At 44.9% G+C, this 144,179-nt stretch overlaps 3 protein-coding genes across 5 annotated transcripts; 1 reads left to right on the forward strand and 2 right to left on the reverse strand.

Moving 5' to 3' along the window:
• Positions 1 to 968: 968 nt before the first annotated feature.
• On the reverse strand, positions 969 to 57,022 carry PRIMA1 (proline rich membrane anchor 1). Of its 3 annotated transcripts, none has more exons than XM_042791149.1 (5): positions 56,668 to 57,022; positions 50,315 to 50,465; positions 24,868 to 24,997; positions 8,312 to 8,433; positions 5,296 to 5,389 (listed from the first exon to the last, which is right to left on the reverse strand). In XM_042791149.1, exons 1-4 carry the CDS (start codon positions 56,761 to 56,763, stop codon positions 8,421 to 8,423), a joined length of 390 nt encoding a protein of 129 aa, XP_042647083.1. In that variant the 5' UTR covers positions 56,764 to 57,022; the 3' UTR covers positions 5,296 to 5,389; positions 8,312 to 8,420. The 3 variants fall into 3 exon arrangements, with proteins under 3 accessions (XP_032866397.2, XP_042647083.1, XP_042647082.1); XM_042791148.1 differs by having other exon boundaries at positions 8,312 to 8,542; XM_033010506.2 differs by lacking the exon at positions 8,312 to 8,433 and having other exon boundaries at positions 969 to 5,389; positions 56,668 to 57,020.
• Positions 57,023 to 107,198: 50,176 nt separating this feature from the next.
• Positions 107,199 to 109,083, forward strand: FAM181A (family with sequence similarity 181 member A). The gene is made up of 2 exons (XM_042791082.1): positions 107,199 to 107,257; positions 107,599 to 109,083. Exon 2 carries the CDS (start codon positions 107,672 to 107,674, stop codon positions 108,539 to 108,541), a length of 870 nt encoding a protein of 289 aa, XP_042647016.1. The 5' UTR covers positions 107,199 to 107,257; positions 107,599 to 107,671; the 3' UTR covers positions 108,542 to 109,083.
• Positions 109,084 to 111,343: 2,260 nt separating this feature from the next.
• On the reverse strand, positions 111,344 to 137,874 carry ASB2 (ankyrin repeat and SOCS box containing 2). Its single transcript, XM_042791297.1, has 9 exons — positions 137,602 to 137,874; positions 135,917 to 136,021; positions 130,697 to 130,863; positions 129,869 to 130,024; positions 127,210 to 127,455; positions 124,755 to 124,926; positions 119,694 to 120,255; positions 115,841 to 115,994; positions 111,344 to 115,100 (listed from the first exon to the last, which is right to left on the reverse strand). The coding sequence occupies exons 1-9, from the start codon at positions 137,844 to 137,846 to the stop codon at positions 114,964 to 114,966; spliced, it is 1,944 nt and encodes a 647-aa protein (XP_042647231.1). The 5' UTR covers positions 137,847 to 137,874; the 3' UTR covers positions 111,344 to 114,963.
• Positions 137,875 to 144,179: the final 6,305 nt, after the last annotated feature.

A 144,179-nucleotide genomic window follows, 5' to 3' on the forward strand; every position in this document is an offset into this window, starting at 1 on the left:
ATAGTATATGGCATAATGGTTATTCATTGAACTGACACCTGATCTCTTTGCATTAGAGTTGGTCTGGCCTGTTTAAGAGCTTCTATAAACTGGGGTATGAAATCATTCCCAAAGGACCAATGAATACTGTCTTGGGAATTAAAGGCAACCAAGATGCCTCCCCGTTTAAAAGAAAATCCTCCCACCCCCTGGCTGGCATTCAACTGACCTCACTTAGTCACCTGGTGGTCCCTGGGGAGTTACTTAGGCTTCTTCTGTGGCTGGGGAAGGAAGACCCCCTCTGTGAAGGAGGGTTTAGGCTGTGATGGCCCCTCGGCTTCAGAGGACCTTACACCGACTGTGCTCCTCACCCCATCTGGTAAAGGCACAAACCTGGGAGGGGTGAATCCCAGCCAAGGGATCCGGCTTTAGCTGCTGTAAGTCAGTGTTGATCTGCTGAAAGACTGGTCCATGACTTGCTTTTGTTCTTGCATGAAGAATGGAGTGTGGAGTGCACACAGGGAGTTAGAATATAAAATGGTCCACATTCTCTCTTGCACCAAGATAAACGAAGGTATAGAGTATTATGTGAAAGATAAAGAAAACACTCTAAAACTAGAGTATGTTGTGAGGGAAACTTGCAGCACCTTTGGCATACAGAGAAGGGGCTTCTTGAGCTTTGGGGGGCTGCACAAAAATACAAGTGTAATTTCTTTGTTTATGAAGCACCCGCAGTGCACATATCTGGGACTAAAACTGCAGGATTAGGTGAGGCAGAACCAGAACCCAGCCAGATACAGTCACAAGTAGCAGGCACGAGACAGTCACAAGTAACAGGCACGAGCTTCTCCAAAACCAGAACAAAAAGTGTTCAAGAAAGCAGGGTTAATTTGGGCAGTCAGAGAGGTGCCCGAAGAGGCACTGCAGCCGTTCCTCTCTTCAAGGTGCAGACTCTGTCCTCAGCTACATAACCAACAGGACACAGGAAACTTTTTACAAGTACATTTTTATTTAAAATAAAAATTAATTATGATGCCTTTTTAAAATAGGGTACTGCACAATCTGTATATGCAACACAGTTTTTGGTACAGAACATACTTATTGAGCAATATCCTTAAATACTAAATATACATTAATGGCTTGTTTGAGAAACATGACAACATTAATTCTGATATTTTTTTTTCTCTTTAGTCATTTAACCACTGATACAGATTTCCTATAAACAATGCTCGTTTTCATCTGTACGTGTGGTACACAGTCAAGAAGGCAGATCTTAGAATATTTACATTCATGCATTGATTTAAACACACTATTTTGCAGTTTAAAATAATATTTTTTGTTTGTACAGGTGCAGGGAGTATTGTAAATACGTATCTACCATAGGCCTGATTCTCCATTGCTTGGCAGCACCTATGGTCATGACCTGCTTGGAGCAGGAGGCCCACACTGGCTTCACATGCTGTGACCATATGGCATGCAAGACTGGACAATGAGGTCTCTGTATAGATATATATCAATATATTTATATCTTGTACTTAGTAAGACTTGCCTCTTTCCTTCCATGTCTGTTTTTGCAGCATCTATCCAAGGTAGAGATGCTTTCTCAGGCACACTGCTGTCTCGGGTCTGACTCAGGAAGGGCAGCAGGGCTGGGGCTTCAGCTCCACCTTCCTGGCACCGCTGAGGACCGAGGAAACTCAACACTTTGCAGCTTAAAGTGCATTCCCCGCTTGCCTCTGCTAGTGGTGATCCTTGACAAGAAATTTCGAGTTGATGCTCTCCCTCAGACTGAACACAGCAGTTTTCCGAGTCTGTCTGGTGGTGGTCAGAGCAGAGCAGTTAACTTCTGCTTAGAAACTGGCCTCCTTTGCCTCTGCTGGGGATCTGGCTGTGTTGTGAATGGAGCTATGCAGGACCTTTCTATGCCCGGTATTTTGGTGGCTAAAAACAAACTCAAAATGCTTGTAAAGCGGCATTTTGGATTGCCAGTTCCCCAGATCCAGGGTCACTGCTTAGTGAAGCCCTTCTCCATCAAGCCTATTCCTTTCCCTTTGTATTTAATTATAGTACAATAAGCACAGAAGCCTCTTTTATAAAAGCTTTTCAAGTAGTCTGTAGCGTGTTAAACACAACCTTAGACCACATCAGCAAACTTCAGAAATCATTCCTCAGTGACACTGCCTTTTTAGCCTTTTCTGAAAACTTTCTTCTGCTTCCAGTATACTTTTCCAAACCCCTTTCTGAAGATCACCTTAAATTTCGGTGCTACGCAGCCAACTGTACGTAGGCAGGGACCTAAAGGCAAAACTACCCCATGCAGGATTTCCCCTCTCTCCCCGCCGTGAAGCCTGTGAGTGCTGAGAGCAAAGGCTCTGGACGAGCAGAGGAGCAGCTCTCAGCCTGTCTGCTGCCGCTCTTCTGTGGCCAGCGGATTATAAAAGCACACCGGGGAATGTTTATCTAAGAAACGTTATAGCAATGATGTGCCCCAATACATTTATTTAATATCAGCATGTTGGATATAACAATAGGATATATCTGCCTGTGCAAATAAGCTCTCTCAAAATACTGCCACAGAGCTGGTAAGTCTTGGTTACATGGATGGGTAAATTGAGGCACGGAGAGGCAAAATTACTTGCTAGTAATCAGTAGGTCAGCGGCAGAGTTGAAAATAGAACCTAGTCCTCACGTGCTGCTCTTTGAAATGCCCCGGCTCCCCATTCTCCATGAAGTTTTTAATGTTTATGTTCTCCTGAGGAGACCTCCGGGGGCCTGGGGTGGGCTTGCTTGTGGGTTATGTCATGTACCAGGCTTTTCTCTAGTGAGGACGTTTTACCATTGACATCACTGAAAATCAGACAGTGTCCGGTGACCACCTCTTTAGACTTGCAAAAACAGACATATTTCTATGGACATAATGAGCTACAAATCCCTTTTGTGATTTTGGCCTTACAGAACATGCCTTTAAAGCTGTTTTAGGAAATAAATAAACTCAATAGCCTTTAGGAGAAAGTGCTAATCCTGAGCCTGTATCATGCTAAACTCATCTGCATTCGTACTTTATACTCCCAGCTAAACATGCAACCAGTCTCAAGCTATGCAACGTTTAGGCAGAAAACAACTGGAGTAAAAAAAGAAAGGCAAACATAGGTAACTACATCAAAATAAATGTTATAGCTTAAAAAATATTCTAGAAATATACTTGCAATATTTTTATTATAGTATTTAGGGGCTAAGTGCTTTAGGCAATCAACATTTGGGATGCCAGACTCAAAGTGTAAATTCTGTCATTTTAATCCCACTTTGGATCTAAGAACATATCATTGTGTCTTGTGCAAGCACACAACATGAATATGGCAGGGAACGATCGCACTCTTGGGCAAAGGGTTACTTATTCCCTTTCACTTCTGTAATTGCATTCACTTCTCAAGAAAGTCTAGCCTTCAAAAAATAATTTTAAGTAGCTAAACTTCTACATATTGATAACAGGCTAAAAAGCTAAATGTATAACTCCATAAATTCCTCAACAGCAGTATATAGCAGCATTTCATTTTATAATTTAAAAGATACTTCTATTTCCTTACACCCTATTGTTCAATAGGCAATAGAAAACTAGAGATGGGCCTGAGCTGGAACCGCTGATTTGAACATCCTGGAGCTTTTTAGGGGAAGGATCTGCAGAACATCATCTTCCTCTGTCATCAGGCCAACGCTCTACATCCTGGTGATAGACCAACCACAGACAGGAATGCATTCAAAATCCAGGTCTGATTTCTGCAGTTCAGGCACATCCTTACACAAAGCTGAAAGCATCGGTGTGTTGCAGTACCGAGGGACGTGACAGCCTGGGTGCAGCCGCGTCCCAGAGCGAGACTGGGTCGGCGCCTGGGAGTTACTCACAGACACAGAGACCGAGTGGTACCGAAGCTTGATGTCCAGACAAGAAGCCAGGGTGGAAATTTGTCTTTCACTGCATCACTACTTTCAGCACAGAGGTAAATGGAGACATACACATGGAGGTGTGACACAGAAGAAAGCTTTCAGGAGGTGGGGAAAGACCAGTGTCTCAACTAGTCTCATTGCCTTTATCCTAAGGGTTACTTACTGGGTCTAACCTGAGATCCTACATGAAATTAATCTGGGTGGATTCAGCTTTGCTTTTAAGTAGTCTGCAATCCATGTCATGGAAAGTACAACACTAAGCTGTCACGCTGAATTTGGCACGATCGGCAGTCTCCGCCCGGGAGAGGCAGAGGCTGAATTAACGTGGGCACAACCAGCTCACCAGACCCTCAGGAGTGGTGCTCCAAGCCAGATGTACAAAGTCCTTGGTGGGTCAGTTCAGGAGACGCGACGCTTTCAGGAAACGCCACTGATCAGTGAATGAAGAGGAATTTAAAGGGCTGCTAGTCCTTTCAGCACACTCCTGCCCAAATACTCATGTCAAGACGTAAACAACATCTTTCCTTTAGGGGTTTCGCTGGGGAATCAGCATGATGCAAACACAGAGAAACGTGTATAATTTCACAAAGGAAGAACTTTAGTAAAGAAAAATAAGGTGTGATGCAAAAAAAGGAAGCTGATTATGAAGTAATAACGTTCAAAGCACCTCTTAATAACATCTCTCTTTCAAAAACAATGCTAATTGCTAACATCTTACATTTTGTTTTCTTTTGCCTGAAAGGTCTTCAGCCACGGAAATTGCATAGTCACCAGACCACAGATGAACTTCCTGGGATAAGTCACAAGTTCATGCAATTTTTGGTTGCTTGATGGCTTATCAGAAACCTTTGTTCCCTTTTTAGTAATGAAATAAGAAGAGTGATAAGAATGAAGTATAAGCCTACAAAACTGCACAGGCTGGAGAAGCGCTTAGGTGACACCTCCCACCCTTAATCCTCAGACCCATTTATAATAAGCTGCCGCCACTCTGGCAGATCACCTTCTCCTCAAAAAGATCCCATTTCAGCAGCTTTTTGTGGACACTTAATTCAAACTGAAAAGTGGGGGGAAGAGAGGAAGAAGAAGAAGCAGGAGGCATCGTGACGTCGTTTTCACGCGATGCAGCATGCAATGCTTAGGCCTTTTCTCTGGGCAGCCCAGGTGGGCAAGTTTATCCTCCCTTGGAGAAGCAGCGAGCCTGAAGAGCAGCTTGCTTTTCTCTTCTGAATCACTGATCCGTGCGCTATTTCTGAAATGAAGTCCTTGGCCACAGAGCTCCTTTCGTGGCCTTATTTCACCCACCTTGTGTACGCCGTGCGTGTGCTTTGAAAGTTTACCGCCTCCTGCGCCTCGGCGGGGTTTCGGGGATTATACGACCGCATTGTTATCAACTGTTTTGTTGTTTTGGGAGGAGGTCATTGCATATTCAGCCCGACTGGTTCCATTCTCTTCTTTTCTCATCGGTTTCCTTGGGTCATCCCAGGTTCAGTGATGTATAGGCAGTAGGGGGGCGGGGAGGGGGAGAAAAAAGGACAGAGATAAACATCTTCTTTGTCAATACAGATTGAAAGCAAGGACTTGTAAGGTGCATCATAATACTGAACTTTTCCTGATTATTTTTCCCTTTCTGAACCCAGGCCAAACCAGCAGTTAAATTTTGTCAAGCCTCATGATCCACTTGGAAGGTGAGAGGTCTGGTCCTAATGCCTCAGGATGGGCTGTTGGTGTCCCTGTGCTAGACTGTGTATAGCCACAGGTGTTCATGTTGCGTGAGACAAAGGCTGCTGGAAGGAGCACCCTTCACCATCATCTTCTTCCCTGGAACAGAGGCTGGGGCTCGGGGTCAGGCTCTGATTTGGGGCAGTCCTGGGCCTTTCTCCTCAAAGTGCCAACAGCAGTCAAACTGGGCTGGCGACCAGGCGTGTCCACCGAGGACCCAGTTTGCTCACCAGTCACAAACCCACTGTTTTCGGTCACTAGGAGAGGACTCACCTGAGCAGTGTAGATATGAACACCTGTGGTCACCACCCCAGACTACCTTCACAGTCAGTGGAGAGAAACAGGTACTTTTAAAACACAGTTCAGAGCAGCTTAAAGAGGATACCCAAAATAAGTCAGAGGCTTCATGCTCAAGGCATTTGTGTTTCTCTGCATTGTCTGTGAAGGCAGGCTAGTTTGCTAGCCCAGACACAGATGTCCATGTTCTAGGTGGCTGAGTTTGTGACTGAAATACGGTGCCTGTTGTGATCTACCAGCCCTCCAGCACTAACCACGCTTTCTGTTTTGTTTGGCGGCTACTGGTACCATTTGGTAACACAGGCCAGGACCACTAATGCTAATTGGGAGACAATTCAGGAAATGCCCAGCGAGTGCAGAAAACTAACAAGCATCTGCACATGGTGGAGCAAAATCATCTTATTTGGGATTTTTAAAGTGACTCTGAAAAGTGAGACCTGAGAAAAGTCCCATAACAGACCATGTTACATCATGTGTTTCCCCAACAGCTTCTTCTCAAAAGTGGGATGAACCTTTATTTAAAGCTGAAGCTTTAAACATAGGAGGAGGAAAAAGCTTTGTGCTTTCCACAGAGGTATTTCAAACATTAGTGCCTTGAGTTTAAGGAGCTTCTGAGGGCAAAAAGAGGACCAGGCAAGTGTAATACAACAGTCAGTCCGTGCTATGGTTCTTGACATTGTTTAACGAAACAAACGACAATAAATAAAAAATGGTTAATGATATTTAATTTCAGCAAAGTATTAATGAAAGATTTATGGAGAATGATTACAGGAAGATAAGTTTGTTTTGCTTGTGATCTCAAGAAAATACTTCTGGTTGTGGTATCTTACGCCTCTCTTCAGCTGGTAAGAGTTAAGGCTTGTTAATGTTAGCCACGAATCCTGCTGTTAGAGAATGGAAATGGAAAGGAAGGGGAGGCTAAGGGCTGTTGAGACTAAGGGCTTGTTGAACTGTTTTTCAGCCATTAACATGCTGTGCCTGCCTGTATCTGATACAAGGTCCTGCAGCCCTGTCTTTCATTACATTGTAAAGCACCCATCTACCTCACCACATCCCTGACAGAAGGAATGGAAAATCTGATGGCAATACTTCTCTTATTTCTTCCTGGGCAGGAAAAATGGTGTAGCTGTCTAAATTTCTCTGCTGCTTTCAAAAATGTCTTTTTTTTTTTTTTTCTTCCTTGGCCCCAACCCTTTCCCCAGTTCCAACCCTGACAATCTATGAATGGTCAATAAATTAAGATGTTTTGGCCAGTTCTACTTGCTATCTGTCTGTCTCCTGTTTACCCCTGTTTCTTTATTTTGGTCTCCTATGTGTTTCTGCACCTCTCCATTTCATTTTCTTCCCTGTCTGGACTTTCTCTTTCTTCATGTTAAAAAATAACTTCCTTTAATTTTTATCTATATTTTTCCTGTTTCTAGAAGTGATTTAAAGACCAGCTTCTTCAGTCCTCCTGAAACTTCTTCCTTTCCTCCCCCTTTTTTTGATTCAATTTCTCTTCCCCAAGAGCTGCTGTTTGCTCTTCTTTCCCCTCCCCAGGCTGGTCTCCCAGCACAGACCTGGGTGGTTCAGAGACTCTTCTCTGATGGCAAGACCTCCCTGCAGTCACTGCTGGAGAGGTGGCCAGTGATATCATACCACTGGCACTAGCATGCACTGGAAGTGTATTTTTTCAGAGCCTGCAAATAGTGGAATGGAGATTTTATCAAGATTATGCTTCTGCTTTATCAGCTGCTCAGGGTTAGTGCTACCAAAACACAGCAACTGCCTTCCTGGGTCTCAACGAAATGGCTATTTGAGGCATTTATTTATTTATTTATGGCAGCCACAAAAATACAAGCTTGGAGACTCATCTGTTTAACTCCTCTACTCAAGTTATTACCAGATGCATGTCAGGCATGAATTTTGGGGTCAAACTTGCCCCAGTTACACCATTTAAATCACTGGCTCGGCGGACTTGTATGCACTTGTCATAGTGATTAAAATTGACCTATGTATTGAGATATACAAAATCGTTTTGGCCTGTTGCCATTTTTCAACTGCCCTTTTCCATTAAGGCACTAGCTCTTTTTGTGCCACTAGCTCTGTGTGTCACTAGCTATTTTTTACCTCAAATTTCATTGACTGTTGAGATCCAAGCATGCAAGTTTTCCTCTTACACACCAAGGGGAAACCTTTTATCCTATTTTCTGCCTGATAAACTAGATTATGCATGATCTTCCTATGTGTAATACTCCAAGCCCCCTTTCAGATGACGTGCTGTGGCCATGTATGTATGCATTTCCATTCCAGGGTTGTTCTTCATTGGTAAGAGGGATGTTTCAAATTAGTGAGGGAATGAGTAGGGAACTATTCATATCTGTGACATACTCACTTGGTGGCAGGCGAAACGGGCTGTTCACTAACAAGTGGTTTGCATTGCTTTACAGAATGATTTGCTACACATTGTGCTTTGATGTTTAGCAAACAAATTGGTGTGCTCTTCATGCCAAACATCTGCGAATGAAAGGGACATGCAACTCTGTACAGCTTAGTACACGCCTGAAATGATGAGTCAGAGTCCATAATGACCTCTCCACCATGCATGCATTAATTTGCATGAGTCCTAAAATCAAGAAAGGATCAAACAGCCATTTAATAGTGTATTTCACACATCAAGCTCAAATTTCAGATGAGGTGCTGATCACATTATAAATCTTATTTATCAAATTAATATTGGTTTGTCATTGGCTTGTACCAGTTCTCTGCAGAGTTCTGTGTAAAGGTCAATGTAGCAATGCACATTCAAACGTAATTTCTATGTTCTGTCTTTAGAAAATTTCCTAGAGGAAACACAGTTTTGGGGTCTTTACCATGTCTAGTCACAGAATTCAGCTGGCAAATTTGACAAAACCCTCCCTGCCAGCTTTGGCTACTGGTGTAAATTTGGCATAGACCTACTGTCCGTAAGGCAGTTGTGTGGTAGAACACTAGGGGAGGGTTTCACCTTGTGTCTCACTTATACACACTTAAGAAAATCTCTATATATGACTTTTCAGACAAAATCAAGCAAAAGCTGAGCAGATCATTCATTTAATCAGGACTTTATTATGCCTTGTTACTTATAGGCTTATTGAAGCTTTGAGGAGAATAAGATCACTTAGAAATGGGAACAGAAGTTTTGTCCAGAAGAGTAAACTGCAACAGAGTTTAAAAGACACAGTGCAATCCCCATGTTCATGCTCTTCAAGGTGCTTTGTGCTTGGAAGGGATGAGAGTTAAGAATAAAACTTGAATTTGGGAGACAAGCCTGAGCGTTGCGAACCTGTTTCCTACTGCCTACTTCCATATCAATGTGTCTGTTGAGTGCCAGTGCACCCTGGCCAGCATTTGGGAAGGCTGGGCCCCAGGGAAACCCAGCCAAGCTAGGAAGGGGTGACCTTAGCCTGGCAGCAGAGAAATGAAGGGATATTAAATTCACCTCCTTCTGGGGCTCCCACACCTGAATTAGCAAAGCCAGGAGATGTCTGTCTCCACTTGGGATTTGCTGCCCTGGATTATCCTCTGAGGGAAACACCTATCTTGTTTCTTACCAAATGGGAATAGAGTGTCATTCTTCTTTTAAAATGCAGGTAGAGGAGGAAAGACCACTTTGCCCTCCCTGCTGTGCACTGTAGGAGGAGATGTCCAGTGCTCAGAAGACCACAGTGCAACTCCACTCTTTCCTGAGCAGTGGTACAAAGTTCTAAATCATACTTAAAAGGCACCAGCAAAAATATTTACAAAAAAAAGAAGATTGCATTGTGTGGGTATCAGTATCAAATGGTAGGGATTTTACCAACAGTGAAAGCTCTGAGGCATCTCCGTACTGCCTTTGCACATCTGTACCTGTGCCAATGTACAAGGTACTTGTGCCAAAAACCCTGTCATGTTTTCAGTTGCCCTTGTGAAGGTGCTTTCAGTAACACGTAAAGAGCTTGCCTCTCAAAGCCGTTTAACCTCGAGGTGGCTCCTGCGATGAACAAAGCTGCTACCAAGCTCCGTGGGCGGGCAGCCTCTCTTTTGCATGTCACAGCACAGGGCTGTGCCACGGTGATCACCACAGCGGCTCTCGTGTGCTGGGTTGTGCGTGGGGCTGCCGACCCCCAGGGCTAGAGTGGCAGGAGGGAAGAGGCAAAGCAGAGAGCTGAAGATGCACCGCTTATACATGCAATGACTTCAAAGCCCTTTTCCACACCGATGAGTATTTCATTAGCTATCAACACATAATTAATGATTTTCAGTAAAATTGGGCCTCTCATGATACACCTCTGCTTCGTAGGATTGATCTGTCCTGATGTGCCCCCAGAGCACAGCAGAAATATCCAAGCTACCTATACACCAGAAGAGATCCAACCATACCAGCATCTTCCTGGGTTACAACAGTTGTCCAAGAAACATGGTAAATATCTGGTAAGTATATTTTCACTCAGCTTCATCTCCTGGGATAGGATGCTAGCAGTCCCCGTGGCAGCTATGTTTAGAGTTCTTGGCTGGACTTCACTGCTGGAAGCCCAGACAAGATGATGTGTGGACTACCATCACCCTTCAGAAACAGTCCTCATTTAGCAGATAGACGATAGGAATGGAAGAATAAATTTTGTAATGTTATTCAATTACTAGGCCATCTCTCCAAATAACTTGAATGTTTATAGGAACATGAAGAACATGAATGGAGGCTGTTTATACTGCAGTACTGGGGGCGTTCATCAAACAGCCATTTGATTCATGCTGGCCATCAGCCATCATAGGTGAATCAGTCCCCACGAGAGCAACTGGTGGGAGAAGCAAACTTGCCTTCTAGGACTGGTCTGAGAACAGGACCCCTGCTAGAGGGGCTCAGTGCACTGACAACAGTTGCTTTCTGGGACCCCTGCCACCAAATTTGTGTGCAGCTGCCCACAATGAGCCTTGCCTAATGTCTGACCTGAGCTGGCCAGCCTGGTGCTATGGCCCAGACGTACGGGGCTCATGGTAAAGAATTACACCTCTCTGGAGAGAGAGTTTTCAGAGTCATGGAAAGACAGCCACATTCTGACTTCTCCCTTTGACTGTCTCAGGGAGACCAGAAAAATTCTGGATATTTTTTATTTGTCAGAGTAAAGATAGAAATCAAAGAAGAAACCTTAATGATGACAGTTCTCTGAAACCTTAGTTTTCCTCTATTAAAATAGTTAACAGCCATATGTGGACCATCTATCTGTCCAGAAAACAAGCAGCATACTATTCATTACTCGTAGGAGGAGGTTACTGGCTCAACTACCTCCCACGTACAAAGCAAATGTTTTACAGTTATAATAAAAAGCAGCTCCATCTGGACAACTTTCAGCAACGCACTCACTACTGCTCAATGTTTGTCAAGGAGCAATGTTCAATAGTCTCAATCTTCTGAGGCTTTTACATGTATTCCCTCTATTTCCATCTCCAGTCTGGTAAATGAGATAGTCCAGAATCTAGAAGACAAACAAACTGTCTTACCCTAGTGTTTATTACTTATTATGCCAGTACATGGTGCTTTAGACTTACTCTCCCAAACTAGACAGTTTTATAGATAACCTGGATGATGGTATCTGCACCATTTGGAAGAAACTATGTATATGGGGTTAATTTTAGTTTTGGACATTTGATGGAGGTCTCCTTCCTCCAGCTGCATTGCCCTTTTGCTCCTTATGAAAAAAAAAGAGATTTCTTTTTGTGAATCAGAAAAGGCCATTCTTTCCCTACAGACCTTCGAGAACTTCAGCCTTAGCCAAACAAAATGAGTGGTCAGCTGATAAGTAAGATTTACAAGAGAAAATAAGCATACAATTTTTAACACCTTCAGACCTTTTCTGTCTGTCTCTCATGTGAAGAAGGGGAGAGAAGTGCACAGTGCTAGGACCATTATGCTGTCCCTTTCACAGCACTGCAAGTCACGTTGCAGCAATGGGCTTTGATCTAACCCCAAGACACCATGTCCTAAGGAGAGTTTCTTCTTTTCCGGCTGTTCACATGAATATTTTCAAGCCTGCAAGTTACAGCTAATTCAGGTCTCCCTCACATCCATTTTTCACTGACCAGTTTCTGGAGTATATTTAAGCAAAGCCCTGCAGGGATGTGGATGATTTCTGTTCTGGGGTGTTCACGCTCCTCTGAGACAGTCAAATCCCCCTCGCTATGCACGGATTGAAGATCTAGCCTTTGCTGAGTGCTTCTCTCAGAGAAAAAAAAAAAAAAAGAAAATCCATATAGAGCTGCTCTGCAGCCATTTATCAGCCCTTAGAGGTTCCCTGAGCTGGTGCGCCTGGGCTGCAGATCTCTTTTTGCTGAAGTGCATCTATCCCAGCCTGCCGAAGTCCCTTTGGGTATATCTGAAGGGAGGATTTGGCCTGTTCACATTGCAAGTAATTTCAGTAGATTGCTGAGCCACACATGAAATTTAAGAAGTGGAGTTCAGTTTTAAGTGGACTTTAGTCAGCAGTGCAAAGTCAGAGTAATTCCACAGACTTTGTTGGACTTGAGCAGGGTTTGTTCTGATGTTACAGAAGATCTGTCCCTGGGAGACTAAGGTGATGCAATCACATTTCCTACTAGGTCTTCAATTAAGCTAACTGCAGAATTATGTTCCTACATAAAACTAATCTTAAGGAAGAGAAGCACTTTATTATTAGGATGCTGGACTATTAACTGACATAATTGACAAAAGTACTTTCAGTGACCCCTCACATTACAACTCATTCTTTGCATTCCCTATAATGATCTTTAAAAGGTTTTATTGACTGGTGGGATATTACAGCTGATGTTATCTGTCAGGTGTTCTCAGTGCAGAATACATCATCGATATGTTTTGATGACAAAAGGAAAAAAATGAATGGGCCTAATGTAAAAAGATCAGCTCATGTTGCCAGCCTTCCAGCCCGGCAAAAAGCCACTAAATGAAAAAAAAAAAAGCAATAAGACAGACATTAAATGCATGGAATGAAGGCACCCTGCTTTGAACAAAGCCAAAACCGTGTCTGGAGGATGGCCCTGGCCATGGCCATGCCTGGCAGTGTGTTACACACTGGCAGTGCCCTTTGGGGATGAGCTGGGCACACTCCTGATCCTAAAAGACCTGTCCTGCCACAGAGCAGTGTAGGCAGCTAAGGTTTGTTCATGGTGCTCAATGCATGGTGCAGCACACTCTGCCAAGCAAGGCAGAAACAGCCTGGGATTGTCAATATATGCACAGCATCCAGATAACTGGGATCGTATGAAACTATTGCATTAGGCATGATCTGCCCTAATAAGTATATAATATACAGAGAGTAGCCAGCCCAAATTTCTGTCCAAAGTTCTTACAGAAAACCATAAACAAGCTTGAACAATCTAGTCTAATGAAAAGAAAGAGAGGATGGGATTGGTCTCGGGGAACCCTAGAAAAGGAAAAGGGTATTTGAAAAGAAGAAACGGGAAGAAGCCATGGGTATATTTAGGCTGGAGATGCAAAAAAGGTTCTTTTACTCTCAGAAGAGTAATGGTTTGAACTGGGACTGCTGGAGGAAGGAGCAGGGAGAGAGGGAAAACTACATAGCTTCAAGAAGGAGTCTGCTTATTTATTATGCTTATTATGTTTATGAAAAGAATCAAATGCCACAGTGCCCACAGACGCTGACTGACAGGGTGACCCAAGGGTCTTGCTCCAGTCCCATGTTATTAAGATGTCTGGGCTGCCACGTTGAAGTAGTGAAGAAGGAATACTGACTGCTGCAGGGAACTGAAACAACCAGCGTAACAGGAGAAATCATTTCACTGAACTTCAGGTTCAGCCTCAGCTTCTCTGGGGTTGATTCCCAGTGACCAAGGCAATACCTATGGTCAGAGCTGGACACAGGGTGAGTTGCTTTACTACGGCACCTGGGTCTGGGCAATGTCTGGGAACAGCTAACAGCTAACGATGAAGGCAGTACACTCTCCTACTTTGCTTTTTTTTCCCCCATTTCATGCAGATCAGAAGGAGGAAGAGAGTAGCATTTCCTGGAGTCCCCCTGTGAATATCCTCCAGATTAGCGCAGGCTGAATGCATTACTGCAGTAGTGGCATAGTGCTGGTGTTCCACTAAAATCAAAGTCTTGGAGCTTGTGTAGTGCTGGACAAAAATTTAAGGCTGACCCCAAACTGGACTGTGCACACTCTCTGGGCTTTTGTGCCCACAAGCTGAACGCAAATGCAGGTTTGATCTTTCATCTCTGTACACAGAAATGTTTCTGTTATAGAAATGCCTTTAATAGAAGAGTGTCTGCAACACAAATAAATGCGAGATGAGAAGAAAATTAAAACTTGTTTAAACTTGTAAAATTAACTGACCTTTGAAACTATCTAGATCACTTCGCATTTGAGGCATTCTGTCTCTACCACCAAGTAGAGTAAGACCACTGATTTCCAAGTAGATGTTTCTGACTTTCTTTACTCACAAAGAAGAGTCTGCAGAGCCAGACCCTGCTCTTTGCAGATAAATACAAACCTACTGTAAGTGGACTTCACGGGGTGGTCCCAGCCTTCCAATGCTTCAGGTGTGCGATAGGGCAAAGGGCAAACAGAGGCAGAGCAACCAGCAAGACCTGCACACCTTGATGTCTACACAAAGATTTGGGTTCGTGCAGTTTGGGAACTAAGTGGCTTTAGACAATTGTAACTGGGTAAAATTTCTAGGGAAGGATTTGAGTTCAGCCAGTCTCCATACTGGCTTCCCAGGGCTCAGAGCAACTGAAGTGAATAACCCGGTTAGCCTGCAGTTCCTGCTGCTTGGGAGTATTGACATGAAGTTTCATGGTACTGCCTCAAAACACAGATACCAAAGGAGGTGCTATTTCTCCACCTGGGACCTCTTTGCATGGCCTCTTTTCAAAGGCCAGAATGAGGAATGACCCTATTCTCCCCCTCTTGCCCTGCACACAGCTGGGATGAGACCCTTTACACCAGACCCCCTGTTGGTGCTTCACTCCACCACCTGGCATTAGCTTGGGGAATGGGTGCTGTGATGCTCATCTCCACAGATGCTCTCTGACATGGCTCTTTAGCCAAAAGCTCTCGGCGATGGCCAAACCAGGAGCACCGGTCTCCAGCCCAGCCTTACTGGACTGGGTGGCCGTGTGCCTGCTGACGGAGAGGACACTGGAATCAGAGCAAGGTAAGCGTGTGGCAGAGCAGGACCACCCCAGCAGATGCCATCTTCTCCCACCCCCAGCTCTGCCCGTGCTGACCTCCTGCGCCTCTCGCCTTGGCGGCAAGGCTCTCCCGAGCAGGGAGCTGTATGCTGCTTAGCAACCCTGGAGCGTGATAAATATTTAGCAGTAAGTACAGGGGGTGCAGAGAAGGAAGGAGAGAGCTAGCAGAAATCAGACCGTGCAGCCACACAAGTGGTGACAGCACGGCTGCAAGGGGCTCGGGGTGGGGGGGGTGGCTGCAAGTGATCGATGTGCGCCCAAGGAGTGCTGCAGCTCTGCAAAGAGGACCCTGTCTGCACCCATCTCCCCCCCAGGCAGTGTGGCTGCGTGACAGCAAACAGCACGGCAAGGTGGGGGTGTTTGTGAGGCGACCTCCCTTCAGAGCAGTGGGGACCCCCAAAAACAGTTGGTGTGGACAAACACCCCTGAGCCTTCCTTTATCAACACCTGCTCTCAGCTAGGGCATGGAAAAGCTGCGATCTTGTTTGCCCACCAGGTTGTGACTAATTAGACAAAGGTACGAAACTAATGAACATAAATTACAGTGGGAAATAACACCGCCATGGTCAGATGCCTCACTACATCTGGCTGAGATTCCCCGCACAGGAGGAAGCGTGTCCGAGCCGGGGAGAGAAGGGGCCATGCACACAGGGCTGAGAGGTGATCTGAGCAGTCCTGATCATCTTCAGAGTGGTTGAATGTGTGGTGGGAAGGGGACCAACTGGTGCTTTTCTGCTCCATGGTCAGATCTGGCTTCTTGCCACCCCAAGGCAGAGCTGAATGAGTCTGGGCAGAGGCTGACCGGGGCGTGTGTGGGTACTGCTGGGGCATTCCCATACTTCTCTGGCTTTCTGATCCTAACTTTTTGGGTTTTAGAGCTCTTGCAAATCCCTTGTATCCACTCAGGCCACCGGGAGCTGCAATTGTTCAGCCACTGGAGAAATCAGACATTACTGCTTTTAATCCAGATGCACTGCAGATCCTTCATGGAAAGCAAAAGGGGGCAATAAAGTCACCCAGCAGGTCCCTGTGGAATTCTCATTGTGTAGAGAGAATTTCTGGGTGATAGAGAGCTGGAGTAATGGATCTGCACTCCCAGCCTACTACCATGGGTACAATTTCCTCTGAGTCAGAAAAAAACATTGTCCCAGGCACCCTAGGGTGCTGCTGCTGGGTTCTTGCAGGCCGTAACAAACACAGTCCTAAATTCAGCTATCCCAGATAATCAAGCCAAAAACTTTCTTCAAATGTCCCTGAACACTGTGCTGGGTACATCTTGGCCACAGTTGTACCTTTTCACCAGCAGGTTGAAACACATGTGCCCCCGTGTCAGCTTGTAAAAACTATGATTGGCTTAAAAATCAAATTAATTTCTAAGAAAACTGTATTTCTTTGCCTTGTAGAATTTTGACTATGTACGAGTCTTGAGTTTAAAGACAGTTTTTAGACTAGTAGGTGAAGAGAACCCTGATCTCATATTTACTCAGATTTATTTAGAAGTTATGGGTTCAGGAAGAAATGTAGTAAAAAACTCCTGGTAAACCTGGCAACTCTCCTGTATATTTCAAAGCTCTACCATCCACTTGTATCTTCTAGCTGCTCTGGGGTACATCAGGAGTATTTCAACCAATACAATTAGACCATCATGAGCATTTTATTCTGGCATGAGACTGTAAAATCCACACATGGCTATTACAGAGTTGTGTTGAGGCAGTAACTGTACAACAGTTGAATGTATTGCAAGACTTTTGCCCATTCAATGTGGTACTCTCATCTGCAGTAGAAAACAGAAAAATGGCAAGTTTTGTTTCTGGTCACAGTGAAAAGTCAATTGATCACAGGATAGACCACAATGCCTTGCAGGTTTCTGTTGGCACCTTTGTCAATACATTAGAAGTTAGGAGTGAACAAGTGAAAAATGATCCATGGGAGAGTATTCTCTGAAACACTTGGATCACCTCTTCTGTGGTAAAGACTAAAGCCTCCTGAAGGCTTCCAGTGTTCCTGATGATGAGAAACAGTGGGGCATTTTATCCATTTATGACAGCAAACTTTCTCCCTAGCAGAATGTTACTTTGCTCTCACTTAAGACTCAGAGAAATCTTGCCCTATAGTAGTTATGCAAACTTGTAGTGCTTACAAAAATCCCAGATCCTCCTGCTCATCCAACCAACACGTACTGCACAGGCAACAGCAAAACAAACCTTCCTCCTGCACATCACTACCCATACAGCTTGGCTCAGCCATCTCTCCAAACGAAAGGCTATTTTATTCACTCTACTCATCAGCCCTTGATCTCTCAAATGAACAAGTAGTAGCAATACTTATGCTATCTACTTAAAAAATTAGGCCAACCCTACTTCATCTTGATGCACACAAAAAACATTGGGCAGTGCCAACTATCTGTCCCTCACCCAAAATCCCCAGTGATGCCACTGAATCAGCAGAATGAATACAGCAGAGCTCTGGCATCCCCAGTGGGCTTGGGTCAAGTTGTAAAGCTGTTCAGCAGCTCGACTCATATATACCACCCTGGAAATCATTGCACAACCAACACCCAGACTTCAACGCTGTTTGGAAGAACAAAAGAAACAAGGAAGATTTTCCTTGTGCTAGCACTCAAATTTTCATCAAGCAGGCCTACATTTAGTTTAATAGTGATAGCTTTGAAACAACACAAGAAAACCAGCAAGAACTCAGAGAGGTTGTATACTCTCCATCTGTGGAGATATTCAAATCCCAGCTGGACACAGACCTGGGTAACCTGCTCTACCTGACTGTTAGGGCAGAAGTCTGGACTAGATGATCTCAAGCTGTCCCTTCCAACCTCAACCATTCTGTGTTTCTATGAACTCACACCATGATGGTTAAAAAATGGGATCTCCTGAAGAAAGATTGGTTGCTTAGTGTATTTAAATCGTCATCTGCAACCTCATTCTGAGGATGGGAGTAAATTCATCACTGGGAGATGATTAGGCATAGAGGCTAAGCAAAACGCGGGGACGCTGGGCTTCGGTTAGAAGTGTCAGAAGATCTGGACAGTGGTGCTCAGTGGCAGATGCTGATCCTGTTGTTGATAAGCATCAACATTCAGCCAGTGGAAAAGATAGTCAGGCTGTAGTGTCTGTCTTTTCCTTGCTTTTCCAAAGTTTTGAAGTTTGTCTTTCTTTCAACTGCCCCCGGTGACATTCCCGGGTCTTCCCGATGAAGACCATCTTCCGTTTTGAATGACATTTCTTAGGGGTTGACCTCTTTTGCAGAGCTGAACTGGTCTGACGTCAATGAATTGTATCAATGAGGCACAGATCTGCCCCCACAGACCTTCTTCTTCCCTTTGAATGTCAGACAGTACTTTTTAACCTCGCTTTTCCACCAACTATCTCACTTCATCTTCTGAGTACTTACTGTCTTTCCAGGCAACTGCTGAGAATTAAGGCACCATGTCAGTACAAGCACTTCTAATGTGTCACGAAGAACAGAAGAGATTAACAATCTCAATTCACCTTGACCTGTCTGTCATCAGCCATGCCATGAATATCCACTTCAAAGTAATTAAGTAAGTTTAGGACACTGTTCTGTCTTCTCTCCCCACACTGAAAAGCATTGTTTTGTTGCAATTAATAATGATTTTGGACTAGATTGTTCTTGGCCTCAGTGGCTCATAGGAGACGGCCATGTGGAGGACTACACAGTCCTTTCCCTTTGGGGGAGTGAGTGGTACAAAATGGGCTGGGGAGAGGCGCAGAGCCATGGCCCGCTTAGTGGGACATATATCCCTGCACCATGGGACATGGTCACCACAGCTACCATTCCCACCTTTTGCTCTCCCTAAGAGAGCCTCCGTGTTTTCCCCTCTCAAGCACCTGCCTCATTTTTTTAAACAAAACCAACTTTCAGAACCTTGCTCCTGCTAATGAAACTAGACCTTGCAGTGTACAGGGTTCATAAATCATCCGCTAACGCTGAATACCCTAGAAAATACCTGAGCAGTGAATTTTAAGACAGTTTAAATATGACCTGTCATTTTATTTCAGTACAATGTTTTCTTCCATTTAATTACTATTTGAAGGTGAACTCAGCGCCTATTTAGGGAAATGCATGTGTAGGCATTTATGGTACCTTTCTCTCAGGCTGTGGGACACACGCAAAACAGTGGCTTGACAAAGTTGCAATCATGAGTAAAAGATAAATCAGGTAAAACTTAGCTGTCATCAGCCTGCTTTCTCTGCTGACTTAGCAAGAGGGCTCTTTGGCAGCAAGTCCTGTGGTACATCTGAGAGCAGAGGTATCCATCCTACCTAAAATCCAGCAGAGCCAAGGAGTCACATCGCTAGGCACAACGGTCTGCTCATAGGCCATCTCTGATCATACGGATGTTCTGGACATACTAATTACATGTTTTTTCACATGCTGGAAAACCATCTGAAACACCTCCTGCCAGGCTGTGTAGCTGGTGCATCAGCTGGCATGGAGACCAGGATGCTCAGCTTTGCTTTCCCCTTCAAGGTTTGAGAGATAGCTTCAATATCTTAATTTTACACAGGGAGCCAGGGATTTATTTTTCCGTTTTATGTAAATCTCTTACTCCCCTCACAGACACTGACACACCAGTGAGCTGCAGAAATAGGATTACATACTGCAGGTCCCTCTCTCTCCCATCTCAGTTGCTTATTTACCAAACAACTCTTGTTAATCCTCTTTACTGTGTTTACCTCCCACTCCCCTCCAGACTTACTATTATTCAGGTGCCTGGAGATGTTAAAAAAAAAAGCTTAAGAGACAGACACCTCCAGAGCTGATTAAAATGAATCGAGATCCACTGGTTGTTTTTGAATCCACACTGAATTACAGCAGATGTTAGAGCTGCTGGCATTCACAATGCACTTGCCCAAGTCCACAGACCATGTAATACTGAAATGATCCAGCTTCCTCCAGCTTGTACTAGTTTATGAATTGTCCTTGGACCTCCTACTTTTACTTCTTGGTGACAATCTTACAGGGAAAGAGAAAGGATGGCAGTTTTTTACAGACAGAGATATGGGAGAGAAATACCTGGAGGTATTCCAATTTTGAACCAGTTATACATCTTCTCTTGCTATGTGTTACAGAAATGGATGGTTGTGAGATCATCTTCCTTATCCGTGAAATGAGCAGAAAAGTCCCACTGCTTACAGTGGGCCAGTGATCAAGCCTGTTCTAGAAATCTACAGATGTTACAAACTGTGATTGCTGACAGTGCCAAGTGCCAATCCTCAGATTTTTTCTAATGTTCCATGGAATTTAAGAGAAGTTTGTTGTTTTTTTTTTTTTTTTTAAAAAAAAAAAGGAAATACCCCTCCTCTGTCACCGAGACCAGAGAAAATAGCTGTTCCTGCACTGCCAAACTGATGATGCTCTCTCCATGTGTGTAACCACGCTGCAGCACAACACAGTTTCATGTGTGATCTCCGCCGGTGCTTGATCTGTGCAGCAGCACACATCTGTACCCAGTGTGCCGGTCATGCAGCGTCCAACACTGCAGACACCAGCAGCATCATACATAGGAAATTTAGAGGCTGCTTTAGGAGCCTTGGAAGAATTGCCCCATATGAATCTTCCCAAGACTTTAACCTCTCTCGCAGTTCTCTAAGTATTAAAGCTGACTGACACATTTTGGTATTAGTTCCCTCATGGACCAGAGAGGTCAAATCCATCCATTGGAATGGATTTCAGCATTTCTTATGACCATTTCATATTGGGAGAACCTGAGTATTTCCAGGGAAGATGAAGGGATGGAGGTACCAGCCTGCTTGTTTGGTTCTGGTAGTTATTTTATCCAGAGAAGCACCAATCCACTAGGTTGTATTTTGTCACAAAAAGCCTTAGTGCCTAATATTGGTGCTAAGTTGAAGTTTAAGCTTTTACAAGGGAAAACAAACCACCCCAGGAGAAACAGGTTTTATACAGATTGAATAAAAATACAGTTGATTTATGATACCTCAAGGATAGTCATGCCCTCTCTTCCTGCTACAGAAAAACAGACATGAGAGAGTTTGATTGTGTCTGGCCCTTTGATGAGATTTTAACTTAAGCACAATAGGATTTTTCTTTCTCTTTCTACTTCAAATTTTATCCTTATGAAAGTGAGGGATTAATACAACAGATCCAAGCTCTGTGCAAATAAGTCTCTGCCTGTAGCTTCCGAATAAAACGTTTAACTCTTCCTACACCCTACAACCAGATGACTGCTATTATTTCACTCTTCAGCATCTCTTCGGTGGAGGTGGGAGACAGATTTGTTGAAGATGCTGCAGTGACAGAGGCCCCAGTTCCAGATGCACAGAACGAGGGCCTGGAAGGAGGACTGCAGAGGAGAGCTGGTGGGATGGGGGAATGAAAAAGGATGGGGCACAGCACAGTTAAGGAGCTGGAGGCTGGGAACACATTGGAGAGACTCTTGGCTTCAGCATCACCCAGATTAATCCCCTTACTCTTTCGCTAACCACTTCTACCTCCCAGCAAAAAGTAAGTGAAGGATTTCTCACACTAGCTAAAGCCAATTCAGCTCAACAATATGTGATAATACTCTGTGTCGAAGGCAGAGATGCTTCTCTTGTGAAGCATCTTATCTTATTTCCCAGTGTTTATCAATAGATATCTTTTAAAGTGGATCAAGGAACCTGAACTACTGGGGAATGCTGCCAGGCACTTTAGGGCATCCTTTTAGCAGAGCTGTTTTAGGAAGGACTCATTGATGAAAAGAAATGCTCTAGTTACTCTGTAAAAATATAATTAATAAGATTTTCTTTTATAGCTCTCCCTCCTACATCTGAGCAGTTTTCAGCTTAACATTTGTCAGCAGTGTGAATCTCAACAATAAGAAGATCTAAGAGGAATTTTCACTTTTCTCTGAGCCTAATGCCCGTTCAAGCAGCTGACCTGTACATTGCTCTTCACACTGTTGACAAATAATGGATGTCTTCATCAAGTATCAGCATTATTCTTCACTGATACGATACATGAGACTGTTATGTGAACTCCCAAAGCCTTTCGAAGGCAGCTCTAAATTTGTCTGTTTAAATTTCTTTTCTGTTCCTCCCATCTACCAGCAGATTTGAAGAGCAATTCCTCGCTAGGCACAAACAGCCCTGGAGAGTTACTGCTCCCGTAGGTATAATTTGCAGCCTTGGCAAAAATCATTCACAATTTGGCACTAGGCAGACAAATACAATAGCTGTTTTTGAAACTAATACAACTTTCCACATGGAATTGGGCCATCCCCTATGAGCAGCCAATGGTAGATTAGGAACTACAAATAAGAAATTTTGCACTGTGGTACCAATCCAATTGGACTCCAACTTCAGTCCTCCACAGATGATTTTTCAAAGGTGCAGTTGCTAGAGTGAAAGCTTTTCAACTCCTCAAAACCAATAAGCATTCATTTTAGCTAAACTAGAATAGCAAAGGCACTTATGTAAATTTAATAAGAAATTAAACACAGACTTCTATCTTCTTGTTTGGATTCTCCCTTTTTGATGCTCTTGGATACACTATCCTTCAAATCCTGCATAATTTTTTCAGACAACCACAAAGTATGTGCAATACTCCACCACTGTGATATCCCTACTGGGTCTCATCAGAAAGTCTTGCAATTGCTTCGCATGCAGACAGTGTTTTCCATGAAAGGCATTTTAATTTATATTCCTTATTTTGTTCCCCGAAATATCACTCAAAAATCACAAAGTTGAAAAAACATCATTTAATCCAAGCTGCAATTCAGATGTCCCTGCAGTATCTAATGAGAATTATGGACTGCATATATTGCATTCTGTACTGCTGGCTGGGTCACCCAGCTGTACTAACAGCTCCTGACCAAGAACCCTGTGGTATAAAACAGTGACACCATGAAACCACAGCTGTGGGGTGTTGTCAGTGCCATACTGAAACCAATAATGGGAAAAGAAATGCCATCCACCTGGGCTACAATTCCCACAAGTTACTTTCTTCTCTAAATTGACACTTTGGACTTGCAGCTGGAGCCTTTATACAGAAATGTGCAAGTTTTAACTTTTTCCACCAGAAATATGAAATATTATTTAGGTGAAGAAATTATTCCCACTCCCATTTTTCTATGTAACTTTCTAACTACCGGCAGCTTACACAAGTGTGCTGGGTTTGTGTGGTGGGGTTTTTGGTAGCAGGGAAGGGAGCTACAGCAGCGGCTGTGGCTTCTTGAAGCTCCCCCGGCTTCAAGCTGGACCCACCTCTGGCCAAGGTGGAGCCAATTAGCGGCAGTGGCCACGCCTCTGTGATAATGTATTTAAGAAGAGGAACCTGGGAGGAGGAGTGAGAGTTGTGAGGGGAGTACCTATACAAGTGCCAAGGTTGGTGGAAGAAAGGAGGGGATTGGGGGGTTTGCCAGAGCAGAGACTCCCATGGAGGTCCACGGTGGAGCAGATGCCCACCTGCGTCCCATGGGGGACCCCGCACCCAAGTAGGTGTCTGCACCTGGAGAAGGCCAGGACTCTTGTGGGAAGCCTGTGCTGTTGTAGTTTGGTGCTGGGAGGATTGCAACGTGCAGGGATGACCCATGCTGGAGCATCTTGGGAAGAGTTGCATCCCATGGGAGGGACTCATGTCAGAGAAACTTCATGGAGGACCGTGTCCCGTGAGAGGGACCCCACGCTGGAGCAGGGGAAGGGTGTGAGGAGTCCTGCCCCTGAGGAGGAAGGAGTGGCGGAGTGACTGTAACCCCGTTCCTTGCCCTCCTGCTACTGCTGAGGGGGAGGAGGTAGAGGAATTGGGAGAAAACTGAGCCAGGAAAGAGGGGAGGTGGGGAGGAAGGTGTTTTTAAGATGTGGTTATACTTCTCACTGTCCTATTCTGTTGTGTTGTTGTTAGTGTTTGAATTAAATTGCTGTTCTTTCTCTTCCCTTAAGGAGCTTGTCTTTTGCCTGTGACCGTAATGGGTGAGTCATCTCTCCCTAACTTGATTCCTGAGGCTTTTGTTGTATTTTTCCTCCTTCCCAGTTCTGAGGGGAAAGGTGTGAGTGAGCAGCTGCATGGTGCTCAGTGCCCCTCTGGGCTCAAATCACAACAAGCAGCACATCTATTGCAAAGACAGTGAGCTGAAATGGTTACTACACACCATGTTGTACATAGGCTTCACATGGGCTTTTATATTAAAAGAGACAGGTTTTGAATTTGATTCTGTAGATTGTAATTTTGAAGCAAGAATAATTTACAAGTAGAGCCTCCAACTGAAAAAGTACACAAATTACCCTAGAGTTTGAGTTAAAAGAGCTTGCATCAGTTTGAAATGCTATAATTAGTGATAGACATGGGCCAAAAATCTCATATACCACATGTAAATTTTGAATATTGTTTTGTCCTATTTTGAATTGGACAGTGTTTCCTACCTCTACGCTTGGTCAAGCTAAAGCTATCAACATTCCCCAGCAACCTGGAGCAATTTGACTTTGGGGAAATTCTTATTAATCTGAGTGTTGTGGCTCTATCCCATTTCTAGTTTTTTTCCAACTTGTGTCCATGACTGTGCATTGAACTTCACCCTTTACACAGGCAGGATATGGTACATAAAGTGACTTTCCAATGAAAACACACATTGACTACAGGATGCATATTGCCTTTAGGATGCCTTTAACCAAAACAAGGTGTCAGCCAAGTCTTGAGTCAACATTTGTGGGGCTACATTGCCCTAAGTACAGCAAAAGATTTGGAGTCTTACCTTTTTATGGCTTTGTAGCAAATGATGACAACTACGAAGAGGAACACTAGTGTGGCGCAGCATACTGCAATGATGATAATCAGGCCTGGCCACCAGGTCTCTTCAGTGGGACAAAAGGTAGACTTGGGAGCTGTAAAAAGAATGTGGAAAAATACATGAGTTCTCCTAAATGAATAGTGCATAATCAGATATGCTTTAGTCACCCATGCAATAGCACTATGCCAGGGCCAGAGATACATGCAAAGAGGTTATTTCACATTAAGGACCTGTTTGGTTTTTTTGTTGTTGTGTTGGTTTGGTTTGTTTTTTTTTTTTTCCAAGCAATCCAATCTATTTGGTACTAGATTTTTTTTTTTTGTCATGGTCCCCAGATGACCAAGTTCTCTGTCTCGTCCACAAAGGATCAGCTTTGCTACCCACGGGAAATCTCTCCTCCCTCTGCATTTGCCATCTCCTGCTGTGTCGGATTTAGTTTTAGAGAGAGACATTACTCTGATAAGGGTAGGCTTTCAAACCCCATTAGGGGAGATTTATCAAGGAGCTGCATCAGTGCCTACCAATCAGTATTGCAGCTGCTATCATTGTAACCTTGGAGTGAGGAAGGGGCATTTGTTTTAAAAGAACAGGAATTTTATTACATTTATTAATTGCTTATAGAGGACTATAGTTGACAAGCTTCTTTCCCATTATGTTGTATTTGAATTGTAAGTCCAACAGTTAATAAATGTTAGCATCAAGAAATGTTAACTCTTGAAGATGTGATTATTATTACGTTTTTCTTATTCCATTTAGGGATAGAATTGTCTATGTAAGTATCACTCAAAATGAGCAATATTTTGAATCTGAAGAAATACTGGCGGCATTTAGTTAAAATATTTTCCCTCAGAGTAATACTCCTTTTCCCATGCTGTGAGGGTACACTTATTTCCTGAAGGATGGTGGGCACCAGACAATGCCATGAGCATTACCAGTGTATTGCAGAGGAGGAGGAGACCCTTAATGCAGTGCATGCAACCACATAAACTCCATGAGAATTTGGGTCACCTTAAATTAAGATTAATAATGAATCAGTCAACGGGACTGTCTAAATCTACATGTTCAGTTAAGTAGGGAAGAGAATTAAATATAGCAAAAGGCTTTTTTTTTTGAGTCTAATTGTTTGATCTGATATATCCTATGTTCTGAACTTCCTGTTATACACATCATAAATAGCTGCACAAGTTAAAATATGTCATCACACCTGCATCGTTTATTGTGATCTGACATCTGTTTGATTAGGAAAAGATGTACACATACTCTTAGGTTAACACTCTTTAGGTTAAAGCCTGAAGTACACAATTACTGAGGTGTTTTTTGTTTTTTTTTTTTTTTTACAGTTGCATAATCTATAAAAGAATTGGTAACATTCACCCCAAGAAATCTGCAGGAGCACCTTAGAAGACAACTAGGTAAAGAACTATAAGAAGCAATCAAATTAATGAAGCCAACAGCTTGATAATTTATAGGCAGTTCAGCATTTGATGCCACTTATGAAGTCGTATCTTTCTCACACACATCAGCCTTCAACACGTGCTATCACTTTGATCATACTTGTCCAGCAAATATTGCCTTCAATTTATTGTATGCATAGGGACTGAGGTGGGTTTTGTGTGTGTTTGGTTGTTGCTTTTTTTTTCTATGGGAGAGAAAAATAAAGCTGCAAAATTAAGTGATTTTAATAACTAGTGGTTCCTGGTTCCTATTTTGACAATGTGTCCACTCCCAGACTGAATTTCTACTTTATTACTATGTCAGCTGCAGAAGTCAGTTTTTAGTGGGTGATGGAACTATTTATTGTGTTGTGATAAAGTTAATGTTTTTAATATTCTCTGAAAGATTTCAATATTGCTATCTTCTAAGATTCCAGAACAGAAGGCATTTCAAAGATGACAAAATGCTTGCATGAAGGTGCAGGCAGTCTCAGGGCCAAATCTACCCTCCTGGTGTTGTCCTGACAAACACAAAAGGTTGCAGTGAAATCAAAGGAAACCAATGCCATGTAAAATTAGATGAGATCATAAAAAATGGAGCAAGTATGGCTATCCTTATCTAGTCCATGTTCTTCCTCAAAGGCAGGATCAACCAAACTAGTCGTAAAGCAAGATGAGATGGTGAGACTGGGTTGCTCCTCAGCACAACAAATGAGACTGACAAATGGCAGAGACAGTATAAAACAAGGCTTGTCACATGCCTGTGCACCATGTGGTCCTTGATGGTTTATCACAGTATTTTTACACAGACAACAGATATATGTGAGATTGAATAATGAATATGACTCCTGATAGCCTATATGTAGTTATTAATGAGAGGAAAATAAGAATTGCTGAGGTGGAGGAGACCCCTAATCCACCTGATCCCCATAGGCTAGACCAGGTACTCAGAAGCATGAGAAATCTCACTGGAAGCTATCCAGTGGCTGGTGGGTTTATACAGTTTTAAAAATAATTTTCTCCTTCTACCCCTTATTATTGCAGTGTTAGGTAATCTTGTTTTCTTTAGAAATGTCCACTCTTTTTCCAAGAAGCTCCTAGTTCCGTGCTCTTTTCTGCCCTTTTCAGCATGCATTCACATAGCTCTCATTACCGTGGCATTTCTACATCCTTAATGCATTTCTCCTCATAATTATTCTCAGAGGAAGAGAAGAACTGCTTTTAAAACCCTTGTGCTGATGGGAAACCCAAGCCTGGCCCACATGGATGCCTCTACATGCAGCTAGGGAAGTCAACCATGAGGGGAACTTCTCAAAGAGCCAGCGAGGTGCCTGGGATGCGCCATGTCCTGAGAGATGTCTCTTGGTGAGTCCCACACTGAGCTCTTGATGTTAGGGAGGCGTTGACATCTCTGTCCCTTTGGACTGGGGCTCACAGCTCTGATCCCTGGGGCAGCCAGGGTCTGCAGAAACTCTCCATCCTCTGCCTGGGACCCAGCCCCCAGTGCATCGTCCACAGTGCAGGAAAAACAGGTCGTACCTGGGAAGGGCTGAGCCTGAATGTGTCATGCCCTCAGTGATCCGAAATTATCTCGGGGTGAGGACACCTGCAGCACACGCTTGCAACTGTGCCACTTTGCATGGAATAGCATTGCATTTCTTGGGTCCTCTCTGGAGGAGCAAAGACATGGATCCCAAACCCTCCTCTAGGGAGACACTGAAATTATGATACAAAACACTGAGCAGATGATGTCCCACAATACCTATAACAATGACAATGTCTTGTTGTTTCATAGTCTTATGAAAACTTTGACATAACGTAGGAAAACACTTAAATTCTCATGGTTGCCTCCGTCTTTGTACCACCTCTCTCAAACCCATTATAAACCCCCCAAAGGTGTATGGGTTCAGAACCAAATTGTGCCCTTTCCTTTGTTGAGTAAAGAAACAAAAAGCCACGTACTGCTGTCCTTCTCGGTGGTGTATTTGGGGAGGACCCCCCCCGGGCACAGGGAGTCCCTTTGTCATCACTGCAGGGCCACTGAGCGCTAAGGGCTGGCCAGCCCAGCCGTGGTGTTTTCTCCCTCAGCACCTATCGCCAGTCAGAGCATGATTTCCTCCTGGTTTGACTCATTCCTGGCTGCTCTTCACTGGTCTCAAAATCAGCTGAATGGGGAAAGGTGAGTTTCACGTTGCAAAACAACTTGAAGAAATTGTGCTTTTCCCCTTAAGCCCTGAAGTGCCTTTCTGCACATTGAACACACCGTTTGGTGGAAAGTGGTAGGAAAGTGATGACATTTTAAAGAAGATAATCAGGGTGAGCTAAGCAATCACAGCCTGGCATCCTGACAGAAATCCTGCCAAAATAATGAAGATCTCAATCAATTAATAAAACATTAAAATAAATAACTGATACTAAACGGCATAGGTTTAGGAAAACACATCTTGACAAACTAACTAGATATTTTCTGAGGAGATTACTGATGCGATAAAGAGATGTATTAGTGCTGGTGTGATAACTTTAGATTTTGGTAAGACATTCAACTTAATTCCACATGATGTTTGGGTTATGAAACTATAACGCTACACAGTAAGTGTGGCACACATAGATTCAATTAAAAGCCAGAGAGCTGGTGTGTCTCAAAATCTAACTATAAATGGAAGGTCACTGCTGAGGAAATGTATTTTTTAACAGTGATTCCCCTCCTCCTCCCCAAAATAGGGTGATGGATACTGGTAGAGTTTGTAAATGGCTCAGGAATGTACTCCGCTACAGGTGGAGACTAAGTGGAATATATTTAGATTAGAAATAGGGTAAATATTATCATTAAGGATAATTATCCATTACAATGGTCTATCAGCTCTGGTGGACTATTTCACTGAGAAATTTAGTTTAAGGTAGACTTTTCATCTTCCCTAGAAGAAGTCTAAATTCAGCTGAAGAGACTGGACTCAGGATACGAATTAAGTAAGTAAAGAAAATGCTGTGTCTCTGGAAAGTCCACATGAGCACAATGCCTTTTTTCTCTTGGCCTTAAAATTTATGACGTACACATGTTGGTTAGGTTTACTCTCAGAGGGCCAACACCTTCTCCTATTCTCAACAGCACCAGGCCTAAATAAATACAATGAATAAACAGACCCATTCCAGGCCTACAGTGGGTGGCTGGGTCCAATGTACTGAAAGCAAATTAATGAAAAAGGACTTTTAGAGCAAAGGCATCCTGCAAACTATTTCAGTACCACAAAAATCTTACACGCTTGCTTTCTTTGACTAAATTTGTTTTGAAGGCTCAGCATAAAGGCACAGCTCCAGTTCTAATGTTAGCAAGTATCTGTACATACATGGCTCCAGACAGAAATGTGCATACCACGAAAGATTAGCTCAGCTACAGAGGGTTTCCCTCAATGTCCAGGCACAAAAATAGAGGTTGTGTCACTGGAAAGGAAGCTTCCATGAAATTACAGAGAACTCTCTGATTTCTTTTTAGCAAATCTCAGAGTGGGTCACTCTCAAAATTTCTCTGAGTTACCAAAACCAAAAAACAGTGGTGAAGCTGTTTTAAGTTTCTGGATTAAGCATTGAATTGTTTTGTGTATTTTATAAAAGCCACATGTACTTGTACTGCCTGTGACAGAATATAGAATCTTTGGATACACCTTCCTGTTATCTTTAGTGGTCATGGCTGTACTTCACAAAGCTTGGGTTTTGTAAATCTAGTACTCCCATCATTTATTTTGATTAGGGTTATTACTTTCCATTGCAATATGGGTTGTAGGCTAATCGCTCTTCATATGGGAATGCCAAGGCATTTAGAAAGTAACACCACCAAGTCTGACAGGAGGGAGTAAGTGCTCCATCACAGGAGTTAGGCTGGGCTGAGCTGGTGCCTCCGCGCAGCCCTCAGCAGCAAGGCTGAGGCTGGGAGCCTGCATCAGGGCATCCCTTTCCATCAGCTCTCGCCCATCAGCCAGCCCCACAAAGCAAAGCAAGACAAAATAAAATAAAACAAGACAAACCAGAAAAAAAAAAAAATAATACAGAACAAAACAAAACAAACCCAAACCAAAACAAACACAGGGCTGAGCTGGAAAATAGCTAAGGGAGGCAGTGACCCGTGCTCCCATGTGCAGTCCCAGGGGAGGTGTCTCTGGCCAAGGTCTGAGTGTGTCAATCTGCTTAGAAGCTCAGTCCCAAGCAGCTGATGAGTGTGCACTGATGTGATGGGGAAGGGTGACAGTGAACCCCCTCACCTCTCCACAGCAACAGTAACTTTATGCCTAAAAAAGGAAGAGCGCTTTCAAGATAAATCAAAACTGATTATTGTTTTTCCTCCTGCTTTTATTCCTGTTCTTGCAGAAAGGTCAAGAGTGCTGGCGTAATCATCTTTATGAGACATCTGCCCATTTTTAATATTGTATACTCACAACAGGCTAAACCCTGCCATCTCTATGCCTGCAGCACTCTTCTTGCTACTGTAGGGCTGCCTGAATCAGCCACGCACTTTTAATTAGCATGCTAGGAAGCAATATTGGATTTCATTTTTTAAGGCAGGCTTGTATTCCAAGGGCCCGAAGTGTTTTATCAGTCTTGGTTGGAACTTAAAAGGAATTGGAGATGCAGGCTGGCAACCTCACATATTTTAGAGACCTGTTATCTGCTGGCTAAGGCAGGGTTTGGGGTTCTAATCTCATCTTCGTTCTTATTTGCCTTATTATTTTGATATATTCACATAATTTGCACATTAGCATCTCCATTTGAAAAGACAGAGAGAAGCCACTAGTTCCTACGGCCACTACTGGGATGCAGGAACAAGCCCAGAAAGCATGGAGAGGTTTAGATAGATTTCAGATGTCGAGGTATATGAAAAGACTGCCAGGATACTCCATGCCCAGTTAAATATGGAGAGGGATTTTGAATCTGTTGCAGTTTGGGTCTCTTCACAGCAAAGTGTCTCATCCAACCCCATGTGGATTAGAGGAGTTCAGTGAATCCCCTGATTAATGTGAAACAACTAGAGTTCTGGGAGGAGAAACCCTGCAGAGGAACAGTTGCACACACAGACACCCAGGCTCGGACACTTACTTTATAAGCACTGTGTTGTGTAAAATGAGAAACAAGGAGAGCCTTCATCACATGCCCACATCTTTTTTGAGAAAGCTGATTTCAGTGCTGAGCTTGAGGTCTCTTGTCTATTTTCACGTGAGGCCCTTCACTCCCCCCCAGCAGTGCAAATTCAGCCCAAAGTGAGTGCTGATCAACTTAATGCTGATTAACTTAATTGTATGACAGAATGAAGCCTTAGGCAGCTAATAAAGAAGGGCCAAGACCTCAAGTGATGTAAACTAGTAGGAGTCCACCCAGCCATGAGACTGGTGCCGGCTGAGGACCTTGACCCAGCATCTGCATGATGATGCTCTTAGTCGCTGCTCCGAAATTTGCTGAAGGTCAAGGAGCTCAGTCCCCAGAGTCCTGGAAGGTTTTGTGACCTAACTCGGGGTGATGTGGAGAGATCTGTGAGTCGGTGTCAGCTCATGCGTCCCCTCTGTTTGCTGGATTTTGTCAGGTAGGAATCCCTACAGGTGTGTTTGGATAATCCATGCGGTAGGAACACGCTGGGGCCTCTAACAGTCAGAGGCAGCCGGCACGGGAAAAACTATTCCTTCACAAGAGCCTTCTAATGAAGTTTGTGGTACTGCTAGACCTTGCCACAAATATAGATCTTCAGCCGTTTTTCTAAACGGCATTTCAGGACTAGGCAAAGCGTGTGTTCCTTTTGAACCGTATCCATTGCCACGCTTTAATTTGAGGGGGGAAATTTCCTGGGAGGATGGGGGAGAGGAGGCTGGCGAGGAGGTGGGGGGGCCTTGGTGCCTCCTCCCAGGGCAGAAAGCCATGCTCGCACACGTGCCAGGAGGCAGCTCCTCCGCTGGCCCCAGCCTCACGCCTGCCCCCATGCACGGGCCCCGGGGAAACCTGCGCCCGCATCCCTCCCTGCTGCAACCCCAGAAGCCCAGCCGCCCGCAGGAGGGGCCGCTCAGGCTACGAAGGCGGGCGCACAGGAGGAAGGATCACGGCACTGGCAAAGGAGGAGGGGGCCTGTCCAACCGTGTCGGGTTGTGCTGTGAGGGGAAATCCCTGCACCATGTATGTGCATGCGTATATGTGTATGTATATGTGCATACACATGCATGTGTGTGTATAAACGTACATATATGTGTGTATATATATGCATACACATGCATGTGTGTGTATAAACATACATATATGTGTGTATATGCATACACATGCATGTGTGTGTATAAACATACATATATGTGTGTATATACACATACACATGCATGTGTGTGTATAAACGTACATATATGTGTGTATATATATGCATACACATGCATGTGTGTGTATAAACATACATATATGTGTGTATATGCATACACATGCATGTGTGTGTATAAACATACATATATGTGTGTATATACACATACACATGCATGTGTGTGTATAAACATACATATATGTGTGTATATATATGCATACACATGCATGTGTGTGTATAAACATACATATATGTGTGTATATATATGCATACACATGCATGTGTGTGTATAAACGTACATATATATGTGTATATATATGCATACACATGCATGTGTGTGTATAAACGTACATATATGTGTGTATATATATGCATACACATGCAGGTGTGTGTATAAATGTACATATATATGTGTGTATATATGCATACACATGCAGGTGTGTGTATAAACATACATATATGTGTGTATATATATGCATACACATGCATGTGTGTGTATAAACATACATATATGTGTGTATATATATGCATACACATGCATGTGTGTGTATAAACATACATATATGTGTGTATATATATGCATACACATGCATGTGTGTGTATAAACATACATATATGTGTGTATATATATGCATACACATGCATGTGTGTGTATAAACGTACATATATATGTGTATATATATATGCATACACATGCACGTGTGTGTATAAACGTACATATATGTGTGTATATATATGCATACACATGCAGGTGTGTGTATAAATGTACATATATATGTGTGTATATATGCATACACATGCAGGTGTGTGTATAAACATACATATATGTGTATATATATATGCATACACATGCACGTGTGTGTATAAACGTACATATATGTGTGTGTATATATGCATACACATGCATGTGTGTGTATAAACGTACATATATGTGTATACATATGCATACACATGCATGTGTGTGTATAAACATACATATATGTGTGTATATATATGCATACACATGCAGGTGTGTGTATAAACGTACATATATGTGTGTATATATGCATACAAATGCATGTGTGTGTATAAACATACATATATGTGTGTGTATATATATGCATACACATGCAGGTGTGTGTATAAACGTACATATATGTGTGTATATATGCATACAAATGCATGTGTGTGTATAAACATACATATATGTGTGTGTATATATATGCATACATATGCATGTGTGTGTATAAACATACATATATGTCTATATATACGCATACACATGCAGGTGTGTGTATAAACATACATATATGTGTATATATATATGCATACACATGCACGTGTGTGTATAAACGTACATATATGTGTGTATATATGCATACACATGCATGTGTGTGTATAAACGTACATATATGTGTGTATATATGCATACACATGCAGGTGTGTGTATAAATGTACATATATATGTGTGTATATATGCATACACATGCATGTGTGTGTATAAACATACATATATGTGTGTATATATACACATACACATGCATGTGTGTGTATAAACACAGATATACGCATAGAAAGGATATATATAGTATATATATTTAATGTATGGATATAAAGGGGTATGCATATGCATCCATATAAAGGAAGCTGCTGCCAATAGTTTTGTTAAATGTTTTTGCATTCCGGGTGGCTCCTCAGGATTAATTAGTAAGTGTGAGTGACAGAATATGTGAGAAACTCTACCAACTCCTTTTCTGATTCCTCCTCTTCCCTGCACCTGAGATCCCTTACATCGGCTGACCGCGTAAAGGCAAACATTCACATTTGGGGTACCTCCGCATGTGCCTGAAATGATTCATTTGGAAGATACAGGAGCTACGTGATATGACTGGATGTACTTCACTGTCTTCCTAGCAGGTCCAAAAATCAGCTCATCACCCTCCCTTCACAGTTACTGCCCTGCAGACAGCACACCGGCTGCGCTTGAACCGCTGAAGGGGGGGGTGCAGGAGCACATCACATCAAATGCCAAAGGCACTGCTGGTATCAAGAGGAGCCCGGGGGGCTGGCTGAGCACCCCCAACTCCTCGACTGGCCGGCCAGGGGCTCAGAGCCCGCAAGAGGCCACAACCCATCCCCGCAGTGCCGGCAGACCGCCCCGCAAACGCAGAGCCAAGTCTGTGAGCAGGCTCGGGGAGGGGAAGGTGGAGGCATTCCCAGATTGCAGCTACGATGGATCTAAGATGAGAGGAATCCAGGCAGGTCCAGCCTCAACCACCTGAGCTGGTCGGCAGCGCCGGGCGCCGTTGCCAGCAGTGCGTATGCACAATTAAACCCTGAAGAAAGATACACTGGACTTGGTCATGACTACAAGGGGGCAACTTCTTTGCCCCCCTGGTAAGCCATGGTCATAACCAAACCCATCTCGCTGCTGGCCGGAGGGCTTTGGGCACAGACTGCTCCCCTCCCAGCACCATACGACATCTTGCTCAGTATATAAACACTCAGGGGAAAGCTGGGTGGGGGCCGCTGCTTGGGAACAGGCTGGGCATCTGTTGGTGGGTGGTGAGCAGTTACATTGTTCATCACTTTTGGATATTCTAATTATATTCTAATATATTATTATTACATTATATTTATATCAATATCTAATTATATTATATTATATTCTAATTATATTCTAATTATATTCTAATTATATTATTATTACATTAAATTATTATTATTTTCTAATTATATTCTAATAATATTATTACTACATTAAATTATTATTATTATTATTATTATTATTATTATTATTATTATTATTATTATTATTATTATTATTATTATTATTATTATTATTTTCCCTCCCTTTTCTGTCCTATTAAGCTACCTTTATCTCAACCTATTAATTGTATTTTTTTTTTTTTTCTTCCCTGAACTCTCTCCTCCATCCCACTGTGGGGAGGGGTGAGCAAGCAGCTGTGTGGTGTTTAGCTGCCTGCTGGGTTAAACCATGACAGCTGTTTGGAGAGCCGGGGTGGGAAAAAGGGCCCAGAATGGGCAGCACAGAAAGCCAGATCTATTAAGAGCCATCATTAACCTGAGGGACGGGGCCAATGCAGCAGGAATATAAAGCAGGAATGGATGGCAGCTTCAATAACAGATGAAGTCCACTTGCGACATGTTCACCTCCAGTAAATCCGAACATGATAGAAAGGATTTGGTTTATCACAGTCCCCGAAGAGCTATGACCCAGAAAGCTGCCTTGCTGGACCTATTCCCTGAGATCCTGCCACAGAGGACAGGCACAGGAGGAAAACGCTACCCAGCAAGGAAAGACTAAAGAACTGCTTTAGACCAGCAATATTCTATCCCACCACCCTCACTTCCAGAGCACGGCTGTAACTGTACATGATGTGCAATAGACTGGCTTAAAGAAAATAAGAATCACCTGATTTTGGAGTGAATTTGGATCCAGAAAAAAAAAAATCTATGTTGGTTTTCTTTATTTTCTTTACTTCCTTATAGATCTGTACCCTTCCTGTTGCTTGTAAACTTAGGGCCATTTCCAGAGTGCCACGAGCTAGTTGGGTAAACAACTACTACCAGGCAGTAGTGGTGTGCTCAGCAGAAAGCCTGTCCTGATTTACTGCCTCCCTGGAGTAGCTAGGTTAAATAATACTGGTGGAAATCAGCTATTCCTGCAGCAGATGATACTTCTGTTTATCACATTATGTTGCAGACAAGTTTATATCATGCAGCTGCTCTGTGCATATGTTCTTACTACACTTTTAAGGGGGATACTGCAATCATCACTACACAGCGGGAACTTCTGCTATAATAAAAACATGTGTGGGATGATGCTGGAGAAATTCCCTCCCCCGCAGCTTTTACAGTGTAGACACTGTTATTCTACACTCTCGGTTCCCTCATCTCCTTTCTCCCCTTTTCTTTTTCTCCCCCTTTCTAAAAATACTTACCTTCTGAAACAAGAAACATGCTCAGTGTCGTGCTTAATTTTGGAGACTGGTGTTTGCAGGAGGGGGAGGAAAGGGGCCGTTCTGCAGCAGTTTTCTGAAGGTCATGGGCAATTGGAGAGTGCATGGGTCATTGCAAGAAATACGGCTTGAACCACCTGTGAAAAAAACTGAGCCTGGATATAGCCAGTGAAAAAGAGGAGCTGGGTGGTGGAGTTTTGAGTGTGGTGCTTAAGATCTAAGCTTTAGAGGTTATTGAACCTGCACACATAGAGGTTTGGGTTTTGCAGTGTATTTCACTAAAGCCCCATGTTGCTGTGCTGTCTTGGTAGGTCTCATGCAGCTGCTTCTCCCTGGCAGATTTAAGAGTCCTTTAGAAAATGAACATATCATTAGGACCAAAATAAAAATAATTGCAGATGAAAGTATCAGTCACCCAGGCAGAAGTGAAGCACATTGTGAAGAAGTGGCTTGCGCAAAGTCACTGCAGCTCAGCGAAAAAGCCAGGAAACAAAATGTCTTTTGACTCCTGGCCAGTCTTACCCTCTGGATCATGTTGCCTCCTCCTTGGGAGTAGATGCAAAGTCTGGATTTGGCCATAACTACATTACAGGGGTGGAAGCAGCAAAGTCCCTTGTTGACTCCCCGGGCAGGGTCCAGATCTCTGCCCCAAGCCAGCACACTGTTGCCGTGCCTGGGAGCTCCATGTGGCTGAGACCCACGGACAGAAATATAGTGGGATCCCATAAGGTGCCCAGGAAGGGTTGATACTAAGCTTGTGGGCTAACTTGTATTGGTTTTGCGTGCACGGCTGCAGAGGAAAACTAGTATTTCAGCTGAGAGACCTACATGCTTATGGAAGGATGACGATGCGTGCAGCAGAGCAGTCAAAGGACTATAAAAAAAAGTATGGAGGGAAAGTCTGTGCTCCAAACAATCGACAGGCTGAGGGCCAGATCCGCCAGCCTTAATCCTATTAGGTTGTTGGTGAAGCTGATGGGACCTGCCAGAACTGAGGTATGACCCTGCAAATAGGAGCAAAACACGGTTTCAGCTGCCAAGGTCTTTTGGAGGAGAGCAGAGAGGGAGAGTCTGTTCTCTAAAGCATGATGTGGAGAAGCAGTAGCATTTAAAGGCCTTGTAGAAAAAAGGCTTTCAAGGAGATTACATCATAGCTAGTTTCTGTGTTAACACTCGGCTCTGGCATTTATCTTTACAATGGATGCTCACGTCAGCCACTGCCCTGTGATCCGACTTTGTCGCATGTTTTTCTAACCAGCAGTCTCCCGATGAGAAGCCCTTTCTCTCTCGCCACCTGATTCTCCCTCAGCAAAAAGGACTTAATTGTTTTTACCCCGATCAAATCACGCGCTACCGGTTTCCGTCCTGAGCAAAGGAGAGCTGAAGGCCGTGCCTTGGCAAGGCAGCCTCCTCCTCGCAGCAGCGCGGTAGTTCTGGAGAGCCTCGTGGGCACCGTTGTGTCTCCTTGCTCCCCGCAACCTGGATCAGCATCGGGCTGGGGAGCACCCAGCCAGTCCTAGTGGCACCCCCAGCCCGTCCCAAGCACTGCCTCCCCGTGACACCCGTCTCTCAGGAGAACCCTGCCGTACTGGGTGACCTGCTTCCCAAAATGCAGAAGTCATCAATCAGAGCAGTGGGTATCTGGTGCCTCTAAGAAACAGGTCACAAGTGCCTGCAAATTTGCTGTTAAATTAGTATCCTGGAACTTATTTTAGAAGGCGACCTGATTTTCAGAGGTTCTAAGCACTCAGAAAGCCAGGATGCTTTAACTTGGCTATGTATATATACAATCTTAAGTTTAATCTTCTGAGTTTTATGACACAGGCTTTAACCTCCCTCTACTTAGGCAGCGTCACCACGGGTGGAAGACAGAAATTCCTCTGAGAACGTGGGTTCCAGCCTCGGCTCTCCCCTTTGCTTGTTGGGTGATTTTGTGATGATCTTCACCCCCAGCCTCTGTTTCTCCTCCTCCAGGACAAGGACAGCTTTCCAAACTGTTGCACAGATGTAGGGATAAAAAGTGCAACATGAGGCTGCAGGTCAGCACTGTTGTTATTCCTTTCCCAATTCTCTTATAGGGTAAACAGGTAAATTTGTAAGCACTTCATCTATATTTCTACAAGAACTAGCTGCATTTCCCTGGCCTTCCCGTCAACTACATATTCTAGCAAACACAGCAGCCAGGCCACGGTCTATGGCAGAACAACAGCAGCACAGCACTGACCTGGGGACAGTAATTCTCAGTTCTTTTGAACAGAGGCACCACTGAGAGGCACAGAGATGTGCCAGCACAGTACCATCCACTTCATTGCACAAACACACAGTCTGGCTCTCCAGCGGTGAGCGACGCGCAAAGAGCACTGGCCATCCTTCGGCGGGGAAAAATCAAGTGCTGAGGATCATCTGCTTGCCCCAGCAAACCGTGGGACCTTGTCACGAAAGAGCATCCTGGAGAAAAGAGGCCTGAAAACACTGACCCTTCGTGCTAAGTCTGCCTTTGCCATTTCAGCGCTCTGACATCCACAAGCGTATTAGCATATTGCCATCGGTATTCAGCAAGCACGCACGCACACATACATACCTACAGCTATCTATATGTGTTCCTCCCCTCTTCTGCTCTGGCTGGCCCAGATTTCCTAGGGGGGGGGATCTAAAGCAGAGCATGATACACAGAGGTGAGGGAACTCCCAAGAGGTTTTTAAGGATGAATTTAACCTCGGTAATGGGCTGCAAGCTGCTTCGCAGACCGAGCGAGTGCTGCAGCCCGTGTTCTGCCGGCATGCCCCGCGGCCGCTTCTGCAAGGAGCCGGTCAGCTGCCCCGATGTGGGAGGCTCTGGCTTCCTCACTGCACCTCATAACAAGGCTGAAAAAAATTGGAAGCTTCAGTTTTGGAGTTTGCTGCGGTGGGCCCCCCCCCCCCCCCCCGCCGAGACCCACAGAGCTCAGCACAGGCGTGAGCAACTTCAGCACGGGCTGGAGGGGGGGTGCTGCTATGAAATCAAAGATGTGGAGACTTCTTCAAGCTTCTTGGGAAAAGGGCTACCTTCGCCTGCAGGCTTATGGCACTGGGCTCTGAGGCATTTGACATCAAACAAAAGTAGGGAACCAGCGAGAGAAGTAAAAGGTCATTTCCAAACTGGAATTCACTGGGAACAGGAGATGCATTTTCTCGCAGAGCTTTCCTCCTCCATCACCTAGCCAGTATCACCTCCCAGACCCGCTGCAGTAAGAGAGGTATGAAGAGAAATAAGTCTTCTGGACAGTTGTCTCCCCCAGTCAAGCTGGCTTGATTTCAGGCTGTTTCAGAGGCTGTTTTAGGGCAGAAGATGGGCTCATCACCAGCTACCGGGTATTTCAGGGAGAGACAGGCCCCTGCACAGGGCGGTGCAGCAGCAGAAGTGACTGCTAAGGAGCAAAAATGTGAGCAGAGAATTGGCCTCATCCTCCCTGCGTCCTCCCTCGTGACCTGCTGCAACAGTGAGCAAGTGCTTAGTAAACAGCACATCAGTCCCCTCCAAAATAACATGGAGCGGGCCATGGCTTAGGACATTTGCTGGGAGTAAAGTGGTTTGGAGAGCTCATTCAGCACCTATCTGCCTTTTTAGGTGATAAAAAGCCCTTAAAAAGCTAGCCATTGCTTTTATTGAGCCTCAGGCACCCTTGGATGAAACCGATGCCCCAGCAGATGCTGTGAAGGCAGGTACAGCTGAGCCTGTTAAGATACTGTGGTAGTGGCACCCATATGGACACTGTAAGCACATATAATGATAGCCCTTCCAGGCTGTTAATTCCCATATCTGCTGATGCACACTCCTCTGTCAGAGTTTTGTTGAAGCTGTATCATCACTGCCGGAGGAGAAGTAAGACATGTCATAGTGCTCTTTTGCACCAGGGGTTCTTGTCCAGCCCATCAGGCTGCCTCCTTTCTTTCGTTACCCTATGGTGGTGACATGGCCATAGGCTCTGCCTCTTGCTTTTGGCATGGTGAACTCCTTATCCCCCTTGCTGTGTGGTGGTGCAGCCTCCTCTTCGAGGAGTGGTAGGACGGGACGTAGCTGATCTATTCTATAGCAGTTACTGTTCAATTTTGAATTGCTAAAAATAGCAATATTCTTCAGGGCTTGACACCCACTAGTCTCAAATCCAGAGTTTACAGAGGTGAAAAAATATCTCCGTTTCAGATATGGTAACTCTGGGTGGCTGGTAGGGTAGTTGACTCTCTTGGGATCTCCCAGCAGGTCAGTGGCAGAAGGAGAAGCAGCACCCTGGACTCTCTCCTCGACGTTGCCCACAGGGTGGGCAAGATGCCTCCCCTTTGGGGGGAGTCACAGTACGTCACCATCGGGTCTTCTGAAAGCTTATCCATCTTTCACCTCTTGCAATTAACAGGCCTTCAAAGGAGGGATGAGATAGGCTGAAATTCAAACAGCTGAAATACGATTTTGGAAGTCTAAGCTCCTGCACTGATGACCAGTCTTTCGCCAGCAAATGATTAATAAGATACCACAGGGCTGGCAGATTCAATCCCACAGAAGGATGACAGATTTTCTTGATCTAATGTTCTATATATAGATCGAATTAAGGTCCAGATCCGCACAACTTCTTCAGGCTGAACAGTATTCACATGAGTCGTGCCATCAAAGTCCCAGGCTATGAAATGTGAGAAAAATTCAGTGCTATTGGTGTGATTAAGATATCCTCTCTTTAGATCCTTACCGGCTTTTTGAAGAGCTCAGGAACCTCCAGATAATAGCGAAGATTGGACAAGCCTCAAATCTTAGACCTGAAACTTTCTCAAAATTAGTGCCTTCAGGGAAGGCAGATACAAACCGGCTTCAGCCAACTGCAGACTGAATTTCCTAACACAGACTGTGGGAGACTTGGAAATACTTGGAACATTTTCCTAATGTGTTAGTAACAGCAGTTTCTGAGGTACTGGTTTGTGTCCACCTCTAAAAAAATGAATGCTTTGCATTCAGAAACAATATGAAGGGAGTGACTGTAATAGAAATATACTTTATATTATATGGTAAGTACAGATGGCTTTGAAGAGTTCACTTAACAAAGCAAGCCATATTGCAAGTCATATGTCTGAGTTTTAGGGAACAGCCGGCTGACTATCTAGCAGATACTTCTGTTAGTGTACAGCATCAATATAAACATAATCCTCCTGTTTGATATTACGTAGTTTATTCCTTGTATCATTTAAATGGCTCAGTAATTGCTGAAAGTAAGGCCTACAGCTATCACTTAAAAATGTCCCTGAGGAGACCAATTAATAATTCCCATACCTAGTGCACTCAAGTTCCTTTTCCAAATTGTATTCAGGTTCGACTTAAGGAAAATAAAATCGATGACCCACCCAGGGTAAAATGGAACTGAAGTGTGAAATGCCTTCCAAACCAGGGGTAAAATTAATTCTAATAAAAATAAAATTACATTTATCAACTGATAAATTTTCATGCAGTGTTCATAAAATATAGAATACTTAAAATGGCAATGCATCTCATTAACAAATCAAGTAATTTCACCATGCCAAACGCCCAACACAAAGTCCTCAGTCATCACTCGGAGTACATTTGTAACTCTCTGAAAGCTAAAAGACAAGACACAGGCTATCTTACAGTCACAAAATTAAGCACTTTGGCTACTGGTTGTGATATGCATTTTCCTCGGGCTTTGCACACAAGTCTGGACGTGCACAGGTACGCGAGCTTTTGCAGAGGTGCTGCTCACCATCACTGCCTACTGAAGCCTACAGCAGCAGGTGGCCTGTGCTGCAGAATGGTGCCTCCTGAAGCTGAAGGAGAGCACCTGTAGCTTGCAAATCAAACTGAGGGTTAAATCAAACCCTCCCTTTGCTCCACTGACAATAATTTCCTTTGACAGTGGCTATGAAATAAGATTATGCACTGCATCCAAAAGGAAAGGAAAATGTCCAGGGATGATTCAATAGAATCTGCTCCATTGGTAAAAGTCCAGTTTAATAGCAGCAGTGCTCCTGGTAAAAGTCCAGTTCAATAGCAGCATTTGTCAAGGAACAGATTTTTGTGTAAAATATTTCTAACCAATGAACTGATGAAACACCAGCTCCATTTAAAAGATACTTCAAAATTATAAAATGATTCATTTTAATAACAATTAGGAATTCACAATTTGCTACTACGTATACGTGGTTACAATGTTATATGATGTACTAGTGGAAGTGTTAAATTAACTTGCATAATTATTAATGAGAGTTTTTGGCAGTGGCATCAGTTATTAACCTATGTTTGTACTGTATTAATGGACAGTATGTACTCACTTTGGGATATCACAAATGTGCAGACTGCTGCTTCCTTGCTCTGCTATGTCGACTTAAAAATTACCCATAAGTTGCCATTACACAGGCAGTGCTGCACCTTAATATCATGCTCACAACAAAGACGATGCACAAAACTGTTACAAGAACACATATTTCTGTGGGTCTGTTTTACCAAGGTCAGCTGCTTAGCTCTCCCTGCTAGAACAGCTTGTGCCAATTAAGAGTTTACTTCTGACTTGCTGGGATGAGGCACAACTCCTTCTGCCATGGGCAGGGGAACCTACAATTAACTTGTAAATCAGCAGCCTCTGACTCATCAGTAACTTCGCTGAAAATTTGTTATCTTCTTAATCAGTGAAATGGTAGGCATGTACAAATGGACTGCCATCCACACAGGGAATTAATGTCTTCAGCTTAGCCAACTCCTTTTGCTTAAAAATAAAAATAATCAAGCTGTTAGGAATATGCATCTCAGAGTAGAGAGGACAGTTCTACTGCAGAATCAGTTTAATATCTCATGCTTCTTTTTTCAAAATTAGACAATGCTTTTAATCTATAGATAACAGAGCTCCCACTGATTCCTGCACTGCAAAATCTGGCCTGAGGCTCTTACTTTTAAATACTTCAACATATATGAACGAGCGCATTTTCAAGACAGTGGATTTTTCCATAATATGGATTTATTACTGCATGAAAATTTCAAAACAAATCTGCAAGGTCACAGAGCAGAGGGAAGATTCATCACTTGCCTAAATGAAAAATTAGACTTGACAAAACATTTCAGAATGTATTGCAGTGGAAAACTCTGAATTGGGAAAGCAATGAAAGCTGTGTTTGACAGTCTGATCTAACCAGTGTTTTACGAAGACAGACAGAGAGTTTACAACAGCATAGTATGAGGACATGTTACGTGCACGCGTGCTAGCCAAATCCTATCATGAAAGTATTTGCACGAACCTTTCCAATCTTACCTGTTTTCTAGTCACTAATCCAGCTCTTCACCTAATATCATATCCCAGATGTCTAGACTGTTTCAAACTTCATACATGATTGCTGCTTAGAAAACCTCCTCACCCTAAATAATTTTCTCCTTTTGACTGGGAGGTGAGGACTTGTAACTTTTATTCCTACGCCAGAAATAACTGTGCTGAATGTAAAAAATATCAGGATTTTGAAGTCTTCATTTCTTTAGTGATAAAGTCAGAGGTGCCTGCAGTTTGAGGCAGGAAATCTAATTATTACGTTTCTGATTTAGGTGGGTGAATTCTGCCTAAATCCCATCTTGGATGCTTAACGATTTGGTTCACGGCGCTAACAGAGAAGGTAGCGTCTGTGATGTGAAACCAACACGATGGGGACCTGGACCAGACTCTGCATGTGCCATCATCCATGACTCCAGGCTGCATGGCTTGATTTCAATTTAGATTTGAAAGCCTCAAAATCCTACCGCCACAGTCCTCCAATAAAATGAAAGCATATGTGGGAGAAGACAAGAATTGAATTTTGGTTTTGCTTTGTAAATTATAAGCGGTGCTCTCACACAGGGCTAATTCACAGCGTGACAGCTGCGTTACCAAAACTGAAAGGGCTTTCCTGTTTCAGCATTCTGCTTGCACTTAAAAACAATCGCTGTCTAGACCAGCCTTGTGATAAGACAATATTCTCTCACAGTAGCTTTCATTACCATCAACGTCTTGGTGTAGGAAACAACGTGCCTCATGCCATTTTGGTGCTACTGTAGTTCTCTTCCATTACTGGTCAGTTTTGGCACTCACTATTTTGTATGAAGTATGGAAGAAACCATCTTCCTCATATTGTAAAGCAAGACCACCCCGACCTGTTTGCTAACAGGTCCTTTGGGCATCAGCACTTGGGAGATAATCCAAGACTCCACAAGTGTGCCCAAATATCTCAAAACTACTCAGAGCTGATCCTTCTGGCAGGTTCCTGGTCCTGCCTGCTGAGCTCTTAGGGTCAGAATTGCATTTATAACGGCTGTTTGGAAATGTGAAAAACACTCACAAGACAAAAGGCCTACCTAAAGGGAAACTTAACGTCAGAGCTCTCTGAGATGCTCAACCCATGCTGCAACAGGTACACCAGACTGCCTGCAGCAAATTCTTTGGCATCTCATGTTTTAAAACATGTAGTGGCCTCCAGGAGGATTTCAGTTCTTCTGTGTTTTCAATCAGAACCTGCCCTCAACTCCTGGGGGACAATCATAGACCTCTGCCAAGGGTGAAAGTCCTTTTGGCATTGTGTAGGCAAGCACATCAACATCTGTACCCGTGTACTACAAGAAACGATGTGGTGAGCATCAGGGCCATGGTCAGCTCTCCTTCTGGAATGGCCACGGGGAGGCATTGCTCAGCATGAGGCTCAAGTTCATTCTTTGGATCCACACTGGGTAACCCTGTCCATTCTACCATCAGAATTTAGGTCACAGAAAAGCCCAAGATAAAAACATTTCTTATTTTTTTATGTCCCAGAGTCATAGAGTTCTTATTTCTGTAACAAATTCCAGCTGTGAAAGGCTATGTTGTTAACAGTCAGCAAGTCAAATCTGCAGATTTTAATTGCTTTAAAACCTACTCAAAGTTTAAGAAGTTCCAGACTGTTCCTGTACTTCAGATTCCTGCCTATACACACACATTGTGACCATCTGTCCTAAAAGATCCAAATGTCCTTTAGCTTTCCTACTTGCAGTGAAGGGACCCTGCACACTTTCTGAAATTAAGCTATACATCATAGCTGCCAAAAAGTTGCACCTTTCCTGCAGTTGGTAATTTTCATTTGGCATTTTCACCAGTCCAAATAATTAGTTAATTAGATGCACTATCTCCAAAGATAAAGATCTCACCTTGAAAAACAAAATCATACAATTAAAGCCTGGAGATTAGAGTCCTCTGCAGTGATGTCAGTCACTTTGGCTTTGCACTGACTTGATTGTGCTTTATCTCAACTGATAGCTCAGGGCAAACTTTCACTGAGGTCAGGAGCTGTAAAGACCTCACCGTGCACCTATGCGCAAGTGTCCAGCGACGCAGAGGCTGGTTCACACAGCCAGACGCAGCTGTACTAATACAGCTTGTAATGATCTCAGATAAAAACTTTTATTTAAGTTTCCTCCTCCAAATTTTGACAGAAGCAATGTTTGACTGGACACTCCCATCGCCCAGAGAGGGGATGGTAGTACCGTGGTCCCCTCACCCAATGCAAGATGATTAGAGCAGAGACAGCAAATGTTGCTAACCAGCAAGCGAAGTGTCCATGCTGAACATCCTTTATATTCTGAAGAAGTCGCTTCTGAAATGTTTTTACCTCAAACCTTTCACAGGTTAAAACTGATACTGACTGCAGTGTATGTCTAGCTTTAACCCTTCGCTATTTTGAAAGCCCAGCTTCGGCTTCCAAAGTCCACTGCAACGCCCCTGGAGAAAAATCCACATGCTCACGAAGTATTTAAGGGTTGACAACAGCAGTGTTTTAGGTTTTGAAGGATCAACATCATTTGAACTAGCTTAATCTCATGGGTCTGTGAAGCTGGGTTAGAAATGCTGCCTAAACAAGCGTTCCATCCACCTTGCCTTAGTCCTGGCTGAAATCCAGAGACAAGGAGGAAAGCAGATGGCAGGAAAAAGAGAAACAATTAACTAAAGGCCAGGTTCTGAGCACCTCTACCTCTTTCAGGTCATTACAGCCACATCTAGGGAACACATGCAATTTCATTTAAAGTTCCTCCTTTCACTATGGTCAGCACCTAAGCTTAGCTGGCCTTAGGCCCCTCAGAGCCTCACGAGCTTTGCCTTCACTTCATCAACTAGCAGTTTTCTAGGCACGGGCTAAGGAGCAAGCTGCTCCTTGCACGAGGAGAGTTACTGTGGGAACATCAATATGCCAGACTGTCTGGAGGAACTGCTGTTGGCTCGGCGACCCTGTCTCCTGACAGTACCCACCACTTTGTCACACAGTCCCCACCATACTAGTTACTTCTAACACAGGATGGAGCCCTTCTCCTCGAAGACCCTCGCCAAGATCCAAGTCTGCACCAAACAAGACAACAGCATCTCAGTGGGATGCCAACAAACGGCACCTGGAATGAAGCTCAGGAATCTCAAAACTGAACCTCCATGTGTCCCACCTTACAGAAAGAGACAAGGCTGAACTATCAATGTTAGGAGAAGCAGCGTCCACAGGGACCAGCACGGCTGATCCCAGCCCTCATTTAGATACTGTAAAGCAGACAGATTCACTGGGGCAGAGCAGGAGCCCTCTGCTTAGTGAGGAGAAGGCACACGGATACGCCACCACGAGGGAAGGTCTCATGTCTGCTGCCCAGAAGATGCAGCGAAGGCAAGAACAGGGGCTGTAAGGGACATCAGAAACACCAGTGGCCTGTGCGAAGGAGTTAGAAACGTGGAAAAGGGAGGCCTGGAGACATAGCTGAAGGAGGACAAAAGCAGACTATGTTTTTTTCCCCTGGGGCCTGGAGCTCTGGTGGCAGAGGCATTCTCTGAATTCACCAGTCCATAATTTTGTTGTCTATATTGGGAAATATATGGGCCACATCACCTAATTTAATTTCCCATATTCATGTTGTTGAACGAATAGGTCTCCTCAGAGTGCACTGAAACACACCCCACACAGTCCTGTTGTAAATACATGACTATAACAGTGAGGTATATACTAAAGCCTGGAAAGCTGGTGTTTCTACCACCGCTCAAGTATTTAGACTGGTTGCTAAGTTGTGTGTGATTCTACTAATTTTCCGTGGAGGGAATTAGCTTATTGTCCCTCAGTGTAAACACAACATTTACCAGTTATACGTGAATTCTGGAATTCACAGCATTTAACAGATTTTGTATAAATCTATCTGTAGGAAGCAGAGCTAAAGATTTGTCACTGGATTGACCTGTCAATATTGAAATGTCCAAAGGGACACTAAAAGCACTGTAATTGTTCCTGAAAGTCCTCAGTTGTCCTCAAGCACAATAAAAACCTTTCGGGGTGTGACGCACCCGCTCACAGTTACCCAGTGCCGTCCCATATATCCAAGTAGGGTTTGCAAAACATTCAGGTGGGGATGTTAGAAAGGACACAGAGGGTCCCCTGCTTTTCCATAGCAGCAGCTGGAGACCAGACAGGACATGCCAAATTGCACTAGATGGCTTCACTTAGCAGATAACTGAGCTGTCAGCATCTGTAGTAACTGGATGGACAGGAACTTTGTATCTATTGGCTTTAATCATCATGGCCAAACCACAGTAGCTGTTTTAGAAGGATGTAGAGATGATCTAACCCTCCAACAATGTTCGGTTTGATTGCAAAAAGAGCTTTTAAGGACAGTACCTAGCAGGCTGCAGCCGTTTGGGGCTCACAAAGCTCTGAGAGCAATGCCAGCATCTTTATGAAGTGCCTCATGGTGCAGACACTGTACCTGGTATAGGTAAAAAACTTGCAGTTCCTGGCCTGCTGCTTTTTTTGCAGAGGTCTTTCCAGTACTTTAATGGCTTAAAAAGTGCAAAGTACAAGCCTGGCATCAACCACTTAACAGTAACTTGTCTTGTCCCTTTACTGCCCTCTCGTCTGAATGCTGTTTAAAAGCAGCGTCTATAACATCAATATTTAACCACGAGGCTTGCTCATTTTCACAGGGATGGGGATTGCTGTACACGTGGGCTAAATCACAGTGCCTAGACAGCTGATGATAAGGAAAGCGTCTTTCAAGATGAGGCACTTGATTGCTAATCTAAAGCTTACTGGTGAAAGGAATGTGTAATCTATTTTTTTTTTTTTTTTTATTATTGCATTTGAAGTGAAATAACTTTTTAAAATATTAGTCATCTGGATTTATATAGCTCATTTTTAGAACTGGGTTAACACCTGGCAATCCATCCTGACTAAGCACCAGGCTATCCCAGTTGCAGGCCCATTTGATTTCTCTTTCCTCTTTTTGCAGTGTGACAGACTTTTTTTTTTTTTTTTTTCCGATATGATTTCCTTCCCACTTCACAGGAGACAAATGCAGGCGCTGAGAGCAGCTGCCTGGCAGCAGCCCGGGGAGGGGAGCAGCCTGGCAGCGGTGCCCTCCTCCTGGCACAGCTGAGCAGCAGCACTGGTCCCTGTGCCAACACTGCTCCTCTGCCTCATCTCGGGTGGGTAAGAGCAGCTCCCTCGGAGCAACGGGGTGCCCCAGGTACAAGAAAACAGAGTGGCAAAGTACTTTATTTTCTGGCTGTGAGACATCAAAGGAATTTTCAGAATTACTGTCCACGACATTTTCCCAAACATTGAAAGGGATTATTCCTGCTATACAAAAACCATCTCTGCTTTCCAAGCTGTCTTTGTACCTCCTTTCCTAAGTGTTTCACTGTTGGTTTTTTTCCCCTGCATTTGCCTTAAATTTCTGCAGTGTGGCACAAACAGGGAAGCATTCTCCTGGCAGAAAAGACACTGCAAGATTCCGCCTGTCCTTTGCCTGGCTAAAAGCTGTGCAGAAGCCTTCTTCATGTCTTCTGCACATCTGGGGATGGTGCTGATAAAGACAAACAGCCAAATGATGCTACCTAATGATTTCTTTTCCCGCGGGGGAAGCGATGAGAAGGATGCTAGATATACTTTGCAACACTGTTCCCAGGGGAGTTATCTAAGCAGGGGGAAGAATTAATAGGCAGCCTTTTTGGAAGAGAGAAATCTGTGAAAATATAGAAGCATTGAAGAGATTTGCTGGAATACCAAACACCACGGCTGGAGAAGCTCAGATGGGCTTGGGGGCACTGATTTGTATGAAGAGACGAGTCTTAGCCTTTATGTGCATTAGTGGGAAAACTGCTCTCTTGCTGTTGACTCCCGACAGGAGTTTTGTTACAGCTGTAAGCTATTTAAAACCAGTGAGCCTGACGCTGCTACGGTAAACCGGTAGAGCTCCAGTGTCTTGAAGAAGACAGCCAAACCTGCAGCACGGTCTAGGCAGAGTGTTTGAATTTTTTGCCTGCTTACAGACTGATTGACCTGGGAGCACCCAGACCTCCAAGCTGCACACCCGGTGAAGCAGGAGGTCGTGTAACTCAAGGGGGAGCACAGCGCTAGGTCTCTGTAGGAGAGCATTTCCCAGAGCTGGGGCATTAGGGGAACCTTTTAAAGCCAGGGAATCATATATAATACAACGAAAGGAAGGAATTTCTCTGGCTTTCCTCCAAAAGCCAAGCGTTATTCATCGATCAGAAAACAGATCTCCATCTCTGCTGAGAACGTTTTTTCCTCCATTTGCTAAGTGGAAAATGACAAATATGCTAGCTGTGCCCTTTCCCACATCCTTTCTCCTTCCGTCTGTCCAGGCATCCCCATCGTTTTGCCCTCCCTCAGTACACCACAACCGTGCCGGCGGCTACTTACTCGGCACCACTAGCAGCTTCGGGGGCGGTGGAGGTGGAGGAGGCGGTGGTAGTGGTGGAGGTGGCCTGCACTGGCAAATTTGCTGGCAGCTCTCCGTGACTTTCTCTGCTACAGGCTTGGAGCATGACTTCTGGGGCTCACCCCGAGTGATCTGTGGAGAGACGAGTCATTGCATGAGCAGCAGAAACAGTGAAAACTGATTTCCCATTAATGTGTTGCTTGGGCTTGAGTGGCGCCTCAGGCCTGTGCAGTGAGAACTGAGCTCGTGTTCCTCACTAAGGCAACTACAAGGAGGTCTCTTCCCTATAAGGTCCCCATTTTTTATTTTGTTTTTGTTTTTTTTTTTTTTTTTTTTTTTTACTGAACACAATATATTCAAGACTTCTTTCCCTCTGTCAAACTCGTTTGAAATTGGCCAGCTGGTTCCTGAGTTATTATGGGGTAAGGAGAAGGCGGGTAGCTGCAGACAATATGATTGCGTAAGCCTTCTTTCCTTAGGAAAGCCATCTAGCAGCATGCATTATTCACAGGGTCATTGCTGCAAGCCCAGGAGTGCTAATAAAAATTACAAGACAGTCAGGGTCAGGATTAAATTCATTTTCCTTAAGGCAGAACTGAAAGCCAGAGGAGATCTCTCTTCTGCTTTGCCAGCCTCACTTGGATGTTCAGAGAGAATTTCACAGAGTGTTTCGCTTCCCACCAAGAGGACAGGGAGCCCACATTTTACTCATCTGCAGACGCTAGCAATGATGTGGTCAAAATGGAAGTGCCATAAACTGTGACTTGTAGCCTCTGTAACGTGCAGTGTTGGCTAGTAATAAAGCTGAAGATGAGACATTGCAAAAACCCAAGCGCACGCATTGCTTGGCCATGGACAATGATTCAGCCAGTACTGGTATACAATATATTCAACAGCTTGATCTCATCATGACAAGGACCATTTATTAACAGAATATTTTTCTTACCATCAGTAGTATTTACGTGACTAGGAATTTAAGGAATAGTCAGTAAAATCCTTAATTTAACGCTATGAAATGGAGTAAGTCCCTAATGAAAAGGAAGTCTGCTGAACACCACAGCTGCTTCTGAAAGGTGTTAACTTCAGAGGTCTCTAAACCAGCTCTTTCTGAATGGACTGGTACTCAGATGGAAAATAGTGGATACAGTTTTAGGGAGGCAAAGTCTAAAAGATGAATAAGCATGTTATCTAACAAGTACTTTGAATGTAGGATTAGGAGACCACCTGGGCCTGACTTGCGTCTTGCTGATAGTTATGCTAGCATTCAACTGTTGCCTAGCACAGTTTGGTCTTGGGTGGGTTACTGTCCTAATAATTTTGTCCTGACATCATCTTCTTTAATTAGCTCTTTTCCACAACATGTTGGTCATTACAAAGAGGATGTCTCATGCCACACTCTCTGACCTGTTTCAGGCAGGCCTCTTCTGCCTCCCTGCCCATCCCCAGGGTCACCCAGGGTTGTCTTCTCCCTTCTCCTCTCTCGTGCCCAAGCTTTGCTTCCCCTTCCCTGCCAGCTCTGGGCACACAGCCTGTCTCCCCTCCCCTTTCAACCCCAGCTCCCAGTCCCCAGCACAGCCGGAGAGCCTCTCCCACCACCCACAGCTGGGCACCAAGGGTGCCGTGCTGCCTCTTGGCTGCAGGAAAGCCGTACACAATCATTTCATGTATTTCTGGCCAAAAAAAAAAGAGAGGCATGGCTAATTAAACCAACATCACTGCACAAAGGACATGTTCACACGCGTAGGAGGTTTCTAAATGCAGAAAGATGCGTTACTCTGGCCTCAGGGAAACGGAGGTAGGGCTTTGTTGATTAAATATTGTAGAGAGGGAGGAAAGAATAGAAGAGGCTATGCACAGCTGAGTTGGAAGGATGGCTCGGCACAGCACAAGTCAGAAGGCTCAGTTCTTTAAACAGCTTGTCAAAATCTATTACCAAACATAGGGAAAAACAAATTCAGCACGAGTGCTTTCCAACTTTCCTCTTCACCATCAGGTAACAGTAAGAGGATGGTTAAAGACCATCCCAGATGGCTTCCAGGAACTTACACAAACTCTCTGAACGCTCTAATGAATCAAAGTGACTCGGCTTCATAATCCCTCGTGGCTGGTAATAAATCTGTCTGCTAAGCAGGCTTATTTATTTTTAAAGTAAGCGATCACAGGCAGCAGAATATCCTCCAACGCCGCCTGCGCGCTGGGCTGGGGGTGTTCGGGACGCTCCCCGCCGGCCGAGGCACCCGGGCTGCCTCCTGCTTGTCCCGGGGTGAAACATTCACCTCGCTGACGGAGGAAGGAGGGTGACATCTCCCCACTGGTCCCGGCAGCTGATTAGGAAGCAACTATTGGCTCCCAGCTACAATTACCATCCCCTACCTAGCTCCCCGGCTGCTGAATCCTACGGCTCGCTACGGGCTCACAGGAGCCAGTGCAGTGGGAGAGGACAGAGACAGGGGAGAATAACATCGAGCAGCCTTGGAGCCAGCTTCATCTGCAGACCTGAAGCAGCTTTGTGTATATAAGTCTGAAGACGGTGCTGGTATGGAAAAGCTACATTGACTTATTGCTCTAACTTAATATCAACCAGAACCAAAGGCTTGCTATGTCTTTTTTTAGAGCTATTGACTGCTTTTAAATCCCTGGAGGCTCTCCTACCTTAGGCTGGTTTTAGAGTGTCCTCAGAAACCAGTGGATATTTTTGTCAATTACTTTGCAGACGAGATTAACCCTATACATGCCCAGCCACTCCCTGCTCCTGTGTACTTTTAAAATACTGTTTCTGGAAAAAGAAAAAAAAAAAAAAAAAGTTGCGTCATCTCTCAATACCTTAGTCTGAACCTTTATCAAAATTTCTCGTGATCATTTTCAAATGACTGGGAAAGAACTGACATTTAAAAGCATGGTCTTTATCACCTATTCATTTCCCTTCTCATGTCACTCAGTAAAATGTCTGGTGGTTAGAAGATACTCGTAGGAACACAGATATTACCTTGACAAGGGTTTGTCTTAGAGGGTTAGTTTAAAGTAACAAAGGTATCACAAGTTGGCTGAAATCTGTCAGGAAAAGGAAAGACCCGAATTGAGGCTGAGTGCCTCGAGGAGGAGAGAAATAGTCAAGGACTGCTGCAAGAAGATTAACTAACAGGAGCAAGATAGAATTAAGAAAAAAAAAAGACAAGACATTTGGCTCCTTTTCAAGAAAAAAAAAAAAAAAACCCTCACTGTTGATATCTATTAGTCTTCTTATGAAAGCAATGAAGGCAATTATTTGTGTCTTCTAAAGGTAAGCAGAACAAATCACTAGAAAATGTGCTTTAGGGAACAATCTTGCTCTGGCAGAGGATGATGAAATAAATTATTCCATGTTTCTTTCTTACTGTCGGCAAGTGAAGGTAAGCTGCCTTTACCCGAGAGGGGAGGAGGAAAAAAGGCATGTTGAAAGAGCCTAATCTTGCTCTATCTATTAGCCTAATCTGCTAATTCGAGTCCGGCCTCAAACTTTACTGCTTGTTGTTCTGATGTGCAGTGCCACGGCCCCAGAGTGGCTTTGGAAGCACTTGGCAGATAACGACAAACCAGACACCCACGGGGCTTGCCTTGGCAAGGGGTCACCTCCAGAGAGGGACCACACAGCCCTTGCTCCCCAGTTGTTACTTCTGCACCTTCCAGCCATTCCTCCAGGTGCTGGAGGTGCCATGAACCTGTGTCTCCCCAGCCTAAAACTTGGCTGCTTGTTTGGCATGAGGCTTTCCTAACTCACTCGGCAGTTGGCCCGTTTGGACGTACGTGTTGACTGGACTTCAAGCTGATGCATTTTTTACCCTGCTCTGAAAACACAGAGTTGACTTCATGGAGTTGTGCATTAGATATGAACATGCTTTGCAAAAGGACAAACATTTTTAAATATTCATGGAAATTAAAATCTGATCCACAGACGTCCAGGGAAAAGCAAGCATAAAGTGGTAACTGGTGGTTTCCTTTTGCAGTCTCTCTGTTGAAGTTCATGCCTGTGATGCATTTCTTTTTAATCCAAGATTTCCTTCAGAAACAGTGGTCCTAGTCCTGCTTTGCACAGAGGGGAAGAATAAATCTGCATGTGGTCAGAGCTCTTTAGTATTTCAGCAGAATCCCATGGGGTTGCAGCAGTTTACGAGCATGCTCTACAGAGTGGGATGGGAAAAGACAATTAATACAGTCCCTGGAGGGTGGCCCTCTTGTGACTTTTTGAATCAGGTGAAAGGAGGAAAGCTTGAAAAGAAAAATGCAGTTGACTGAAAAGGCACAGAGACCTCTAAAAGCCTGCTGATGTGGCAAGAGCTTTGTCTCTTGGAAGCAGTCTACAGAGATGAGATCTCAACACCGCTGTGTAAATCCCAGGATGGCTCTGCATAATTCACATCAGAGTTAATCCAGATCCATGTTTATGAAACCAGAAAAAAAACAAAACGTGACCCTGCTATTTATCATGACACTTACTGCTCTTTTTTTTAATTATGTCAAAAGCCTCAGACAGAATCATCCCTTCCTTCTTGTCACAGCGCTGGCTACGACGCTAATAAAAAAAAGATTGTGGGTTTTGGTTTTGTTTTGTTTTTTAATAACATAAATGCTTCTCCTCTGATCAGCATCTGACTGATTCTCTTACGTGCCTCAAGGCAGGGCCAGAGGAGGGAACGCGAAGATGTGGGAGGGAAGGCCATGCCACACATAAGTCATCGCAGGGACGAATAGGCGAAGAGGGGCTGGGAGAAGAGACATGAGAAAACACGATGGCTGCTATCGATGGGGCAGGGGCAGGAGGGCAACATGCTGCCACGTTACTGAATTAGTCAAGGAGAGTGTGGCTTGCGAGACTTTGAAGATAAGAGCAAGGATTATGACTCGACATGGGGAAGGGGGTCACGGGAGGGATTCAAAGATGAGGGAGTTTTGGTCATGGGAAGGCTGACAGGCCCGTGGGCGCTCCACACCTGCCTTTCCCATTGGTACCTGCTGATAGGAGCCTTAAGTGCATCCTAGTTTTGGGAGAGCTGGAAAAAAAGCTTGAGTATGAGCAGATTTATTGATTGCCCTTCCACAGAGCAGCAGGCAACAGCACAAGTACAGCTGATGAATGGGACAACAAAACTTCCAGATTATTGCAAGGGAAGGCAGGGCTCCCTGGCTTTTGCAGTTCTCAGAGGCTGTTTCAATCCTTATAAATGTAATTATTTTTGAAAGATTGGCTTAGATCATCTGAGTATTTTGCCAGAAAGATGTGTGTGCAAGTTTTTTTTTTTTTCTTTGCTTGATTGAATGACTGATTACAGGAGAGAGGTTGCAGAAGGCATCTCTTTTTACACAACTGCACTTCCCTTAAAAACGCAGTTACAGTTTTAACTTCAGCTTAGCTACCCAAATACTCGAGCAGGACAGCAGGGAGGTAGCGCTGGCAGAGATTTTTATGACAGGGGCATTGGTTTAAAAGGAGGTTGTTTTTGTTGTATTTCTGTTCCTTTTTATCTGTAAGGAGCACAAATCCTCTTTGTCATTCATGGCGAGAGACAAGATGCTAAAACAAACAACATCTCTCCTTAATCTCTCGGGAGTCACTAAGTTTAGAACAGGGAGTAAAAGATGCGGAGTCTCCACAGTGTTTTCTCCAAGAAAGAAACTGTAATTGTTCTGTTCTTGAACAGTACTTGGCTGGCTCATCAATCACTCCTCTGAAGACATATATTATAAATAAACTTTAAAATATCAAAGTGACGCATTTGAGTTGAGCTTTGCTGCCGTTCTGACTCTCCGAACTGGATGGGCGCTCTCCCCCACCGTAGACTAATTTCTCCCAGCCCGTCTTGCTGGTCACCCCCCCGTTCCAACCAAGGTCACACAACATCACAGCGCCCGAGTTGGCAAAAGCTGATTCAGCCCTTCCCCCCCCCCCCCACCCCCCCCCCCCACCCCGAGAATCCTCAGTTCGCGATCCACATCGAAAACCCACGGCAAAACGTCACCCAAACCATTCCTCCTTCCCGTGCATCTTGCCACCTACAGCAAAACGCTCTTCCAAGAGCCGAGAAAAGTCCGCTACGTTTTGCTCGGAGCGGCCGCGCCGAGTTGGTCCCTCCCGGGGCTCGGCGCTGCCCGCCCGCCCCTTCCACGCTCCGTCCCGCAGCAGCCGGACGGACACACGGACACCGCGCCGAGCCCCCGGAGCAACAGCTCTTCGCGCCCCCCCCGCCCCGCGTGGGGGTGTTGGGGGGGGGGATGTATGTGTGGGTGTGTGGGGGGGTATCTCTGCCCGCCTCCCCCCCCCCCCCCCCCCCGCTCCCTGCATGGGGGCGCGCAGCCCTACCTGGACGGAGCCCCAAAACGGGTGGAGGGCACAGTGCAGCAGCAGGGAGGGCCAGCAGCAGCAGCGGAGCAGCCCCAGCAGCTCCCGGAGCAGCATCGCTCCTGGGCGGGAGGGAGGGGGCGAGGGCTCCGGGCGACCTGGGGAGGGAGCAGAGCGAGCCGGCAGCACAGGCGTTGGCTCGCACCCATCCCCGGAGCGCGACTGTCCCAACTTTAATTCTGGAGGGGAGGGAGGGAGGGAGGGAGGGAGGGGAGGGAGGGAGGGAGGGGAGGGAGATGGGCGGGTGGGGAGGGGAAAGGGTGGTCGGGAAAAACCCAGCGCCCTGCAAGTCCCGGCTCCCTCAGCGGGGAGACGTGCCTCCACCCCCGCCCTGCCCGCCTCCCGCTCCCCCCTCCCCGGGATGCTCCGCCGCCGGCAGCCTGCCCGCCCCATGGAGGGAGGGGAGGGGGGGGGCTCCCCGACCGGCGCTCACCCCAGAGCCCGGGGCTCCCTCGCACCCCGGGGGCGGAAAAAAAGTTTGGAGCCGGGGTAAAGGGGGTCGAGGCGCTGCCGGGGGAGGCAGCGCAGCCCGGGGTGGGGGGGAATTGCATCTTCCCCCCCTGCCCGGCGCTGCCGCCGCCGCTGCTGCTGCTGCTGCTGCTGCTGCAGTGATTTTTCAAGCCCATCGAGGCAGCCCCTTGAGAGCTCGGCTCCCCTCGCCTCTCCCTCCCCGCCCGGGCTCCTCCCGGTGGCTGCGGGTTCCCCCGGGGGGGGGGTGGGGGTGGGGTGTGAACCCGGAGGGGTTTGGGGGGGCTCGGGAGGGGCCGCCCCTACCCCCCCCCGCGCCCTCCCCGCGTCCCGGAGCGGGACGAAGCGGGGGGGGGGGGGGGGGGAGGCGAGGGAGCAACCGGCACCTCTGTGTCCTGGAGGAGCCTCCTCCCAAATTGCAGCCAGGTGGTTTTGGGGTTGGTGGTTTGGGGGGGGGTTGTTTCCCCCCCCCCCCCCAGAGCGATGTCCTGTGACAGGAGGGACTTGTCGGGTCTGCGTCCCCAGCCCGGCGCCTCTGGGGTGTAATGAGGAAGACGCTTCGCGGGATTTGCGTTTCTATGTGATAACGACGCACGTGGAAATGTTTAACGGTGCTTGTGGGGAAGGGCTTAAAGCATCCCCCAGTACCACGGAGCCGCCGCCCGGCCTCCCCACAAAAAAAAAAAAAAAAAAAAAAAAAAAAAAAAAAACAAACAAAAAAAAAACCCAAAAAAACCCCAAAAAAACCCAACCAAACCAAACCAAAACAGTAGAAAATCAAAAATGAAGATGGTTTTGCTTCTAGTGAAGCAGTTAATGAGCGAAACAGCTGCTCCATGGCCACTGCTGCAGGTTGGGCTTGGTGTGCATCAGGATGACCATAAATGTCTGCTGTTGGGTCCTGTTTTCAGCGTTGCAAATGCAGTAAGCAAACGGGTTTGAGCAAAATATTAGGCCCAGGGTTTATATTTTATACCCAGAGATGAATGAGTTTGCAGATACCAATTCTAGTTTTTCTCTGTATGTCTGGCACCCACTGAGCCAAGTTTAATAATCACTTTCATAAAAATCTGCTCAGTGAAGCAGGAATGGAAATATATTAACCTCTCAGCCAATACAGGGCTAAGATTCTTCTTCATACCACTGTTACACCAACATGTTTCCATTCATTTCAGCCCTGACAGGCATTGGTTTAAATGTCAGGACTATCAGGCCCAGCAACATCTTACAAATGAGAACAGCATGGTGGAATTTAATGGAGTTACACCTGAGTTGAGGTCGACTAATTGAGCCCAGACATTTATTTGTAAATCTCTGTCTTGTGGGTTCGTAAGGGCAGAATACAGAATGTCAGAGACATTACGGCCTTGGATATACGCAGTAATTGTACAGCAAATGTATTTTCTGTAATGACGCTGAAAAAGATGGCGTCCTTTTCCGTAAATCTACTATATAACATGCAGTGCTTAATATATTGTGCTCATTCAATTACAGTTTTAGTGAGCTGGAGTCACAAGAGACAGCAAAGCTTTTCAGGCTTTCTGGTGATTTCCTGAAGGTATTTCAGCACTTGGTCACAGCACAGAACATAATAAATTGCACCATCTGTATACATAGTTCTTGGTTTCTGACAGAATGAGAGATAAGGCTTTAGGCGTTGTACGCCAAAAAAATACAACACAGATTTCTTTTCTTTCAGTATTTACAATGCCTTAATGTTAGAAGAGCTGTGGATTTTCCTGCCATTAGCAATTGTCCAAGTAGCTGTCTCGAAGCGTTGTTCCTGTGGTTCAAAAACTACCCAGGGAACTGAGGACACACAGCCAAACTCGATCCGCAGTCGCACGGAAGCAAGTGCAATCAGGGATATTGTTCTGACACAAACAAGAGCAGAGTTTGGCCCAGGTAATCAGCAGCTTTTCTGTTTCACACTGATAATTGGCAGTTCCCTTAGGGAAACGACTGGGCTGCAGATATATTAAATCCAGTCTTTGGCCCCAGTCATGCGATCCACACAGAGGCATATTTCCCATTAGACTGAATGGCTGAAGAAAGGGCTGAACGTGTGCCCCATTCTTGTCCACATGATACCAGTGCTTTGCATGAATTGCATTGGCTTCTATTCTGTAGTTTCTAAGGAGAGATAATAGAGCCCAGGAATTTTTCCCGCTTCTAAGGAAGATAAATGATATGATGCTTGTAAGACTGCACGCCCTGAATCAATGACAGACTCGAAATATGTTTTGGTTAATCACACAGTAAGTATTTTGTAGCACCAGGACTGGTGCGAGGAAGAACATGATGATTTGTCTGCAGCAGTCACACTACTGAAGTGTTGAGAGGGATATTGGCCAGGGCTACGATCCCTGAACCAGAACCAGGATTTCCAGGGTTGTAGTCCCACTACAAGCCACGACTTCCTCTGCTACCTCGGGTGCATTTTTGAAATTACCTGCCCCAGGCTCGCTGCCTGCCTGAAACAGCAGGGCCAAATCCAGCAACCTGAAGGCCAACGGTGTGTTTGGTGGCAGAGGCAGTAATGGGGTTCTGTCCCCCGAGATGTATTTAGCCCATCACAGAAATTGGGAGCAATGCCAGATCCTTCGCTGGTGTGATCAGCACAGGTCCGTGCTCTGGCTCAGTGCTCTGAAAAGTGCCTTGCAAGTGAGTGTCACAGCTCAAAATAATAACTTAAGCTATTTGGGAAGATTTTTGTGTTTGTTTTCCGAAAAAGACTGCACAAACAGCATCATTCAAGCAGCCTCTCAAAAATTTAAGATGAATATTAACACACAACAGAGTGATGACAATTATTCTTTTTCTCTTTCATCTTTGGTTTTATTATCAAAGAAGAGTATTATCTTGTTTGCTCTGTGATTTTTTTTTTTTTTTTTTTAAACAATTGCTGATAACCAGAACAATCATGATTAACACTCCAATACAGCAGCTACTCAGGCAACATCAGTAAGGACTGCAACACTGATTAGCTGTAGAAACAAATACTATCGTACTCCTTTAACCTAAGTAGCCATAATGGACTCTAAGAGGCTATTTATTTTGTTGGTATAGACGGAGTTTTCAACATGTATTCAAGTGTTCAGAGGGCACAGGAGAAGGTTCTCTTCCAGGTTGACTTGTCAAAACTTCATTAAAAACAATAGATATTCACGAATTTGACTTTAGGCAGAATTTGTCCCTATGTCTTCTGATGCACTGGAGTGGGCTTTTAGTTGGAGCCAGCAGCAGAGGAAGCGAAAACAACCGCTTCTCCAGCTTTGTGGTCCATCAGGCCTAGGAAGAATCCACTTAAGCTTTTTTTGCTAATGATATTTCTGGATGTGAGTCAACGAACTGAAGAATGTCCGACTTGGTGAAACGCTAGCCAAAACACAAACAGAAAACATTTCCACACTGAGATTTCAAAGCCTTCTGCAGCCCAAAAGTACTCTCTCCCTTGTATTAATTTTTGAGTTTGAGTCTAGAATACGATCAACAGGCTGGTAAATGTACAGCATCACTTTAGCTTGCACTGAAAATAGTTTCGTAGCTATTCTTTTAAAGATGTTTTTTATTGTTCCATGTATATAAAGCACTGCTTTCAACATGTGGAAAGCAAATTCATTGGTTTTGGATTTAAACTCTCTACCTGGGAACTCACACCTCATTGGGAAGTTTTTAGGAGATCACAAGTTCATAAAGGTCACAGCAGCAGAAACAGTGGAGGAATTTGCAGTTCTCCAAACTTCATCATCAATTCTCAGGGAGGGGAGAGAGTTCTTCTTCATGATCCCAGTTATTATAAAGAATACAGAACAACACTAGCACCCTTAGTTGTATTTACACATACAAGTGACGGATTTGATTTCTGGAAGACTTGATCGTTCAATTGTTCAGTAATTCCAGCTTGTGGGAAAAGGTTCCCAACTTTGAGCACATCTAGAAAGAATTGTTATAACAACCGATTCTCTCACTTTCATTATGTTGAATTAATAGTTAATCAAATATTGGAAGTGTGGTTTAAGTTTTAAGTGTGTTTGAATTTCAGGAAGTGCTCTTCAAGTTTTCTCCCAGGTAAATATGTGCCGTTGTACTGCATCTGGAAAACAAAGGCTGGGCTTCTCCTTTCCTTTGGTGCGGATCAGGAATACCTTAATAGAAACCAATGGATCCACATCAGTTTAGAAGAGAGGTGAATAGGGCCAACACAGCAAGCTGCATCACACAGTCTTTAGTTTGTGCTCCAGCACCTGAAATTAGAGGACATGGCAGATTTGTATTCATGGCCGGAAAAATTATGGCTATGCATCATGTAAACCTGTTCTTGCTTTTTCAGTTTTCTTGCTCTGAAATGCTACATTCAGTGATAAACAGGCTTACTCTCTTTCCGTAGTTTCTCACAATTTGTTCTCTTCAGCAAATGGATTTGCTCAGCAGTATCACTGTTCTTTGTTTATAAATGTAAGGCTAAAATTTGTGGCATCAGTTATTCAAATGTCCAGAAAAGTCCCAGATGTGAGGAAGGGCTTCTATGTCCCAGATATGTGTTGTTTATTTTTGGTGTTTTTTTTTTTTTTTTTTTTTCAGCTTTATCAATTACTTATGTGACACATTGCTTCTCCTTGCAGATACTACAATCTTAGTCCCCTGTGGCTATTGTAATGAAGTCCCTACATCCTGAGTGAACTGCAGATTGCAGGCATCACTTAAGTGCTATATCACTTTTACACTCAATATTCATTGCTGCTTAGGTTTCATCTGTCTTTACAGAAGAATAAATACTTGTTATGTGAATGTGTTAAAGACGGTATGAAAACATTGCCTTCACATTTACTCTTGGACTCTGTTTGGCTCCCTTGTGGATCAGATGTAAAAGGCAGGGCTGGTTACACATTCCCAGGAGGAATTCCTCGTCTGCTTTACTGTGGAAATCCAGTAGAATTGCTTAATAAGTTATGGTCTGTAGCTGCTCCAATGGAAAACGGATGATCAGGTGATAAGAGTTCATCAAACCTTAGTAAGCCCTGAAAAGATACCTTGTTGTTTATTCCATACCACTATTAAGGATGTGTTTCTCTACTATCCTCGAGTTTGTTATAGATTAAGAATTAAATAAGACCAGAATCATGGTTGCCCAGGCTGTTGTGGACATGGATAGATGACAAGGACAAGGTTGAGTAAGCTCATGAGAGCATAAGTAGTTCCAGCTGAAAGGCAAGGATGGAGAATCACCATTTCTAAGAGAAAAACTATCAGTATATCTTATTTTCTTAACACTCCCTGCAAATAAAAACCTGCACGTATTTTGGTCTAATTGGTCTGACTGTTCTGTTTATGACTGTCAGTTGGATGAATCCCAAGCATCAGAATCTTCCCCAAAACTTCAAGTCCATGAGCTTCTATGCCCAGCAAAAATATGACTGATGACTAAACCCATTGTCTGTAGGTCTGTATATTTGACAATGTTTCACCAAAAAATGCTTGAAAGATGGTCCATTTCACAGAAGACTGCTTTCCCTTCCTGCCCTCTCTCTCTCTTCTTACCTCTCTTTCTAACCAATATGATTCCCAGCCTGAAAAATCCGGAGCCAGACTTGAGAAAGCTGTCGGTCTGCAGATCTCAGGTGTGGGTTGTCCAGCCTGTCTTGGTGGCTGTGAGCACACAGACCATCTGGGTTCATATCTGGGTTTCGAGCTGTGGGGATGCTTCAGCCCGAACGCTCAGGTGAGAGGATGAGGAACACAATACAAAATCCTCAGAGGATGAACGAGAGCAGAGCTGATTTGTATCCACACCTTCCGCATTTTAATACAGACCATCGTGCTGCTGTGTGGTGTCAGGAGACTGACTGGAAATAATCCAAGCAGAGCTTCTCAGACAGAAGATAACGGGGGAAACAGCAGCCAGCAGAGCAAAGCCCTGGCGCACAGGGGTTCCCTCTCAACCCGTGTGCAAGCACACCATTTGCACACGAGGCAGGAGCACGAGGTGCTGGCTGATTGATTCTGGTCTGTGAGGGTGTATGATGACGGTATAAACTTCAGGAAAAGCTTGAATAGCATCTGAAATTATTCAATAATTAATAAAAACAATCAGAAACACTCCACTGAAATCAAGCTTTGTGAATAGTTTCTCACCATTCTTTTTCTTTTTCCTTATTAATTTGGTCAGTGGGATACATTTGAAATGTCATGGCATCAGTCCCTCCATTTTGATCTAGCACCTCTCTGCCTGTATTTGTGTACGGGGGGAATAGATGTGAGGGATTCACTTCTTGCCAGACAATAGATGTTTCTGTTACAGGTGAGCAGAAAAAAAAAAATTGAAATCTGACACGGGAGGCCAAGCAGATGGCTTTGCAAGCAAGCAGTTAATATGGGGTGACAGAAGGAGGGAGTGACAGTATTCACTGAAGAACTGAGCAACCGGGTGCCACTGCATTCACCTCTGTGTAAGCACAGACTTCGGAAGGAAAGGATGGAAAGTTGTTCTTGGTGGTCTGCCTCCCTCAGTTCTTCTACTGCTAGAACACACCAGACCTGCATCTCGTTGGAGAGGGCACTGACTATGAAAATCCTGCGCAAAATCACACTGGGCCGTTCCCTAACCTGAGAATTACTTGAGAAGTAAAAGGATTTTCAGGTTTGAATCACTGCAGTGCACGCAGAACCATGGTTTGAATGTGTACGTAAACTGTGCGCCCCGGGGGACTCTCCCCACCGGTGAGCACCCTCCCCTTTCCATCACTTACAGTACCACCTTTGTCCCTTCAGATGGGTTTGTAGCCTCCTCTGCAGGCTCCCTCCCTTACCAAGGACACTCCACTCTGCAGCAAACACACAAACTTACATTCCTTCAGGCAGGCAACGTGGGGGCCCTTTGGCTTTTAGCAAAACGTGACTAGACTCTGGCAAACTTCATCGGAGTGAGCTGTGTCTGACCTTGGTTTCATGAGGAAACTACTAAGGTATTATTAATTGTTGTACGAAAATACAGGTAGAATCACACCGCAAGTTTTGGGTTGTTTTATTTCACTTACCCATAAGCTCCACAGTGGATTTTGGTAAAAAGCCATTCTACTGTTTCTTTAACGATGCGTTCAACAAATGTTCAACAACAACCCGCGGTGGCGAGGTGGATGTGATAATTTGTGCCACTGACAAATGTGTGACATTTGGTAACGGCAGGGAAAGAAATATGAGGTTGTGCCAATGTCTAACCCAGAATTTTGGTGAATATTTTATATCGGACAGGGTTAAAAGTTAAAAGCCAGACTCCAGGCAGGTCAGACTGTAATGGGCCCATCTGTCTCCTAAACAAGAGCTATTGATCAGCTATTAGTCATAGCTAGTGGGGACCATCACAAAGACACCGCTGGCAGCAGAGCTCGCCTTTAGTTGGGAGCATGGTTCCTCGTGGTTTAGACTATCAAAAAGCCACACGCCCCGACTGCCTGACAGACCTTGTCACTGTCCTTGTACGGCCAAACATATGGGTCTTTCAGGACTGCGCCAATCCTTGCTTGGCCTTTGAAGGATATGGACGCAAGCTGATATGGAAGTTCAGAAATCTACATTCTGAACTATTTTAGACATTGACATACTGCAAAACATTTTACTTCTCTCAGCAACAACCACGCCTGTGTTCCTAAAGCAGTCCAACCAGGCAGTGTCCCACGGGTTTCTGTAGTCCCCTCTGAGTATTTTTTAGGATCAGGAAGCATTTTTCTGGGATAAAGGCTCCCCATGGGTGTCGGCCTGGTGGCATACACATGGCAAAGGATTTTCTCAGCTAGACATAAAGAAAAGAAAAAAATTTGTTTAGAAAATTACAATTCTAAGAAAAAAAAAATTGGTTTAAAAGTAGAATTACAATTCTAAGAAAATAGGTTCTGAAATACTTTACCTTGAGCCTCTGCTATGGATGTTTTGATGAAATCAAACACAAATTACACCGCCTGTAACTTCTTTTATATCACAAATTGTCACTGTAAGTCTGAATCACTTCCCTGGCAGAACCTTATGCAAACTGTGTGGATGCTAGTATGCCCTCCCACTAAGGCCACCAATATCAGCAGGCATTTATCAGTCTACAGTTTCAACATACCATTGGTTTTGCTCGGGACAGCCAGTGAATTTAGATTTTTTTGCATTCTAAACCATGTATCTCCTATCAATAAAATCTCGGTTCCCATCTTTAGCTGTCTAAGATTATAGTGTTCTATTTTTCATTATTATTGGAAATACTCAAACTGTTGATCTGTTCATTTTCTTTCTCCATCTTAACAAACACATGCACTGAGTAGAAGAAGAAAGGTCTTTATATAGGGCCTGGTAGTCCATAGTTCCTCCAGCTGAAGAATTTACACCTTGGAGTACTCCTTATCTTGCAGTCTGCTTTGTCTCACCAAACAACGAGAGAGCTCTCGGAAGGTTCCAGAAATACGGTGGTTAAGATTTCCATCACTTTGTCTCCTAACATCAGTGCCCACTCTCTGTTCCATACAGGTTGAGGTGGGCTCTCTCTTGCTTTATGCTTCCACCATCCCGGCTCATCTTATGTGAAAAGGGATGAAGGAATATGCTGCAAAATTCCCACGCTCTCTTTGGGGAAGGGATTTCTTGTTTTGGTGAGTGATGGGCCGCATCATGTTTTTGCTGGCACTAATAATACTCAGCTAGTGAGTACATTTTCAGGGCATTATTGCATTTGCAACATATTTGCTGCTTACCTGTAGGCACTGTGATATAATAAGAGAGAAGAAAGAGGCTGGATATGATTTTAAGTACTCTATCATTGGATATTTTGAAGGATATTACAAACGCATGTGTAAGGATCAACAGAGCCTGAACCTCTTTGGAGGCTAGAAGATGGAACAGATCCATCTTTGTGAGCCCTTTTTGTTTCCCAGACCACCACGTATCACCCTGTTCCGTGTTTTCACAACGGTTTTAATTTCAAAATGGGCTAGGTTTTCAATGTTCATGTTTTCACTTTCTCCATTTTTTTGCTTGTTAGTCCCGCTTGACTGTGCAGGAGGTGGGGGAAGAGTCTGTGTGCTTTTTTTTTTTTTTTTTTTTTTAAGTTTGCCTGCAATTTCTTTTTTCACATTCTGATGTCTTGGAAACCCCTGGGAGCCACTGTGAAATGGTGGGAGATAAACGGTGTACAAGGTGTTATGAAGAGATAATTGAGGCAACAGTAGCTGATCTTTGCTAATGACAACACGTTTCAGCTTACCCTGGCACAGCATCCTCCCAAGCACAGACACACACCATCTCAGGAGTGTTGGCTGGGGGGCTCCCTGGGGGGCTACACACTAACGTGTGGTACTTCTCCCATTGCTGACTGCCCCTCGCACTGCTTCGTCTCTCTCCACGTTTGAAGGTCCAATCTTGTTTAACTGACTGCCGGGCCTCTGCTGACACTTCCTATGTCCTTTAGTTTATCTCTCACTTCAAATCCCAAGTGTATCAACCCCCACCAGCTGCTGATTTGAAAAGAAATGCACCCAACACCCCCCCCCCCCCGTGAGACTGATGTTATTTTGCAATTATCTCATTGCCTCCGAAGCGTTTCGAGATCCTCCAGTGAAAGTCATTACATAAATGCAAAGCATTGTATTGTTAAAACTTTAAATCATGACAGATTTTAAATACATATTTTTTTGTGACTCAGCCATGAATAATCACAATTTGCATATAATATTTTCCTGTATTCAGCATACCCTCCTTCTCATTTAATCCTTCTGACTTGTGCTGCTGTAATAACTCTAAACCTGAATTACAGAAGCAACTGTGGATTGCCTTACTGTTAACTTGGTGATGAGTAATCTTGATATACCTGTAGGCAGGAATAGTTGACAATTGTTTATAACAAGCAGGAAGGAAACCCATAATTGGAGGAAACAGTTCTCTGTTTATGAACAAGTGCATCCATTTTGCTTTCTCTGTATCCAAAGCTACAGTGGCTGTGTAATATGAATGTTACTTTCTCGTGTTTATTACTGCAGTGCCAAGGGATGACCTAATATTGGGGCTTTGCTTAATAAGGCCCTGGTCAAATGCTGAGAAATAGGCAGTGATGTCCTAACTCAGTTATGGTCTTAAAGAGCAGAGCAGGCACCCATCGAGAAGGTATAAAATGTAAGCATTCATGGAAAGTGATAAGCAACTCTCTGTCTTCGAAGTATCTTTCTTTGCAAAGGACAGCTTAATTTTTCTTGGAAACGCTACGCTATTTATCTAATCAGCTCCTGAGCTGCCATTTTATGGTTTCCCCTTAATTGATCGGCCAGGTGACAGCAGCAGTCCTGCAGAGTCCCAGCTGTGGGAGAGAAGCCGAAATGCCTGCAGCAGCCTGTGTGTGCCCGTGCCTGTAGAGCACTGTCCTGTGAGCTGGAAATCCAGAGTCCAGCTCCACACACTTGTTCTAGACGTACAGGAACGTAATCCTGCCACTGTATACTTGACGTTGCAGGCCGTTGTCTTTGTTGCCTCCAGAAAGGGACATGGCCAGAGTTAGGACCTTCCTGGCCAGGAGAAGCCCTGGGCCTGCCATGCTGCTTTCCATAACAAAACCCCCCTGTCCTTTTGAAGGTCTTTGCAGTGTGTCCTCCCAGTGGGAGAGGAAATAGGCTCCTGAAGATGGGATGTCCTATGGCTCCTTTGATTATGAGGATTTTAGCTGGGATGGCTTCTTGCCTGAGGAGAAAATGTTTACTATCGAGTAAAAGAATTGCCTCACAAAGCTGTTTTACCAGATGTTGGTTTGCCCCCTCCCTCTCCTTCACTTTAATATAGTCTCATAATGCTCATTTTTGCTGGAATAATTCAACATCAGCTACACTGACAATCCCACACAGAGCTACTTAGAGCAGCTAAGAGCTGGTTTGGGTCCCAGAGAAAACAGGCTGGTTCTTTTTCCCCTTATTCCTTTTTCCTTCCTCCTTCCTCCTACAGGTCAGCCTAGTGCTGGCCTCCCCCTCTCCCCAGCACTACTGGTGGTGATGGTACAGAGGCACTGTCTGGGGTGCAACCCCAGAGTCCCAGGGCAGTCACCCCTTCCCACCGTGGTGAGGTTTGGCAGCACTGCTCAGGGTGTGCATTAGTCCTTTTCTCCCCAATTTTATGATGCTGGAGCAAGATCAGCTCTCAGTTTGTACCGGTCTCGCCCTCCTCATCTTTTCAAATGTAACTTGGTCATCAGGCTTCTTTCCAAGCAGCTTCTTTCTATATGAGCAGTTATTAGATCCCATTTCACTGAATCTGGAAGCTGAACTCGCCAGTGCTAGATCAGAAAATAAGCCACCACACCGCTACAGAAAGAGAATAGCACCAGAATGTTTTCGGTTTGAATTACCTGGAGTAAGCTGACAAACTCTCTGGGTACATTGTCACACACTGGCTTCAGCGGGGTAACCTGCCTGCGGCGAGCCACCTGCACGCAGAGCCTTTCGGGTACCCTCAGCTCTGCTAACAGCCGCTGTCCCTCACAGTTCAGTCTAATTTCTCTAACTAGCTCAAGTGCAAGAAAAGACTGATTCTCTTCTCTTCACAACCAGTCCTAGCTAGAACCAGGTTTTAAGCAAGTTTTAGCTTTAGCTTGATTCACTCGGAGAGTTCTGGCGAGCACCGTCAGAGCCCACTGGCACCCGCAGGGTGTGAAACTCCCTCAGTAACAGGCACTCTGTATAGTTTCCTTTTGGAAAGGGGGAAAATATGGGTCCAAAAGCTTTCTCCAGTGTCACCCATCTGCTTTCAAGAACTTTTCTCTTTGTGCTGTTCCCAACCTGAACTGGGGATGAGGTTTAGCCTTTTTCAGACTCTCATTCTTGCTTTCTTTTCATTTGTTTAAATTACACTTATCCATCTTGTCCATCAATATGTTGCCTTGTTTACCACAAGATAATAAACTCCTGTGCCCATAAACACTTTGGTCCATAACTTCTCTCACATAAATATGCTCGTTAACTTTTCTACAGGATGACTTGCATGAGGAAGATGACATATGTGCTCACTGGTAGGAAGATAAGAGTCTGAGGTAACTGGATTAGCTGTAATAGAAAAATGGGTGAGCTGTGGGGATGGAATTCACCCAGGACTGATTTGGAGCACAGAATATCAGAGCGCTGCAAATCTGATAATAAATAATGCCTGTTTAGGTGGCAGTTCGGGAGGCTTTATATCTAATACTGAATGTGTGTATCAGATAGAAGGTGTAGGGCACCATGCACTTACAGATATTTGCATACAGTATTTGATGAAAAGGGGCCCTGAAGAATATATTTATTCAAGCTAAGAAACTATAGGAATGTCACCACATTTCGTAATCCAGTAAAAATAACCACCCCTCAATTCTGAAATAGCAGTGTATTCTGCTTTCCTTCTCCTCCTTACCTTCATCACTCAAATCCGGAATGACTCCTGCTCCCTCCATGCTATCCCATTGGCATCAGCCAGTGGCACTGCTTGTAGGGAATCCAGTACGTTTGGTTATGTGGGGGATTCCTCAGAGCTAGCTTGAAAAGAACGGTATTGACCTTGAACCCAAGAAAGGACATTTAGAACTAGCTTTTTATAGAAGACAAATAATGTGATTCTCCCAGGAGGCTGGCTGCAGAAAGACAGAGCTAGGGTAACTCACACAGCGTATACACACTCATGACTCGTACACATCAACTGGACAAGGTGAACTTGCCTGGTTTCTGTTGACCTGAGGACCAATAGAGGGTTAAAATTTAAAGACTCTGCTACGTTCTCTATGTGCCTCTCTCCTCTCTCCAATGATTTGCTCCTTCTCCTTTTGACAAAAAAAATTCATCTTTCCTACTGATCTCCTTTCTGGAGCAGAGATAATTATTGCCTGCAGTGGTCTCCAGGACCTGCATGTGGTTCATGGAGACCTGAAGTTTCATATTCAACCTTGTCAAAGGTGACCCAAGAGTCTGTTCTCTGGGGCATCTCAACAGCTGAACTCAGCTGGCATTGCCATGATGTCTGCCCAGAGCTGTGGTGCCAGCAATGGAGCTGTTGTTTCCAAACCCTCTTTACCCTGTTCCACTTTCATTCAATTTATAGTTGTCTCTGATAGTTGAGATTAATGTGGATTTTATTTTATGAGAGAGCCTGGAGTTCATTTGCAGGGTATTTATTGCTCCAGCCACATAGAGGAGATAAATCACATTTGAAAGAAAATGTCCTGTTGCATGCAATGGGCTCAGTAAGTTTGTCTAAACTCTTAAAAAGTTGCCATTTAATCTCTGCCTGAGGTTAAGACTTGTGAAACTAGGACTGAGCAGTAAAAGAGCAGTAAGCAGTACACAGGCTAGGCAGTGCCTGCCTCCCTCTTTCAGGAATGTTCACCCCTTACTTCTTTCCACAGGCTCTTAAGCTCTTATTCTGTGCTTAGTGGAGACAAATATGCACACAGCCCTCCCTTGAATGGAATAAATTAATTTATTTATACATTTACTTACATAGCCATGCACCAATGCATTTGTTTTAAAAAAATCCACTCACCTACAAATGACTCTCCACATATAAGGATGAAGATTTCCAAAGACAGCTAATGATTTTGAACAGCACTGTTGAATGCTCAGCCTAAGACAACATCATCTACTTCATTGAGACTTTTGCGATGGATCTCAAAACACTGATGAGTCTATTCACCAAAACATTTTTGTGTATATCATTTATGCCTTCTGTATTACACCAGGTCAGTGCCAGTCTGACTGCTCACATTTCAGATAATTTTCCACCCAAGCACCTATGAATCTACCCATTTCTCTATTCCAACATTACCTGTGAGGTGACTTGATGTACACTGACATCTCAATCTGGCTAGGATCGCCATTTTGGATTAGCTTTGTAGTAAAACCTCGATTTTATTCTCTATTATCAGCCAATCTGTTCCTTGTGCTTGTGCTGTGGTCAGTTTTGGTCTCCGTTTAGAAGTGTCAGAAACAAATGTGCCTTGTCACCTTGCTTAGTAACTGGAGTAAGAGACCCAGTTCTTCATCCGCTACCTGTATGTTCATGTACGTATTTTGCTTTTGCACTTTGCAGTCCATACTGGTTGTGACATACTTTAATGCAAATAATAATTGCTGTTACTGCATACACAACATCCAGCAACTCCAGGGGGCTGTTGATGTGCTCATAAGACTTTCCATTATAATGCTAAGTAAACGCAAGTTTTCAAATAGACTTAACAGATCACTTTTATTTGTCAACAGTTTACAGTGGAAACCCAACAATCTTTTTTCCTACAATTTGTCATGTCTCCAATCCTGGGTATTGAAATATTGGAGAAAAACTAGTGTCTATTTTCAGACATTAGTTCATTCAACTGCTTTTGTTGGATACCCCAAAATGTCATGTTTGATTTGCTTTCAGCTCCTCACAGAAAACCTGCCCGTTCTAAGGGGACCTGCTGGATTAAATTAAATAACCATTAGATGGGGGGGGTTATTTCACTGTGATTTAGCAATGCAGAGCAGGCTGCTTCTGCAGCTCAGAAGAGTAAGGATCAATCCCCTGCTTGCTCCAGCACTGTGCCCATTCATATCTCTGGGTATTTATGGGCACCATAGATGCTTACAAAGAAGAGAATAGTTTAACTTTATTGCTCCATACATACACATTCGAGATATATATCATTTCAGCCCCTCTGTGCTCAGCAGAACAATTGGAGAAGTCTGCTGGTTTACCAGATAGGACAAACAGCCAAACATAGGGACTGGAGCGCACTGATAACCATCATAGATCCAAACCCCTGATGTGCTTCCCATAAAAGCCAGGAGAGAAAAGCCCCCTTCTAAAATAAAACAAAGCAGAAAACAGAACGAGTATGAGCTGAAGTGATAAATTATAGAGGACTTCATGTGGAGAAATCAAATAAATCTCTCTAAATATTTTTAGCATGCTCACTTTCCTTTCAGTAGCTCGACAGGAGGTTCAGTGGTCTCACCTGGCATCTTATTAAAACTGCACTGATTGGTGAGCGTGTAGAAATGGAGCTGCACTGGCATCTTGGTTAATCATGTCTTCTAGGAAATTGTGAAAAAGACACAGGAGATACTTCACAAATGTCGAGCTGAGGTTTTGCTGGAAAAAAAAAAAAAAAAAAAAGGTCTGTTTTCACAGCAGGTGGTCAATAAATCTAGCACTGTTATGGATCATAGCTATAAGTCAGTTTTCAAATGTTCCCAACTGCATGAAGCATCTGTCTTATTCGGGAGTCTGATCACAAACAATCTTTGCTGCAAGTGAAAGATGGAGTTTCTCCTGCACTTGAACTCGCTTACTTTTCTTTCATTTGTGTCTTTTACTTGAGCTCTTCTTTGGATCCTGATAGTTCAGAAGACTATTTTTGATCAATATAATTCTTCTGCAGTTCCTAGTGATTTCCTTATTTTGAACTAAAAATCTCTTTCATAAGCAATTCCCTATAGAAATGTTCCATTTAGTCTTATGTACTACTTGGATTCTTCCTCAGGGATGGAAAGTTATTTTTCCTTTTAATTCTCTTTAAACTCCTGACAGTAATGCTCTCTATAGAACTTGTTGTGGGCCCTGCTCTGTAACTCATATGCATTTGGGATTAAGGAGAATTTATTATCATGTGGTCTTAAAGCAGCTTTGTTGTAAGTCTTGAGTATGCTCTCCTGTCAGGTGAGTGCTAATTATATATCTTAGGGAAAAAAAAAAGGTTTTAAAAAAAGATCCAAGACTGAGAAAAATCTGAAGGCTTAAGATGAACAAGATGAAGGCTTGAGGAGAAACAAGACTGGGAGGGGTTTGCAGCAAGAGAAAAATCTTAGCTCCCACAGAGGATGCTCAAGTGGATGCTGCTGCTTCTTCTGAACTGAAGAAGCTGTGGCCTAGGAGGTGACCCAGTACTGCTCAACACCATGATGGCCAGACAAGGCGGGACGCCTGAGCTCACCTCCCACCAAAACACGGTATTTGGAAGCCAGGATCTTGATTCCATTCCGTGGGGTTGAGGACGTTCACAGCAGAAACCAGAGTCACCCACTCAGCGAGCTCAATGCATAGGCACACAGACTGCATATAGGAATATACATGATCTTTCGGAACACGTATCAAGCTGAAAATCCACCCTTTGCATCGGGGTCTTTTCAGACACGCCAAATCAGGCACCTAACTATGGAAACAACACCAAACCCAATCCATTTTAAATGCGTTGGCTTGACATTTCCACTGCTTCTGGAAAAGGTATGTAAACTCACAATGCAGTATTTCATGCCTAGCTCTTAAAGTGATTTCAAAGGCACTCACTGAAGAAAAGAAAAAGAAAGTATACCACTTCTCAGTGGTCTCTGAAACACACAAGTTAAACAGAAGCCTGTGTTTTGAGAAAGGAAAATATCAGAGGTTAAAGATGCAGGTTGCAGAGAAAAGTGCATTTTAGTGCAAAAAGAAAAGTTATTCTAAATATTGTCATCCTAAAATTGGTATTATTCACCACAAGCTTGGGAACTCTTCAGAATTTATAACCTTGATAACTTCAACTACAGCAAAATATATATAAGTGGATCAATTTTTAATATGTGTAACTGCAAATCTGACAGATAAAACCTTCAGTGAATCACAGGCTCAACTTCTCATTTGAAGTTAACAGTAATTTCATTAGATTTTACTTCAAAAACCACCTTGGCATGGTTTAATGTTATAAATTGTGAACTATTGTGATTGCTCACTGAAAATGTATTATTTAAAGATGGACTTTAAAAGTAAGGAAATGTAAGCAAGCTGGATATTGAAGGGGTTACACATTTCATCTCCAGAAGACCACTTCACACTGGGAACTATCACACTAACTTGTCAGTGTGATATAGTGCTATGAGCAAGAGTGTAGAAGTTGGTGGCTACAAGGCAGGTGGTATGTAACATTGAGAAAGACATTTCACCTTGCATGTTTTTTTCACCTCTAAAACAGATAGCAGGGGAAAAGTAATGAAGCTCTCCTGGGGTCTGCACTAAGTTAATGTTTGTAAAACTCTCTGAGGGCTACGAATGAAAAAGGTGCCAAAGAAGTGTTATAACTTCACTTATATATATATATATATATATATATATATATACTTTTTTTTTTTTTTTTTTTTTTTTTTTTTTTTTTTATGCAGAGGTCAGATCCTCAGATTTGGCCTTTTTAGGTTACTTCTGTGTTGCAAACAGATTGTAAATCTGCCCTCACAGGGCAGCTAGTGAGAATCCCTGAACACTGTAAATCTGTCTTTGTATTTACTTCTGCTGCCGTTTGGTCCATGCAGAAACATCCAGCTCCTTTTTTCACTTGAAAGTTAATAGAAGACATATGATGGAGGTAAAGAATTAGACTCTTTGTAAGAAAATCAGAGTTTTATCACTGTTGCCTAAACCACCCTCCCGGTGTATCCATCACACTGGCGGCTCTAACCAGCACAGTAGTTCACTTGTTGCATTGTAAAAGCCTGAAACAGTTAATTTCCACTGCTGTTTCTTTACTTCTTGAACTAGTAATTGGCACTAATGACTAACACTGTCTGTCTTCTTAGTTGACTTTGATCCATACATATACAGACAGCCCTCAGAAGCATTAAACATTTTTAACATGTTGTCCTTCCCAGCCTTGCAGGCTCCAGCTATAATTTCCTTTCCTGACTTTCTCATCAGCAAAATTTCCACCTTAAATGTTCTGTATCTCTGAAGCCAAGCTGCTGCACATGTCATCTTCTGGTAATGTATATAAAACTCAGTTCCACTTAAAAAAATACCTCCAGAGCACTGGCTTTTTTTTCACATTCATCACAATATGAAGTTTGGAGCATGCAAAAATTTGCTTTTTTTTATCATGAGAGTTCAGACATTAACCTGAGTGTTCCTAAAGCAGTGATCAAAATTGCAGCAGGACAAGACTGTGAAGCACGTGAGGAACATTCTAGTAAAAGGAGTGTTGGTTCAAATGCCCCATGTGAGGTCTGCTGCTACGGGGCACTGCAATGCTGAATCCTTGTCCTTCCCCCAGTTCCTCCTTGCTGTGGTTACTGGGGACCCGATCACCTCCTGGAGGGTCTTGTGCAGTCCAGGATGTTTCCTGGTCAAGGAACAGCTGTACTCCCTGTAGTCTGGTCAGTTCTGATTCATATTCCCCTCCAAAGGAAAGGTATTGGTACATTATAAATAAAAAAAAATGTCTTCTGTGCTTGATTAGTGCTGGCTCTCATGAAACCCAGACTGCTGGGTCATATGCTTTAAGTCTGCCACCTCTTTTTTTCTCGCAGTCATAAAAAGTCTTTCAGGGAGGCAAATTTAATAGCAAAACATCATTGAAACATGAGCTAACTCCCATTGCGTAATTGTAACCTCTGTCTCTGAGAGTTATGAGCTAGGATGACAGGATTTGCATTTATTTATTCTTCCAGTGGCAGTGAGAACATCAGAGAGCAAAGGTCCCTAGGGAACGGCTCCATCTCATTCCTAATTGGGATATTTAATAGTTTCTACCACAGGCATCTTAAGGTTGAATGTGAGCATATTAGTAAGAAACCACTATTCAGCAAAGTGACGGTCAAACCTTTTAGAATGGTGGTGTTATTTTTAGTATACTGGACTAAGACTTTGGGGTGAGAAAAAGGGAGAAATACCTGCTTAGTACAGGGAGGCTCAGGCACAATTTAGGATCCATCCCTACCTATTAAAGTAGGATAATTTCTATACTGTATATCCAGGAGGATAACCAGAAATTAGATTTGCATTTACAGAAACAAATGGCTTTTATTTTATAATTGGTTCCTGCTTGGAGGAAACCTGTCAGCACGTTCTATGAATGTATTTCAGACTAACTCAGCTTTGAGACACCTTAGTGATTGAATTCTCCTCCTGCGATACTTGGTCTCCAGGGGACTTCCTCACCCTGGCAGTAAAACTAACCAGGCATGCCTTGAAGTCTCACAGTTCAAAGGTCACCCCCCATTCAGTGTATTACCAGAATCCAAGATGGGTAAAGTTTCTTACAAGGCTGTTGTGTTTTGCTATCAAGGATGCTGGCTTTTTGTTCCAATGTTGAATATATGCTATATAAGTCCAAAGTGAGAGACAAAGTAAGACCTCAGAAGTCCTTCAAACATTACCTGCCTGATGCTGCCCAATAGCTAAGACTTAAAGTTCAAAATAAACATGGCTTTCACCCATGTATTTTACTGAAAGGTGATTTACAAAAAGAAAAGGAAACCAAACAGAAGCAGCTTGTGCTTCTCTCTGCTTCTTTTTGATGATTAAAGCTTAAGAAACATCTATTTTCATCCTGTGGCATTGTCACAGTCAGTCACATATCGAGCATGTGCAGATACCATCTCAGATATCAACCTATTTTTGCTGAGTGTCTTCTTTATAGCTCACATAAAAGCTTTGTAGAACCCAGATTGCCAGCCTGCAAGATGCCTTGCGCTGGGTGGCGTTTCCACTCAGATATGCTCTGGAAGGCAGAGGGTACATAAATGTAAGGGATGGGAGGGACTGCGTTAAGGAGAGAGGGAAAAAATTACAGACCATGCCCAAAACCACAGAGTAATTAAGGCATGATTTGAAAGTATAGTAAACCAGAGCTATCCTATATTCAGCATGGCTTATTCCTTCTTTTGATGTATATTCTACCGCACTGAGCATCCAACCAATCACCTTAATTCCCATTTTTATTGTATTGCCTTTATTTGCCAGTGCGTGGTGCCAGATTTCGTAGTGTATCTGAAACTCATGGTATAGATGTCTGACAAAGCAAAGAGGTCATGTGGAAGGACCTGGATATTAATTCTGAAGAAGAAAGAGCGAAACAAACTGATGGCCTTAGGGAAAGAGAACATACTGAGGGCCAGACCTTGACTGCGATAAGCATATAATCTCCATATAGATCAACAAGAATTTTCCAATTAACCTCAATGGGGAATGGGTTAGTCTTCAGCCTAGAAGGTCATGATTTAAGAACTTGTGCTATTGTGCAGCTGCTTCTATGTGAGGGAACACATAGAGCAACCAGCTTTATGTATATCCTATTACTGCAGTTTCAGGTATCGTCTGTTACCCATCAAACACTCCAGAGAGACCGTATTCTTTCAGCTTTGTGGAAAAGAATATGAGACAACTGGTATGCAAGCAAACTGTCCTGAGATATGTGCTTACATTAAAAAAAAAAAAAAAAAAAAAATTCCTCTTGCCTCATTCAGCTCCTGTCTATAAATCTTCTTTCCTTGGCAGAGTTATTAAGAACAACTGGCTGAAGCAGCACTGTTGTTAGCTGAGATTCTTGCTGTCCTATGAACTTGTGAGCCAAGTTACAGGAGCAAGTGTAAAGAATCAATAGTCTTTTTGGCAAAGAGAAAGAACTGGCATTGATTTTTCCAGCTCTGGCAGTTACCTTTCATACTCTGCCCTTTGATGAGTGGTCCAGGCCTGTCTTAAGCATGTTGTGGTTCTGTTGTAACCCTGTACGTCATTTGGCATAGGAGGAAGAAGGAGACACCTACAGAGCCACATGTTCCCTAACTTCCATGAGTTAAGGACTGCGTGAGTTTGACAAAACTTCAGACTTTCAGAGGGGTAGATGGGAATGGGTGAAAAGGCTCCTCTCGCTCCTTCCTGCCTCAGATGTTCAACCATCTGGCAGTGTTCCTATTTTGAGGAAGTGCCCTCAGTGGACTTCTGGAGAGGTCCTCTGTCATAATTTAATATATCTGAACAGATAATAAGATATGGTCCAGAACCATCATTAAATTAATAATAATTGTAGACTACAGTCCCAGGCTATGGTATAGACATACAAAACTTGAACTTTCAAAGGAGACAGTTTGCTGAGATTTAATACAGGCAAAACCCAGAAAGATGGTCTATTCACATTATGATAATAAAATTTACAAGGCAGAGTCATGCTGTTGTTCCTTCTTTACCCCCCTACTTTCCTATCATTGCTCCTTAAAAACAGTAATACCATATTTGACTGATGTTGCTTTGCAGACCTTTTGAATATTTGCTTTTTCTCAACTCAACTGCATTTTGAAATGCTGTGCACCTCCACAAAAGCCCAGTCAGAGGTGCGTAGAGGATTTACTTTGTAATGATTAGTCTTAATACCAAATGCCACCTCGTAAAACAATCACTCATAATTCGGCTTCATTAAGCTTTCTTTGTTTTACATCTTTAATTCATTAACTTTGGTATTGTCGGCATGCTGCCACAATCAAATGCAACTTATTCCATGTTGTGCAATAAGAGCTGAGGGCAGATCTCACACTGAGCTGTCATCTAATGGACCTGAAGCGCCTGATAAATGAAATGACGCACTGTCCTAAATATAGGCATCTAGCAAGGGGAGAGGATGTATGTGCTGGAGATGACTGGGTATACATCCAGCTGCTGAGCTGGGCACACCCAGTCCTTTGATCCCGGTTTCATCAAGTACCTGGCAAATTTTCTAAAGCCCAGACTGATTCCACCCTTGATCTACAGCTAAACTTGAATTCACCATTGGGGCTGTTTAAATTTTGCTTACTTGGATACTGTTCTCAGAGGAGGAGAGAACTGACATATAGGCTTTGCTCAACATCTGCTGTACTTTTCAAACTGCAGATAATCAGTGGATAATGCAAAATGATATAATTTGCATCAGAAAGATAACTGAAAAGCCTCTTACACATATCAGGGGGCATAATTTAGCCCTTTGATGTGAGAACAACAAAAGAATATTAAGGGCAAGTTCTGCTTTGTAAAATACGTGTTGATAAAATAGCTAAAGCCAATGACATCTTGCAGATCTCTGCCACTTTTTTTCGTGTTGGCCTGCCTGTGGCCAGCTCCCAGAGGTCCCTCTAGAGTAACATGGGATACAATAAGCCCTGGACCCAACTATTTGGATAGAATAACTTCCTCAACTCGGGGAGTCAAAGGACCTGCTAAAAGCCAAGCATCCTCGCTAGTGCTACAAAGGGAAGGAAAGAGATAAAAAGCACCTTGAGAAATTCATGTTCAATCTCGCTGTAGGTAAAGATAATTGAACTGCTCAAAGCTATTGTGAGCAATTTATCTCTACGTTACAGAGAACAGACCTGTTTTTGAAGGTGATGATTACACTGACTTCTCAGCAGAAGCTCAATCAAATCTGTGGTTATAGGGTTTCCCTCCAAACTGGACAATATGGTAGTGCTGGTGTTATTTTATAATGTTTTGTGGGTATGAATTTACCATATGCCTCCTAGTTGGGATTCCCTTCAGTGGTTGTGTCAGCCCAGACTCCACCAGCAGGAAGACCCCATCCCAGCCAGACATGCTGGCTTGCTTCATTCCTGACTTTCTGCCTGGTTTGGTCAAAGCAAACACAATATGCCACAGTATTTAGGCCATGTCAACAGTTTTTAAGAGCCATCATTTCCAGTACTATCTATGCTCAGGAGAAAGCACGGTGAGAGGAAAGTGCTGTATCTTGTAGGCTGTGGTGTGTTAAAGGAAGATAAAGTCAGTTACTGCCATGCGTTCAAACAGAAGAAAAACACTTAGCACTTTCAGCTCTATAAATCACATTTTTGGTTTCAGCTTCTGCATCTTTTCTACAGCCCATATTCCAAGAGATCAGTGACGTTTCCACCAGCTATTAGTCTTTAAAGACAAAAGATCAATTCTGTTTAAAATGTTAAAAAAGCATTTGTGTTTCTTAAGAAAAATAACAATGTCAAGATGGTAAATTTTACAGGTGAATATGATACTTACAGGAATCAACAAGCCCTTATGATACCTAAGATACTCTTTTCCAGAAATTCAGTTTTTTTATCCAGCCTCTTGACGGTGTCATTTTATTGCTGCATCTGAATAAACATACTCTGCTAATAGCAAGACTCGCTGCCTTTTCTGCTTAGTACCCATTTGACACCTATTTATCAACTTAGTTCTGGTGCCTGGCCAGAGTTGTCCTTAGGATATCTCCTCAAAGTGTTCTTTACCTTTTAATTGAACCAATAAATATTCCAAACTGCCTATCAGCTATCAAACTTTCAGCTGGAGGCCTAATGATATTTTATTGCTAGTGATTTGTCCAATTCAAGCTATAAAACATCAATCACTGTTTTGATGACAAATAACACCGGTATTTATAATTTCAAATAATGGACCTAACTTGGACTTCACCTACTTATTCAGATTATTGCTGAGTTACGCCAGCTCTCACAAAATCAAACTCCCAGTCTTCTGGCACTAGAGACCAACGTAACTTCCATGAACTCAGTAGAAGATCTGGCTGCAAGTGTAACTTTAGTGAGTGAAATGGCTCCTCCTGCTCTTGTTAAACTCAATAGGAAATACCCTCTAAATCAACAGAGTCAGGATCTGGCCAGCTGGGGAGTCTCTGTTTATAAAGAGACCAATTCTTCTCCTATTTCATGTGTTTTGAACTTCTCAGACTCCTCTGACTTCAATGGAATTAGTCTGGATTTACAGCTGTGTAAATGAGAGAAGAATCAGACTCCAGAGAAAAAGAAAGAGAGGTCACTAAGTGGATTTGTGGATTTTCTTAGAGGAGGTAAGAAAGTGGTGTGTGAGCTTTTATTTTTTTTTTCCTATTTTTTTTCTATTTTTTTTTTTTCTATTTTTTTTTTTCCTGACCAGTATTTATTTACAATCGATGGTTTCTTTTATTATTGGCTCTCAACCTTATACCTCAACATCTTGGTCCCATGTGCTAAAGAAATACCTGGTTTTAATTTTCCTAGCACTGGCTCATAAAAACTTCAAAGTACAAATCCCTAAATCAGTAACAAAAACTCTCTCCTGTCTCAAGAGGAATGACTGATGCATATAAAGACTTGAAAGTTGGCCCGGATGTCTTTCTCAAACCTATAATGAAAGTGTCCTCATGTAATATGAAGTGTCTCCATGTAATATGTTGAGGGGTAGGAGGAAGGTGGTGACCAAAGGTGCTGCTGTGGCTGCCTGCCTCTGCAGCAACCATGCCAGAGGAGTCCGGGTTCATCTGCTATCTCTGACCAAGCTAGGAGGCTTCCTCCATGACTTGCATAGGAGGTACCCTTGCAATATTTTTTTTTTTTTTTTTAAGCAGTAATCAGAGATAAAGTTTGCCTTCTAGGATAAGCCTCCCTTCTTATTAGAAGGAACTTACGAAAATAGGGAACGGAGGTCTTCCTACCTTAACCACCTTCCCTTTTCCTGTACTTAGAAGAAAGGACAGTAATAGAGAGCAAAGAATCGTGGGCACACTGAGCCTGGGAACCAAATGGTGTGTTTTTCATTGGTTTTTCTTTCCATAGGAGCTGAGATAATTTGTACAAATTACTTCACCTCATAGTGCTTGTCTTCCCTATTTCTAGACTAGGGATGATAACTCGTGCAGAAGAGGTCATAAAGAAAAATACCCCTGCCTAGTGGCAGGAGGTATCTGCCACTACCGTAATTCGATAAATTGCAGGCAAATCCTGACTTCCTTAATGGGCATGAGCTTAACTAGATACAGGGTGTGGGGGTTTCTTGCTCGTTCATGCCTATGGTGCACACTGAGATATTATGAAGAGAATGGTACTGGAATGTCAGGTCCCTCTGCTATGTTAGTACTTCATCTTGTGTGCTTTGATGGTCCTTTGCTGACTTGATTCAAGTAACATAGCAGCCCGACTGCAGTCCCAGGGTCCCTGCAAGGGAATTTAGAGCTTGTTCAGAGCTTTCCTTTCTTGCAAAAGCTAATATGAGTAATATAGGTTGGACTGCAACTCATGTACCTTGACATGGCTTCTTTAATCGCCAAGGACCTGCACTGTCTTGCCCTGGTGACAAAACTAATTTCATTTACCTGGTAACAACATGGTCGCTTCCTTGGGGTGTAACAGAAGTAAATACATAACTCTGGTCCCAGTGAGCTGAAGCAGTACTGTGAGCCCATGGGTTCAGTTCAGTGAGCCCATGGGTTCAGAGTGAAACAAACTGGAGTTTTGGTTTGGGGTTTTCTTTTCTTGTTTTGTTTTGTTCTATTTTGTTCCCCCACCCCATCCTCCCCCTTGATTGGAGCACTGATTTGGGACATGAGGTGACTGAAGCTATAATTACTGTTTCAGTGAATAATTACTAGCTATTTCTGAGTTGGTTTTTTGTTTTTTTTTTTTTTTTTTTGTTACTTATCAAAACCCACAGCTTCATCAAAGCTAAAGGGTCTGATGAAAACTTACTGCTATTGAGAAAACCTGCACTGGTGAAATATGTTACAGAGTGTAATGAGAACAAATGCCTGAACCTTGAATATTTCAGAGACAGGGTCACAAGCCAGAAGGAAGGCTATTTAACTTTGTTCACATCAGCAGTGGCCCTGGGAAACAGATATTACCTAGCAAGGTTACTGCTGCTGGTTCTGTTGAAATTTCTTAGAGATGGAGAAAGGTGATTGGGGGTGGCGGGGCTTGGGGAGAGACACGGGGCAAAGGCTTGCAGCACTTTCAGGGCCTGTTACCCCCTCGGCAGCACCAGCAGGGCTTGCTCTGGTTGTAGCAGTAAAGCTTTGGCAGTCTCATTAAACCAGCAGAGAGCAGGAGAGCGAGGACATACCCCCTCAGGCTTGTGCTCTCTGTCCTTGGCCTGGAGATCCCCTGCTCGGATGCAGTTTGCAGCGAGATATTGCATCTGCTGATTTACTGGAGATGCTTGTGCCCTCTGTGGTGCTTAACGGGCCTTGTGGTCCCCACAGGAAAACAACTTTCCCTTTAATCTTGAAAATACTTAATAAGTATTTTTAATAGTTAAGTTTAATATTGTAATTTTGAATACTTGGAAGACCTCTGACTCGTCCTCCAGCTCTACTAGCTGCCTCTGACTGCAAACACAAAGCAAGGCTGAACGCTCCCTTCTGCTTCATTGCTCAACTTGTTGCGTGCCGGCAGCTGGGCAACTGGTGCTCTGGAAAGAGGGTCACTGGGGATGCACAGTACCTCATGCAGGCAGGAGTGTCTCTTGTCTGTCCCTTTTCTACTATAAGAGCACGTGCTCAAGGTCCTAACCAACTCACAGCCACCTGCTGAAGGTCTTAATTTACTCAGTGACTTCACGAAACGAGGGTGGAAAACATGTACGTGTAGAGCTGAGCAAGCTCTGCCCAAAGCGTGGTGTTTGAGGTGTCGCCACAACCAGGCTGGAAGCGTGGTTGCTCACACGAGGAGCTGCGGGTGGGTGGCAGAGCTCCCCAGTGCCCTGGGTGTGAGGTGAGCAGCCTGACCCCGAGCTCTGCCCTTCGCTCCCTCCCTGTGCAGGTCCAGGCGAGCCACCCCGCCGCAATGAGCTCCTGCACCCAATCTCTGCAAGGCAGAATTGCCGGACACTGACTCCGGCTGGGCAGCTCACGACTGGCAGGAGGACAGCTCTCAAAGTCCCCTTAGCCCCATGCATGTAGACAAGGAAATCATATGGGTGCACATCTCACGTCGTTGGCATTGCGAAGGCATTTTCAGTAAAGCTGAAGGTGGTGGGGATTGGAGTCCAAGGCTGCAAACTGTTGTGACACGCAGGGTCATCACCCTGAGTCCAGGGAGGAATGGATGGCTTCCCAACGAAGGACTTCAAAAATGGGATAAGACAGCCTTTAGTGCACTGCAGTCCTGTTTAACTGGCAATATTTCTCTGCAAATGGATAAACCAGGCAGCTCTAGAGGCAACGGTGATCTTTTAAATTGGTTGTTTGTTTTTGTAGAATGGCTCACCACTGTTTTATGGAACAAAAATGTCCTTTCTGCATCTGCTCTCAGTCAGAGTTTCTGAAACCTTTAATGGGGTAATGTCTAGTGTCTGACTATTCCAGCAGATTAATCAGGCTCCCTCTCCCCCAAGTTTTTATTCTAAAGTCCCTAAATATGCTTTGGTTTTACTTTGGGAAAATCTCTTTCCGGGGTTTCGTTCTTTTTTTGCCATTTCACTTTGCAGTGTTGAGCACTGTTGGAATAATTCTTTCCCATGTTGTTCCCATGCACTGTGCTTTTTAAATTATTCCATGCATCTTTATATTTGTTCAAGCAGAAACGCTTAAGATCCCTGACAAGGGGTACTGTTATCAGGGGTAATCACCCTCCCACTGAGATGTGAAGTACAAGGCGTGAATGAGTACGTTGGCTCCCAGAATCAGTGTTAGCCAGCAACAGCCACTCCCCAGGAGCTGTCTCAGAGGTGTTGTGGCATGTCTTGTTTTTTCCACATAAATCATTTAAATAAATTACCACGATAAATCTTTTAAGCACTTACCATGATGCCATATTCCATTAATCCATTATTATTTAATTATGTGCGAGGGGCAGTGGCAGGGAGGGGAACGGGTGATTTTGAAAGGGCTTTCTCCTTCAGATAGGAGGCAACCAGAGCATGGACTGAGGGGCAAGCTGACACCACTACACTTTCAAAAGAGGTTGAAGAATGCTGGCATACCTGCCCTGCAGTGTAGGAGTACCCACAGTGGCTTTAACCAGCTTGCTAGGGCAAGCTTGCCACCCCCTAGACCTCTGTGCAAGCCAGTTTTGCTGCTGCTTTGCCAGCTCCCAGGGCTGCTGCCACAGGAGATCTACTGGTCTCGTTCCCCCTCCACATCACAGGGCAGGCATCAGCCTCAACTGCACGGGCAAGACTTCATCTGGGTCCATCCACCTGCGAGAGAGATAGTGGCACCTGAAGTGCATGCTGACTTTAGTGCCCAAGTCTGAGATGCGCTTGTTTTGCTTAATGAATAGGACAATAGCACTCCCTTCTTCCCATCCTTCATCCTGGTGATGGGAAAAAAGGTGTCGAAAGCCACTGGGAAGGCTTAAATACTGCTAGGTCAAAAGAAGAGCCATAGGGCACATGTAGGGAGGGAGATCTGCTGTGCTTGAGATGACCTCTTCGAGCAGGTTGCCGAGGGTAAAAGACCAAGCTATGGTCAATGTGGCTTAGAGCTTGTGTTCAAAATGCTTCAAAGCCCGGGTCTTCCAGGTGTGGATGCTGTCTGTGGGCTCGCACAGGACTCAGTACTTGGCACACCTGGTTGTGACTCATGATTTACGGCTGACAAAATTACACGGGAAGGCATATTCTGTGATTCATGCGCCAGGCTGCATCCATTGCGCTTACCCTTGCAAAACAGCCACGGGCCGTACGTGATTGGAAGCGGTCTTGCAGACAGCAGTGTGCGTGGGCCCTGCTGATGCTGCTCTAGAGCCACCTCTTCCACCCAGTTCACCATCCACCATCCCCCCGACACGGGAGAGGGCAGTACTGTCAGCCCTCCATCACCCACAGCCGCTTCATTCCCATTGTGGATTAGCTGCTGCACAGAGAGGGACACAAAAAGCCGGTAAGTTGCCTGCTGGACCCGCTCAGGTACCTCTGGCACAGCCTGCAGCAGGCTTTCCCCCTTTTCCCTTTTCTGAAACACCCAAGAACAGAGCTTGTGACCCCAGACCAGCGACTGGCAAGCCTGGCTGAGGCAGGAGGAGGGCTAGCATGCTGGAGACGGGGTCCTGGAGAGGAGATGGCCATGAGCCGGGGTGTGCTGGCCTACTGGAGCAGCCACAGCAGATGTGAAGAGGCAATAATGAGTCATCACAGCAGTAAGTTCTAAGGAGGGGCACTTTAAGCATCAAATAAAATTTTGAAGGCAGGGATCTTGGCGCTTGGGACCGAGGGTGGGCTAGGTGCCATCAAACCCACCAATCCCTGCTGGGGATGGGAGCAGCATTAGGCCAATCCAGGCCTCATTCTGCACCTGCAGACAGCTCTCTGCTCTACACCATGGCCCCCTGCAACTTCTCTGGACCACGCATCTCTTCTCCTTGGGTTTATTTCTTCTTTTCTTTTTTTTTTTTTTTTTTTTTTTTTTTCTGGTACTTTCCCTAATGGGGAGAGGTCTGGATTGGGCCAGGTTCAGATGTAAAGGGAGGGGGGGAAGTTCTCTGGGGTCGTATAACTAGTGGTCAGAGCTTCTTGCACCAAACCAAGCCCCTGCCACTAGCATTACAAGAAACTTATATCCCATAGAGCCCTGTGTCTCGAGACAGGAGTGCCCATCACCCCATGCTTGTGGAGGTGTCCTTGTATTAGCTAAAGGGAGCTAAAAAGCTTAGATCTAGGTATGAGCAAGCACAGAATGTGTATATAGTGTGTCTGCCTTCACGTAAGACTCCTGCACAGGCAGGGACAATTTTCTTGCCATGTAAGCCATAGAGCAGTGTGTGCCCAAAAGCTGTACGGGCACATGTTAAGGTCCACCGCTGGGACAAGGAGGTGATGGAGATGAAAGACTTATTTACATTAAAAAGTAGCCAGATGGGAGGCTGTTCAGAAGTAAGAGCCATTTTTTGCTCTGAATCTCAGCACCTGACGTGCCTGTCAATACACCCCCCCTCACCCATGCTTGCAGAAGTCCTCCTCCCACCCCCCGTCTTCTGAAAACCCCTTATATTATCTATATTATCTGCACTACACAGTCTGTCATCCCTTCTTCTGTTTGTGTAAGGTTGGGGGACGGATGGATGAATGAAGGGAGTGAGAGAGACAACTCGGAAAGCCCCCTGCCCTGCCACAGGGCTGGGACCCTTGGGGAGCTGCGGCACAGACCGGGGTGGGGGGCTGGCAGGCAGAACCAATGTGCTGCCCCTCTGCTCTGCTCCCCCGCAGCCTGGCTGGACACCAGGGTCCCTGGATTGATCCCTTGGGTGCTGCTCGCTGCACCAAGCAGTCCATCCCGGAGGTGTCACCCCTCCATGAGCTCACTGAGGTGGGAGTTTTTATTCTCTCCTAATGGCAGCGTGAATGGGGTCAGACTGATGCCAAATACCTTCCCGTTTGACGTGCAAAATGAAATAGGAGAGCTCCGTATTATGCACAGAAGAATGGAATCTCTGGGTATTTAAATGAAGTAGGGTGCATGAATTCATTATGATCAGAAAGCTCTTCAAACACTGCCTAAGTAGGTACAACAGCCCCAGATGAGCCTCAAGACTCGTTGCTAATGCACATATTTGAGAAAGTTTCCTTGGATTTTTCCCAGTGCTTACTTCCAGCTGCAGAGCTCCAGCTTGAAAAGAGCATTCACGCAAAAGGAGGTACACTAAAAGAAGCCAAAAGCTGTAAAAATATCTTCAGCCTCATTTATCTCACAGCTATGGGTTTGCAATTCTCAGGACTTCCCCTCCACTTTGTAGACAGGAAGCAAACTCTGCCTTGGTTCAAGCATTACTAGTGATAATGATTATAATAATGCTGTAGAAATGAGCAGATACTCTTATGTTGTACAGAAAATAATAACCTTTCTACAGCATCATAATTCTGAATCTTAAAAGATTCACTATGATCATAAGACTGCTATGATCATCTCTGACTCCTTGGCTTTATTTTTTATTTTATTTTAATCATTTAATAGAGAATTGTATCTTGCTGTAATTTTGATAAGGCTGCAGGCAACACTCCTGGCATTGTTATTTCCTACAAGGAACCAGAATCAGACCCCAGTCTGTCAGATATTTGTTTACATACAGCTTTGTAGGAAACTAAGAAAGAGCCCTGTAGCTGTGATTAAAACATCTCCACACCCTCGCTCAGCTGTGTGTGTTGTCTTTATAAGTTTGTGCACGGAGATAACTTAGCTCTACATCTAATTTTTCATCTGTGCTAAGGAAGCATTTTCATCACCCTCGCCGAGCACAGGGGTTTCTCCTCATGCAGGGCCTCAGGTTGTAGACTGCAACGGTTTGGTGGCTCTGCAAAACGTGGCTTCAGCTTTCCAAACCCTCGTGGCAGCTGTGGGGGCTTCAGTCCCTTAGTGGGACAAGCTGGTGGCGGCATTAGCTCTCAAACCCTCCTGGGGGGTGAAACATTTCCCACCAGAAATGTTGTCCTCCCCGCAGAAGACACACTGGGGAGGACAACAAGCTGCATGCTTATTGTCACCTGGCTGTCACCGGGGCAGGTCCTGCCCTGCGGTGCTATGGGGGGGACCTGCACCCAGGTTCTGGCAGGTGTCCTCCAGCCAGCCACCCCTCCTGCGGTCACCAGCCTGGGCTGTGGAGTGCAGCCGTGCAAGATTGAAAACACAACTGCCCACCCGTGATCCCTCATGTGTTATCCCTGACCCTGACTGAGCAAATCCCCAGCTCCCTTCCCTTCGCGGGGTAAGTTCTTGATCCCAGACCAAGACCCTGGGAAGAGAAGTCCTTTTCAAGTCCTGTTTTCAAGAGCAGCTCAGCTTGCTGCTCATCCCCAGACGCAGGCAGAGTGTGTTTTAAAGACAATCCTTCACTTCTAAGAGGAAAAGGTCATGAATATCAGTCACTCTCAAATTCAAAAGGCGGCTTCTTCCTAATCAGGAAGGTGAAATGTCGCTGGCTGTTCTCTACAGCCAGTGCTTTGCCAGAGGTGCTCAGTGTTACCACAGACACCCCCACAGGCCCAGATGAAAGGGGGTTACCAACAGCCCCCACCGCCTGGGACCGTAAGTCCCACTGAGCTGGACACCAGTGCTGATGTCTGCAGTGCAGTGCAAGTCACTGGAGATGAAGGATCAAGAGATGGGGGGAATAAGGGACATACCTTGGGCCCCGTGGCTACCCACCAAGCGAGCAGTAAATCACTACTGCTGTGCTGGCAGGAGCTGAGCTGTCTCACTGGAGCAACACAAAGCAAGCGAGAAAGAGTCAGAGAGGAACTGAACTGCTTTTGATCGGCGGCCAAGGGTTTATGAAGATCCACCACTTAGGTCTCCCAAATAGTGTAGAGCAGATATTTAATTTTTACACTGGGAGCAGCTGTTTGCAAAGAATAAGTACTAGATGGATACGCTGTGCAACTGGATCAACTTCAGGTTTAAACTTGCGGCTTGTCCAATAGTTTCTCAAAGTTCAGTCTCTTCCTCCTGTGTTGTAGGGGAGTAACCACGGCTTTAGCTTTAGAAAGGACTTGGTTGCCTTGCAAAGATAAGGATAAGTATATGGATAAAGCCTACTTGTGCACCTGGGGCGGGACTGAGAAGACTCAGAAGAAGGGAATTAGAGACAAGGTGATTGCTTTCTGCTTCTCGGACTCTGAGTGCTGGGATGTTCCACAGAGCGGCATGGCTCCATCACCAGAGCTCACTCTTTCCCTGCAACCACGGGGCCATTCTCTGTTTCCAAGGGGGCTTATTCCCTATTGCTCAGCACCTTTAATAGACTCTCAGAAGAGGGTTTATCCCAGTGGGAACTAGAGAATAGATCTTCGTTGTTTCCTGGCTAGGAGGCAAAAGCAACTTCTCCCCTCTCAGGGGCTAGTGTGTGTCTTGGAGGAGCAGGCAATGTGCAGTCACGCAGGAGACCTCACAAGCAGAAAAATGGGTGGATCTGCCTCAGCAAGAGAAAACACACACTGTCTCTCTCATTAGTTGTATTATTAGTATTGTTTTACATCTTGCAAAGAGTAGGTGCAGCATTCAGTTGTGCCCAGAGGAAGCTTTCGTTTGCCTGACTATCTGTCCCTTGCTCAGCCCAAGGCAGCCAAGCAGGTCTCCCTGATTTCCTCAGCATTACGGTGATCTGAATTTCATGTGGGTGAACAGCTGCTCCCCACGTGTGAAGTGTGAGCAGTTTTTCAACCCCCCTCCCCCCTGCTTCCCCCCCCCAAAAAAAGTCTAGCATGGGCTAGGATCTTGGCAGGTCCATGGCAGCCAGGTGTGGGGTCTAGCACTGGAGCCAGCCTGTGTCCAGCCAAGAGCTTGTCCTGCTCCAATGCTGTTGCCTGAAGCTGCGCAGAAAGAAAACCCAAATCCACATGGATTCCAAATGGGAAATCTAAATGCAATGTGCGCAGCAGGGAGAGCTTGGAGATCATTAGCTCTCCTGATCTAAAGCACCCTGGGCTCCACATCTGAGCAGCCTCCCCTGGCCCAAACTGAGACTGGGGAGAGGTAACGGGCAGCCACAAATCCCTGCCACATTGGGCTGAGGCCACGCTGCAGCGCTGGTGCAAGCCCTGGTAGAGAGGGGCGCTGCCCTGTTTCTGTCACTTCGAGCTACCGTGCTTGACCTGCAATATTTCTAAGAGCCCCGGGTGTTAAAATGTAAATGCCGAGTTGTGGAAACCTGTAAGTTGCCTTGGAAATGTTCCTGTTTGGGCTGCAGAGCAGCTGCCCTTGCTGTGCATTCGGCCGCTGGCTGCACCGTGGCCAAACAGCTGGCGGGCACGGGTGGCAAAGGGCTCGGGATCAGCCAGGAGGCAGCCTGGGGGTACCGTCCCTTAAGGCCAACTTGCCAGGACAATTGGTATTAGAGATTGATTGATATCTCTAAATTGATACTAGAGAAAGAGACCCCCTTGGTTTGCTATTAGCATAATTAATTTAGGTAGGAAAATAACTTTATCTTCTTCTCCTGCGTCTTCTGCAAACAATGTAAATTTGTTGTGTATTTTGAAGTTATGGTTAAATTATTCTATTTGTGTTTTACCTTATGCTGGCTTGAACTAGATAACGCATAACCAGGCAGCAACAGGGATCACCTCTTCGATAATATGGCAACCCCTGACCAGGACACCTTTACAAGTGTTTTAGCTCTGCCAGATGAAGGTTCTCAAAGTAGCCAAAGGGCAGCAGGATGGGACATCTCTTTTGTTGCATGAGGGAGAGGTGAACTGTCATTTCAAGGGTCGGGAGAGGCAGGCAGAAGCCCTTTCTGGGGGTTGCTCTAGATGCTGGGACCCCAAAGGCACCTTAAGAGGTTTGCAGCAGTTTAACGTGGCCCAGGTTTCAACTGAGAGAAAAAAAGGAAAGGTACGTGGGAAGCTACTGCTACTGAAATTAAATAAGGGTAAGGCAGTGGCTGTGAGGATCTGGGCCAGGCTCCTCTGCCAGTAATAGTGAGAGGAGGGCATCCCTTAACACCCTGGTAATACCCATATCCAAGAGTTCTGAGGAGGCCCAGCAAGGCCTCGTGTGTGGTCTGGTGCCCCCAAGCAATGGCAAAGGGAGGATGCTGGCAAGGGAAATGCTCTCCTCCTGCCAACCACCATTACAGTCGGAGCCAAGTGTTCCCTCTGCTGTCATCCTTCACCCTCCTGGGCAACCGTTAACCACCTCCTTTGCACAAGATTTCCAACCGAGAGGATACAGCATCCCCTGGGACTCCTGGACGTCAAAACATCGCTAAATTGAAAACAAGGACGCCAAGAGGGAAGAAGACTGCTTGCCTCCTGAAAGGGGGCCTCGTGAGACTGACCGTACCTGAAAGCCAGCCCCCCGCGGCCGCGTGCGCAGCCGGGGAAGGCAAGAGCACTGCTGAGACCTGGGCAAGGCAGGGTGCTCAGATAGGTACAGTGCGCGCGTGTATAGCGACCCAGACGCAAACAGCATGGGCTGCGTGGCACTTCCATCACTGTCCAAGAGAATCCTTGGGGTGCAGCATTCCCCAGCGCACCCAGAAACTCGAGGGACGTGAGGGCACTGCTGCCCTGCTCCCCCTGGGTGCCCAGCAGTTCCAGGATGGACTCCAGAGGGTCTCTGCCCCAGCAATCGGTGGGGACTGAAAGCAGACCCAGTGCTTGCACCAAGGGCACAGAGGCATAGGAAGAGAAAAAAAAGATGCTCTAACACCTTCCACCTCACCCCACCAAGCACTCCAAAATTGCAGCTGCGTACCAGTATGTGACTGCTGAGCACACCCGGGTAACTCAGTGTTTGGAGGGCCCTGGCAGAGGGTTTTAAGCAGACAGCTTTAATCATGTCCTCAGGATGATATTCTCTGACTTTCAGTTTTAACTGTTACGAACTTAGGTTCCCAATCTGAATGGGTGTAATCACTTTCTTCCTTTCATCTGTCAACAAAGAAGAAGTGAATCACAAGCCAGCAAATGTGGTCTTTCTCTACCGAGTTTTTTGTTTCAGTGAAACTCTGCAGCATCCTCAGTGAGATGTTCTTGGACTTCTTGCATTTTCCAGGCACTTAAAGACACTGTGAATTACAGTGTAATTGAAAAATGAGCTTGTTTCTTAGAAATGAAGTGTAACCAATAGCTCCGGTCTGCTGACTTAATAGCGAAGCTTAACATTATTATATCTATATTAATAACAAGGCCAGTCAGCCATTAGCAAGAGGAGTTCATTCACTGCATCTCTCTGACACTCTCCAGCTTGCTTTTTTCATGGTAAATGAGTGTTGCTTGTCCTCATTTTCTATTCAGATAATTCCCATTAGCAAGATAAACATACGGGTGAGAGATCCTACTTTCCTCTTCTCTAAATAAGAGCTGTTAGCAATATGATGATAGAAATAATATCAGTCTATGACGGAGGAAAATACAAAGAGAAGAAGGACCCATAGAGAAAGCAGTCCTGGAGCAGGAGGGCAGAGGAGGATCAGGAGGAGGGAGCTGGAGCACTGACCCAGAGCAGTTCAAGCCTTTCTAGCAACTCACCCCAAACTAAGACACTCGCTAATGGGCAGGAGCACTGAAGAGCCAGGGACACAGAGACAGATAGCTGAACTCACTGGAAGCTTATTGTGTTTAGCTTTAGAGCAAGCTCCTAACTGAATCAGTATTAACCACATATATTCCTGCTGGTCTTTCATTCTTCCCCACAATCTCGTTTTGAATAAACATTTCAGCATTTGAGAGACATGTCAGAGAAGCTTGGATGTGTTTCATTGACCAGATGCACTTAATATAATCTTCTTGATATAGCCCTGTGAAGGATCTGTTCCATTTTCCTTGTCACTGGCAGATAATGTGTACTCAACAGGTTAGCTCACCTACCTAAAAAAAAAAATCACAGCTCTGCTGGAGGCTGGGTATTACCAAATCAGCAAATGCCTCAGTTTTGTGGTATACAATAATCATCCCTCTTCCCCTCACAAAGCTGCTCCAGGGTTAGCTGTTTCTTCCTGGGCTGCAGGACTTCATCGTGTCTCCTCTTGCTCCATTCACCTGCTCCATGGGTACCAACCAGCCTTCGCATGTAATCAGTCAGCGCCATTGTTTAATCAATTATCATAACTAAACGAAACTCAGCTTGAAGCTTGGTGTCTGTTCCAGACCTCAAGGATGATCTGTGTGTTCAAAAGCTTACCTGCTTTTTCCAACTGCATCAGCTGCACCAGCAAAATTAATTTCTACACCCTCTGCCTTGCTTCCATCTGCCTGAAGCAGAACAGTGTGAAGGCTGTCAAATGGCCGTTCTTAAGGGAAAGCTATTCAACTTCTGATGTGTAAAATGCAGATGCAACCAAACAAAGTGCAGCCTCCTTTCATGTCAGATAGATATACAGCAATCAGAACTTATTTTCTGTACAAGCCTTCCTGGAAATGGATTATCTAAATCTTCTGCCTGAAAATCAATATTCCCACTACCGAGCAATCTCTCCAGCGCCAACAAGCATTCAGACTCAACGTGCACCACAGTTACTAAACACCAGGCTGATACGGCTTTTGTACTGGTGATTAGGGCTGCCTGCACCCTGCAAAGAGCATTCGTAAATATTTGGGAAACGCCCCTGAACCCTGCTGGATTCATCCATGTTCCTGATCCATACACTAGTTCCTTTTTTCAAATATTTCTAGAAAATTCCCCTCCCCTCATCCTTTATAATTGTTGGAGAAATAGATTTTCATGACTGAAGCTTAGTCTGTAGAGAAGACTAAAGCAAAGGACAATGAGGCCCTGGTATGTTAAGGCTTCTGTGTACCACAGTTGCAAAAATAATGCTGAGTGGTTGATGGGCGTGCTTGTGCATTAAAATACAAAAGCAATTGTAGAAAAAAACCCAAACTACTTTTTTTTTTTTTTTTTTTAATTTTCATTTGTTCAGTTTGTTCAATTTAAAATTGTTTTACTGTGTTTTTCTTTAGTTTTACTCATTTTTTGGTAACAGCTATTTGTGGGAAAGGCATTCAGATAACACAATTAGACTCAGTCCAGTGGTGACAATAGGTGTTTAAAAGGTTTTAAAAAGTCACTGTTAAATAAAAAAACCCAGATAATAGTGCTGATCATTTTGTAGGGCCAGTTAATTTTTTTTTTTTCCTACAAAAGCTTTGTAAAAGGAGGATGTGTCATTCAGAGCATTTGGACCAGGTCTGCAATGACATTTTCAAACTCCACTTATTCCCTGTGCAGCTGGCGTGCTGCATTCACCCCGCGGTGGCTGGCTGCACTGGCCTGGATGTAATCTTGTTTGCATAGTCAGTCACACACAAAACCAAGAATTACTCTACTGTATGAACAGGGTATTCATTACTTGCTACATCCCATTTTAAAGGTTTCATTCACCCAATCGAGAAACACAAATGACACAATGTGACACAGCTGAACTGACATAAAATGAATTAACCCATTAGCTGGAACTTGGGTTACCTCAGTGGTCCAGGAAATCATAACTGGATAGTTAACGACTAATTCTTAGAAAGAAAAGGAGCTTTATTTAAGTCTCAAGGAGTTTCTGACCAGTGTGCTTGCATAAATATGAACTGAAGGAATAGCAAGAAGAGACAGGAGGGGCTAATGTATCTGCATCAAGCCAGTGAGGCTACCATGCCAGCAACCCTTGATAGTATTCAACCAACAGTAACCCCTGATAGTATTCAACCAGTAATTCAAGGGTGGCACGCAACAGTTGAGCAACAAAAATGGTTCCTAGATGTTTTGGGATCACACCAGCCCAGTCCAGCTGATATAATAAGCCGTGCTCGACTCTTGATAGATCTATCACTTCTTCCCTCAAAACACATTTAGCAGCACCTCCAGTTTGGTCCGCTGTGTAGCTTGCACTGGTAGTGACCCTGCACAGAAACAGGGTCTGAGCCAGGGTTGTGGCACAGGGGGCCACTCCTATTTGACACAATCATACCCGGTGACGGAGGTGGGACACTCGTGTATCTGCTCTGCTTTCCTTAGCAAGCACGTGAATGTGATGGCCGCTAGATTGCACAAAATACCCGGTGCGTTCAGAATCTTGGAACAATCTTCTCTGTCAGAAATCCTTTTGTCAGCTTTGCCCTCCGAGTGACACCGCAGAACGGCAGTCTTTAACAGGTTGCTGATTCTGAAAACAAACCAGGTTAATATGAGCAACTCCCGAGAAACTATGAGCGAATCAAATTCCTGAAGATCATGAGAAATTCCAGGGAAAATAAAGATTCTGCTGTAAGAATATTTCCACCTGAAGACTGCTTGCACTAAACCCTGACTACCCATGCCAGTCATCAACTCTGGTCTCTTCTCAACACTTCCATATCTGGAAGAATGGTTGATAAAATTCCCTCTCTTATGGTACTCCAAATCTTAAATTGCACAGAGATGCACATTGTTTCATTGGTATTTCTTTTTTCTATCTTTTTAGTGAAAGCTGTATCATTGCGTAGCCATTTTTCTCTCTCTTGAAACATTTGTTTTAAGACTCTGCCAAAGTCCAGCTGCAGAAAAAGAGAAGTTTGTGAGGATGTATATGTGTTTGGAAGGAGAGCTGACAGCTTGTGAGTTATCTAGGCCTGAGAAGCTGACAATTGGGTTCTAATGTTTGAAATTAATATTGCTGGTTTCATTACCAAATAAATCTTTGAAAATGTTCTGGGACCTGATGGGATACTTCTTTTTGTAGACAGTATTCCTTTTGCTTTCCTTGCCTTTCATTATTTATACCTGCCTGATACTGTACCCCTGATGTTCCTGTTCATTTATTAGAAAACAGGGAAAGGTTACTTTCCAGAATAGGTTTTTCATGTTGCATAAGGTAGAGTGCAAAATGACTGATTTGTGGCTGGGAAAAAAAAAAAAAAAAAGAAAAATTTCTCGATGGTCACAAATCACTGTCTGCATTTGATGATACTGTATCTCTCTGAGCAGCTGCAGTCTAGTGTAGGGATTGCCCTTCTTCAGCAATATGTCTTTAAACAGCTGGAGATAAGCACATTCAGAGCCTTACTGAGAACACATCATCACACTTCCATAGGTAACGAGCAAAACATCTACAGTACTTTCTATCTGAAATGAGCTTTACTGTGAGCTAAAGATACCAGCAACCAATAAAAAATATCATGTCAGGTGGACAGTGGCCTCCTGGAAGCATGGTAGCTCTAGTCCTTACACATTAGTAATTAAATTCATCCCTGGGTTAGCTCCATTAGACACAAATGTTCACTTGTACCTACAAAGGAAGTATTTCTTATTCTTGGGTTATTTTGAACCAGAGAAATGTATAAGACTGTAAACAGCAGGGGTAGGCACTACATGATATGGAGATGTAAGAATTACACAGTTGCTGTATGCAGATACCTCTATTTTTGGTAGTTTTTTGTTTGGTTTTTATTTTTTTTTTTTTTTTTTGGTGTGTGTTTTTGTTTTTGTTTTTTGTTTTTTTCCCCTCTTGCTTGCTCACATTCTGGCTCCTGTGTTACATGGCAACTTTTGTCAAGGACTCTGTGAGACAACGTGCTGTGCAGCAACACTCTGTGAGCAGAGTCTGCGTTTGATGTTTCTGCTACAGGATCAGGGCTCATGGCAGAGTCTGGAGCCAAATATCTTGCCAAATCAGTGGGTTTCTGAACTGCTCCCTTGGGCCACCTGCAGGCTCCTGAGGGTGGCTGTGGCATTGCTCAGGCTTGCAGAGCTCCTGCTTTGGGAAGGGAAAGAGGAGTCCCCTCAGCCACGGCTGGGCTGCCCGCACAAGTCAAGGAGGCTGGGTTTGAGCCTCCAGGGATAGAGAAAAAAAACCTGTGACCTCCTGCCCCAAATTTACTCTTTATGGAAGAGTTAAGAAAGGAAGAAAATCATGACTCAGGCATCATTGTGCTCACCTGATCCTAGGCCACTTTGGTATGAAAAGCTCCTCAGTTGGCTTTATTTCCCACTGGCTACAGTAATGGTAGCAACCAAAGAGCCTGCTGAGCAAATGATGATGGCTCCTACCACTTCCTTGCTCTGACAGCCTCCCATGTGGAAACAGGGCTGGCTGGCTGGAGCTTCCCACTTTGCTGGAGCAAAGTACTTCCTACTTTGTTGGAGTTCCAACATTGCTGAGTCGAGATCCCACAAGAAATTCTTACTAAAGGGAATTCTAACATGAGACATCTTTCCATCTGTTTTTCCATGCAGAAGAAATACAAAGCCACCCTCCACTCAGTCCCTTTTGTAAGTGTACCTATGGTGTTTGGTTCACTGAGACAGATGAAGTGACCCTACGGCCAAATTTTGGGCTACACAACCAACTCTCACAAACGTTGCTGGCCATTTTTCCTTTGCAGGCACTGCAGCACTGAGGCTGGGCTGGGGGCTAACCATCCTCTCTGGGCTCTTCAGGTTAGCTGACGGAGGAAGATGCACCATTAACCTCCTCCCTCAAAGTTCTCCAGTCCCCACACTACGGGATCAGCCTCCACAGAGATGTGCAACAGGAGGAGTTGAAATGGAGGTGTCTGGGTGAAGCCTTTGCGTTCTCTCGTCTGTTAAACTGCCCCTGGTGCCCCACTGCCCTGGGGTCCCCAAAGGAGGAGAGGCACCCCTTAGTGGAGAGGAGACAGGTTGATGGCACACTTTTATTCATGGCCCCGTGAGCTAAAATGGGATGTAATAAAGATGTATCTGGATTCACATGAACAAGCCACCCATTGAAATGCTTCAGCATTTTCAAAAATCCTGATTAAAAAGTTGGGCTTCACTTCTAGCTCCAAGAAGGCAAGGACTACAAATAAGACATCACCTCTCTCCCTTCACTCTTCTTCTATTGGGAGAATTTTACATAAATTAAAATTAATGTATTTTTTTCAACTAGGTCAGTGGAATGTAAATGTTCTGTTCCAGGGAGGATTATACATCATAACTCAGTTAAGGGATGCACAGCACAGATCAATCCTGCTGCATTTATCAAAGCTGGGCTGTTTGGAGCTGAAAGCAACCGAAGTTTTCCTACCAAACACTTCATTGCAATATCTGAAGGCTCATGGGGCTGAGCATGGGTGTTTGTCTCACTCCTGGGAAATCTCAAAATCTTTGGCTTTTGTCTACGTATCAAAAGTGTCCTCAAGCGTGGTCATGAAATCTGTGTGAATAAAATAGGATAGCAGAAACAGCCCCACCTCAATGCTTTTTAGCTCCAGCAGGAACACGCTTCCTCTGTGTTTGCAAACCAGGCAGAGCAGTTCGAGACTCGGCAGCAAGTTGAGCCAAATTGAATTTGTGCTGCCCCACAAACACGGAGCTTGGCTGCTCCTGCCGCCAGGCCCACATCTGGCTGCTGCCATCTGTGTGCTGCCCTCAACAACTGCCTACTTTGTTTATGCCTTAGATCCCACAGTCAGCCCTGGATGCAGACACTGTGCATCTGAACCCTCGATGGGGTCTGCAAGCCAGCAAACAAGAAAAGAATGTAATTTTACGTATGTCTCTCTGGCTTGGATTTTCTCTTGGGCTCCACGTCTGCAAGCACATGCGCACTCATGTGTACCAAAATGAATGGCCACCCTGACTTTTAGCCACATTGGAGAGAGGCTTCAGAAGAGAAGTAAGCGGGCACATGGCTGTTTTCAGAACTGCACTGAAGTTTTTGTGTTGATGGGCTCAGCACTGTATATTGGGGTTTAAGAAAAGATGCTGCCACTGAGACCATAATACAAGAGCAACAGAAACAAAATCTTCTCAAAAAAATAATGTATTTTTTCATGATGGATGACACTTTGAATTAAGATTAACTCCCCCTGAGAGCAATCTCATCTTTCTTCTAAAAATTCATCGTAAGTAAATCTCTATAAGTTGCAGGCTTCCTTTTATGAGCATAAAACCAAAATTGCAATGAGTGCATAAAAACCTCAAACTCATAAATAGTAGGTGGAAGAACACGGGACTTTGTTTTTCACACAGTTTCAGTACATCCTCTCCTTGCCTTGCACTGCACAATCATACCCAGGATATATTTTCCCATTTCTTCAAATAACAAATACTCTAGTGAATGGGATGAAAGTTCTCTCTAGTCCAGTATCCCCCCTCAGATGACAGCCTGTGTGGATATTTAAGGAAGGACACAAGGACAGGTGAAGTACATAGTGATCTGTACCTGATAGGCTCTTCTGGCTTTTGACAATCAACTGCTTCAGGAGTCCCTGAGCTAGAGGTTGAAGGTGGATTTCTCAGCTTAATAACGGTCCTACATGGCATGACTTTGTCTAAGTCTTTTTTAAACTCATTTATACTTTGGCAACAAGTCCCACAGCTTAATGCATCATGTGGAAAATTCCTTCCTTATGGTTTAGATCTACTGTATGATAATTCGTTACCCCTAATTCTTGCATTGGAGAAACACAGGTTAACCTTGTCCTCTTTACCTTCTCCATGCCGTTGGTGATGATATACACTTATATCAGGTCCCCTCAGGTAGTTTTCTTTCCAAGCTGAAAAGGTCCAATTTAGTCTTTCCGCAAAAAGAAATTGTTCCAAAATTCTGACCATCCTTGCTACCTGGTCTATATCTTTTCTAGAGTTATTAGCTCAGTGCTGGAATACTGTTTTCTGTTCTATTTTATTGTGCTCTCTCATTCAGCAATTCCTAACATCCAGTTTGCCTTTTGACTGTTGCAGGCAGTAAGTGATGCTTTCAAAAACCTTATACCTTAATATCAGTTACCCAAGATCTTTCCTTAGTGTTGCTATCTAGAGCCCGTCGCTGCAGATGTATAAGTAGAGTTATTTTTTCCCTAAGTGCCTTACTTTGCACTTGTCAATACTGAATTTCATCTGGCACTTCACTGTCAGTTGGTATTATAAGCTCCTTCTGCAACAGTCAGCTTTGGCTTTGATTATTATGAATAATTTTGTATCATCTGCAAACTTTGCCAGTATTCACCCGCTTTGACATGCCACATACAGAGATGGTGAACAGCACTGATCTCAGAATAAGCCCTTGGGGCACTCCTCTGGTAAATCTGCCTCCAGTCCAGAGGAAATCTTGCTTTATTTATTCTGTTATTCATACAACTACCTGTAACATTACTCAGCTTTGTGCCTTGGGGTGGAGACTGGTGTGAACTCTGCATTGGTGCCTCAGTAGTTTCCTGTTTGAGCTCTTTTGGCACATTTAGTTGAATGCCATCTCACCTCATGGTTGGATCCAGGTCGATTTATCCAGCCTGCTTTCCAGAGGCTGTCCGTACTTCTCTTTGACCAAAACAGTTCCACGTTGCCATTAAAGCTCCAGCGCTGGGAATAATGGAGGTGTAATGACTTGTAAATCAGAAAATGTCAACCTTTTGCATCTTCCAGCAAAACTAATGCCTAAAAGAAGGGTCCTGTGCGTGTAGGCTAAGCTCTTGGACTGAGGGCGATTTCGGCAGGGCGGGTGGGCAGACGCCGTCTCGGGAAATGCAAGAAGAGAGGCAGGTGGAAGGAAATGTTAGGGTGTAACCCACACCGGTGCCTTCCTAGACAGCTGCCCGCCTGCGGCACCACGGCCAAGCTTGCCACAGGGGGCCAGCTCAAGCCACCGCTGCCTGGGGCTGCCACCACCTTGTCCCACCGGCAAGGGCTGCCCGGCCGCAGGTAGCCCCCCTGGTAAGGAAAGGCAAGTGCTGGAGTGACAGGGGTGTATTTCTGGCCGCAGCCGAGCTGGAAGAGCCTGGCGCTGATTTCACTACAGAAACACCCGCGCGGAGAAGCCCCGTCCAAGAGAGTGGAGCAGGGAACTGGGCTGTGAGCCTGGCCAAAACATGGGCAGGGGGAGCACTGCCCTTCTGGTCTGGCATGGCTCTTCTGTACTGTAAGCTAGAGATCCAGACTCATCCTCTGTCTGGAGCTCAATGTGCGTTTCTTTTTTTTTTTTTTTTGCAGCTTTTAAGAGAAGGTCTTCACCTTTTCACATGCTCACGTTCGCGTCTGTATGTTTTCTAATCCTCTTTGCGGCACTATTTCTCATCAACAGAAGCTCCGTGTAGGTTTTGGTACTGAATTCATCACTGATCTTGAAATACTTAACTACTCCAGAATTATGTAAAGAAACCTATATTTGGCCCTGGTGCTGCTTCTCAGTGCATACCTGCTGTGTGGGAAGGCAGGATTTAAACCTCCAGAAGGACCAAACCAAGACCAGGCTCATTTTAAAACATTGTCTAATTTACCAGAAAGAGAGGCAGTGAAAGGTAGAATGGGCTTTGATCTCGCCTAATTATGGAGTCTAATATTGGATACATGGATACAATATTGTCATGGGTGGTTTTTTACGGCCCAGAAAAACAAAATATTCCTTAAAGAAACAGCTGTGTCCTGCCTGCAGCCTGCAGAAGAATGGCATTAGTCACGTGCAGTCCAACACGTAGCACAATTGTAAAGTTGGCTCTGCGAGACTGACAGGAGCTATTCATATCGGCCCCCTCCACCATCTGCCTGAATGGCAGGCTGCGGGGTAGCAGCAACCCCCCCCCCCCCTTGCTGCCTCTGTGCGGCCTCAGCACTTAGTGCCTGCTCAAAGTCTGTCCCCAAGTGCAGAAAATCGGGGATTGAAAGCAATGAGAGGATGTCACTCAGGTCAAAGCAGATTGTCAAGAGGGGAAAAAAAAAAAAAAAAAAAAAAAAAAAAAAAAGAGGCAGGGGAAGAGTCAAAGCTTCGTCTGGCGGGAGTGCCAGGTTGATCTTCTGGGAGCAGAGGTGTTGGCTTCAACAAGGAGATGGGGGGGGGGGGGGTAGCAAAGGGGGATGACTGGACATCATGAGTCCGGGGAGAAATCCCATACACTCCCTCCTTCTTCCCTCCCTGAGCTTAGAGGACTCGGCTCTGGGGCAGGACCAGGCTGCATGAGGGTCAGTGCCGGGATGAGACGTCCCTGCTGCTGTCTGCAGCACCTGTGTGCTGGGGTGTGGGAAGGGATGGCGAGGGCTTTGGCTGCACCCCTGCGCACGCACTGCACACACATCCCCTTGGGGGCCGGTGGCAGGGACCACAGACCTGCAACCATGGTCACCACTTGCCTGTTCCTGATGCCCTTCAGGTCCTTGGGCCGGGAGCCACGCTGCTAGCATTGCCCGTGCCAGTTTTCTCACAGATTAATTTCATCCTCAGAAATATTTATGAGGGTAACATAGAGGGTTTTTTTTCCCTTTCTAATGAAACTGCAGGTCTTGAAATAAGCAGGCTCATGATCCAGGCTCTGAGTCTAGAGGACAACCTGTTTGGAGGCCTGGACACCAGCAGTGCCTTGCCTTCAAAGGTCAGACTGGATGGAGGGGGATTCATTTTAATCCTATGACCTTCTCGTTTCCAGACAGTGACATCTCTCCTTGTGGCAGAAACTCTTGCTATCAGTGCCTGAGGTGTGTGGACCAGAGTTACCACGATCCTCTCCTCTCCCAGTGCGTTTACTCCTAAGATCACACAGTTTTTGCAGTATGATGTTAAATAACATCTCCCATTTTTATGCCATCAGTGCATCATTAACATCTTTCCACTTCAGTCACTGTCAACAAGAAATCAAAAATCAGGACCCCTGAGGAAGAGCTTTAGTGGTCTTCCTCCAACCCAATACTTCTCTTTGGGCCAATACTTCTGGTTTCACCATGAGCCATCATCACCTTCCCTCAGGCTCCTGGCTGGCCTCAAAACCCTTGCCCTCGCTTTTTCTGAGTGTGAAGGCAGAGCAGAAGCTTAGGAAACAGCAGGTGAGTGAAAGGATATCATGCAACTGAAATATCTTTGCTTTTATATGCCCTTAATGGACAAAGAAAAGGGATGATTCATAGGTGGCCCATCTGGGAATTTTCCAGCTTATTTTCTTATCATGTTTCAAAACACCTGGAGCCCCATTTTCACTTTGCTATAAAGCGCATATTGATTAGGCTCAACAAGGACTCACAGGATTGTGACCCAAATGGGGAAAATAGTTGAAATTTTCCACAAAACAATGAAAAATTGTTCCTCTCCTCTCCTCTCCTCTCCTCTCCTCTCCTCTCCTCTCCTCTCCTCTCCTCTCCTCTCCTCTCCTCTCCTCTCCTCTCCTCTCCTCTCCTCTCCTCTCCTCTCCTCTCCTCTCCTCTCCTCTCCTCTCCTCTCCTCTCCTCTCCTCTCCTCTCCTCTCCTCTCCTCTCCTCTCCTCTCCTCTCCTCTCCTCTCCTCTCCTCTCCTCTCCTCTCCTCTCCTCTCCTCTCCTCTCCTCTCCTCTCCTCCAAGCAAAACCTCTAGGGAATTTCTAAAGAAAATCTTTTGACTGTTGTTAAGAAGCCTTATCTTTCGAGTAAAAATCTGAAAGGTTTTGTGTTGCTTTATGGAGACTGCCTATTTTTAACAACCATGGGGAAGAGATGGAGGATAACAGTGCTCACCATACAGGCGTGTACTTGGGACAAAGAGACACCCCGAATCAGGGAGGGTAAGAAGCCACTGAGGACTGATTTCAGTCCAGTCCTGGCCAGAAAGTGTGCCATGCGATATGCAGAGCTGTTATCCTGACAGTGGGATGAACCCTGTGACAACATGTGTTGCTCAGGCTAGGATGGAGAAAAAGCTCCGTTTTAGGGAAGGAAAAGGAAGTTTGAGTAAAGTAGTGTCAAAACTGACTTCTGTATCATCTCTGTACCACTCAGCTGTTCGCTGAGCTGCTCTTTGCTTTACAAACTATTAAAATAACTGCAGTGATTTGGGTGTTCATGCTCTTTGAACTGCTCAGGGCACTTGCAGTGGAGGGTTCTCTACCTCAGTTAATGGTGTGCACTGTGGTTAGGGGGTCTGCTCACACGGTCCGGGCCAGCCTGATGCTGGAATACCTTTGCTGAATGGGCCCCTCGGCCTGGAAATAAGCTGTGGGAGGTTTTGGTGTAGAAGTGGTTAAAGATTGACATCCCTTACAATAAGTGACACTTTAAAAACACTTCCCAGGTATTTTTGTGTAAGAAAATCTTCTTTTCTCTCTCCTTTATTCAGTCTTGAAGGAAATACTGCATGTTTAGGAGAGGCCTGGCTGCAACTTTGAAGTGAACAGATTTATTCCAGTGCTTTACTTAAAAAAAGGAGTTAGAAAACTTCACATACCAAAAATTCCCAAGAAGACAGCTGTCAGGGGATGACATGTCGGATATGAAGTGGCTCTCCAGCTGGTCCCTGTCTGCATGCTGGGAAGGCATGTGGAGACATTTTTTCAATTGCTGTACTAGTTTGACACGTTCACAGTGGAAAATGATGTATCATTCTCGAGCCTTTGGTTGGTGGACACTTCAAAGTGCATTGGATCCTCGGAGAGGAGTGCCCTATTGTTAATTGTTCCTTTCACATGTACATTGGGATGAACATGGTGAGAGCAGAGAGGAACAAAAGGGCTCCGGTGGCCTCTTAGAGAAAACCCTGTGCAGCTCAACCTGAGTCTGACCTTGAAAGGGTGGGTTGCTCTGGTTTTTAAATCCTGCTCGCCGGTTCATTCCCCTCCAGCTCCGCAGCGTTACCCAGCTGCAGGGGAATGGCATGCCGGAGCAGTGAGCTCAGCAAGGCTTGGGGAGCTCCTCCGCCGCTGACACACGGTGCCTGAGGAACCACATCCTGGGCAAGCATCCTTCCAGGAGGGGACGGGCACGGCTGGGGCCTGGGGGCTTGGAGAGGGCTTCTGCAATGGGTGTGTTGTAGGACCAGGTTTCCCTTAGCCTCTGGTAAGCAGACAAGTCATATCCACCCTCCTCAATCTAACTGACCCACTAGCGTTCAGCTTCAGAGCACAGGCCAGGGTCTTGAGCCCCTCTGATTGCATATAGTGTCTCAGAATATACAGCATGAGCTTTCCAGGCCTCTGAGGACACAGTTCATTAACATCCTGAGATAATCCTTTGCTCCCAGGCACCTGTCCCATGTCTCTCCCTCTCACCCCCTTGAGCAACCAGCTAGCTCTACTGGGAGACTGTGCTGTGCAACGTGGTGTCCAGGCTGTGTTCAAAAGCTCAAGAACAGGAGGCAGTTTGTTCCTGCAAACAGAGATGCCATCCCTTGGTGTGCATCTCTTTCAATGAGCTAGACAAAACCTCTCCCTGTAGCCTCAGCTGCACAGAAGGATCTGTGTCGGGTCACAGAGAGGCCAGGCCCCAGCTAGCGCATCCCAAAATAGATGCTCAAGCAGGTGACTGTAAGTTGCCCTCCCTCAAAAGATCCAAAAGGAGAAGACTGCACAGACATTTGCATGCTGGCATGAGGCAGATGGCAGAGCGTGCAGGCAGGGCTAGCTGCCCCAGATCTCCTAGGGAATGAACTGCTTCTGAACTAGCAACTGGGAGAAGAGAGGCATGTCTGTGGTGGCAAATCAGCCACCGTGTTACAGCCCACCGTGGTGACAAAGGCTCTGCACCGCATTCTGCAGCAGGATGTCCTGTGGTTTCCCTAGACCTGAAACACCTGAGCCTGGGCACCAGTGCATGTGCTTCAGGCCAGACTGGGAGAAATGATGTGAATAGGGATGTCAGCACTGAGTGCACCAGTACAGGGATGCTGAGGAGTCATCCCTGAGGCCTCTGCCCAGGGTTTGGTATAATGGCACAGTCTGCATCTTGTCCTCCTACGAGAAAAAATTGGAGTAATAGAAATACAGTAAAATAACCTTAAAGTGTAGCTGTTTTCAGCCCTCAGTGCTGAGGCCTTTGATGCCTCACATCAGGAAGGTAGATTTTACTTCCAAAATGGCTTCGACTTCAGTCCCTGCTTTCCCTAGGGCATGTGTTTGGTCCAGACCCGGCAGCACCTCCCCGATGATGGGTGCAAACACCCTGTGCCCCTCTCCACTCCTTCCATCCGCAGGCTGACGCGGGCTGGAGAGCAGGAGCAGCGCTGTTCCTGCTGTGGGAGGCAGCGGGTCCCAGGCTGGCACACAGACTGCTGCCAGCTCTGGGCCTTTGGCGTGTCCAGCGCGCACAGAGGGCAGCCCTTCTCCTCTCCTCTTCCTCCAGCTCTCGGTTTTACCGTGCTATTAAGTTATTGCCACCCCTTAGGGACAAGCCTGCGAGAAGGCGGAGGGCTCGCATAACTCTGGATCAGTAAAGGAAGCAGCTCAATTAGCATTTCACACGCCTTTTCTTCCCTCTCTTCTTACCTTCCCTGCAGCGGGCATGCTTTCCCCTTAAAGGATTGTCCTGTTTCTGCTCCTTGCCAGCGTTGGCAGGGTGACAGTAGTCGAGTGTGCAAACTTGTGCTATTGTCCCCAGGCCAGGGGGAGTCATGGAGACCCACTAATATGACACAGGAAAATGTTTGCTGATGGCAATTCTATGGGCTTTGTCTAACTCTTTCTCCATCATGACGACTCGATTTAAGTCTCTAACTGTTTGACTACAGATGCAAGAGTACTATCCAACTCCATCCTTTTGTCCGGGTAGTTTGAATGGGTAATTCAGCTTTTGTGTAACTCAATTGAGGGGGCAAACATAAAGACAAGATTCTTGAGCGCTCAAGCTCCCTTTCCATGGATATCTGCACATCTCTTTAGAGATTTGTTCCTTTCCTACCTTTTTCTGACATCATCCTCCTCTTAAAAAAAAAAAAAAAAAAAAAAAAGGGGTCTCTGATGGGGAACGGTTAAAAGTAGGCTAGCCCTGTCCCCCCGTATTACATTGTCCTGTGCCAATGAAGCATGGCTAGTATCAGCCCCCAGACAGCTTCAGGGAGTGCAGAGAAAAGGGTATCTAAACTTTCCCAACTCATCCTCAGCATTTTCACTTCAGACTGTGTCATTTTTTAAAAAGAAAGGCCTCGGCAGAGGTGAAGAGGATGGGGAGAATGGTCAAAATCTCCAGGAAATTATTGTATTTATTAGCTGTCTTTCTGTGGCTGTCCCCATGGCGACAATTTGCGATGGCAAAGAATGCGAGGAGGGGAGGCTGATGCCTGATTGGGATGCTTTGTATTTGGCAAAGTGGCTTCTGATTGGCCTGGGAGAGCCCCGAACTCGCCAGAGTCGATATTCATTCAGCTTGCTCAAGTGCTTGCTAAACTGCGTCCAAACACTGGCGGGCCCTGGCCGCCTCCGCCGAGGTTGGCGGTGTGTAACCTGCCTAACGAGATTAGCGGGGAAGGGGCTCTTCTCCGCAGCGACGCCGCAGCCACCAGCACCGGCGAGAAAAGCCGCCGCGCGCCGGGTGAGTGTCCGCGCTTGCTTGCAGGGAGGTGGGAGCGGCCGCCCCGGCTTCTTCCCTCTAAGCACTATCTAATAAGATTAGGCACCGGGCTGGCTGGCAATCGTGAGCCAGTCCCCGTGCCGGTGCGTGCCGGGGCAGCCGTGCAGGGCGGTGGGCTGCAGGTGCGCGGCAGCTCCGCCGGGAGTTTGCCGGCCCGGAGGCAAGCTGATGGACAACTTGTTTGCGTGGCTGAGAAGTTTGACATGTGTCGTGTCCCCCCCCCTCCACCCTCCCTCCATTCGCTTGGCGCTGTCTGAACCGGGGGCTTCGCGCTCTTAAGTCTGCCCGTCCCATTTTTGCAGGTTTGCCAAGGTTTGTCCGAAGGGGGGGATTATAAACTTTTCATGGGCAACCCTGCACGGCGCATCCAGTGAGATGGCATCGGACAGCGAGGTGAAAACCCTGTTGAACTTTGTCAACCTGGCCTCCAGTGACATCAAAGCGGCTCTGGATAAATCGGCTCCTTGTCGCCGGTCGGTTGACCACAGAAAATACTTGCAGAAGCAGCTCAAGCGGTTTTCTCAGAAGTACTCACGGATCCCACGGTGCCACCCCAGCAAACCCCCCGAGTGTGGCTGGCGCAGGGGGGCGGAGGACCGGGGCCGCGGCCCCCAGCCTGAGGCACCCGACCCCAGCCCCCCCGGCGGGGCTGCTGCTGAGAAGGGGCTGCAGGCAGCCGAGGCGGAGGAGAGCCTCGCCGGGGAGGGGGGTTTGCAGGAGCAAAATCCCGAGGCCACCAGGCCGGACCAGGTGCCCATGAGGAAGCGGCAGCTCCCCGCCTCCTTTTGGGAAGAGCCACGGCCGGCCCAGAGCCTGCCAGCCAGGGCCTTTCCCGCCAGCCCTGAGGGGCTCCTGGCCCCCAGAGACCCTCCTCCCTATGAGGGGAAGAAAAGCAAACGGAGCCCGGACGCTGCTGGCCCGGAGAGCCCCCCTGAGCCTGCCCCGCGCGCTGGGGAGAAGGACCCTGCCGGGCTCCTCTCGGGCCGGGTGGGTGCCTGGACCTGCTGCCCCTTCCCCTGCCCTGGGCCAGGGGTGTACCAGCCCCCGAGCACGCTGCCCCCGTCGCCTTTCCCGGGGCTGGGGCCGTGGAGGAAGAGCGTGGCCGCGCTGCCGGCAGAGGTGCCGCCCTTCTGCAAGGAAGCTGACGGCACGGGGCAGAAACTCTACAGGCCCGTGGTTTTGAAACCCATCCCCACCAAGCCCGCCGTTCCCCCGCCAATCTTCAACGTTTTTGGCTACCTTTAGCCAGGGCGGCGTGTCGGAGTGGCGCTGAACGCGACAGCTCCTGAGGAGGAATTGAAGCGCCCGGTCGGGCGCCAGGCGTGAGCTGCTGGCAGCGCGGAGCGGCGGCGGGAAGGAGGCCGGTGGTCGCACGTGGGCGGGCTGGACCGAATTGGTAACTGTTGGGAAGCTACCCTGGCTCCACTCTCCTCTCAGTACACGGGTGTAAATCAGGAATAAGCCTTACGAAGACGGTGGCACAGAGGAGGAGGCAAAGCGGGGCCGTTTCGTCGGCGGGCATTGTCTGAGCTGCGGCAAGCAGGGCTGCGGGCCGTCCATAGCCGCGCTCGTAACACCTAGGGGACCTCCTCCATGTGGGAACATCTTTCTGGGGTTGCCCTGCGGCAGCCGCAGCGAAATGAAATGAATTAAACCCGTTCAAAGAGTTTTTGTACTTTAATTCCAGAGAAGTCAACGTATTCAGGGCACTTCCTTTTGCGTGCAAGAGACTGGAAGGACAGTATTTAATGTAGAAACCGCACTTGTGAATTGATTTAAGCTCTTCTTGTATGTAAATACTGAGAGAATTAAAAGAAAAAAAAAAATGAGGGAAGAAAGGAGGTAATTTTATTTTGGTGATTCTGCAAACGCATCCTGTTTATTTTTGCCCCACTGGGTAGGCACAGGTTTGATTTGCAACTGACGGGGAGATACGAGGGCTGAAATCTATGCCTATTCAGAGTGATGTAAATCAAAAGTAATTCTTCTGAAGCTGGGAAATTAGCTAGCGTTAAACTGGTGTAAATGGAAGCAGGATTAATTTCCACATCAGGAATTGTTCTGCATCAACAGAACAAATGAGAAATTGTATTAGTTCAATACAAAACCATAAAATATGATAGAAGAAAAAAGTGTATAGCATAGCCTGCCTTGATTTCTGGCTCACAGACATCTTTTCTTTTGCCTGATTTTAAGATGCTATCACAAGAACTGGCTACAAATGATTTGCCTGGTATTTTCCCAATTACTTTGACAAATTGCTGTTAGAAAAGTTAACAGGTGATTTTTTTAAAGTTAGATTTCTCTTAAACCCATGGAGAGAGTGGTGCTAAGGCACAGAACAAGAGATCTGAAAGGTTTAGTATTGCAAGCCTATCTATCTATTCAGCTATATTGGAGTAAATCACCGAGGTCAAGAGAGATGTATTATGGGGGGGGAAAGGGCCAGAGAACGGACACCTGTGATCTCCCTGAACCTGCTCTTGCTGAAACTAATGGGAATTTCTCCCAGGATTCAAAAAAAATTGGCCTCAATTGGCTTGGTCTCTGGCTGCTATAGCCCCCTGTGACGCTAGGTATCTCCATAAGGGGAAAACCAGGCAACACTTCTTTCAAATGTATGGCAGTCATGAAAAAAAATATCATCTTAAGCAATTGTAGAGCATCATTTTGGATCTTCTGATGGGGTTTGGTGTTATATAATCAGGTTGCAACTTTCTTTAGGATATGAACTACTCTCAGGCTAAAAGTAGATTATTATTTCCCCAAACCTCACACTTCACCCCACTGATCTTTATTTTTATGGAAACAACGGCTGTAATATGTTAGTCCAGCAGGCAAAAGTAGAAACAGAGATGGGATTCATTGCTTGCTCCCTGTTACCAGCAGTTAATATAGGTGTCAAGCCTGTATAGACTACTCCTATAAGGAGAGAGAGCAGGAAATTACTTTGGTAGCACATATCTGCAATTACACACAAGGTGCAAGGTGGTAAAGAGCTAATCTAAGGGTTAAAGACATCAGGTTAGGTCTTGATCCAGAAGAGAAGATACGAATATACTTAGATGTCTTTTTCTTTTTGTCATTTTGAAAAAAAAAAAAAAAAAAAAAAAAAAAATCCATGAGGAGACTGTCTTTGTCCACAAGAAAACTCTGTCCCTCTCCACGAGGAGACTAACAGAAACCAGAGGCAGTACCACCGTTTAAGTTAATGGGAGGAGAACTGTGACTCTTAATTTGCAGAGTTGTAGGCAAGGAACTTTTTACATGGAAATAGGGGCGCTTTCTTACACCAACAGCTCTGTGTCACTGTTGTAATCCAGATGAAGCCAGATGCTGAACTCTGTCTCAGCACTGTCAATGCAGAGCAGCCTCGATGGCATCGGTCTGGACTTCCATCCGGGTGGCCAGAACAGGTTGCGGAATGAATCACAGGTTCACTGCACAGTTATTGCTGTGGACAAGTGTTTCTGCTTGAGTTCAGAAGGGAAATTTGAAAGTGCTGCATATTGCACCAGAATATGTATTTCTATAAAAATTAAAATACTTGGCAAATTGGATAGCCTCTGTAGAAATTTTATTTCTGATGAAATCCAGAGAAAGAACAGAGTTAAAATCAAGTTCCTACCTTTCAGATATTAAATTCTTTGTTTTCTTCTTTTAAACTGTTTCTTATTTGAATGCATGTTGCTGCATATTTTCCATGTAGTAGAATAGCGTGTTTTTAAGTTACCATGAAGGATTGAAACAGACCATTCCAAATGACCTCTGGCACACAGATATTTACGCATTTACCCTCAGATTTAAACTGATGTTACTTCTTAAAATCCTTAAAATCCTTTGTGACGTACATCCCTCTCCACCCCAGGGCAGGTGATAGCCCTTGATGGGGCTCTGGACTGGAGCAGCAGTGAAGTAAAACACAAATGAACAGAAGACAATTGTTAAGTATATTCAAAATCATTGAATGGGGATGTTTGAGACTTTCCAAAAGGTTTGCAAAGAATAGCAACTCCGTCTCATCTCTAGCAATACTTACCGTTCTCTCACCCCTGAGATTAACATCAACATTATTGATTGTTCAAGCTTGGATTGATTCAGACTTTTCCTGGCTATTTTTGTGTTTGGTTGTTCAATGTTATTATTCAGGACAGCTGATATCCCTTCAGAATCTACTTGTTTATTCAGACTTTTTTTGAAAGATGGAAACATAACATTTGAGAGCTGCTATTTACTACAACAATGCAAATTTAAACTGTTAAAACCAAAATAGCTTTTATAAATAATTGGAAGAGAGAGGTAAGTGAAAAAGCTTTCATACAAAATGAAATAAAAATGAAATTAAAAAAATCAAAAAAGTGCACAAGAACATCAAGTGAATTGCACGTTGCAGTAAAAAAAATGTACAGTAACCTGGTCATGAAATATTCCTAGAACATTTCACATAAAGTCATCATCTCTGAAGGAGTCTATGTATCACACTCGGTAAAAACAAGCCACTTCACCTTGCACTAGAACTACTGATCTGCTTACAAAGCCTGGTTTGTTTGGGTTTGGGGGTATTTGCCTTTTCACAGTAACTTCTAGATAGATGCATTACATGCACATTGAATTTATGCAAATGCAGTATTGAGCACAAAATACTGTGTCAATGACTGGAGTGGAGAGGCAGCAGGCTCCATTTCAGTGCAAATAAATGTAAACTGAGTGTGTGAAGATTTGTTGTAAGAATCAAGCAGAAAGGACTTAATAACATTGCAATTACTAGATTTCCCCTCTAAGAGGCTCTTCTCTCCTCGGTTTCTGCGCACAGCGAGCCCTTATCATTCCCACAGTTGTGGTACGTTCCCCTCAGACCAGTGATTTCTAGCTCAGTGACTCTCCTGCTCAGGACAGATGGTTGAGAGCAACCAGGAGATGGGTCTCCCACTAGAGGTGAAGGTCTCTTCGTTGAAAGAAGGAATGGACTTTCCGTATTTGCTCCACTCAAACCCAGTTTCAATTTCTCCAAGGACATAACAAGAAATTGCAACTCGTGAGACTTTCGTGTACGTAACAAAGCTGGCTCAGGGCAAATTCACAGTTTGGGATAGCTTAAAGAAATCCCACCCCTGTAGTTAAACATACCCTTGGTGATTGTGAATCCTTCTACCAGCCAGCGGTCTCCAGGGCGGTCACTGCACACCAAACAAGCACTTAAGCAAACGGTCTCCACCAAGCCATGTCTGTATCCATCACCCTCTATGACCATGCCCTGTTACACTCATTTAATTTCAAGGAATTTTACTGCGATTTATATCAATATGAGAAGGTCCCAGAACTTCACTGCTGAGCCCCTTAAACTGAGAGATGCACAGACTCCATAGGTGATTTTCTATCTCTCAAGCTATTGCTTACCAATACAAGGACTTCATTGTCAAAACTGATCTAAAGATTTCCTTTTCTCCAACCCTTTCCCTCTACCCAGTATTCTTCCAAGTCCTTGTTCACACTGCAGGAAACAAGGGGCTAGAGCCTAAACTGGTAGTAATGGAAGTCACTAGGCGAAATTTCAGCAGTGGAGCAATCTAACATGACTTTCCAAAGCTTTGCAAGAAGTTCACTGTTCAGTGTGAATTGAAACTGTTGTTTTTTTCAACTTCTTTTGCATTTGGGAAGGGGACAGCTATGGACAGAATGTCTAAAGCTGTAACAAATTCTTCTGCTCACATTCTGCCCCACAAGTGCTGAACACGTTTCACACAAAACCATTGCAGAACCTGAACTTGTGTGCCTAGACAGACTTGTATGTGTGCAACACACTTTTAGTCCTGTGTTAAGGGCATAAAACTCCACACAAATAAAAGCCAGTGCAACGGATTTTCCCTGCTGCTTGCATTTCTGTCTGATTCCATGGATGTTACACAGGTGAAGAAACAAAAACAAGATCTGTCAGGTTTCTGGAGGGTAATTCAAACAAGCCATGGTGCACAGCTCCTTTGTCACCTAAGGTAAGAATGAGTGCGTTTCTAGCATAAGTTCTGTGAAGACGTAGTTGGAAATGTAGACTCTTCCATCCTTACTTAGGTGGCTAGTCAGGAATGAGACACTCATCAAATCAGTTCAGCAAATCACACCTGTCAACTGAGCTGTAGTCACTGCCAATAACTGTTCATGGGCTCCTCAGCCTCCCCAGCTGTGAGGGAATGTGACTTGTTAAAAACTTCAATAAAAGAATTTCACGGACAATTATAGCAGTTCAGCTGATAGATGGTAACTTGTTAAGTTGCCATAAATCAGTTGTGGATCTGAGCTGTAAATAGGTGACCTAATTTTCAAAGAAGCTGAGATATTAACTTTCATCAGTGTCAAAGGGAGCTAATAAATACTTCAGACTTCCAAAGTCAGGAAATCCAGGGCTAAATCCTAAATCTGCCTCAGTAATATCTGACACCAAATGTCGTACCATTGGCTTAAGTGGAACTACACCTGGTGCAAGTAACTTGGCATTGTTTAGGCACCTGAATAAGGATTTGGAAGCCTAACTCTGGGTATTTGTTTTCACAAATCTCAAAGTCTGACTTTCATAATTTTGAAATAATATCCCTTTCTTCCAGGGATGGTATCGTTATAGACACCGAGATCCAAGATAGTAAGAGAGGCTGGGTTTTGTAGGGACAAGATCTTCTAGGGGAGGAACAGATAAATTTGGTTTAGCAGTGCTGCCTCTCCTTACGTGCCTCACCTCTCTCCTTCACATCACTTTCTGTTCCTGCTCCTCTAGGGCTTTGTTCTGTTCTGACACCAGCTTCATGACAGAGTAAAGCTACTGTTTCCAGTGCAGCTACTTCTAATTTATACAAACAAACAAACAAACAAAGAAAAAAAAAAACAAACAGAGCTCAGATTAGCTTTCAAATCCCCAGTCTAGGAAATTCGCTCAAGCAGAATTTTCCATACTTCTCATTGCAAATGTAATACGAAATGAAGTGTATTCACTATGTGCAAATACAATTATTACAACCTCCTTAAATAAACCTTTCCTTGACCTTTAAAGGAGTCAGTGTTTCTGAATTTTAGTCTGTTAAAAAGTTCCGAGATTTGATTGTTCAGAAATCAAATACTGTGCTCAATAAGAAAGGTCCAAAAAATGAAAGTAAAAGTGTTAGCAAGATGGTGTCAAAGTATCAGAGAATTAGCAACAAGCACACTTAGCAGAAATCCAAACAGTAGAATAGAAGCTAAAATAAAAATCTCAGTCAATGAAGGAAATGGTTGTTTTCCCAAATATGTTGAGTCTTGACAATTTCTGAATTGAGATCACAGCAAGGATGCTAAGCTCCACCACAACCCCAGGATACCTTTGAATTCCTCACTGATACTTGCTTCAGCACTATTCATTTTTCAGTGTTGGCTTTCATCTCTCGTTCTTTGCAAACCAAGCTCTGAGGTGAATCGTATGTGTTTTCTCTCGGAAAACCCAACAACAGTCCTACGTTTAGCTCTCTGTCTCCTCCATTTTCTTCTCACTCATGCTTCAGAAGCATATTTCTCTTAGGTTAGTCATTGGAGGGCGCTTGACCAAGCCAGCAGCAATTCCTCCCCGCTGTGCACAACGTGTGCTCTCACCATGCTGATGATGCTGGGTGCCGTGCCGGGAAGCCGCTGCGTGTCTGGTGTGCCTGGGGTCACTGTGTGTAATCATGCTGTAAGTATCGAATCAGTCTGTCGGGCAGAGGCAAGGTGTTGAGAAGTTTAATGCGGTCTCTTCCAACCAGTCTTCGAACCTTGATGCGGCAAAGATGGGAAAGAGGTCGTGGGGGCTCTGAAAGACAGGTAGGTCAGAAACATGAGCAGAACATATTTAAACGTGAGAGGGACAACTTGGGTTGGCCAGGTCAGTGGCAAGAGGAAATGGGAGAAGCAGGAATGAAAACAAAAGGGGCTTTTCTGTAATGGAAGGGTGACACGGCTGGCATTGGTGACAGCTCATCTATGCTGAGGCATGAGATAGGGAAGGAACCAGGGCTGGAGGATGGGGGGCTGTATCCCATCTCATTAGTAACAGGCTTTCTAGGAGGATTGAAACAAGTTGTCTCATAGTACTCAGCCTTCCCACTAAAAATAAATATAATATGTACCAAACTTATCTCGGTGCCAGAAATCTGATTCTGACAATGTCCATGAAAGACTTTAGATCCCGAGGGAAAAGATATTTAGGAGATCAGAATATTAGTAAAGGCTTTAAAGGCCACTGGTGCCTGCTGGGCTGCTGTGGCCTGCCCCCCTGCCCTGGTCTGAGTGCACCCCAGGTACAGGCAGATTCCTGCACTGGCGATGCTCATTCTCAGTGGGTCAGATCCACAGCTGGTGTACATTTAACATCACACGGTCAGTGACACCCTGGCAATTTCGAACGCCTCATACCCGGTCCAAAATATAATTTAGTCTCGGTAGGGAAATCCTATAAGGTTTAAGGGGTGAATGCTAAGAGGAGATGGTGACTGAGGATTTGAGTGCAACAGCAGGACTATTTGTGCCAGATGATCTCCTGGGTGACCATACCTGCTTTTTCTTTAATGACAGCCCAATCCTCATAGCTGTCAATATGTTCCTTGAGCCGGGAACAGAGCTGCACGTTACCCACATAATCCAGGAGAACATCGATGATTGGCCCAGCCCAGCGACTCATCTCGGGAGTAGATATCATTTCACAAAACTTCAAGGAAAAACAGATTGACCAGGGTCAGTGGAACATGAACCCACCTGTGGAAACTGCAACAATAGCAACAGCCCCAACAGCTTTGGTGGTTCCACCCTTCTACCAGCTGTGAGGACAATTACCAGTTTCCCTTCAGAAAACTCCAACAAAAGCCTCAGGGTTTTTTTTTGCAACTGAGAGTAGAATCCCCTCTTTACAACTACAGGAGGACACAAACCCCTGGTGAAGTCCTAGCTCTGGAGCATGGAAAGGATGCTGAATTTTTTACAGGGTCCAAAGGTCCTATTTCTGCAGAAATGGGAGGACAGAGGAGCTTTGCCCCAAGCCAGCGAGGCAGCTACTGAAAGGCCCATGCAGCACAGGGCAGTGTGGCTGTGCTGGGTCCCTTTTCTGTGGGGCAGCTGTGCACAAAGGAGGCTTAGGGAAAGAGGGAGATTTGGCAGAGCACAGCCCCTGCTTCTTGTGAACCCACCAGTATCTGCAGCTTTTGGGGACCAAACACCTTACTACAAACGAGTCTGGGGAAATCTCTGCACAAATCAATCCCAGGCAGTTTTACTCGTTTATGGCAGAACTATCCTGGGCCCAATACAGAGCTGTCTTTCTTACTCAGCCCTGGATCAGGCAAATTTTCTGTTGTCCCCAGCGCAAGCTGCACTCAGAGCCATTGCATGGAGGGCTGCTTATGGAGATACAGAAGAACGGACTTAAGGACCTGACTTTAAGCAGTCTCATTTCAAAAAGATAGTGAATTCTCTTCCCGCTTTAATCTAGGTACGTATATTATAGCAGACAGCTTCATCTATCTCTGTTAGGGTGCTGTATAGGATGAAGTTATTTGTGGAGTTGTCTGCATGTGAGCAGTCAGAAAATTTAAAATGAATTAAATCATGCTGTGTGGATAAGAATTCAGGCACATGACCGAACCCAATTGAATGATGGTGGCTTAAACACCATCCATCAGCTTAGTCACTGAGACTGCAACACCCTCCAAGCCCACCCCAAACAGGAAAGAAAATGCACCAGCTTAAACCTCTCTCAGTTTGAGCTCCTGTAACTAGATCAAATTTGATTATACATGCATGAGCCCTAACCTAAAATGCATTAAACTCTTGTGTGGATACTCTTATTCAGAAATAAAATTATATTAGCTCACCTAGGAAAGAATAAAGCTGCAGAAATTTATAAGGACATTTTATTCAAGGTGAGAGCATTCACAGAGGTGTTTAGTACTCTTCTGATTTTTTTTTTTCTTCCCTGAGTAGTGTTTCCCAGGAAAATTAGATACAGTAATGCTGGGAGGATCCCAGCATTCAGCCCACAGTTTCCTACCTGGACTGCTTATAGGAAGTTCAGTTTAGTATACCTGGCTGTCATATGCCATTGCCGTGCAGTTACCTATAGGACGTGCAAACTGGGGATCTGCACTACCACCTCCAAGCAGTAACTCCACTTTGTCAGAGTTTAAATGAGGACACATGTATCGAGCAATAAACACCGAATCTTACGGCTCCCCTCTTCCTGTCTTCGCCAGAGACCTTGCCTGCCTTTTTCTCTCTTCCCTATTCACACGTTCAGTCTACAAAAATGTTTTCTGGAATAAAAATGTTCCATAACATGTTGCAGGAAAAGAAGCAAAGCAAAACAAAGCAAAATAATGCAAATCTGCAACAACAGGCAATGGGATTGACTCAGGGACACAGTGACTCTGAGCCTGCAGTCTCAGCAGGCCCCCGAATGCCCTCTCGTGGCAGTCGGATACCTCACTCCCCACGTTCACAGTTTTGACATGGCAATTCTGGAAATGTGGAGTGAGACAGCAACCATTTTTCTGCATTCACTTTCTCCAGAACACATTAATTTTGTAGCAACAGTAATGGTTTATAGTTACGCATTTTTCAAATCTACTTCCAGTAACTCATAGTCTTTACTGCGTAAAGACTAAGCATTTGGATTTATTATCCTTACATAATCTTATGCATGAAAATAAAAAATGCACATCTTTTGTGTGGAAAAGGCTACAGTTTCATAAGATCCTTATATATGTCAGAATACAAACCGTATCACAACTGTATCCTGAAGCTACACCACACAAGTCTTACTTTTATTAGCTAAATTCCTAGCAGTAAGAGGAAAATGTAAAATAATATTGGAGGGAAGGGATTGCTTTTTCTCTATGTGCATTTGTCCCTCACCGGTTTCTCTCTAGGCACAGATACAATTTTATACAGATTTTGATAGCTCTGCCTCACGTGGTCTGACCTTTTAGGTGATGACTCTCAGTGACCTAATATTTTGTTAGGCACTAAAAGTAGTTTTAGGTGAGATCCAGAGGGAAATAATGTGCTTAAATAAGTAAAAACAGAACTGTTTTTGAGTGGCTAGGATACCACAGAGGGTTTCAGACAAACCCTCTCTCCTTGCCTTGGAATTCCAGCCCTTTGTTCACTCTACATGCTACCCTATCATGGTTCAAGAACTAGAGATTATATATTTTATTAATTTTTCTCTGACAAAACTGTGGTATCCTGGAGCAAGTTTGCTGTGACAAACACTCTCAAGGAGAATTCAGTTCTTCTGGGGATAAGAGATTATTTTGATGGACTCTTATAATCCTCTTTCTAAGATTTCTTTTTGTTTGATTTTTCCCAGACATGTTACTGGAAAACAGTCTTTTGGAAGACAGGACTGATAAAAAGGTCAGGATTTCCTAGGATCTTTTAATGTTTTCCTTTATTCTTTCTACCACCAAGAAGCGTTTACTGATGACCACCTCTTTGGGCTAAACTACACTTTATTCTCAATCCCTCAAAGCTACACTTAAAATAGATAGAAGCTGATTTATTTCTTCACTGATTTTTTTGCAAAACAGAAAGACTGCCATGCTGAGATTACTTTGTTGTGTTGCATGTTGAAGGGTAGCAAATTTTGATTGGAGGGTCAGATTTTGTTTGAGATATATTGGAAGGAGTCAACATACAGAGATCATGAAAAAAAAAAAATGTGTAATTTGAGATTCTGCGAAGTCCTTTAAGGAACTGACAGTCCAAGTCCAGCCCAATGGAAGCTGAGCCTAGCAGCGCTTTAGGAAGGACTCCAAAGATACACATGTTATATAATATCCTACATGTATAATACACAGTCATATATCTAATGTAGCAATTTACACTCTCTCCAGGGCTGCTTATCCAGTAGACTCAGAAACTGCAATTATTTACGTTCACTAGTTTACCCTCATGAAGTGAAGCACTAGACAATTTTAATTTAACCAGGAGCTTAAATTCCATATCGGACAAAACAAATCTTACAGGACAAAATAAAACAAGCAGGTTTCTACTGTCCATACGCTACCACCCATGTGACACTGACTGTCAAGAAAACATGCTTCGCTCCTGGCACCTCAGGTCCAGAGAAAAAGAATACTGTAGATCTGACAGCAAGGTCTGTCAAGATTACTATAATTCACTGCAAATTCATGCTAGGGCCACAGAGGCTATTGCCTACCGACCTGCTGTCATTGAACATGGACTTAGAACATTCACAGACTCTTACTGAGCCCTTGTTTCTGTAAATAAAGTCAGAACAGAGGCATCTTCTCTGATAGGAAAGTTGGGAGAAAAAATACATTAAAGTTGTCAAGATACATGGGTAGGAGATGTTCTCAGAAGTACTGTAGGTAGGCTAGGCCATCCTTACCTGTACTACAGTTGGCTCCTTGGACTGCTGAGGATCATTAAGTCTGTCCCGTCTGTAATTTAATACAGGGTGTGGGCCATTTCCGTACTGGCACTCGAAACAGGAACCTGCATCACAGCCCAGATCCAGGAGGTACTTCAGCACGGAAAGGTACTTCATCGAAAACATGATGGTAGCCGGAAACGCGGTGGGATGGCTTGATATGTAGGCATCAATGTTTGCTCCGTGGTCAAGGAGCAGTTTCATGGTCTTCAGACAGCCATGGCGGATGGAGATGAGTAATGGGTTGATGAGATCGACATTGGGGTTGGCTCCGGCTTGCAGCAGGAGCTCTGTGGCATAGATGTTGTTGTTAAAAACAGCAAAATATAAGGGGGTGGTGCGTCTGTCCTCATACAGGCAGGATCGTTCATCGGAGAGGGTAGTGTTGACATCATAGCCAGCATCAATCAGCTCTTCCAAGATGTCATCGTTGTTGCGTTCAGCTGCCAGGTGCAAGGGGCTGATGCCACTACGCTTGACACGGGTGCGGCTGGTCACAGGGATCAGCATGGAGACAATCCTGCCGGGTGAAGAGTCAGTGAACAGCAGTGAGCTCTAGGAGATCTAGGGGATCTACAACTAGACAGCAAACAGTAGCTGTATGGTTGTAACCATAAGACAGAGCCTGCTAACTTGGGCACAGGAACAACTCTCTCTAGGAGAACCCAGGGCGTGAACTTGAAACCTGTCAACAACTCCCCGTGCTCCTGCCTTGCCAAAAATGTGAGTTGTGTGATCCCCCCTTTCATGGAGGACCAAAGTTTTTTGAAATTATCACTCAGCTTCACTGAGGTAATGGCAGCTGCAGGGGCAGTTACAATGGAAGGAACAACATGCTGGCACCTCATCTAGCCTGTTGTAACTCTCTTAGTTGCCACAGCTCAAATGGCAGACACCCAGCCAGGATTTCCCAAACATTCTGCATCTTCATCATCACTCTGTGGGTAGGACTGGAGGAACAGGCGTATGGTCTCCAGCCTGAGGAGCTGGCAGAGAGGCTGTACCTCCCCACCTCCATCGGGATTGTTTTATTGCTCAGCAGAGAAGGGCACCAACACAACGTGTTGGTAGGCCTTGTGGGTCACAGCCAGTTGCAAATCCATGATAATTTTTATGTCTCCATAGGTGTCATTGGAACTGCATGACCAGTCCCATGGGTTAAACCCTCAATTCCTGCTCATAAAGTTGGATGGTTTAGCCAAGGCACTAGGTTGATTCTGTAAATACAGACAATTCACCTTAAGCTACTTCTAGAGACTAGGGACCATCCAACCTGAGCCTTCCTACTGTCTCAGGAGATGCTGATGCTCTCTATATATTGCCTGTGGAGCGTGGGATACCTAAAGAGGAACTTGTGGGATCCAGCAAGTTAAGCATACCTTCTCTTCCTCTTCTTCTTCCCATGCAAACTTCTCTATTTAAGAGTCAACAACTCTTCTAACACACAAACACGCAAAGCTCAGTTTCCTACCATGTAGCATGTCTCCTTTAAAATGCTGCATAACTTCAGCTTGACTGCAATGGCTGGTCCCAAGACTGGGCACTCAAACATATATTTACACAATGAACTAGGCCAAATATAAGTGCTAGTCTCAGGAAAAAATTTGTCTGTGATGCACTGAATGATCCTGTGAAAGACTGAGCCTCCAACACTCTCAAGACCTGAAATAAGAGTTGAAGATGCGTAACAGTTTACAGAATTATGTTCCTATTTACATGATGGACTGTTGATGTCTCCAAGTTACTTCTACATCTAATTTTTAAACAAAAAGGCTTTTTCAGTTATGTAAGTATCTTTGGAAATTAAGCATGTGGGTTTTCTTTCTCCAAGCAGCTTCACTAATCTTTCAGTGTTGTGACACTCACCAGGGAGCAGGAGGTTTGGGTGCTGGTGAGCTGGCAACTTCCCACCATCAGCAAATGTTCTGTAAGAGCCATAATAACAAAAAGGGCACAGAGCACTGCAAGGACACCATGCCAAGTGCCAGCATTAGTCATCCCACGTTCAACTGTTTTGAAGATTTCAGGGTCTGTTTTGTTCTTTCCCTACAGCACATGTGCTTCAGCCAGCTCTCCGCAACTGAGTTAAAGAGGCACCGCGTCATTTCTGTCTGCAAGGGGAACCTGAACCTCACCACAGGAGTGTCACACCGAGGCTCTGCATCCAAGTGCTGCAGTGTCCCAGACCTCAGTACACTCCCAGTACCACAGATTTATTTGGGGAGAAAAAGTAGGAAGCACCAACTTTGTATCAGAGTTTCATTTTGTAGCTTGAATCGGTCTCTCTTCCTCATCCTCCAAAGTGGGTTGGTTCAGTAATACCGTGCCTCCGCCTCTGCAGTCTTTCCTGTCTTGTCTTGAGGGAGAAGGCAGCCCAAGTGAAGGCAGCCAACTCCAAACAAGCCAGACCACATCCCACGTCTGTTACAGTGCTGAGCTTCATGTATAATTTCAAAATAGTGCTGAGTTTTTCCCTGATCCCAGACACCTGTTTCCGTGATTTCTATTTGTTAGAAATTATATGGAGGAAGAGGAAGAGCATCCTTAGTACGAGTGTGCCAAGAGTTTAATGACTTGTATTTACTTAATAAATCTGCCCACACTTCTCAAAGTCTTCCCTTCTCAACATCTCAGTTCTGAGGGGGAAGGAGTTAAATGACTGCTTGCAATTGTCCTACAGCTGATGAGATGACCCTTACGAATTTTAGGTCAATATTGACAAGGTGTCATTTAAAAAAAAACAAACAACAAGCAACAAGAGTTGACAGTTGAGCCTTGGGACCACATTCTTGGCTTTTTTTGATGGTAGGGAGCCTTCATGCTTTGGCAAAAAGTTGAAGCATGGAATTCCTGCAGAATTACGTATTAAATCTGCAGGAATACAAAGAGAGGTCACCATGAAGGGTGTTATTTTACTGAATACCAAAGGAATTAAGAATGATCAGCCAATTGGGCTAGAGCTTTGTCATTTAGATAAATATTTATAAGGGAAGATATTTTTCTTTTTTATTTCTTTTGCACTTTGTTTGCAGCAGTTGTGCACAAAAATCTGTGCTCAGTCTTTTACAAGTAAAGGAACTCAGAGTTTGCGCTGAATTCTGGTCTCATTTTTTGCTGCTGGGATTTGGGAATAATAGATGTGAGATCTGAATCAGGCCCTTTTTGCATAACATGAAGATGGACTCAGGTTGCAGAATTTCTATGCAAATTTCTTTTCAGGTCAGGGTGTGGAACTATTGAGGGGAGAAGAGTCAGAGCACTGGTCCAGACTCTATATACAAATTGGATTCAGATCAGTTTATTGTACTTTCAGATGAACTTTTTTGAAAGTGAGCAACTGGAGCTGGGTTTTGTCTCTGGCACATTTCTCATCTAAAATGTGTTTGTCTTCAAGAAGACATCTTTGTAACTCAAATCCTGGAGAAAATTTTGAATCATGCCTGCATTTATCTATACAGGGTATTTGTGTACATGCTGCAAGCATATAAACCCATTACATCAATTCACACTGGGCTGCCCTCTAGAATACCTGGGTTGCACAAAGAAGCAGGCCTACTCCAACAGAAAATTAATAGCCTTCAGGTCTATCAAAGTGATTTGAGAAGCTTAACTGGGATTCCCAAGCAGACCTAAGCACTAGGATAAAAAATGCTATGGGAAGGTGGAGTGCTGTCAAAAGTTTTCATTCCTTAGATATTGTGAAATAAGTCAGAATTTGCTCTAGCAGTTGTCTGCAAAGATAGCTTTTCTATCCAGAAACAGTCTTTGCAGTCGGATATACTCTCTCCTTTGACTTGCTGAAAGGATTTTGTTAGAAACTGTGACAGTCAGAAGAGCTCACTACAGTCACCAAAAGGGTCTGTCACTGCAGCATGTGACTGTGTTTTGCAAAAATAGCTGCGGGCCACTCGCCCTTTCAGCAGTGTGGGGCTAAAGGCAGGAGCTAAAACTTGCCCTAGGATCTAAGGTAAATGTTAAGGAGTTCAGGCTCAGAAGCTTGCTGCAATGTCCCAGGTCTTGAAAGAGCTAGGTAAACACTATTTACATGACAGTGCAACAACCCCATCCCTAGACAACATCTTCTAAATGCATATTCCTTCAACAGATGCTGTAGAGATTCTTCTTCTCCTATAAACACCTCTGCTTCAGATGACTGGTAAATCTACCCAATAATCTACCCAATTCCTGTGTTGCTTTTCTTTTTTTTTTTTCATTAGTGCATTTTATTCTCAGTGCTTAAAGAATGTGCTCAGCTCTATCCCAAACACATTTCATTTCAGAAACAAACCATTGGATCTTTTTCTGTATTTGTCTGTTACATTTACGAGTCATTTAAACACCCACTAATAAAGTATATTTTCCAGACCATGAGTAATTCTTGTACTTCTTTTCTGAAGTCTTTCCAATTTCCTGAAAGGTTTCGGAAAGGGAGGGTACCAGAACTGGACACCATAGTCTAGCAACAATCTCACTAATGCCCTCCAGAGATTCACTTAACCACTTCCTTCTGTCAGCATCTGAATTATTGTTAATGAAATCTGAACACACCAGAGATGAATACAGCATGTTCTGCTTGTGCAGAAGAATCACAATGGGCTCATGCAGGAAAATTATTGCAAACTATGCTGCAACAGCTATTGAGGACTAACACCCCCACCCCTACACACACACACACACACAGATGTTTTTTTATTCCATCTCAAGCATGGTTTGTGGAGTTCAGTTTAATCCGCTTCCAAGGTACATGAGGTTATTTATCTGTAACGGATGATATCTTGGCAAAGCTAAAGGAATCTTGCACCCCACATTCCTGCTCACCCCATCTCATCCTAACCCGTAAACACACTCTTCAGTTTATAACTTCCAACCTGAGCTCTGCAAGCTGAAAGCCCAGTTCTCAACTGGCAGTTCTCTTGCACACAATGCTCAGAATTAGATCTGGGACGTTATATTCTCCTTTTCATACGGACCTTGGATTCTTGTCTAAGAGATGAAAATACGACATGAAATAAAACTTACTCGCAAATCCCTTTTTTGGCTGCTATGTGAAGAGGTAACAGGCCATCCTTATTGGCTTTATTAGCATCTGCTCCCTGGGACAAAAGAAACTCCACAATATGTATGTGTCCATTCTTACAGGCTTCATAAAGAGCAGAAGCATTATCACTGGCTTGAGTATTTATATCAGCACCTAGGAAGGAAGAAAATCTTGGTAGCATCAAAAGGTTAAAATCAGATAGAAGGAACATACTTTGAATGAACATGTATATCTCCATGACACTAGAGCTACAAAATTTTCCAGACGGGGATGTGAATGAGGTCCTGTGAAAGGTGTTACAGTCATATTAGTTATATACAGTTGTATCATAAATTTCCATTGGCTTTTCATATGATGTGACTTTTATGAGGGAGAGTTTGACGTGGGTGGCAACCATCAGTTCCCAGTCATCCATCCAGGCTCCATTCAGCTGTATCTTAGAGGCAAAAAACTTCAAAACGTGTTGTTCTTTATATAGCATGGCCTTTTCCTGAGGCACAATAATTCCATTAGTATTTATGCATTTACACTATGCATATACACTATTCCTGAGCAGGAATTTGGACTAGATGATCTCAATAGGTGCTCTCCAAAATTCTATGGTTATGTATTTATGATATATACCTATTTGTATTTATACATATTATTTATATTCTATATATTCACACTATGAATACATGTATATTATTCATACTATATTTTAATTTTAGTACATATCCAGGCTAGAATAGGACTCTGTAACATGACATCTGCACGGTACCAAGCAACAGTTCTAATCAGCTTTTATTTGGGCATGCCTTAGTCAATGAATAAATATTCATTGGCTCAACACTCAACACAAACTCAACACCTGAGGTTGTATCTCTTCAGGAAGGTTCAAGTGAGGCTCCAAATGGTAAGTTTTACTTAAAAAAGAAAAATATTATTAATAAGCTACTAGACTATTTGGGGCATTTGTTCTTATGCTGTAGTGTGTGCTTGGCTTAATAAACAACATGCAAGAATAAACCAAGACCTGATACTTTTTGGCCACAAACAATTTGGAATCTAGCTTTTTCTGGGCTAGATATTTAAAGGCCTGAAAGCCTGGGTTTCTACTGTAATATACTGTACCACAATGTCCTCAGGAAGGCTGCTATGTATGTATCCTAAATAGGAAAGACAGTTCAGTGGAGCTTTGCTTCTAAACTCCAATAAAGAAGCCAATTAGTCTCCCATTTGATCACGAAAACTCCCTGCCAAAGAGAATATTTCCCTGTGCTCTTACCCCAAACTGAAACATCTGTGTTGTGTTTGGCCCTTTGAAGATGTTGTAGCTGGAAACATCAGGAGAATTGCAGTGGCAAAACATAACACAGGACTACATTCCTAATGAAAAAGGAATGAAAAAGATACTCTTTTTATGATGAATACTGCTCATCATAAGCAATGAAGTGATATCATTCCTGGAATTCTCAGAGGATTTCCTCAGGGCTTGGAACAATTGGACAGTTTTATTGGATTTTCTCCTGTGTATTTTTCTCAAAACTGAACTTTAAGGAAATCCTAAGATCTATCTAAGTTGAAACACAAATCACATTCTGGCTTAGTTTCTAAAATCATGGGCAGTATGATGGACTAAATGGTCATATAAAATTGACTTGACAATGCTAGCTGGACAGCAGAACACATTTTTTGTTCCCCAACTCTGATATCTTTCTTAGTCATACTAACTGCTTCAGAAGACTTTCTTATCTTTATCACTGTTTAGCTCTTGTTTCACACTTGCAGGACCCAACTCTTACCTACATGGAAGATATTAGCTCACAGTGAAGATAAAATATGCCTCAGAATAGTAGTAAAACATGTTGCTGTTTTTTTTTTTTTTTATAAGTGGAGCAGTAAAAGGTAGGATTAGTGTAAACTAGAATCAAATTCACTCTGTTTATATTTGAACATATACACACGGGGAGAGTGAGTTTGCTTCTCCTTGGTGTAAATCCATAAACTATACAATAGTACTTTATCTATTTTCAGAAGGATTCATTAGTAGAGGAGAGCTAACCATGCCCATCACTGCAATGTTCATGAGCAGATGGGGTTGGCTAATGTTCACCTTCTGACATCTATTAGCACCTACAGTTGTCTTTTATGACTGATTGGATTTTAGGCTCCATGTGTGCAGCCATATGGCTTTTGAAAGGTGTCGGGCAATGCAATTAGAGAGCACCATATTACTTCCCAAAGTAGGTGACCATGAAAGAATGTTGAAGAAGCACATGTGTCTAGACCGTGCTCTCTGAAAGACCCTACACAATTCAGCCATCCAGAGCAACTGGGTTTCAGCACCCCGGCAGGCTAGGCCTCGTCTCCAGAGACAGAGAAACTGAGCCCAGAACAATTAATGGGAACTTCGAATTAAATGAGTAAGACAGGTAATGGTACAACTGTACTCACCACACTTTGCGAGGTATCTCAGAGCTTCCAACTGCCCACTCTCAGCTGCCACAAATAAAGAAGTGATCCCATAGGCATTTGCAGACTCAATCTTGGCACCCCCTTTCACAAGGATATCAATAATCTCCAGGTCATTTCGGGAGACAGCCTCATGGAGAGCTGTCCATCCTCGATTGCAACGGTGGTTGGTATCAGCATTGTACTGCACCAGGAGCCTTGCGGCCTCTGCATTCTTGCGCTCACAAGCTGTTTTGGAAAAAAGGGAAATGATTAGGACAGGATTTTGAAAAGATTCTGGCTGTTGTGTTATCCATTTCCTATAGCACAAGGCAATTTAATACAACTAGGCCGTAGTGAATAAGACCAAAGATCCATCGAGGTCAATATGAGGGCCAAGGCTGTTGCCAAATGACATTGTCTGGGGCTTGTAAAGGATGTGGCAGTGAAGCCAACCTTCAGCTGGGACCTGGAGGAGGCTAAGTGACCTGTGAAAGACTTGTGCCAAGCCTGGTACTGAGGGGAATCCAGCCCAGCACATTGGTACCAACAGGACATCACAGTGACAGGGAGGTGACAAGGTGCGGGAGGTAATTTATGAAGAACAAACATGTTCTAGAAAGCACATGACCTGAACCCTTTATTTACAAATTCTGTGCAAACTGACTCTGTATGTTACTGCCCTGGACTGCAGATAAAGCTCTCTATAGATAAGAAAATAAAAAAAGCTCAAACTGACAGTACCCAAAAAAGGATCCTTAGAAAACAATAATGGGGTAAGTCAATAGCACTTTCTCAGCCTGCAACAATTTATAGTTCAGGACCATCCTGAGCTAAAGATATTTTCTTGATAATTAACAGTATTTTGTTGATTTTTAATCTACTAATTTGTCGCACTGCTTTTTGAATCCCAAATCATGAGGCTTCCTACACGTCTTTATGGTGGGACCCCAAACCAAAGGTACCTCGAATAAGCAGTCTCATTTACAAACCCCAGTCAACATTTGCTGTACAATGTACAGAAAGAGAGCCCAGCACATTCATAGAATCATAGAAGCATAAAATCACAGAATACCAGATTGGAAGGGACCTCAAGGATCATCTGCCTTTCTTGGCAAAACCCCAGTCTAGACAAGATGGCTCAGCACTCTGTCCAGCTGAATCTTAAAAGTGTCCAAAGCTGGGGAATCCACCACTTTCCTTAGGAGATTATTCCAGTGGCTGATTGTTCTCATCATGAAAAATTTTCCTCGTGTCCAATCAGAATCTCCCCAGGAGTAACTTGTACGCATTACCCCTCATCTTTTCCATGTGACTCCTTGTAAGAAGGCAGTCCCCATCTTCTTTGTAGCCACCTTTTAAATACTGGAACATGGTGATAAGGTCTCCCCTAGGCCTTCTCTTCTCAAGGCTAAACAAACCCAATTCTATCAGCCTTTTCTCATATGGCAATTGTTTTTTTTTTTTTTTTCTTTGAAATAATAGTGTCTTTTTCTCAGAGACGTCCCGCCTTTTGGTTTTGATTCTTCCCTTGAGTTACTTCCATGGATTCCTCGCCCATACACAGGTGTCACTCGCATGTACAGAATATGCAAGTATAGAATTAGACACTTCTGTAGTTACCTATGCACAGCTCTACAGAATTTAGTTTGCTTACAAACTAGGAATGACTAATTTGTTATCATTTTTTCATTCTTTTTCTATTGAAGGGTAGACCAGAAGATTTTGTTCTTAATAATAGTTTTTCTCTGGCTAAAGGGTGCTTTCATATTATTGTTGTTATTATTATTACTATGAGCACTGCTGCTATTACTACTACTACTATTACTAGTACTACTACTACTACTACCACCACCATCGTGTGTTTAATGCACAGCTGAACAGCTTTCCTTTAGCAGACCATAAGCCAGAATTTTAAAACAGAAGCATTTTAAACTGAGCAGCTCTAATGCCAGGCATCCAAAATTGGAGGCAAGATTACGGTTTTAACCAGTAATACGTGCTTTTTAATGTTTTAGAGTGCTAAAAATAGTCACGGCGGGAGCAGTCAGTCAAAGGAGAATGGACATGAAGGTGTGAGACATCATCATCTCCTCTGAATTGTTGTGGTATCATAGATGTAATGCTGTTCTGCTAAAGAAAATGTTCTCTCTGACCAGCAGTAAAGTAACATGTCCATGTTAAACACCTTATATTGAATTGTTTTCAACTTTATGCATCTCCTACAGCACAGAGCCTGGCCAGGCCCCCCCCACTATGTGAATCACTGGCATGTCTCCAGTTACCCTACTCCCACATCTGACAGCTACTTAGGTCCAACGGTTTAGAAAAGCGTGCCTATTCCTGTGCTACCCAGCTTGCCATAAGTTTGGGACGCCGTGCAGACACTCCGTGCTTAGGGCCCCACGAAGCAGCGCACACCCCACCCTCAGCACCACATCGCAGCCTACGCCCCGCAGGGCGGCCGCTAGTCCCGTCTCTGATGTGGGTGAGAAGAGAGGCCGAGGCATGGCAGGTCAGACACGGGAGACAGAAAACCACTGGAAGGCGGTAGAAAACAGGAGCTAATCGCAGGGTTTCAGCCCCGCCTCGCAAGCGATCCTGCAGCTCTGCCGCTGCGGTGCCACGAGACCTCAGTATCCCCGGAGAAGCAGCCACTCACCTTTGTAGAGCGGGGTTTCTCTGGCCTTGTTGGAGATGTCAGGCTCGGCCCCAGCCTGCAGCAGGGTGAGCAGGCAGTCCAGGTTGCCCCGGCTGGTGGCCAGGTAGAGAGCCGTCTCCTCGTTGAGGGTGCGCTGGTCGATTGTGCCAGGGTACGCTGTGAGGAAACGGCGAGCCCAAAGTCATTATGGCATGTGGTGCACAAGCGTTTGCAGCCCCATCACCTTTCAAAATCCTTGGAGTTTTAGCTAAGTTTTTGTTCTTTATTTCTTTTGTTTTCTTCTCCTTTTCAATGAGAAAATAAGAATATACTATAAAGTTACAATAACTCAGATTGAGTGTCTAAATCAGCCATCAGTTTAGATTAAATTGTTCATCTGTGGCTACTAGTGATGCAGAAAGCTGCTGCGTAACGGCTAATGAAGAGCAGTTTGAAAACAAACTGCAGTAGTTAACCACCTTCAAGCACCAACAAAGAGGTGCTGGGCTGGATGTCCAGTTAGTGGGAAGGGGGGTAATTGCTGGCAGCTGTGGCAGCTGAGCAGCTCACAACAGCCAAGAGCTCAGCTATGAGGTTTTACTGGGAGAAATCCAGGGCTTGGCAAGATCTATTCAGATAAAACTTTCTCCTGAAGATCCTAACCTTTAGAGGCTTCTGTCTGGAAACCTATTCTCAAAGAGAGAGTGAAATTAATATACACTCAGAGGGGTTGGAAAAAAGCTTCACGTACAGTCCCAGACCAGGTTTGGACCGCTGCTAATTCTGCCTTTTAGTTTATTCATATTCTTCTTCTCCCTTTTGTAATTAATTAGTTTTAACTTCACCGACCTTTCTGCAACAGGCTCAGGCAACCCACTTGGCCGTAGTACGCAGCTTCATGGAGGGGTATCCAGCCATCCTTATTAGGTTCAGAAAGATCTTTTCCTGATTTCATCATGTTGCATACTGCTTTTTCATCTCCATCCTTGATTGCTGCCACTACAGGGTCAAGTTCTCTTTAAAACAAGATTAAAACTGGATTACTAATTCCTTCGTTACTGAAAAGCTTTTTGCAGCAACATCGCTGTATTATTTGGCCAAAAGAGTGAACCCCTACAGCCTATATAACAAGTATTTGTGGCCCTAAGGTGTCTTGCTACAGGACCTGTAGAGGTAAAATTTGTCTGCTCTAATTTGGCCATTCACAAGAGATCAGAAGAATCGCTGTCTGGAGGTGCTGATCTCTTTCCTCGGAGTGTAAGGAAACTGTAGGTGTGACTAGTCCCTGGCATAAACACTTGTATTTTAGAAATCTGGTGTTGGAGGAGACTTAGCTCTACCCTTGCTCTGTACACTGCCATTAGTGTCCGAGGTTGTGAGAATTACATCACCCTGCCGTTTCTTGTCCCATGTGGCAAGGTGTTTCAATACGAGATCTCTTAAATAAGATCAGCTTTGAAGAGAATTGCCCCTGTTTGTCCCGAAAGAAAATTTTAAATTTGATTTGCAGGTGACCTATCCCTAAAGTTCAAATTCTCAACAAATCTTGTTCTTGTATTTTAAAGATATGTCCTATTTCTCTTACACAATCCTGTTTTCAGAAGGTAGCCAGTCCCGTTATGAAGAAGGGAGAGCTCTACTTAGACTGTGTGAACATTAGGATGTTGGTCTGCGTTCTCCTTTCTTCAGCCAGGGAGGATTAAATAAAACCTCCACCTACTCAAATGAAATTCTGAGCTGCCCTTCACGACCATGACCCAGAGATCCTCAGCTGTTATTTCAGCACGGAGTACTCAAATTTTCAGCGATGATAACCACTTCGGACAATATAGATATTAAAAAATGTGCCTTTGGTGTCCCAGTGAGACATAATAGGTGCTGGGCACTTCTGAAAATCTGGTCTTTAGCAGACCCATTAGCTCTGTTGACAAGTCCATTCCTGCAAACCTCTTAGCCGAGTTAGCAGTTCCCCAAGTAACTGCAACAGTTAGGGGCCTCTGGAACCACAGCTGGGATCTGGTGCCAAACTGTGAAATAGTTCATGTTCTGGTCAATTTAAACCCAACAAACCACTGTCAGGCTTCACATGGCCAAGTAACTTCTAGGCACAAGGAGTAAAAGGAATGAAAAAATATTAGGGAAGGAGGGAATATTTTAAAGCACCTTCGAAGCAGACGCAGTCATTGAAATGTGTAGAATCACTGAAAAGTGTTATAGTGTTTACCGGAGGAAACAAAAATAACATGAAAGCAATCATTTTTTGGCGCTACCAAAATTCTGAAGATTTCAAGAAGTGCTTCGCTGTGAAAATCTACAAAACCCGTGGAGGATGCTCACCGCCACCCAGAAGCGAGACGCAACGAGGGGGGCCGACTGACGAGCTTGGCTCTGCCAAGCCTTCCCTTTGCCACGCACGCGTTCTGCCCAGCCCGGGCAGCCACACACTTCCCTAAGCCCTGCGACAGCAACTGCAGAGCCTCCCCGACCTGGGCACAACCAAGTCCTTCTGCAGAGCAACGAGAAGAGCTGCTGCGGGAGTCCCCACACCGCGGGGGTCACAACGCTGCCCGACGGGCACCGTCCTGCTGATCAGCAGTGCCTGGAGCAGGGTTGGGCTTCCCAGCTCTAGAGCACCTGCTCGTGTTCCTGCTGAGCTGTGCTGGGACAAAGCAGCCACTGCTCCCTTATTGGGAGGCACCAAAAGCTCCAGAACAGCGAACACGGCAAAAGAAGAAGCTTTTTGCCAGTTCTGATGGGGCCTCGCAAAAAAAAAAAAAAAAATGAATGTGGGCTGTATTTTCAGAGGCAGAAAACAAGAGGATGTTGAAAACATAGGAGAGTCTGTGCTTTGAACGAACTCTAAAGAGAAAATCTTGCAGCCTTGAAGGCAAAGAGACGGAGGAGGGAGGTGCATGCCTCGGAGAGACTATTAGCATTGCCAGGGTAGGAATACAGCATGTGATGAAGGTCATGCAGGGCAGTGACAATGGGAACAACCAGAAACTGGTTGTGACAGAAGGTCTAAAATGCCACCACAGAGTGAGATCAGAGACAGAAAAATATGGGTAATTCAGCACAGGAGTCCTCAAAAAGCAGATCATTGGTGCAACCTCTGTATTTAGTGCAAGTTACAGGAGCTGCACTGGATTTCGCCGCTTTGCGGGGGCTGGACGGATCAGCAGCCTGAAAATCACACAGGTGACATTAATTTCAGCTTGCCCTGAGGAACCCAGTCTGTGCCATAAACACTGATACCAGCACTAAAAGAAGAGTCACCAAGCTGCTTCTCTGAGGATAACCTCAGGGCCTGGCCTGGAGCAGAGCAGGTGAACATAACACACGTGACAAGGAATGGGAAAAGACACCATTTCCCAGGTGAAAAAGGACGTGGTGCCACTTGCTCCTTCTCTATAGCTGGAAGCAGTGATCTCAAGAGAGCAGAGTCACAAAAATAGCCACGCTGGAATGGGGGGGAGACACGGGACAAAAGGCCAGGAGCTTTGCCTGAGGAGATAACAGCGAGAGCAGGCAGCTGCCTTCCTGGCCACAGCCCACCCAGGAGGAATCCACCAACCTTCTGATAGCTGCTGGGCTGAGGTCTCAGGGACACGGCTGTAAATCCATACGATTTATAGTACCCTGGGGACTAAACCTAAAATTGCTAGTTTGGTACAGACAATAGCTTTTTATATGGGCATTTGAAATTGAGCATTTTTTTTTTTGAAGTCAGTTAACACCAACAACTGGTATGTTTGGCCGGGAGAGGAGGTGGAGGTGGGGGAATCTTCGTCTCTAAAAGCCTCTGGCACAAGGCTGCTGAAACCATCTGCTGTTCTGTGCAAAGGTTCGTGTCACACGTGCAGGGCTGCTCACTGCGACCTCAGGATTTGGGCACACGATAGAGTTACCAGTGCTTAATGAGCTACTGCATGCCAGGTGGACCAGAGCAGGAGGCTGTGCATGGGGCTGGCACACTGCAAATGCAAGGTGAATCACGTTAGCTGAGACCTCAGTGAAAGCAGAGGGTACCTCAGATCCATGGTAGGGTTAAAAATGTGTGAAAAATCAGTTACTATTCTGCCTAAGCCCTCAGATGTTGAACGAAGTAAACTTCTGTTGGGCTCCTTGACCTGAAATGATTCCTGAGTAAGATGAGGGGGTTTGCTGGACAAGGTCGTAGATGCTTTAGCCAAGCAAATTCCAGATCAGTACAGAAAGTTTAATGAATCTCCATGTAAAATCCTTGCTTTCTGCCTGGCTCATAGTTGGCCGTTAAAAAAAACTGACACATCCTGCTGCTTGGATTTTGTCAGATAGAGAAAAAACAAGTATTAAAACTACGGAGGAAGCCTGACGATCTGATGAAATTTTAACCTTATAGGTGACTCAAAAGAATGACTGCGTTTCAGAGGCTAGCAGCCAAGATAATAAGTACTCATGGCAGATGAGATGTATGGTGGGGTCAATTTTGAGTGCTGCAGAGGAGGTTCAGTGGGGAAGGTTCAGGGAGCTCCCTCTTTTCCTGGTGAGATGCAGGCAGCGTGAAGGAGCAACATCTCCCCAGGTGAAGCCAGCTGTCATCCCTGCCTTACTGAGACCAGGGCTGTAAAACAACCATGCCATCATGCTCTCCTGTGGCTTCCCAGACACATTTTTGCTCTCACCTTGCTGGCAGCGGAGGAGGGCTAGCTTATCAGCCTTAGCCCAGTCTTCTTGTGGGCTGAATTCTATGGAGTTATGTGATGCAGAGGAAAAGACCGCCCTCCAGCCATCGCACCCAGAGCAGCAGAGAGGCATGCAAAGTGTGCAGAGCACTTCATGAGGGGAGGTGATTTCAAGGTGCCAAGGGGAGCTGGTAGGTGACAGGGATGAGGGAGGCTTCATGTTTCAGCAGAAAGAGGTTTTCACAACGTCGGGGAGGGCAATGTCGGTGGAAAACCAGGGACAGAGCCTGGATCAGGCAGGGTAGAGTGAGGTGAGGGGAAACTGTAGAGCTAGGTGAGGGATGAAAGGAAGAAGAGTGGTGGAGGGGTAGTCACTGCAACCATGCATCCAGGGAGGGACTTGCGAGACAGATAGAACAAAGTGGATTTGCACTGGGTAGATAAAGAGGGTAGGAAAGAGTTTTCTGCAGGACACAGAGAAGTTCTGCCTACAACACTTTTCTCTCTTCATGATAGCTAAAGGCAGGTGTTGCATCCACTGTGCCCCCCAGAGAGCTGTAATAAACCCATCATGGTCCAGACATCTCCACTACACACAGGTACTGGGGCAGAGCTCAGGCCCTTCCCTTGCCTTTCTTTCCTCATCCACGACTGTGTTCACCTAAGCTTATTTACGGTCTCTGCCAACAGCAAAATGTGGCCAGGAGGATCAAAGTCAGTCAAGCTGGTTTCCTCCTTGGGCAGGAAAGATGTGGTGTGGCTCCCCAGCAGCCCTCCTTGGTGTGGCAGGACAGTGCAGGCGTTGCTGGGAACAGGCACAGCATCTCGGGAGCATTTATAAAACATTTACTTCGAAGGACTTGACTTCCCCCCCCCCCCCCCCCCCTTCCCTGTTTATATACTATGATAAAATGTTTGTTTTCCCCACTCTTCGCCACCTTTGAACCATGAACTTAATACCAATGCAGTTACTATCAGCACCTGCCTGCCTCCTCTACCGTGTTGCTACAGGAGCCAGCCTGTATAAATAAACCAGTACAGGCATCCCTTCCCTGCTGTCCTTGTCACTTCAGAGCTACCGAATGACCTGGAGTCCCCAGGACACATGCACTGGAGGGATGGAGGGGGATGAAGGGGGAGAAGAGAACGAGGGATGCTTGAGGTCAGTCAACCTGCAAGAGCTGGGGTACGGTCCAGGGCAGCCGGGAGGTCAGAAGGAAGAGCGGGAAGACAGCGAGGGTGCGGTGCAGGTATCAGCAAGACCTCCTCCAGACAAACACCACCATTTCCCCCCCAAAAGACACCACTGCCACCCAGCAGGGCTGGCTCAGGGGGGCGGGTGGGTAGCAAGGCTTGGTTTTGACTGCAGGGGGAAAACGGGAGAGGGGGAGAGAGAGTCACTTACACGGGCTGGGACGTGCTGAACAGGCTGCCGTCGTACCTTCGCCTGACCCCCCAGGCTGCCCCCGAGCTGGACGGCTGAGCACGGCCTCTCGGCTGGGCCGCCAATCTGGAGTGGCGATGACATGAATGAAATAAAGAGAAATACTCCGAATAGGAGAAACAGGTCATGTTGAGGCAGAAACAGAGACACACATCCACAGAGACGGAGCAAGAAAGCCTGCCGGTCAGGGCTCGGAATAAAAGCAGATGGCCACGGCTTGCTCGGTGCTGGATTCAGCTGCTCGCTCGGCTCGAGATTATTTTTGGCCCTCTGAGGAAGCGTCAGGGGATTCAAATGACCATATAAGACAAGACTGAGGTTAACCCTACCACCACCGCACAGGAAGCAGGCATGAGGCGAGGTGGGGTGACATTCATCACCTCCGAAGTGCCACGCGAGCAGGTTGGAGGCGGGGGGCGGAGGAGGACCCGGGGCCCCTGGGTGCCAGCTCTGTTTCCATCTCGGCTCTCCCCGGGCGGCAGAAGGATTCAGCAATGCTACAGATCTGGAGCTACAGGCTGCAAAGATTTTACCCCCAGTGGGAGTCAAAAGCTGCCGGGCTGAGGCAAAGGCAGGACAGGTTAATGCACAGAACTGCAGATGCTGCCTCTTGCCAAAATAGCAGGTGTCAAAGGACCCCCAAGGAGGACAGGACCAAATGGTCAGGGAAGCCCTTATTCTTCACCTCTCCCCCCGCCCCAAAAATGGGTCCCCACGGCAGAACTGGCAGCACAAGTGCACGGTAACAACGCCGAGAAACCACAACCTTTGGTGGGCACAGGACCGCTGGCTGCACAGCATCCTGATTCCGCAGCTGTGAAACACGCTCAGCACTTATCAAATTATCCCCAGTTTCCCAGCCTCAGAAACCAAACAATCACAGGCGGTAATGTGTGAGGCATCAGAGGATGGTGGGGTTATGAGAAAGAAGAAGGAACAAAACTTCAGTTACTCCCAGCTTCTTAAAAAAAAAAAAAAAAAATAGTTTAAAAGGATATTTTCCCTTGGTTTTGGGGTGACTTTGTAACCTCTTTCCCTCCCCGCTTCAGAAATCTCTGCCTTTTGCAAATCGAAAGGAGAACAAAGTCTGGGTTTGAAACTGTCAGCAGGTCTCTAACCCACAGCCCAGCATCGAGGGGAGGGGGATGCCACCATGCTTTGGTGCCTGGGGCTGCTCTGGGCTCAGCGGTGTGCTTGAGGTCAGACTTTGATCTGAGATAACTACATCCGTTAAAGACCGAAGTACCTAAAAGTTTTCTATACCTATTTTGGGCTTTTTTCCTCCAGAGAGGCTGTGCTCCCTCTCTGGAGAAACCTAAGCTCAGCATAGTGTGCCCCCGTGGGGGAAAGGAGCCTCTGCCTTCGGCAGGGCTTCTGTCGTTCAGGAAAGCTTGTAGCAGTGTCCCCATTCTTATTTTATTGGTTGCTTAAAACAGACAACATCAAGCAAATTCTCATTTCGCTGTGAGAACGTTGGGCTCATTGGATTTACAGCAGGCTCTGGCTTTCAAATTAACGACAGACTCGCGGAGCAGCCGCTCAGTAAAGCTAATTAGAAAGCACGTGTTTTGAGAGGAGAAGCTTTTTTTCTCTTCCCGGGCAGGGTGTTTGTTGGGCCGGTGGAGCTCAGGCGGGCGCTTACTCACCGTTGCCAGGGGTAGATGTGGTAGGGTGGGTTGTGGCTGCCGGCGGGGCTGGGGGTGGCCGCCTCGCCGGGACCCACCACCAGCGACTTCTGGTGGCTCTGGGCAGCTGGCTGACCCGCGGGCTCCTCTTCCAGGCTCTGCTGGATGGCCATCTTTACAAGCTCCTCTTCGCTCAAGCTACTGTACAGACTGTATTCCTCGCAACCTATCGTTTGTCTTTGGCTATTTGCTGCCGTTGTAGCCATTTTTTTATTTTTTTTATTTTTTTTTTTTTGCTTTCCTGTAAAAGGAAATTGTGATCATCAAAATCTGGAAAATGAAAGAAAGAAACTCAATTATCTTGTGCTTTTTTTTTTCAGCTCTACCTCTTGATTAGACTGACCAGAAAACCCTTCAGAAATCCTTCCCCAGGGAGAGAACATTATCGGCTAAAATCTGTGTGTAAACTTAATGAACTAACTCCTTTCCACCACATAGAAGTAACCGGTTTAGCTGGTGTTTAGAAAAGGGAAGGAAGCTGCTGCAAGCATGGCAGGTTTTTATCTACTTGTTCTGGTTACGACAGCTCAAGAGAAAAACAGGTAAAGGAAATCCCCATAAGGTTAGACAGATACAGCTTTGAAATGAATTTATTTAGGAGAACGCCAATGGACATCTCTTTTTGGTTTGGGGTTTTTTACTTTTTTTCTTTGTTTTATTTCTTGCTCTAGTTGCAGAAAATTAAGGGGAGACATTTGTCTGCTGCTTTTCTGCAAGGACAGGTTCTCCATCATGACGTGTAAAGAGACTTCATGGGGTAATTTTTTCTACCTTATCTGGAAATCTCTTGAGCAACATGCAAAGCTATTCCTTGAAGTGACCTTCTTTGTTTCACTCGGTTAGGAGAGCAATACAACACTGCTCAGTTTCACTTCTCATTTTTTGCTTTTCACAGAGCAAAGTTCAAGGTCATGAGCTTTAAGATTTATGGTCAGACTCATTTCTAAAAACTGGTGGTTGAGAGCTGGAAATGAGAGGAAACATCAGGGCACACTCAGCAATCACAGAATGACTGCGAACCATCACCGCAGCGTGGAGTCAAAAAAGGCAAAGACAATCCAAAATACTGTGGTATTTCCAGCAGTGATAGGGAAGTACTAATGCCACAAATGGTACGATGCTCTAGCAGAATCTCATTCGGGTGCCGGAGAGCCCTCTGACCACCAGTGTTCAAGAGCCAAGGGCTTCTTTCATGGGAGGAGGTGGAAAAACTTGCCTCTTTCAAGAAGATGACAGCCAAGGGGGAATAGGTTTGTTTTTTATAAGCACTGGGTGAGAACTAGGTAGAAGAATGGGATGAGGAGCAACAGGTAGGATCTGCCCAGGGGGACACAAGACAGGACGAGGGAAGGGCAGGGAGCCAGTAGCAGGGGACTGTGGGGGCACGTCCCCCCAGGGTGCAGAGAGGCGAGGGGCTGGCCGAGTGCCCTGGGTGGGGCTGCCAAAAGAGCTGCCCGCCCCCACCCTGGGGTTACTGGTCCCTGTCCCAGCCACCCGCAGCAGGGCTGGTCCCCAGGGTCCCACTGAGCCGGGGCAGCCCGGCAGAGCCACCCAGCCTCCCCACAGCTCAGGACCTGCCTCCCACCACACCAGCACCGCCGACAGTGGAGCCGTCAGCTCCCCCCATCCCGGCGCAGCAGGTCCCTCCAGCAGGCTGGGGCTCAGAGCGTTCCCCGGGGGGGCAGCCTGGATCCCCCCCACACCCCCCAACCCCGGGGACTCGCACCCACGCCGGTGGCAGCGGGGTCTGCAAGCCACCAAGCCTCACGCCAGGAACTTGCCCTGCTCTAGCAGCCGTCGCTGCCGGGTGCGCAGCCGAGAGACAGGCCTGACCTGGGGGAAACGGTAGCTCCTCAAATGGCAAAGAATTAAAAAAAAAAAAAAAAAAAAAATCTAGCACAATTTGAAGAAACCGCGAGAGCTTGAAGCAAGGCATAAATCACTCAAAATCTTGGATTTAAGCTTTTCAGTTTAGAAATGGTATCTCCCGCATCAACAGCCACCCCAGACTCCATGCACACGGCAGAAATGGGAAGAGTTCGGGGTAAAGGGAAGCCCAGCAAATTTCAGCTTGGCATTATGACTCTTAACAACAAAGGATGTATTTTACAACCATGAAAACTGCCAAAAGAAAACCTTCTGTTGCTGTAAGCAATGCAACCCAATTTTATTCTTTTTTTCTTCTTTGAATTTTCAGCCGGATCTCTTTACAGCGGCTGCTGGTTACCTTCTCCCGTGAGAGCTGGTGTGCCTCAGCTCTGCTGTGACCCTCGCTGTGCCAGGGAAGCAAGCCCAGGCACCCAACTGCTGGTAGCTCCCATGAGGAGCCGCTGCCCACCCCGTACCCCAACCGCTCCGGTACCTGTCCTCGGCTGTGCTCCAGCCACCAGCCGGCCAAGAACCATGACACAGCTTTGTTTTCCCAGCAGCTTCTGCTGCTGCTTGGCTTGCTCAACCCCTGGCACGCTGGGCAGCACTTTCACAACCCTAAGTCAGCCTAGGTACTCACTAACTCAGTAACTGGTGCGCTGCGGGCGCGTGAAACCCACGGGATGGAGTCAGTGGGCTTGCCTGCAGCATCCAGCACTGCCGCGGCTAAACTGTAGGGACCTGTCCCCAATGGTGACTCATCTAAGGAGCCAGTGGGGAGGGCAGGATCTGGCCGTAAGCTCCTAATGGAGGTGATGCACAATCACTCTTTGGAGGAGGCAAGAGTGGAGGTGAACTGCTCCCCTCTGAGGGCGACCTGCGCCCGTGGAGCCTGGGACGCAGGTCCCTCCTCTTTATCCTCCCCAGCCCCACTGCCAGCATCCTGGTGGCACAGGTGTGGGTCCAGCCTCACCGTGCTTTTCAGCTGGGTGTCAGGGTCCTTTCGTGGGCAGCCAGGGCTTTGAGGAGCATGCACTCTGCACACTCTGGCACAGAGGAACTAACTGATTTAGGTGCCCCACTAAATCCCCAATGGATCTAGGTATAAAGGCCATTTCTGGACATCTTCCCCTCCCTTCTTCTTTTGTTACGCACCTCTGGATATCTTCCCCTCCTTCTTCTTTGTTACACACACAGGGAGGGAAAAGGAAGATTTTGAGTCGGTGGATCACTCCTATTTCACCCTCTTATTCTTTTTATGGGTTAACTGGGTCCCACCTATTCACAGAGAAAGGGGAGAACCTCCCTTGCGTGTTGGTGATCCTCACTAATCTAAATATTTCGACAAGAGTCCCACAGAGTGCAGAAACAACAGTGTCGGCTGCAGCTCCCACCACTGACTCATCCTACAGGAAGAAACTTTGTAGGGCCCAAAATAGAGAAAGCTTTCTGTTCCGTTCCTCTAACCGGCACGACCCTGATGAAGGTGTGGGGGGTCACATCCTGGGGCTGCGGGAGCTTTTGGGCCTGTCCTGACAGCTGGGGACAGCCTTGGCTGTCCTGAACCCTCGCAGGGACCGTTCCAGTCGGGCTTGAAGCTGTCCTTGCACCCTGTCACCTCTCTCCCCTTGCTCAGATTGACCCGCGTGGTGTGACCGAGTTTGGCAGGAGGCACAAGGCGCAGAGCCACCACCCTCCCCTTCCACCCGGAGATGCTTTTGTTTGAAGCTGCAGAGCCATGGGGCTCGGGCACTGGTTCGAGTTATTTCTGTAACAAGCCACGGTGATCCAGCTAAGCTGAGGGGACAGGCTAGGCACGTGCTCTCAGCTGGTGGCTAATGCAACGCAGCCTGATTTCAGTTTAACCTTCCTGCGCTTAGGCTGAGCTCAGGGGCATTGCCCGGTGCTGCTGCAGCCGCCCAAGCCTACCCTGGCTGGGCTGACACAGCAGGGCTGAGTTTACCAGTAGTGAACTAGCAACCATGCCTTTATGAAAGCCCACTAGACTAATGCTCTGTAGGCTAAATATTTTCCACCGTCTGTAATGAAGATGTGGGAAAAAAAAAAAAAAAAAATAAAAAAAAATCAATCTTTATTGCTAGGAATGGTTGAACCAGTTCATATAAATAAAATTTCATCCTTGAGGTCCCTTCCAACACGATATTCTACGATTCTATGATCTGGCCAAAGTCGTCTTCCTCAATGCAGCTTGAATCTATTTGCTTGCTCTAAGCCTGCTTACTGTAAGTTTAAAGTATTGGAATCAGATTTATAAGTTAAATGCTGGGTTTACTGTTCCCCCGAACTTCAGGCTTTTGGGGAGGTTTTAGTGTTTGACTGTCCCCTGCATTTCTCTGCCAGCCCAAGAGCTCATCCTCACATGCAGGTAGCACACAGCATTTCACCTACTGTAGGAGCAGAACCTGATTTTAAAAGCTGTGGGTCTAGCGCCCTTATTATTCCTTAGAGATCACTTTGCCTTCAGGCCTGAATGCCTTTACTTGTGATCTCTCTTGGCAGAGACACATTTTAGGATACTGCTGCCTGTGCTGCCAGTTAATAGCTCAGCCTGACGAGATCTTCTGGATCTAAATTTATCATCATTTCCACATAAGGCCCGAACCGGATTCTTTATTTTGCCACCCCGGCTTTCAGTGAGAGTTTGTTTATTTAGATGCAGAAATGAGGTCTGTGCCATGCGGAGGTAACTTGCCTGCATCCAGTGACCAGAAGGTAAGGTTAGAAATCAAACGCCCGTGCCAGGGTCAGGCTGTGACACTCTGCCCTGTGCTAACGAGCGGCTGTACCCGGCAGATCTCTGGAACCAGAGGTACTACTCACAGGGTGACTAGCAGTAACCACTCACGTTATGGCAAAAGCCACAGGCAAACACAATTAGGTTGCTCTTCTCTTTGGCCTACAAGGTCTGTCAACATAGTTTGGGAGAAGGGGCCTCCGATCCCTGATGCAACGTAAATAAACAACAAGGATTACAGCTGGCTTTGAACGCGCAGAACTGCGCTGCTCAGTACCATTAGCATCTGAAACAGCTGGTCCCCACTGATAGCACATCCTTAAAGAAAAGCTTAGCGAGGCTGCCTGTCCTCCTTCAGTAGATCCCAGGCAGCAGAATTAGCAGAATTACTTACTGCTGTCAGAGGAGGGTGGCAGGTGAGTGACAAGGTCATCAAGGGAGCCGAGCCAGGGACTTTGCCTGCCTTGGCGCTCAGTCTACCCCAGCCAGCTTGTAACTCAGTACAGAACCTCAATATTTATGGCTCAAGGGTGCAATAAACCACATTTCTAAAAGCAAAACCAAGTCTTTGTAGGCTGCAAAAGAGAGAGAAGGAGTGGCTTGCTTGTTTTGCCTTTTGCAAGGAACGATTGAGCCCCGGCTTCTGCGGGTAGGAGCTTCCCTTCCCTGCTGAAAGCGGCAGGAGCACGCACAGGGAGAGAGTAAACGTGGCTCGGAGTCTTCAGGGCAAACCAAGCCCCTGCCTCAGCTCTTACTGCAGCACCTTTCAGGCCAGATCCTCTGCTGGCAAGGGAAACTAGACCAATTAGTGCTCCTATTTTTGCTGTATTTTAGGTCAGTTTCCAGGTAAATATTTGCAGTCCTCCAAGGATATTACATTGGATAAATGCTACTGGGAAGCAAGTGATTTTTTTAAAACCAGAAAGATTTCAGCGCCCATCAGATCTACCAGAGCTGAGACATCAGAAGTATGACACCTCATGCTGTCTGGCTGCGGCAAGAGGCAAACATACTTTGTAATGACAGCTTATGCAAACTGCTCAAGTTCTAGCCCAGTGCTAAAGGAGCAAAGCCAGGCTTCCCGAAGGAATCCTCCAAGCAAACAAATCCCCTTGTCCAGCCCCAGCTGTCAAAACAGGTCACCTATCAGTCTGGCATATGTTATGATGCCATCAAATTAGGATTCTGCACAAATCCTTTACTGGAAATGCATACACCTGCAAGCTTTTATATCTTCTCAGAAAGCACTAATTCACACAGCAATCAGTGCAATATTAGCTTCATGTCATGCCAACTGGAAATTTATAAATGAAAGAAAACATTTGCCGATGTAATTTTTTTCCTTCACACTGTGCCTTGTACACAACATTGTACCTTACCATGTTGTAACTACAACAATTATTTCTGAGCAAGCTATTCTATGGACAAAGATACAAGCATCACCTGAAAGTAAAAGAGAAATAAGGAAATGACAAAGCTATCATTCTGCTTAACACCAGTGAGTGTTTTATGGCTTATCTAAAAAGAAAACCCCCCCAAAAAAAACAAAACAAAAAACCACAAACAAACAAACAAAAAAAAACCCAAAAAACAAAACAAAAAAAACCCAAACAAACAAACAAAAAAAAACAAAAAAAAAAAACAAAAAAAAAAAAAAAACAAGAAAAGGAAACCACAAAATAATCTCCTAAGACTCTGTTAGGGTGTTAGGATACAAACTGCTATAGGAATAAATATTTGCATGGACATAGCAAACTGACAGATTGAAAATGATAAATAAGTTCAAAACATGCATATTTGCATTACCTTTTTGTTCTGAAATAAAAGGGTAATAGTACTGTTGAAGTGGGTTATCTCCTTGATTAAGTCTTAATTCAGAAAATCCTCGCTCGTATTCGACTCCCTGCTTTGCCTG

Source organism: Tyto alba, unplaced genomic scaffold (genome assembly GCF_018691265.1).
Source record: "Tyto alba isolate M040663 unplaced genomic scaffold, T.alba_DEE_v4.0 Super-Scaffold_18, whole genome shotgun sequence".
Classification (NCBI taxonomy): domain Eukaryota; kingdom Metazoa; phylum Chordata; class Aves; order Strigiformes; family Tytonidae; genus Tyto; species Tyto alba.

Coding starts and splice junctions, on each gene's coding strand:
- PRIMA1 (XM_033010506.2), bottom strand. CDS start 56,763: ATGCTGCTCCGGGAGCTGCTGGGGCTGCTCCGCTGCTGCTGCTGGCCC. Junction 50,466..56,667: donor CGTTTTGGGGCTCCGTCCAG/GTAGGGCTGCGC, acceptor GTCTCTCCACAG/ATCACTCGGGGTGAGCCCCA. Junction 5,390..24,867: donor TGCTACAAAGCCATAAAAAG/GTAAGACTCCAA, acceptor GGATGACCCAAG/GAAACCGATGAGAAAAGAAG.
- ASB2 (XM_042791297.1), bottom strand. CDS start 137,846: ATGGCTACAACGGCAGCAAATAGCCAAAGACAAACGATAGGTTGCGAG. Junction 120,256..124,754: donor GCCAAAAAAGGGATTTGCGA/GTAAGTTTTATT, acceptor TTCACCCGGCAG/GATTGTCTCCATGCTGATCC. Junction 115,101..115,840: donor TGTCATTAAAGAAAAAGCAG/GTATGGTCACCC, acceptor CCTGTCTTTCAG/AGCCCCCACGACCTCTTTCC.
- FAM181A (XM_042791082.1), top strand. CDS start 107,672: ATGGCATCGGACAGCGAGGTGAAAACCCTGTTGAACTTTGTCAACCTG.